The sequence below is a fragment of the Pocillopora verrucosa genome, chromosome 7, assembly GCF_036669915.1.
Source record: "Pocillopora verrucosa isolate sample1 chromosome 7, ASM3666991v2, whole genome shotgun sequence".
Classification (NCBI taxonomy): domain Eukaryota; kingdom Metazoa; phylum Cnidaria; class Anthozoa; order Scleractinia; family Pocilloporidae; genus Pocillopora; species Pocillopora verrucosa.
In genome coordinates this window covers 13,673,111-13,816,419 of record NC_089318.1, presented here as the reverse complement: position 1 = coordinate 13,816,419, position 143,309 = coordinate 13,673,111, and the positions used below count along the sequence as shown (strand labels likewise).

At 37.2% G+C, this 143,309-nt stretch overlaps 12 protein-coding genes, 1 long non-coding RNA gene and 1 pseudogene across 14 annotated transcripts; 5 read left to right on the top strand and 9 right to left on the bottom strand.

Annotated features, from left to right (window-relative positions):
• Positions 1-4,130: 4,130 nt before the first annotated feature.
• LOC136282529 (uncharacterized) lies at positions 4,131-7,449 on the bottom strand. The gene is made up of 3 exons (XM_066170184.1): positions 7,379-7,449; positions 7,039-7,096; positions 4,131-4,649 (listed from the first exon to the last, which is right to left on the bottom strand). The coding sequence occupies exons 1-3, from the start codon at positions 7,447-7,449 to the stop codon at positions 4,131-4,133; spliced, it is 648 nt and encodes a 215-aa protein (XP_066026281.1).
• A 2,884-nt stretch (positions 7,450-10,333) lies between these two features.
• Positions 10,334-12,263, top strand: LOC131800244 (zinc finger FYVE domain-containing protein 1-like). The gene is made up of 4 exons (XM_059117942.2): positions 10,334-10,369; positions 10,821-10,883; positions 11,345-11,478; positions 11,861-12,263. Exons 1-4 carry the CDS (start codon positions 10,334-10,336, stop codon positions 12,261-12,263), a joined length of 636 nt encoding a protein of 211 aa, XP_058973925.2.
• A 1,181-nt stretch (positions 12,264-13,444) lies between these two features.
• On the bottom strand, positions 13,445-18,353 carry LOC131800243 (uncharacterized). The gene is made up of 7 exons (XM_066170182.1): positions 18,281-18,353; positions 17,363-17,640; positions 16,909-17,023; positions 16,144-16,266; positions 15,374-15,406; positions 14,812-14,939; positions 13,445-13,963 (listed from the first exon to the last, which is right to left on the bottom strand). The coding sequence occupies exons 1-7, from the start codon at positions 18,351-18,353 to the stop codon at positions 13,445-13,447; spliced, it is 1,269 nt and encodes a 422-aa protein (XP_066026279.1).
• Positions 18,354-27,255: 8,902 nt separating this feature from the next.
• On the bottom strand, positions 27,256-28,732 carry LOC131800242 (uncharacterized). Its single transcript, XM_059117940.2, has 2 exons — positions 28,566-28,732; positions 27,256-27,979 (listed from the first exon to the last, which is right to left on the bottom strand). Exons 1-2 carry the CDS (start codon positions 28,730-28,732, stop codon positions 27,256-27,258), a joined length of 891 nt encoding a protein of 296 aa, XP_058973923.2.
• A 2,671-nt stretch (positions 28,733-31,403) lies between these two features.
• On the top strand, positions 31,404-32,755 carry LOC131793913 (uncharacterized). The gene is made up of 2 exons (XM_059111416.2): positions 31,404-32,615; positions 32,696-32,755. The coding sequence occupies exons 1-2, from the start codon at positions 31,404-31,406 to the stop codon at positions 32,753-32,755; spliced, it is 1,272 nt and encodes a 423-aa protein (XP_058967399.2).
• Positions 32,756-33,002: 247 nt separating this feature from the next.
• LOC131793912 (uncharacterized) lies at positions 33,003-33,726 on the top strand (annotated as a pseudogene).
• Positions 33,727-34,874: 1,148 nt separating this feature from the next.
• Positions 34,875-37,667, bottom strand: LOC131793556 (uncharacterized skeletal organic matrix protein 5-like). The gene is made up of 4 exons (XM_066170181.1): positions 37,556-37,667; positions 36,483-36,519; positions 35,905-36,031; positions 34,875-35,339 (listed from the first exon to the last, which is right to left on the bottom strand). The coding sequence occupies exons 1-4, from the start codon at positions 37,665-37,667 to the stop codon at positions 34,875-34,877; spliced, it is 741 nt and encodes a 246-aa protein (XP_066026278.1).
• A 9,120-nt stretch (positions 37,668-46,787) lies between these two features.
• Positions 46,788-48,576, bottom strand: LOC131793555 (putative nuclease HARBI1). Its single transcript, XM_059110966.2, is given in 3 exon segments — positions 46,788-47,320; positions 47,940-48,155; positions 48,158-48,576. Coding segments are annotated over 3 exon segments (945 nt in total). The 5' UTR covers positions 48,498-48,576; the 3' UTR covers positions 46,788-46,931.
• Positions 48,577-50,583: 2,007 nt separating this feature from the next.
• Positions 50,584-111,940, bottom strand: LOC131793554 (fibrillin-1-like). Its single transcript, XM_066169950.1, has 9 exons — positions 111,851-111,940; positions 110,926-111,203; positions 110,505-110,619; positions 110,009-110,131; positions 109,558-109,680; positions 107,907-108,029; positions 52,558-52,594; positions 51,994-52,120; positions 50,584-51,102 (listed from the first exon to the last, which is right to left on the bottom strand). Exons 1-9 carry the CDS (start codon positions 111,921-111,923, stop codon positions 50,584-50,586), a joined length of 1,518 nt encoding a protein of 505 aa, XP_066026047.1. The 5' UTR covers positions 111,924-111,940.
• LOC131783098 (uncharacterized) lies at positions 81,224-95,890 on the top strand. Of its 2 annotated transcripts, none has more exons than XR_010718253.1 (7): positions 81,224-81,338; positions 85,866-86,027; positions 86,500-86,679; positions 87,194-87,387; positions 89,257-89,353; positions 90,063-90,509; positions 93,209-95,890. It is a non-coding gene; the product is annotated as an uncharacterized lncRNA (long non-coding RNA). The 2 variants fall into 2 exon arrangements; XR_010718252.1 differs by lacking the exon at positions 81,224-81,338 and adding an exon at positions 82,239-82,335.
• Positions 104,922-106,462, bottom strand: LOC131793551 (uncharacterized skeletal organic matrix protein 5-like). Its single transcript, XM_066169965.1, has 2 exons — positions 106,346-106,462; positions 104,922-105,440 (listed from the first exon to the last, which is right to left on the bottom strand). The coding sequence occupies exons 1-2, from the start codon at positions 106,406-106,408 to the stop codon at positions 104,922-104,924; spliced, it is 582 nt and encodes a 193-aa protein (XP_066026062.1). The 5' UTR covers positions 106,409-106,462.
• Positions 111,941-123,491: 11,551 nt separating the features above from the next.
• Positions 123,492-124,787, bottom strand: LOC131778569 (uncharacterized skeletal organic matrix protein 5-like). Its single transcript, XM_059094994.2, has 2 exons — positions 124,767-124,787; positions 123,492-124,010 (listed from the first exon to the last, which is right to left on the bottom strand). Exons 1-2 carry the CDS (start codon positions 124,785-124,787, stop codon positions 123,492-123,494), a joined length of 540 nt encoding a protein of 179 aa, XP_058950977.2.
• A 2,691-nt stretch (positions 124,788-127,478) lies between these two features.
• Positions 127,479-131,801, top strand: LOC131778570 (zinc finger FYVE domain-containing protein 1-like). The gene is made up of 5 exons (XM_066170180.1): positions 127,479-127,615; positions 129,949-130,066; positions 130,518-130,580; positions 131,042-131,175; positions 131,558-131,801. The coding sequence occupies exons 1-5, from the start codon at positions 127,479-127,481 to the stop codon at positions 131,799-131,801; spliced, it is 696 nt and encodes a 231-aa protein (XP_066026277.1).
• A 1,090-nt stretch (positions 131,802-132,891) lies between these two features.
• On the bottom strand, positions 132,892-138,195 carry LOC136282379 (uncharacterized). The gene is made up of 7 exons (XM_066169958.1): positions 138,118-138,195; positions 137,199-137,476; positions 136,745-136,859; positions 135,954-136,076; positions 135,059-135,091; positions 134,499-134,626; positions 132,892-133,650 (listed from the first exon to the last, which is right to left on the bottom strand). The coding sequence occupies exons 1-7, from the start codon at positions 138,188-138,190 to the stop codon at positions 133,132-133,134; spliced, it is 1,269 nt and encodes a 422-aa protein (XP_066026055.1). The 5' UTR covers positions 138,191-138,195; the 3' UTR covers positions 132,892-133,131.
• Between the last annotated feature and the right edge of the window lie 5,114 nt (positions 138,196-143,309).

Below are 143,309 nucleotides of genomic sequence, written 5' to 3'. Positions count from 1 at the left end.
ATATGCATGGAAAACATTTAACCCAAACTTTTTACAAGGAGAGAAATATTGGGTTTAGTTATTTTGACTTATTATATCTTACACATTTACATACACACATACACGCATACACACATACACTTTATTGAGCATCCCTAAAAGGGGCTTTTCAGCATCAATATTAAAATTAAATAGATAAATGAATAAATTAATTACAGTATTCATTGATAAAAACTATGTAAAAGCTATTTAGAATAACCAAATAAATCAATTAATTACATCACTAATTGATAAAAAACTATGTAAAATCTATCTGCAAGGATAACTAAATGATAACTATATACAATGATTATCATCTAACCTAGATGTTTCCATATCTTGTCTGCCTGTAGTGAATAATAGCTCGACTTGAAAATTTGTCCGACAAGTAGCTAGGTGACAGTCCATGAAGACATTTATGCATTATGACTGCATCATTGACCACAAGTCTTTGTTTGACGTTTAGCCATCGAAGTTATCTCAGGCCTGCAGAGATATGATCATATTTGCGAAGCCCTAAGATAATCCTGGCTGCAAAATTTTGCCGGAACAAGCTGGAGCTTATGGATGTTTATCACCGAAGTGTTGCTCCAAACTGAGGAGTAGTCAAAAAGCCTGCTGGAAACAAAACTATTAAAAATCAACGAAAGCGTTTCCTTATCAAATAAATGCTTAATTCTATTGATCTGGATCAGTTTGTTGATAAAACTTGCAACGGTTACCGTTTTACGTATGAATTCCGGAAAACTATCCTTAAGTATTCTTGCTGGAATTTTGCTAAAGCCTGGTGCTTTGTTAGAAGGCAAAGCAGATTTCCCGTTTAACTTTCTGCCAAAAAATTTATATGCATTCCAGTGCAGCTTATCGTTTGTTTTCATCGCACTCATGTACCAGTTATCACGTGTTTTCATCAGCTGCATGATTTCTGGCGTGACAAACGGGTTTGGTTTCGCTTTCATTTATTCTCTTGATAGGAACGTGTTCGTTGAGGACATCAAGAAACAGGATACTGTACACCTCCACTTGATCACCAATGATAAAAATATCCCGGCCACTTAAAAGAGAGTCGATAAAAACCCGAGTAAGGTTGTCAAGGAAATTCACGAGAGTGCTAGGAGGTCGAAAGACAGTATTCAGTAGAAACGATTTACAAGATCTCGTTTGTATTTTAAGCCATAATTACTGAAAGCCATTGTTGGCCACTGAAGAAAGGCTTTCGACGTGCACCACTTTCAAAGTATCTCTCTAAAGGCCTATTTACACGGTACGACTTTGTCGCATGCGACAAGCTTACGACAGGCCTACGACACGAATTGTATCGTGTAAATCAAACCTACCACTCGCTTACGACTATCGTGCACGTCACGAAAAATGTCTTAGGATTTTAAAACATGTCTTAAAACGCTGCGATAATCGTAGCCGAAATTGATAGAAAATGACGTATTTTGTGACAAATTTCTACTGAGTAGGGGAGGAAGGTGAAATTTCTTGCGTCAAAATGGCGGAGGAAGTCGCCTCCGGAAAGTCGAAGACTGCTTCCAAAGCGAAAAATACATTCTCAGATGAGGAAACAGAGAATATGATATCACTGTGGAGCGAGGAAGAGGTTCTTTTCCTTCTCTTGCAAATTATTGAAACAATGACCGCGGCCGAAACGAGTGGAATTGCACGCGATTTTGGCATGTCGTAGGTGAAAATGTCGTGCGCGTGTATGTCCTAAGTCATGTCGTAGGCCTGTCGTAAGCTTGTCGCATGCGACAAAGTCGTACCGTGTAAATAGGCCTTAATAAACGCAAAGTCCACCACCCGCTTTGTGAGGACCACGACCTTGTCTAAATATTGTATATCCTGGTGTGTAAACAAAGGCGTCGGGAACCGAGGAATCCAGCCACGTTTCTGATATGGTAAAAATATCGAATCTATTCGATTGAATAGTATCTTTAATCAGAATGAAATTTTCTCTGAACTTCAAGGAACGCACATTAAGATGAGCAATTTTGATGTTTAAGTGAGCATCCCTTGGGAGGTAAATTTTGGAAGCCACAGTCCTTGCGGTCGGAGAGCCACGAAGCGCTGTCAAGTTTGGTCCGGGCTGTGGATGTATGTCACCACCAATTAATATTCTAATAACAGAAGGGTTGAAGGAAGTAGTCCCATTACAAAATTAAAGAAGACGTCTTCCCAAGAATCGAACCCAGACGAGTTGATAACATGCACTTGGTGAACCAAGATGGCGGACGAAAGCCAAACAACTGCGATGGCATAAGCTCGATGTACAGCTAAAAACAAACCATGGCTGCACACGAACAAATGCTCTAGCTTGGTAGTATCCATTGTGGTAAAAGTTGTGGTTATCAAGGCCCGCCTGACCAAATAAAAAGGTAAAAATCAGAGCAAAAGCCAGAGCGGTACAAACCGTGATCGGTCGCCATGACGAGCGCCTTCTAATACTACACCTGTAGTATTATTTCTTAAAAGTATAATAACTATGGTACAGTAATATTGGTAGAAAGCCTTTTCCCACATTTAGTCATAGCATTTTCAAAACGTTCTAAGAACCTACTTCTGTAGGTCCCATATACCCCTTTTACTCCCTGGATCGCAGTGTAAGTTCTCCTTACCATCCGCCATACATTTCTTTCAATGTTAGTTCGGAGAAGGTGTTAGTAAATTGAAGTTTGCCTTATCATAAGTTTGATGATTTTCTCAACTCTCATGACCTTTTGGTTTATGGATTTATTATTTCTTTGAAGAAAAATTACTTATTTGATTTCTCTTTAGAGAGCAAAGGCGAAGAGGATAATGAAAGATCTTTTAGCATCCAAATTAAACCAGAATTGCTTCACCTAAGACTGGTCTATAAAACTCTAGACACCCTCTCAATATCAATCAAATGCAGTAGCTTAAAACTAATCAAGACTTGGTGGTGAGCATTTTCCTGCATATCGGCAGTTTTCATGTGTTCAATTTGAGAGTCCATTGCTGCTTTGGATTATTATCCTTTAGTCTGATAGGCCACTGTGATAACCTTGTTTTTGGTTTTTATTTCTTTTAAGTAGAAGGCCCTCGATAAAATCTGGCTTTGTTTCGCAGCCGTTGATGTTTTCGTGGAAGCCTCATTAGGTTGCAGCACTAATAAAAACTTTTGTGAATAAAAACTTGATCATAAAGAGCCACCAAGCTGGAAGTTTCTCATGGCTGGCTTCTCGCTGAATAAAACACACATTGACCCTAAAGCTGTCCCAAACCCCCTTCCCTCCTCCCCTTCCCTCCTGAATCATGGCCCAATCGCTCTGACGAAGGGCTAACGCTCGAAACGTCAGCTTTCTTTTCCTTTACGGTGGCCAATTTACGTTTTCAACTCAGTTGTTAACACTAAATTACCAACTAAGGGTCTGTTATTTAAACGAAGGCCATATGAGTTTCCCCGTACTCTGCAAACAACCCCCATTGGGTGGGATGCCAATCTATTGCAAGGTTAACCTTTCCGCCCTAAAATCAGTATGCATATTCTCCACACTGTATTGTAAATCGTTTCTACTAAATACTGTTCTCTATGTTTCCTAAGGAGCCGAGGAGAAGAATTAGTTTAACAATCCAGAGCTTTGGTCTGTGATCAATTCCTTGATTTGGGTGACCTTAATGTTTGATCCAGGGGTGATATTGTAAGAGAAATTAGATGCTCTGTCACTCCAAGGGGTCAAAAGTTTGATAGGTGTTTGTTTATCCGATTTTTTTAATTGCTTAATTCCTGTAGTGAACAATTGATTCTAAGAATAGTAAAGGAAAGGCTTTGAGCTTTTAAGTTGATGAGAGTGATGTTAAAAACCAAAAGAAAAGAAATTATAACCACCAATTGGAATACAGAAAAGTGAAAAGCTGTAAACAGTAAGCGAGTTGGACACCTCTGTTATCATAATATTTGAATACTATTTAACATGCCGTTTTACATTATAGAATGTAGAACGTGGTATCTCAAATTTACCTATATAGAGTTAATAGAAAGAATCGCTAGAGATTGATCCAGGGTAACACAGAAGTTATACACGGACATAAAACTAACCGACAATTAGACTTATCATTAGGTTTATTTTGCGAAAACTGAGTCATATTTATTGTACCAAGATGTATCCCATGGCTTTTAGGTGTTTGTCTCCATTATCTGGATTGATAACGGCCTCGTTACCACACGTGTTTGAGGCGTCAGGGTACCCTGCTGTGCCAAATCCGATCCTTGAGTCACACGAGCCACAACTATTCTTGTTTTCGCTAACAATACCAATTCTGGCTTTAGAATGTCCGCTCCGACTACAAACGACATTAAACCCTTCTTTTTCGCAGTTGTACTGTAATGATCCTTGCGAACCAATCAACTCTTTCCACTTGTCACGACCCAGTAAGGTGGCGCGGTATTGCCCATTAGCGATCAGTGAAAACAGAGAGTCAGCTTGCTTGTGGATGACAACGAACCTGAGCTGATGTCCGATCTTCATGCTGAGACAGATCTTGGGGAAGGATGTGTTCCAGTAGGTGGTTACCTTTGATTCCTGTCCGTCGAACCTAATCTCTCCTCCAGGAAGGTTGTATCCTTTATAATCACTCCAGTAAGGTTCATAATAGCGAAAAGTGGTCTGAAGAAGATTAAGATAATTCCGTCATTGTTTCTGTGATACTCATCACATAGACAAATTCAGTAATCCCTTAGTTTTTTCGCATTTTAAAATGACGTCTGTTTCTATTGTCAGTTGACATCATCATCATTATTATCGTCATTGTGTTTTTAATCAGTTATGTAAGATTTATGGTAACGAAAGTAAATGAACTGGTATTGTCGTGTCTGTCCTTAGAATTGTCATCTGAACCTGTGTTTATCTAAAAGTTAGCAGCATCATTTTTTTTTCATAAATAGAAAAAAAAAGAACATAAAAATACAGATATTAGTCTGTAATTTTGTCTTCGCTAGACCAATTAATGTTTCGAGCTCAGGACTATCTGTATTCAGTAATAAGTTCTGTATCGGAAACAACATGATTTCGAGTGCAATTTAGTGTAAGCACGAGTAAATTTTTCAAACTAAAATACATGAACCTGAAGGACGAGCGCGATTTGTAGTCTTTGAAAAATTTAAACGTGCTTATTATTACTAAACTGCACATGAAATCATGCTGTTAGTTGTTCATAATTTCCATGAAAAAATGTAGCACCGAAAGTCAAGACGGACGAAATTTTGGAAGCTCGCGCGCTATTTGTAATTTGCACTCGTGTTATGACTTTGCACTCGTGTTACATGAAAAATGCATTCGTTTTCAGCCAATCAGACGCGCGTAATTTTTTTTCAGGTATGTTATTGATAAAGAAACCAGAACGTAATGAAAGGTACCTTTCTGCCGACAATCTTCATAACTGGCGTCTACCCTCAATCTCCACATCCAATATCCCCCATGTGGCAGAGGACGGAGACTGGTTTGGAGTCCAGACCGAGGACAACAAGTCTACTGACATCAGATCTATCAAAAAAAATGATTTGATCGTTTTAATGTAATAAATCAATCCAGTCCCAGTATAGAAATCAACGGGTTTTTGCGCTTTCTAATGTGGAGATATTTCTCTGCCGCTAAAATGCCAGCCTTCTCTTTCTCGCTCCCTTACGATCGAATATGCGTCTAAACTTTTCTTTAGAATGTGTTGAAAGGAGTCAAATCTTGTTTTCAACAACATTGCACCAACTTTTGTTGCATATGTCTTTAAAACTGGGTTTCCACGCTGAGTATTGTCATTCATACACGAGGGGGAGGGGGAGGGGGGCACTCGAATGGTGAAGATGACATCAATTGAATAAAGAAAGAATCATGATGATATGATAAATTTTGAGCTCAAGAAACAGAAACGTTCTTAAAAAGAAACCAACCTGTAGACTTCATACAGTTCCTTGCAAGACTTTACGACTTAGAAGAAAAAAAGAAATCTTGTTGGTTTATTAAATCACTTTCTCATTTACATCTTAATTCTCAGACTCCATTCACACCAAAGCGTTTCAGGCTGTTTTATTAAATACTGTTTAATTTTTTGTTTCTTCATAGAAGGTGCTCAAAATGATGTTTGTCGACTTCAAACGTAGCAAACTGAAAATTGACCACTTGAAACCCATGGAATTTCAGTTTTTCGGTTTTCTGTTTCTGAATCTCATTCAATTAAACTTGGTTTGACCCAACATTTTTTTATGCTATATTCAACTCTATGTAATCCATTTCGCACCGTCACGACATCAACGGGAGGTTAAATCCTAATTCTTAGGTCAATTTTGTTGTATTTTGTGCATGCTGGCAACTGAAATTTACGGACAGACGAGAGAGTTCAACGAATACTGCACTTCGCAAGATTGAACATTTCTTTCGGAGGTCAAAATATTTGAAGAAAATAATAAACGCTGGCGGTTCTCTGAAAAGTAAACCTTTTTAAAGCATCCGTAGCGCTTTAAAACTTTTTCTGCACTGAAAAAAAATCTAGTGCATCGAGGTCTTGAATATTGATCAAAATAGTAAGTATAGACTACACATTTAGATAGTACTGATCGACTGGATCAACACTCGATCGCACTTTGTAATGATCATTGCATCATTGATAAATATGTCAATATTGCAAAGTACCACAGGTGTTATTAAAAAGTGCGACCGCCAGTTTAATTCATCTTCAAGATGCCGAAAGCACAAAATCGCGTCCCAGTAGTTTATTTTCGCACCATTATTCAGCATATTGACAGAAATAGATTACAAAAACAACTTACCCGGAGTATACATATCAATTACCTTTCTCGCAATATTCTCCAGCGAAACTTTGTTCACAGAGACAGTCGTAAGAATTGTATTTGAAACTCGGGATGCAGGTTCCTACGTTTTGACATGGCGAAGAAGAACAAGGAGACTTAACTAAAAAAAAAATGATCTGTAAAACAAGTGAATTCCTGAAAAATAGTTGAATGAAACTACAAGCTGTTTTAGTGTTTGATAAATAAGTGCCTACCTGAATAAACAAATGAAGCGAACTCCTGTTTTCTTGGTAGTTCGCGGAGTCTCTGTTTCTTCAAAAGTCAAACAAAGTCAAAAATTTAACCATCAGCTATAAAAGCCATCACCCTACTGAGACCTACTGGTAAACAAAGTTATACGTTATCGCGAAAATTAGAAAAATCTTATCCGAAAACAATTTGCGATACAGGCGGCCTAAGCTTCAGCTGTAAGATGATCATGTTGTGAAATAACAGTCATGACGAAATTATAAGAGTTTGTATGGGAGTATTAACGACTGCACCAGGGAATACAAAAATAAGTCAAATTCTCAACAAAAATACCAGTCAACTTACTTCCGCAGTGTATCGCTTGATATCTGACCGCTTTCTGCATTGAAGGGAACCCATTTTAGCGAGTTATCCATTTTGAGGTCTTCTACGTACATATGAAAAGTTTCTTAATGGGTTCCCTTCAACGTAGTAAGCGGTCAGATAACAAGCGATGCACTGTGGAAAAAAAGGTGATTTATTTTAATTGAGAATTTGACTTGCTTTTTCATTCCTTAAAGCGGTCGTAAATATTCCCGAACAAAATCATATAACTTGGGCATTACTTTTTCTTCGGAAGATGATCATCTCACAGCTAGAGCTTGGCCACCTGAGGTTCGCGACTAATAATATGGAGATCAAACGGAAATTGGAAGACATGAACGATGATTTATGCAGGAAACTATATTGGTCATCCGTTAGGAGTGATAACTCCAGCATATAGGATTGGGGTCAATTTCCGCGTCTTATTCCTAGAGAATTTGCGCTCTACCGTGCGACGAACTATTTGATATTCTGCTGATCGTGTTTTGGCCGGCTTGTTATAAATGTAAACAATTATCTCTTAAAACAACTTTGAATATATGATTATCATTACTGAGGAGTATCAGCATAGGGAAACTATTCCTCGTGTTGCCGCATGCACCCAAAGTAATGATGAAACCAGGCACTTTTCCTCTATCTTTGATACAATCGATACCAACTTGATTTGTTCAATTACATTGGACATGTATGTTCAACGTCTGTGCTACCGCACAAAAAAAATTGATGTAATTTCAAGGAAAACAGCTTTCGACAAGCGGTAGCTTAAAGTTTGGAAGAACCTACTCACCCCGCTTATTGACCAGCATCTCAATGTTCAGTAACAACGAAATCGAATGCTTTGAAAGACCGTTTAGAACATGGGTTCTAAATAGCTTTTAATCTGAGGCACATTAAGGAAAGCTAAAAAAAAAAGTTAATGATAAATATATTTTAGCGCAACCGAAAAATTAAATGATAGCCGTGAAATGGCCAAAAATTTAAATGTTTGGCGTAAAGAGCCATCACCCCAAGTTAGACTGGTTTAAAAAAATGGTCGGATGCAAAAATTCTCAAATTAATTTTTTTCAAAAAAATGAACAAATTTGAAATAGGGACGAGAATGGTGATGAAAATTAACATTCAGCAGACAATGCAAACAAAGTTTGGTTCAAAACAGAGGCCCCAAGAAAGTGCGTGGAAATGCGATTTACAAATACTTTTTCTTAACACTCACTGCTACAAATATTTCCGGTGAAATATTTGTACAATGTGACTGATGTAAGATTACACAAACTGATTGAAATTTACTTTATGTTGACTTAAATTCGCGAGTGTTGTGAAGCTTTAAAGAGCAAGGAAGTGTTGTAAAATTCTCTCAATTTCTTCCAATTCCAGTTGATGTGTATCCCTGGTATATGCATATGGAAATTAGCGATGGATCTGTGCCCTTTAATAACCTAGGGGAGTATTGCGAGTTTAATGAGTTTCTCCACATTGCTCTTTCAGTCAAGCCAACTGAAATCTGGTCGCATCATTTATCATATCAGCTGTTTAGAAGCAGAATCCTATTGTAATCATTTTCATAACGCACTCTTCCTGTTACAATTTATCTGAGTTTAGCACAGACGGGTTATGTAATTATTTAGGAATTTGGAAACACTAGTAATCACTCTAAGAAAAATAGCGGCATTCTAAATTTTAAAAAAGGTGTCGTCGGGACGTGTAAGGTGCTCAAGACAACTGCGTGAACTTCAGGGACCGCATGGATAAGAGTGCTCTATTTGCTGTGCAACACTAGTTGCTACTATTTAGTTGTGTCTATTATTTGAGACGTTATCCTGACATAGGAAAATATGATTTTATTTAGAATTCGTAACTATTAATAGCTCGAAAACATGCAAGACCTCTTGTAAACGCTGGAATTCATTAGCAAATTTCTCTAGACGCGTTCAGTGTCCTTTAATCTGTTCATATCTCCCCTCTAACTTGCTCTGCTTTAAAAAAAATGGATTCCATGTTACCGTGCACCTTTTCAATAACAAATCATAGCATGCACTACACAAGGTGCATCTGAGTGAATCACTGATGTTTCATTAAATCTACCATTGAACGGACCCACGACGACTTTGAATCTACTTTTTCTACGTAATAAAGAAGCAAAAATGGTCAGTGGTGACGCTATCTATTCGTCTGTCTTCCAGTAGATCACTAGTAAGAAGTAATAAACTACATTTTGTAAACTTCTTCAAGAATAGTGTGACTAGAAAAATTGTCACCATCTGCTTAATATCATGTTTGACTGGCCCACTTGCTAGGAACCAACACTTTCATGCAACGAGACAAACATACTTTCGATGATTCTTTCCTTTTTTTATTTTTGTTTCGCGAGAACACTTCAGCTGAAAATCATTGCAAGAACAAAGACCCTTATCAAAATGATGGTACCCACACAGCTAACTGTTTTCTTTATCCTACTGTTTTTACAAGTTTGAGGTACTCAACAGGTGATCGTTAAACCTTTTTGTCGATTTCTTGAGACCTTCCATTCAGCAACAAAAATAAAACTCTGTATTTATAGGAAGCCAAACTAGTCTGGTTCTTATGGAAACATGTGCCAGCATTCAATTCCTTAAGTCAGCAGATTTACAAGTCTTATACCTTTTGACCCCTAAGACTAACTAGCAGCTAATTCTTCAAGGTCATGCAAAGAAACAAAATGACTCCCAATAAGGGAGCTCTTTTAAAACAAATTCTCCATGCCAGTACTATTTAATTTGCAGAGAACAACATGAATAATATGCATGCTGATGTTAGGGTGTAAAGGGTTCAATTAGTTTTCACTGTAATCTCAGATTCACTAAACCTGTTATCGGAAGATATGTTCTGGAGTGCCCAGGATGTGGTGTAATCTATCGTAGCCGTCAGAACTGGTTTGGAAATAAATACCCAGTTAAGACTATGGTCCGGACTGAGCTTCGCCATGCATGGCCTGGGGTGAGGTTTAATGCTCGACTACTGAAGATAAATCCAGCCACTTTTTTCCCAATAATTCATGAAAATCTGTGACATTGCTTACAGAAACAGACTCTTAATTTGTATTTGAGTAATATAACACACTTCCTATTGGTTTATCAGCGTAATAACCATGCAGTATGTTGGGAGAACACATGAAAAATTAGTAAATCACAAACCGGAGGCAAGTGATTGATAAACTTTTCTAGTGTTCACAACATCCCAAGAGGGTTATTAGGGCAGTAAAGCAATAAAAGGTGTGGGCTATCCCTTTTATAGAATGAAGTTGAAACAAAACAATATATTTCAGTTTTCTATGAGTTTTAACTGGACAAGTATAATAAATGAAAGGTTTTTGACCAACAAGCTCCAGCCATTTCATGAAGAAAATAGTCTTTTGCATCTTTTATTGTAACACACTTTTTGTATTCAGCAAGTTTTTGCGAAGCTGGATGGTGGCCATGCGGCCAGACGGTTTTTGGATCATTTCAGCCATGTAACTGACGCAGTTAGCAATCTCGGTACTCCTTCCAGTCAGGCAGTGACCAACTGGATCACAGACAGAGTGGCTCCAGATTAATGGGTCGCAAATTCTGAAATAACAGTAAGTTTAAAAAAACTTGGCTCAGTTTGTAGTGAACTGCCTCTACATTGTAGTCATACACGATGAAGTTTAGGGCTCAAAATGAAGAAAAAAAAAAAGAAAGACAAAAAAAACAAGATATAAATATGAATAAAAAAAATAAAGAAACCCTTTACAGTGGCCAATTTACATTATTAACTCAGTCGATAAAACCAAAATATCATGTAATACCTCTTCATTGACGCAGTGCCACAGCTTCATTTATGAGAAACTTACCCTCTCCATTCATCAAATTTTGGTTGGAACAAATTTAAAAGTCAAATTAGTCAAAAAATGTCCTAACTTCTTCTTCTGTCTTATTTCTTATCTTTTAGGCTTGTCAGGTATGCCGTCAAATATTCAGCGACGGGAAGACTAAGCACCACTGTCGCGCCTGTGGAGGTGGGGCTGTGATGCATGTTCAACCAATAAGAAACCTGTACCAGAACGAGGCTGGGGTGAGTAACAAGTGAGAGTGTGTGATTGCTGTTTTGGAAAAACGTCAACTGTGGAGGCTCAGCCTCAACCCACATGTGACTTAAAGGAAGGTTGTCATTTGAAATAAATTAACAGTAAAACACTAATCCAGAACTTTAACTCCCAGAAGTGATTAACATTTAACTTCTCTCTATGATATCCATACGTTATCAAGCAAGTAGATAATGAGAGTAATCAAACTTATCAGCCAAATGTTTTTATCTTGACCTGCCACCAAACTCTTGTAATCAATTTAGAGAGAAATTTGTCGCAGCTAGAGGGGAGAATTAACACTTAGATCGTGAGGTGCAGGGCTAAGCTTGATTGTGAGTTCTCCTCAATATTAAATACCTATTTTGTGCTCTTTTGAACAGTGATCTATCGGATGCTCTAGAAGAGGAATCTCCTCAAGAAATTGTGCACCCGGAAGACGTCCAAAGTCTGTATTCTGAAAACCCTTTGGGACCAGTAGCTGCCAGAATTGTAATAGAGGTTGTTCAGTCCGCTGTGGGTGTTTTAAAAAGAGCCATTGTTTACCCTAAGGGGTTCATCACAGATGCAGCAAGGCCAGGATACTGGGTACTAGACTGTCAAATTTTAGCCTGTAATTGTTGCCAAACTGAATTCAAGGTAAGTGATACCAAACATCACTGCCGAGCCTGTGGTATGGGTGTTTGCAGCAACTGTTCAGAACGTAGGAGACCTGTGACTTTAAGAGGCTGGGATCACCCAGTCAGAGTTTGTGACCAGTGTGCTGCTAAAAAAGGACAGCTTTAGGTCAATTTGTTTTCAGTGAGAAGCCAGTCATGAGAAACTTCCAGCTTATTGGCCCTTCATGATCAGGTTTTTACTAATACTCCAACTTCATGAGGTTTACATGAAAATTATTACTTCATGGCCTTGCATGGAGATAGAGAGCATCATCAGTGGCTGTGAGATCAAGTGTGATTTAAGTTCATGGCATCCTTTGCTTGAGGTCTTTTAAACCAAACCAGAGTATTTTGAAAGCTCTTTATTTTAGAGCAATCAAAACTAACAACAAGGTTATCACAGGGCCTGTCAGACCTATGAATAATAACCCAAAGAGGCAATGGACTCTCAAATTGAACACATGCAAACTGTCGACTATGCAAGAAAATGCTCACAAATGAGTAATTTCTCTTAACAGAATCAATAAATCAATAATAAATCCCGTTGGGTGGTATGCCAATCTATTGCAAGGTTAGTCCTTTATGCCCTAAAATCAGTATGCATATTCTCCACACTGTTCTCTATGTGATATCCGAAAGGGTAAATAAAGTTGTAGAGTGGAAAGAGCGTGGAAAAGAGGGCACCTATGCAAAACGGGCGATGTGGTGGAGAGACAAGATTATATTAGTTACGGAAGATTGTTATATCTTAGCAGGAAGTCCAAGGTAGTTATTGATAAGTCCAGAACTGTGCATCTACATCTCACTGAAAGCAACGAAAGACAGTACACGAACAAACTAGTCTACTTTATTAAAGTATCGTTTTAATTTTCATTTAGGCCACAAAGCATAACTGTTCCTTTCCAAATCGATCCTTTTAAGGATATTAATGACACAAATTAGAGTCGAAACGCAGGGGGGAGAGATTTTGACCAGTCCACCTCTTCCTCTTATGTTACACCTTCTGAAATTGTGGGATAATATTAGAAAAAAAGTAATCTGATAATGATATTTTCCACGACACAGTAAGCGAGTTGGACAACTCTGTTATCAGACTATTTCAATGCTATTTGATATGCCGTTTTACATGAAAGAATATTTGAACTCTCAAATTTACCTTTGTAGACTTCATAGAAAGAATGGCCAGAGATTAATCCAGGGTAAAACTAAAGTTACGCGCAGATATAAGTCCCTATCCGAGGGGTTGCGCTTGAAACAGGAAAATCTGTTTAGAAACAATTTAACTTAATATAATATTTTTAGTCATATTTATTGGACCAAGATGTATCCCATGACTTTGATGTGTTTCTCTCCATTATCTGGATTAGCCGCGGCCTCGTTACCACACGTGTTTGAATCGTCAGGGCGACCTCCTGTGCCAAGTCCGATCCTTGAGTCGCACGTGACACAGCCATTCTCGTTGTTGCCAACAATACCAATTCTGGCTTTAGAATGTCCCTCCCTAGTACAAACGGCATTGAACCCTTCTTTGTCGCAGTTGTTTTGTAACGAGCCTTGGGAACCAATCAACCCTTTCCACACGTCACGACCCAGTGAGGTGGCGCGGTATTGGCCATCAGCGATCAGTGAGTACAGAGAGTCAGCCTGCTTGTGGATGACAATGAACCTGAGCTGTTGGTGGGTCTTCATACCGAGACAGATCTTGGAGAAGGATGTGTTCCAGTAGGTGGGTAGCTTTGATTCTTGTCCGTCGAACCCAGTCTCTCCTCCGGGAAGATTGTATCCTTGGTAATTTATCCAGTAATCCGCCTCATAATGGAAGGTGGTCTGAAATAAATGAGCAATTGATTTGTTTTTATTTACTCCGAATTAATGGATATTTTCTGTCGAAGTCCTTTCGTGTATCTGCATTTATTGATCCATTACTCATTTGTTTTACAGATGAATTGACCTTGGTATTTACGACATCGTGTCGTAATTACCAACATCAATTATATCCAATAATACCCGGCGCCGTAGATCATTGCATGACATATGTATCTAGTTATAAGGACCTTTTCTTTGTTTTCATTTGCATGCCAATCAAGACTCATTGAAATGATAATCATTTGTGAAGTGAATGAAGGATGATAGACGTTGCTATTCTTTAACGAAATTCAGATCTCTTTGCATATAGAAAAAAATTTGAGTGTGGTTGTGTCACGATAAAATCATTGGCAAGTAAAATGGCACTAAATGTTCTACAGTCCTCCAAGAATCCTTCTCTACCTATCCCCCACCCTTCCCACTGTTTAGGGGATGAGCAATGACAGCTCTTTAAATCAGTGTAATATCTACACATCAATTAACTGGTGTGGAACTTTAACTCAGATAAGATATGTTATTTGTTCCGAACAGCTTTTAACCGAATCATGATCGTAATGCTGCGTATTTCTTATCTAGCTGTTACATAATAATTGAGACAAATATGATTGCATATATTTAAAAAATTCTTTTTCATCCTTTTTCAACAGTCACTACACACAATAAGTCCTGAACGAAGTCTGTATTTCATGTATTACCTTCTCGATTAAAAACAAATGGCATACATAAGTAACATGCACTTTTTTTAACTTGCAACGTTTTTAAAGAGAGCGGGTTTATACACGAGATAATTAGTTAGCTAAAGTATGCACCTCACTGCCGGCAATCTTCATGACTGGTGTCCATCCTCCGTCTCCACACCCAAAATTTCCCATGTGACAAAAAACGGACAATGGTTGGGAGTCAACAAGAAGGGTAACCACACCACTCACATTGGATCTTTCGAATCAAAATAAAAAAAAAAATACAATTAATAGTGAAAACAATGATGGTAAAATAAAACTTGAGCTTATAAAAATAACTATCATAGCTACAACGGTGGCAATGAAGATGATAATGGGAAAGATACAGAGTGATAATAATAATAATAATGATTCAACAAATAAGCAAAGGAAAAGTTGATCCTTCAGACGTCAATATCTGCGAAATATAAGGACCAGCCTTCATAACAACAATGCTCGGTTATTTGTCCTGGAATCAAACAGGTGTCCGAGGGCAAAGGATATTTTTCACTTCTTCTGTGATGACAGTAATGCACTCCACTGAAATGAATCAAGGTTTAAAGGAGGACTTTCTCCGCCTTGATGGGCTTCAACTATTATTACAAGCGCGATATTTGATGTACTATGAATATAATATCGAAAATCAATTCTACTTGCATGTCATGAATTTCTCTACACGAGGAAGCTCCTGCAAGAAGTTTAAAAATACCTTTGATTAGAAGAAACTGCAAACTTGTTTTAGCTCCATCTTAATCCATCATTGGGAAACTATATTGACTGCACTCTGACTGATTGGCAGAAGAATTTTATCCTGTTTCAAGCTCTGCTTTTTGGCTGGAAAGAGTTCTCAGTTTTCATTCACTTTATTTGGTGGCATGTATGTTTTATATATTTTCTTCAAATTAATCATTGATAAGAAACAGCGTCGGGAGAGGATCGATCGTTGTTATCTTAATAAAAAATGGATACTTTCATCCAGTTTTTAAAGGTTCTGAGAACTGGCAAACGATTAAGAATCATCGATGAATGTGGTTCAGAGGCACTTACCAATTGCAAAAAAAAGGAAAAAAGGAGATGAATAAAAGTTTTAAGCTAATAAGCAATTACTGGGTGAGGTTGAGTATGATATCTGGAATTATCAACACCGAGATCTGAGTTGTCTTCTGAAGCCAAAGGACGAGGGAGATCACGCAGACACAGGCACAACGTTTCATGAATCGTGATTTCATGTGAAAACCGAATTCGATACTTTCTCCTTACAAGGATTTGCAAACGTTTTAAAACACTACACGGAAGAGGGACTTAGAAACTTATAAGGGTTACAAGGCTCAGTACAAGAGTAGTGCTATCGCCGATGTGTCAAAATTCTTACTTAGACTTTTAACCAGCTGATTTCCTCTATATTTCGACCCCAACGTTTACCTTTACATTCTCTTCCATTTCCAGTGAATCCAGGTTTACATATACAGTTGTAAGACCCTTTAGTATTGTTGCAAAACGCATCAGAGCTGCATTTGTACAGCTCACGAACACATTCGTTGATATCTAAAGAAAAATTATCATACCCCTTCCCCCCAAAAAAAATAAAAATAAAAAGCACCAACGACTGTATACACAACAATAATTGGGTAGGCCTCCTTCACATACTGTTCTTAATGTGGTTAACGTATTTTTTTGTTTTCTCGTGATCACTATACGTCATTTTTGCTTGTACAAAGTGAAAAAAAAAACATTCAAAATGAATCGATCAACAGCCTCCTTGTAAGTCACAAGCAGTATTGATGAGTTGCGAAACAGTCATATATTCCCTCTTTTTTAATCCGGAAAGTTCTACAGGTGGCTAATTATCTTTTTGTTTGTTTTTGTGGTTAATTAATTTTATTATTGTTTCTTCCCACTTTCGGTGTAGCTCAGAAGAAGCGATGTGAAGACCTAATAAGGAGAAGGGAGATGACGAAAAGAAATGCCAAAAAACCAAAAATTCGCTATTGAGTTAGGTTGGTGAAGAAACCACAACAAAGGTCTGTTGTTGTTCGATTCTTACAGACTAGTAAGAGAGCTTTAAGCTACATGAGGATAGAAAAAGCTCTTTTATTCTTCGAGACCCGATTAAAAAGCGTGGTAAAGTTTTTCCTTGTTGTTGTTAAACTAAAGGCCTCAAGATATCAACATTGAAGTTGTGTTTACCTATTTCGCAAAATGGACCCTCAAATCCAGCGGTACAAAGACACCGATAACCTTTGTTAGTAAATCCGCTCTGACAAGTGGCATTGTTCTGACAAGGATTTTGAACACAATTGCTCTAAAAGAAAAAACAAACCGTTGTCATTGTCATTATCATTATCATCATTATAATCATTTTCAACAACTAATAGTCAACCGCACCGCTACCATCATCAATATTGTCATCGTTATCCTTGTTATCATAGTTGTTCTTCTATTTCTATATTTCTCCAATAACTTTGAAATGCTTTCTCTTTGAGGAGATTCTGGTGAAGAGCACAGGCTCAGTATTACCGCTAATGTCTTGAAAGAGGGAAAGAAACTCAAGTTCGTAGTTAAAGGTGAACACGAGACTCAGAGTTTTAAAAAGAAATACAAAATAAACCACTCTTACTCTTAAATTGAAAGTTAAGTTTACCTCAGCTGCGTGATAAGAATACATCTCTTGGTCTATCAACTTTTTTTCGTGTCCTTCATGTGTAGCATTGTTCAGTTCACATTTATGATATCCATTTCCATCTCCCCGTGTATAAAGATTAATGCTGACACAGTCGGGCTCCATATAACACAAGTTTTCACAGAACCTGGAAACTGTTATTTCTACGGTGCGAATTGTGTGGTTTATAAGGCGTTTCCCTTCAAATACTTTCTCAGGCCCAAACTCCAAATTACGACACTGGTCTGCGATGCAGACGTCTTTGAAATGGAAATAATAATACATTAAACGTAACGTTATTGCTTATGATGATATATTAAGAATTTCGGAAAACTTGGTAGGTGACAATTCATTATCAATTGTATTAGACTTGAATTTTTTTCTTCGTATATTTTATTTCTACAAGAAAAGGGATATACAAACCCTCGAAAGTGTCTCGGGTGTTATTATGAGAGTATGTCAACACGGCAAAAATTCTCTACTGTTCTTAAATTGAAAATGATCTCATTTCTGTTTTGCTTGTTTTGAGGGCTTGTTTTAAAGGCGGGTATCTTCGGAAAGACGGCAATCTCTGAACAACTATGGTCAGTGGAGGGAGACGACTAAGGGGGTTCAAATTCATCGGCAGAAGTTTAGTCGTCGTGTTTCGCTTTGTAGAATTCTTACTTAATTAATGCACATTCGTACACGAAAATGTCATACTTCTTCAAAGCACTATCTGTGCGTTGATAACTGAATATTTTAACGACGATTCTTCAGTTAATATAGGTGGATAAAGCTAATTTTCTGACTTCATGACGAATTCTTATTATTGAATTAAACGCTTCCTTAAAAAAAAAAAAAACCAATACACGAACCAAAGGTAAACATGAATTGGATGTAAGTCATACTGAAACTAACCTTGTGATCTGACAGCCCTTTGTATCATAAAGCAGAGCTCCAATAAGAGAAGGGAGACAGAAACAGAATACATGATACAGAAAACGATTAGAAAAGTTCTGGTCAAGAAACGAATTCTTTACTTAATATTACATATCATGACAGGGGAAGTTTGAAACAATGGAAATTAGGCTGTCGCCGGTTAAACCAATAGCAGTCAAATTACTTCGCATGTCATCTTTTGTGCCTTAGTTTCTACCAGTAAAAAATGTTTGTTTAGAATGCTGCTCGGTTTAGCAATAATTTGCCTGTCAATTGCCATAATTAAGTTTTGTCACATCATTCTGTGGCCTGACATGCTATCATGAAAAATTCATATATAACAGTTATAATTATGCAGCAGTGTAAAACGTCACCAAATTCACTTCCACGAAACCTTATATGTCCATACTGTCGTCCCATTTTAGAAATGATAAATGAAATTTTTTAAATGATAAGCACAGTGATATTTAAACCGTCTGTGCTGAATTAGGATAAATTGGACCTGAAAGAATTGTTTTAGGTCACGAACCTTCCTACAATTTTGTATTCATAACAAAATCGATAAGACCGGTAAAGCTCGCAAAAGTTCTGTGTCATAATGTAATTGACTAAATTGGTTCGCCGTTAAAAATGCGTGCGTTAAATAAATGGATAGATGTAAACATAGTTTGTGAAAATGAAGAATTCATTTGATGGTTTGCTGGGTTATCGTTTTTACACATGCACAACAGCAGGCATGCTGAAACTTTGCCAAATTATCATGCAACCACTGTTTATTCTGGTGGTGGTAAGAACTTCCTGTGTGTCATGATATTCGTGATGGATAAGTTTTGATTATCATGGAACCTTGTTACAAGCTAAGTTAGCCAATTCACCTCTTCGACACCTTACATATCCATATTTCGGTGAATATTTCCGTCTTCCCCTTTTTTTCGCTGAAAGACTTGTACAACAGCTGGGATTATGAGGCTTTGTTAAATTAACATAACGATGTTTATTTTGGTTCTCTGGTAAGAACTTCCTGTGAATCATGTTCCTTTTCCATGATTTATTGCTCCCGTTTAGCAGTAAAGGCTTCATATTAGAGGCAATAAATCAGTAGAAATTGATTTTCGCAACTTCATATTAGCTTTGTTATCTACACAAGTTTCAAACTTTTCACTTGATGTACACTGACACACGGCATGACTTCTTATCCTCTTTCATTGCAGACATTATCGACAACTGGAATTATGCTGTAGTAAAAGTTGCTGCCTTTTTTTTTGTAATTGTTATTGATATTTTTATCATTATTGTTTGTTATCATTTTTAGTCTCAAGAGGGAGAAGTCCTCCTTCGTAAGCACTTAGCTGTTTTTTTTATCCATTTAATAATCAAAACAAGCACCTCTGTCTAACTCTACAAGGAAAAGTTCACTTATCGATAAGAAGCTCTAACGAACGAATTTGTTGAAGTAAGTCCATTATATTCCGATTTTGTAACGAGTAGGAAAATAAAAAAATATTTTTCTGGGTTATCGTTTTTACACATGCACAACAGCAGGCATGCTGAAACTTTGTCATATTATCATGCAACCACTGTTTATTCTGGTGGTGGTAAGAACTTCCTGTGTGTCATGATATTCGTGATGGATAAGTTTTGATTATCATGGAACCTTGTTAGAAGCTAAGTCAGCCAATTAACCTCCGCGACATCTTTCATATCCATATTTCTGTCAATATTTCCGTCTTCCTCTTTTGTTTGCTGAAAGATATGTACAACAGCTGATATTGTGATGCTTTGTTAAATTACCTTAACGATGTTTATTTTGGTTCTCTGGTAAGAACTTCCTGTGAATCATGTTCCTTCTCCATGATTTACTGCTCCCGTCTGGCAATAAAAGCAATTGGAGGCAATGAATCAGCAGAAATTCATTTTCACAAGTTCAAATTAGCTTTGATTTATACACAAGTTTAAAACTTTTCGCTTGATATACACTGATACACGGTCTGACTTCTTATCTTCATTATCAAAAACTGGAATGATGTTGTACTATAAATTGCTGACTTTTTCTTGTAATGATAATTTTTAGTCTCAGGAGGGAAAAGTCCAACCTCGTAAACCCTAAGCTTTTTTTTATCAATTTAATTATCAAAACAAGAACCTCTTTCGGACTCTACAAGCAAACGTTCACTTATCGATAAGAAGCTCTAGCGAACGAATTTGATGAAGTAAGTCCATTATATTCCGATTTTGTAACGAGTAGGAAGATAAAAAAGAAATAAAAAGGTGGGTTTTCAATGAGGAGAATCAGTTGACTTTTCTTTCTATTAGTGGAAGTCTTTTGGCATACCTTCAATGTATTTACATTACTTCGTGTTTTCCATCTAAAAATATAAATGTTTTCAAAATAATGTGCTCATGTTTCTTAATTTGTTTTGATCACTTTTATAATTAGAGAGGTTATTTATATTGCTTCCGAGTTAAAGGCAAATAGAGCGACAAACCTTGTTAGAAAAACAAACACAGTTTGATTACAGTTCATTGGGCATTTTTGAACATCGATTTCAATGAAACAAAAAGAGAAGGGTAGAAGCTATTATCCATTAAAAAGAATAAATTTTTTTCCAAATAAAGAAACCATTTGAACCCTAACAAACTTTGAATCCAGACTCATTTGACCTCAGTCTCTCGCAACCATCGATTTCCAGTAAAAGGACGAATTTTTTAAGTTCAGGGTAAAATTGATGTAGATAGTCTTTAAAATTCTGGTGCAAGTCCTAGTTGCCATCCTAGTCACTACCCTTTATTAATATCATTACCTGCAATGAACAAAATCAAAAAATGCATCAGCATTTTGAAGAAACGAATATTTTTAGCTATTCGTAGAAATGTTTTTACTAGCAACGAACATTCTGAAATTTTCAAAAACAGTGCATATCATAAATTTGTTTGACCGCCTTATTATTATTATTAATACTATTATTATTATTATCATTACTAATTTTTTCTGTTTATTCATTTATTTATGGAACAATCATTATCGTAAATTAAAAATATATCAAGCAGGAATCAATAGCATAAACCAGGTAAGAGAAGGGGCCTTCACATAGTTTTAAGAGGTACCGTAGGAAGCGGGGAATTGAGGGAATTAAAAAATAACAATAAATAACAACAAAACGGAAGCTGAAGCTACGGTGACGAAGCAGTCCACTATAAGTGTGAAACAGGAGTTTTAAACAATACATTTCACGAAAAAATCGTCTAAAAGATTCCATTTAGGTTCGATAGTCTGTAACTTTCGAACTTTCGTGGGCCATTTCATATCAATGATTTGGCTGAGATTTGGCATGAAGTCTTGTTTTAGGGTCCTAATTACGAAATTGATATAAGAATGTTCCAATTATTTTTTCTTACAAAAAAAACTGGAACATGAAATTGTGAAATGGAGTGGCTCAATTACGAATAGCTTAGCACTCATTTGCAATACAGTACACAAACGGTGTAGCGTTGCGTCAAATGGCACAGGGTAATGTCGAGTAGCACAGCGTACGCACAAACGGTGTAGCGTTGCGTGAAATAGCTCAGTGTAATATAGAATGGTACAGCGTACATACAAACAGTGTAGCGTTGCGTGAAATGGCTCAGCGTAATGTCGAATGCTACAGCGTACACACAAATGGTGTAGCGCTGCGTGAAATGGCTCAGCGTAAAGTCGAATAACTTTGTAGTACATCAGACGCTCTATCTCAACATTAAATTGCTTAGCATTACACGAAATATTTCGATGTTGTGGCGAATCGTCGAGCTTGCTTGTGGCATGACGTCTAGGCTATCTCGCCGAAACCACCAAAAATACAAACCGCAAATGGAACAGTGATCTGCTGGGGGGCATGACGTCAGCGAATGTGAAGAGTGTCGCGAAACCATCACATGGTGTAGTTGCTGTGTTGAAAAGTCTTCACTTGGCCCTGCCATAAAGCAGAGCCAATTCAGTGAGTTTCTCTATTTTTACCCTCGCCGATATTGCATTTATTCGTTATCGTTCATGAAAGCGTTAATTAAAATAGCAACGAGACTGGATTCTACCACGGTTTGCCGGCCTCCTAGTTTACCACAGTTTGCACGCGTTGGTGAGCCTGAATGTTTATAGTATTAAGTAGTGTTAAGACATGCATTAAATGTCGATTGCCGAGTTCTCTTTTCTTTTCTGACTCGCGCTGACTTTTCAATGAGAGTTTAACTGCAAAGGCTCTTTGAACATTGCAGGAATACATGAGAAGTTGGATTTTGTGTGTGCCTTGGACGCCATGGTAAGTAAAACTGATATCCTTGATCTGTTTTGACATTTTTCAATCAAACATGTAGTTTTTGCCAAAGCAACCTCTATTCCGAGTTGGTTTTATCGTCCACACACCAATTAAAAGCATTCCGATATCACTCAGTTTGATTGAAAAATGTCAAAACAGATCAAGGATATCAGTTTTCTTACCATGGCGTCCAGGGCACACACAAAATTCAACTTCTCACGTACTCCTCCATTGTTCAAAGAGCCTTTGAAGTGGAATTCTCGTTGAAAAGTAAGCGGGCAGTTTCGTAGCAGTCTTCACATTCGATGACGTCATGCTCCCAGCAGATCGCTGTTCCATTTGTGGTTTGTATTTTTGGTGGTTTCGGCGCGATAGCCTTGGCGGCCGTCACCACCAAAAATACAAGGATGTCAAATAGATCAGCAAATACAAAGATGGTTTCAGTAAGGATCAGCTGCAGGATAGCATAGCTTATGAAGGAATGGGCATGGCCCTCACGCCACGCCAAAAGCAAGCTCGACGATTCGCCACAACATCGAAATATTTCAAGTAATACTAAGCAATTTAATGTTCAGATAGAGCGTCTGATGTTCTGCAAAGCTATTCGACCTAACACTACACTATCTGTGTGTACGCTGTACTATTCGACATTACGCTGAGCCATTTCACGCAACGCTACACCATATGTGTGTACGCTGTACCATTCTATATTAAGCTGAGCTATTTCACGCAACGCTACACCGTTTGTGCGTACACTGTGTTACTCGACGTTACCCTGAGCCATTTGAAGCAACGCAACACCGTTTGTGTACTGTATTGCAAATGAGTGTTAGGCTATTCGCAATTGAGCCAGTCCATTTCACAATTTCATATTCCAACTCGACATGGGCAACTAGACCGTTTATCATTTGGCTGAACTATCCATGTTTAGGGCGTTCTGTTTCACGAAGGAAAACTAAACCGTCTATAATTCGGCCATGCCATTCCTTTATTAGCTATTTTATCCTGCAGCTGATCTTTAGACCAGCTTTGTATTTGCTAATCTATTTGACATCCTTGTATTTTTGATGGTGACGGCCGCCCATACACTAAGGTCGATCACTTTGCGAACTATTGCTTCCAACGTGCCTTACACGCCAGCAACGGAAGAAGCTCAAGGACCTTAATTAAGAAGCAACAATGGATTGTTTCGCGTCTTTCTTAATTGACTGATGAAATCATACATGCCTATCGCTTCCCTTTGTCCATGGTGGCACTACACAACACTCCTTGAAACGGCCGTGAAAGTGACTACATGGGGTATTTAGGCCAAAAAAAAAAAAAATCCAGAGGAGCCAACGTTCTATTTTGTCACGCACACTTTATTTTGGCTTGCCCAAAATTTCTAATTTTGTCGGCGCCGCAAACTCAAGCTAATTTTAGGTCATTGAGATCATTTTAGGTCGTTTTAGGTCATTCCTTGTTTTAGGAACTACCACATTTATCATGTCTGATAAAACATGTTGGTTTCATTGAGCTGAAGCATTAGAAAAGTTATCGTTTCTAACAAAAAGCTAGACTTTTTATTACAGTGATTATTTTCCCTTTTTATTTCCAATAGAATGATGTTAGTCGGGTGTGGTTTCTCGAGGTTTGCCATATAACATCGCGTCGAGCGAGAACATATCCCTTTCATGGTGTACTGGAGGCATAAGGGCTCAATTGCGAGGCTTTAACATCGTTGATGCGAAATTCAATTACTGTGGGCTAGAGCAGGTACTGAGGCGTCTTTTATGCTTATGCGTCGATCAATAATTCGAAGCTTCAAATTTACTTTCCCATCCAAAGATATCGGCGATGTCAATACCAGTTTTAACGACGACGATAGGGGCCGTGCTGATAACGATGACGATGGGAGGTGCCAAAGATATTGGCGATGTTGATGTCAGTAAAAACGAGAATGATGATGGAAATACTGCTAACGATGATAATAGGAGCAATAACGACAAGAACAGTGATAGCGCTGTGGAACTTGACAAATCATAGCAAACAGGACATGTAAGTAAAAGCTACCCCTTTGTTTGATGTCCTTGTTATGATGATCCTTCAAACAAAAGTAATTACAAATCAGGTTAGGTTTTAATGCCAGTAAAGCACGGTATACTTAAAGAAGAAATAGTCGATCAACATGGTGTTACTTTTAATTTTAAACAAACACAAACATGAAGATAAAAGCGAATAAAGTGTACTGTCGAGATGTTGTCTACACCAGTGGCCTTACAGGGGTTTATTGTCTCAGAGCCATATACACATCTGAATCCAATAAAGGTTTTAACTTGAAGAGCTCAGATGGCGATGGCTTTATTGGCTGCGGTTCTGGGGGAGGTTGATTTGCCAACAATGTAGATGCAATCGTGGTAAAATACTGATTTAGTGAATTCGCTATAGCTGTCTTGTTAGTCACTTGGTTACCATCTGTCAATAGTTTTTCAATCTTGGTGCTCCTATCCTTTGATGGAAGGACTTTATGGAGTGTATTCCAGTAGGCTTTAGGGTTAGCTCGATTTTCTTGAAGTTTATTCTTAAAATAGGCTTTTCTGTTTTTCCTGTTACTGCTAGTTACTTGGTTACGGAGTCGCCTATATTTTTGCCAGTCTTCAGTGAGACCAGTTCTTATTGCCTTTTTATGCGCCTTGTCCCGGGTTCTCATCATTCGTAGCACAGAGTTGTCTAACCATGGGTACGTTTGCTTTCGGAGTCTTTTCCTTTTGATAGGAAAGTGGGAATCAATTAATGATTTAAACAAGCACTCCCAGGCGGAATACATGTCCTCCACGTCGTCCAAAAACTCAAGAAAGGTCCAAGGAGTTTTCGTTAAGTCATTGATGAAATTTTTCCTACTTTCTCGTTCCAAGTCCGCGTTGTCAAGATTCGATGCTTATGTGGACAAATTGCTGGGCCGTTCATTAGTCCAAAAATAGGGTAATGATCACTTATAGTTGTACTAAGAACTCCTGAAGATCTGAACAGACTTGGGGTAGACGTAACGAGTAACAAGTAACACGAGTGGGTTCTTTAATTATTTGTTCTATTTCATTAGCAGCAAGAAATTCCAATAATCTTTTTGTTTTACCAAGGGAGTCATTAAGATAGTCACAGTTCAGGTCACCCAGTATAATGACTTCCAAATTCCAAAACGACTTGTCAGATACAGAGAGACATTGTGTTGAGAGCTTCCGGAAACAGGAGTTAAACGAATTCCTTAGTATTTGCGGAGTAACCCCAGTTACAATGATGGGCATAGGCCTACAGTCAGAAATGGAGAGAACCAAAAGAAGAAACATCACCGAAGTAAGCGACGCTATGGTTTCAATTTTGCAGACTTTGTCTCCAAGGCATCATAGTGAGTTATGGGACGAGTTAGGAAGATCCGAAAAATTGTGTGAAGCATTCAACACCACCAAGACAAACAAGTTTGGGTTATCGCAGAGTTTTATAAAGTATCTTCCTTGCAGAAGCGTACAGCAAGGCCAAGTAAAACCATGAGAAAACAAATTATTTCTATAATGGTGGATGTTTCCACCTATGAAAAAATACGACCTTTCATCCATGGCCTCGCAAATACATGTTTGCCAGTACCAGTATCTCCAATAATATGAGGAGAGAAGGACAGAGTCCCCAAATAGGAGCACACTTCGAAGAATTTTAACAGCGTGTAAAGCATCAACAACAACATCCCTTCAAGGCCTTGATTGAATTCATAGCAGTCTTTTTTATATATTTTTCGTTCTCAAAACGGTAAGCAAAATAAATCCCTCCGAGTGTTAATGGCAGATCGATTGTTTACATTCAATAGGTAACCAAATATTTATCTCATTGCGACGCTTTCTCTCAGAGATATTTCTTTTTACCTAAAATCAACAGATACTTCCATAATGTTAGGAAAACTTCCGGAATTGATTTTATTATAGGCGAAATGAGTACTTGGACCTTTATTTCTGACCGGTCAGCTGAATTAGGAACTGGTCCCAAATATAGCTAAGTCATCATAGACTGATAACTTTTTTCGTTTGACCTTTACATTTCCCCCATTTCTTTACCAATGAGATCAATTCGTCCATGAACAAACACTCTTCCAAGTAAATGGCAATTTCTGGATTGGGGCACTGGGTAACATTGGAAATATCAGGCCAACAAGTTGGGGTAAAACTTTCACTCTTCAAGACGGGGAAAAACGTCATTCGAACGTTGAGATAACTTGTCATCAAAATATGTCATTTCCTACATTTTTCCAATAAATGTAAAGAAAAAGTGTAGATCTCTGCATCATTAAGCATGTTCTTAAAAAACTCTGTGTCGGAAATGAGACTAAAGAATCTGCTATGTTCCGAAACTTCACATTTACTTTATAAAATCAACTTGATCTGTCCTCTCTCGTCTCATGCTCTAGTCTCTCTCATTTTAAAGATATAATATGATCCTGTTGTTCAATTATCTGACACTTATCGCAAAACATCAACCGGAAATCAATTTACGCTGAATAATCTCTCACACACTCCCATGTTTTTTTTTTTTTTTTTTTCACGGAGCAAAAAACACTAGAATGGCACACTCGATAAAAATTGAAATTCAGTGAACGAGATAGAAAGTTAGTCCAGTATATCAGTTCAGTGTTCCTAAATATCTCTAATCAGCATCAATGCGGGAATGCGATGAGGAGCGGCTACTGCTGCATCCCCCCTGGGCCTGAATGTCAGGGCTTAGGGGTTGAGTTGCGGAGGAGTCTGTACATTCTCCCGATCGCAGGACAGCTCCAGTGGGTAAAGGTGTTGTACTGCCCGTTCGAATGTTCCTTTCCCCGCTCGAAGTTTGGCAGACGAATCCAATTGTCCATTTATTGCGATTTCGTTCCTCGTCCTTGATGATGACCACCTCTCCTTTGGCCAAGGGCGTGGTTTGACCCTTGTGTTTCATCCAGTGTCGTTCTCTCAACCTTCGTAAATATTCGGTAGTCCACCTGGTCCACAAACCCTGCTTGCACCTTCGCAGATATTTAGCTCTTCTGTGCTGATCAAATTCTCTTAGATGGTGTGGTTTCAGTTCTTGTGGCTGGTTTAATCGAGGAAATAGCAGTGAGTTAGGGGTAAGCACGGGTAACTGTATGTCGTCTTCTACGTAACATAAAGGGCGATTATTCAAAGCAATCTCCACATCCAGTACCACTTCACACAGCTCTGTCCAGGTCAACATTCCGCATCCGATAGTCTTGTTTAAAGCTGTTTTGACCAGTCCGATTATGCGCTCGTCACGCATAACTTGTTTGAGCCACTTCTCGGCGCGAACAAAGGTTTTGCCATTGTCGGAATATGTCTTCTCCGGACGCCCACGGCGTGCGATGAGCCGTTTTAAACTTTTTTAGGAAGTCACTGGTTGCTAGGTTTGGTAGTGCTTCCAGGAATAATCCTTATGCAAGACTGCATGCGCATAATGCAAGATAGGCCTTTCCTTTTGTTTTGGCTCTGATACGGTAATTGATGGGCACTGCAAAATCAACTTCGATAACCTCGAATGGGGTGCTCCCCTCTGCGCAGTCAGTGGATAGGAGTCCAGGAGGCAATGTTTCCAGTGCCATAGCCTGAAACTGCTTGCAGCCTGAACACGCATTGAGAACTTATTCTACGAGTGCCCTTAGCGGTACCCAGTATACGTCTTGCACTTTGGTCATAGTAAGGGCCACTCCTCCGTGCAGTGTGTCGTGAGTCCCAGAGAGGGTCACGGGTGAAGCCAGACCGAGTGGATCGTAGATTTTTGCGACTTTTCCAAGGATGCTCCTTTTTGTCGGCTCAGCGGTTGAAATCGGGAAGCTGACTTGAATTTCGTCCTTTTCTTTGTCCCAGGGGACATCCAGCAGTTTTTATTTGCCCTTTGTGCTTCCCAGTTGCTGTTTGGAGTAAATCTGAATTTCTTCATCTGAAGTCGCAGTTTCAACTTCTTACTTCTGATTGTTGGACTGCCACTTGTGCTGCTTGAAAGTTGCCCCACCAAAGATTGCTGTGGCTGTCATCTTTATTTCTAACGCTTGGTTTGTTGTCTCCTTGCCATTGCTTAAATCATCTACGTACAACCTGCGCTCTATCTCCTCCATTAGTTCCGCGTTCACCATTTTGTATCGATGTAGATGTTCTTTGATAAACGAAAAGTATATAAACTAATATACTGTCAGTCCTTTGACTATCTCAAAAAAATATTTAAAAACTATAACTACTAAAAGATATCTCATTTGTATTTACCCTACCCTGTAATGAAAGCCTATAAGGCCTAATGGACGGAAAGTGAAGTTACAAATGAATCCATGCTTTATTTCAGTAGTTTCAATACACGATGGCTTAGGAAATTCGACATAAAGGGAAAAAAATGTTGGTTTCTAAGTGAACCGAAATTTGTGAGTATTTATTGATAAAAATATTTAGTCGTATATGTGTCCTACCTATGGCCTCGAGATGAGATACTCGGGATGAAATCGATCGCTTTTTAGGACTGCTAAATAAAGATCCATAAATAAATATCTCCTCCACACAGACATTGGTAAGTGGATACGACTCGATCTATAAAAGATTTAATCAATGCAGGTGGCTGGATTCGTGTATCACAACTTGTTGAGTCGCGAATATGCTCTAGTACAGGCCCTAAAAAAATGTGAACGTTCGTATTCATGACGAAAAATTTTGAAAAGTCTCAAAGCAATAAGAACTTTGAACTTAACTCTACTCTGTGACTGTAGGTGAATTCATTGTAAACTCAACGTAAGCAGAAGCCAGCGAGGAACGCACAGATGCAAAATTCACAATAGTCCATTTCACGGTTGTGTGCTTGGTTGCCAAACCTTTGAACGTGGGTGAGGCTAAGGTTGACCTTGTTATGATACAAACCTTCCTGCTTTTCAAATGTAACTCATGCTAGTTAGATACTGGTCTTGATCACAACAAAGTCACTTTCACCCTCAGTTCAAATCAAAGGCTTAGTAACTGAGTAAACAACTGTAAAAATGGCCTATTCCAATCTAGGCGTTTTCAAATACAATGATATTACACATCTAGACTATACCATCATAAATTGACTGTAATGTAATATTCATCATTTTTTTAGCGTGGGGTTATGTTAAAGGTAAAAAAAAAAAGAGAAAAAAAGAATGGCTAATGACGTGTGTTCAGATGCTGTTGGTAAATTATAAATAATACCACAAAGGTTGGGACGCTTGGACAGTCTCGATGCCCGATGGCGAAAAATAAAACTTGCGGTGACGTACTTGATCTAAAGCGCGAGGCTCCTCGAGTTTTGGAACCAATCAAAGCGAAACAGCCTGACGATACCACAGAGATTAGATACAAACTGCAGCAACAAGAAAGTGGTACTACCAAACCTAGGTGTACTCTTTCACCGATAAAAAAAATATCAATTGGTTAACATTACACATGTTTGTTTCTCTGCATAGTTTGGCACTCAAAGACGTCAGCTGCACCACGCCTCTCTATGCTCTGTAGAGAGATAGTTTGTAGCCACCACCACTGTCCGACGATGGATGAAACTAAGTTTTTTTTAAATTTATTTTTTTTTCATACGCAGCAGTCTTATGTCTTATATACAAGCCTCTTCTTGCAACAAAAGAAGAAGAGAGAAAAATCCACACTATTTACTGAAAAAACAAAACAAAACAAAACAAAACAAAAAAAAACTGGCGAATGACTCATTCCAATGCTTGCCAGGAAATCTAAAGGGCAGCGAGTGAGGGTATGGAGGATTGGCTTATATATATATATATATATATATATATATATATATATATATATCTATATATATTATATAACCTTATAGAATGGCTTCGACAAGGCAACAGAGAAATACAAGGAGAAACCAGAATCAAGACGAAGGAGTTAATACGCGCACGGACGAGCGCACGGACGAGCGCGAGCAAAGCAGCGAGGACGATGTTACACCATCCGCTAGTTTCATCGAAACAGCGAATCCAGCGAGGAACCCTCAAATAACGGAAAAACCAACAGATCTTGGATGGAAAGTGTACTCCCTAAAAGAAAAAAACATGAGGATGAAACTACACTTTGAATTCCTGAAAACATGCATAGAGGAAGATATTATTCCGAAAGGATTAACCATTGATTTGCGATCGACGACAGGCCGACAAGATGAAACCTTCCAAAACAAATGGAAAGAAATACTAAGCAATTGCTCACGGCAGCTCGCGGAATGTCTCGTGGAACACTACGAGAGGCAGCTGGCACAAAATATTGCCGTGATAGCCGACACTTTCGAGTCACTCGAGAAGATTGAGGACTGGACGGACAGGGACAAGCAACAAGTAGAACAAGAAATAGAATCAATTATTGACACGAAAGAAAAACAGCTAAAGGAGAAAAAAGAAAAGAAGCTGGAAACTGCCCGTAAGAACAAACAACCGGTGCAAGAGGCAGAACATCAACCACTTGATCGGGGCACTGAAACATATGCAGAAGTAGTCAAGAAACACATTCGTCAGAAACTGACACCAAATAAGTCAGACCCCACAAGAAGAAAAATACCTCCTGAAGAACGTGGCCAAAGAAGGTACTATGAAAGATCATCAAGGGACAGAGAGTGGGCTACAGACGCTACCAACAACAATCACTAGATTACAACCAGCATGAAGGAGGTAAGCGCCAATCACAACGGCGGTATTTTTTAAGCGGTCGCCCACCCGCCAGGAACAGATACAAAGATTGAGATTGAAACCAAACCGAAAAGATATCAACGGAAATTTGACATTGGAACGGAAATGGACAATGAGTAAAGTCAAACCCAAAGAAATGACACGTGAGAAATCCACACAGATAGAGAATATTTTAAATAGACGAACAGTAAACTTATCTGGCATTCAACTTACGCAGTCGGAAACAAACCTTCTACGTAAGGGACTTAACTTTTGCCCAACACCACCGCCACCAGGAAAATACGAAATCAGTAAGGACATTGATGCCTTTGCCCGTAGACTAACCCTTAAGGAATATCACACTCCTGAGAATATAGAAGACGTAATAGACGGCCCTGGATACCAACCATCGATTCTTCAAAAATTGAACCAGAAGGAGCGCAAGGTGTATACTGGACCTTCAAGGGAACCATACCTTAATACAAATATTGACAAATTAAGGCAAGAAATCAGTGATGAGACTTTGCACAATCTACGATCTCCACGTAATAATCTAACCAAACGTGAGAGAGCAGCTTTGTTTAGACTAAGCAACAACACGGACATAATCATCAAGCCCGCAGATAAAGGCGGAGCTACGGTCATCATGAATGCAAAGGACTATGTAAAGGAGGCTAAACGCCAACTAGACAATGAAGAATATTACAAGAGAGTAGGAAGAGATCTCACTCTTGAACACGAACAGCTCATAAACCAGTGCTTAGATACACTTATGGACGACGGAGAATTAGAAGAAGAAGTAGCTAAACTCTTAAGACCAGCACAATCAAGGACTCCTATATTCTATATGCTCCCCAAAATACACAAAGTTAACAATCCAGGTAGACCAGTAGTATCCTCCGTGAACAGCCACACGGAGAAGCTATCAGCTTATGTGGACGAATTTTTGAGACCTATAGCAGAAAAGCTACCGTCATACATACAAGATACCACACACTTCATTAAGCGAATACGGAGTTTGGGCAAGTTACCCGAAAAGTGTTACTTAGCAACTCTGGACGTATCAAGCCTATATACGAATATAGACACAGACGAAGGACTCACTATTGTGGAGGAAGAGCTAGGCAAAACGAACCAGAACAAGCCATCACCGATGACATTATCGTGTCTCCTCGAGAAGGTTCTTAAGCTTAACAACTTTACCTTTGGCAATGAACACTACATTCAAATCAAAGGAACAGCCATGGGAACCACAGTCGCTCTCAACTTTGCAAACGTATACATGGGTAGACTTGAAGAAAGATTCGTGTACCAAACAGAGTGGATGGACCATATCATACTCTGGGTACGCTTTATAGATGATATATTCCTTATCTGGAAAAGTGATAAAGACTCTTTGATTAATTTCATAAATTACCTTAACAGTGTAGCACCCTCAATCAAGTTTACACACGAAATCTCTGCACATTCAGTGAATTTCCTTGATACTACCGTTCTAAAGGACAACCAAGGCAACATCAGTACAGATGTTTATCAGAAACCAACTGATACTCATCCATACCTCCATTGGACATCAGCACATCCACCTCATCTGAAACGGAGCATCCCATACAGTCAAGCCTTGAGGTTGAGGCGAATATGCTCTTCAACAGACTCATTGAAGAAACGAATCCTGGAATATTCGGATTTCTTTGTAGCGTGTGGTTATGCACAACGCAAAGTTCTCCACGAAATGCAGAAAGTGCTAACATTGACTCAAGAGGAATGTTTACAGACCAAAGAACGTGAACCAATAGATCGAATTCCTCTGGTTACTACATTCAACCCCCATACCACATTTATTGCAGAAATTGCTAAACGAAATTGGAACTTTCTCAAATCAAAAGAAAGATTATCACTCATTTTCAACAAGCCACCTTTAGTAGCCTACCGACGACCGAAAAGTCTACGAGACAGACTTGTTCGTTCAAGATTTGTAAAGTGAAACACCTCAGAATTTGATACCAAAGGGATGTAGAGCATGTGAAAGAACGAAGTGTAGTTGGTGTAAAAAGATCAACCAGACCACAACTTTCACCAGTCCCAATAACAACAAGACCTATACCATATTTCATACAGTGGACTGCCAATCGTCATGGATCATTTACATAATCGAGTGCAACATTTGCAAACTTCAATACATTGGCAAAAGCGAAACTGCATTTAACCTACGGTTAAACAATCACAGAAACCATATTAAAAAGGGAGTGAGTAGCTGCGAACTCACGGAACACTTTTTACATAACAAACGAACTCACGACTTTAACAATAATGTTACCATAACCATTATAGCGCAAATCCGAAAAGATCATTTAGAGACAGACAAAAAGAAAGAAGTCCTTAGAGAAAGAGAGATTTTTTGGCAAAGAACATTAAACTCCTTTCAGCCATATGGACTAAACAAAAGAACTGGATAAAGCTTTTACGCGAAAGCCTTTATAAAGTTTTAGGTACATGGGTTGTTTATAACATACGTTATAAAGGTTTTAAAACTGTTAACCAATTAGAAACACTAATTGTTTACGAGAGATTTTACTCAGCATTTAATTAAGCAACATGCACTGTACTACGTCACACAATTAACCAATTACGACTCTGTAACAATTGCATGTTAAGGCCCCTGAGGAAGGCAAATGCCGAAACGCGTCGGGCCTTGAATAAAGCGTTGAAAACGGAAGCACATTCTCCATTGTGCAAATTATATATTATATATATATATATATATATATATATATATATCAATGTATGTATGTATGTATGTATGTATGTGACGTGATACACCAGAATCTGAACTTTTCGGCGTCTGCTGAGATATTAATTGGGTTTTAAAAAATATTTCTAGCTGGGCTTAATTTCAAACGTATACTACATAATGAACCGATGAAGGCATGCCGAAACATTTCCTAAAAAAAGTATTATCGCGGGTTTGAAATTTAATTTGCTTCGTTTATTGTCACGAAGAAAGGGAGGTGCTTAGAAAATGAGTAACAGATACAAGTAAGAGAATTTAAGTGAATAAAAGTGATGAATGACTAGAAAATTGTAAAATTTGGCACGATTGTAAATAGTGTTATTAAAGAAATAATCATATTTCATTAAAAATGTGATACGGACAAATGTGGTGCAACAAAGGACTTAAACTTTCATCTTAAAATTAGCACGTTGTCTCTTCTCTTGTATAAGTTAGCTCTAAAGGGAACACTACCATCTCACTGCAAGCAAGGAAAAACGGTGACCAGCAACGGGAGATAAGGCTCTGAGAGTCAGTGGGAGATTTGCAACGAAAGGGTAAACAAAGTGGGAGAGGTAAGAGCGTAGAATAGAGGGTATCTATTTAAAACGGGCGATGTAATGGAGAAACAAGATTAGTTAGGGAAGATTGTAACATCTTAGTAGTAAGTCCAAGGTAGTTCTCAGATAAGCGCCCCACCCGAACTTAGCTGAGCTGATAAGTCCAGAACTGTGCAACTACATGTCACTGAAGGCAATGCAAATGTTTTGCAAAACATTACTCATATTTATTGTACCAAGATGTATCCCATGGCTTTGAGGTGACTGTCTCCATTTATTTTTGAAAAAACGGCTTCGTTACCACACGTGTTTGAATTGCACCCCCTGTGCCAAATCCGATCCTTGAGTCGCACGAGTCACACTTATTCTCGTTGTTGCTAACAATACCAATTCTGGCTTTAGAAGTTTGAATGTGACTACAAACGACATTGAACGTTTCTTTGTTGCAGTCGTACTGTAATGAGCCTTGCGAACCTATCAACTCTTTCCACTTGTCACGACCCAGTGAGGTGTTGCGGTATTGCCCATCAGCGATCAGTGAGTACAGAGAGTCAGCTTGCTTGTGGATGACAATGAACTTGAGCTGTTGGTCGATCTTCATACCGAGACAGATCTTTGAAAAGGATGTGTTCCAGTAGGTGGGTAGCTTTGATTCCTGTCCGTCGAATCTAGTTCCTCCTCCGGCAATGTTGAATTCTTTATAATTACTCCAGTAAGGTGCATTATAGTGAAAAGTGGTCTGAAGAAGATTAAGATAATTCCGTCATTGTTGCTGTCATATTCATCACATAGACAAATTCAATAATCCCGAAGTTTTTTCTCACTTTTAAAATGACGTTTTTTTAAAGGAGGAGTATTGTCAGTTGATCTTTGATCAACATAATCATCATCTTTGTTATCATTGTGTTTATTAAGTTTTGTAAGATTTGCGGTAACGAAACGAAATGAACTGGTACTGTCTTTCCCGTCTTTAGAATCATCATCTGACCCTGTGTTTATCTAAGAGTTAGCAGCATCATTTTTTCCCATTAACCGAATTATGATCTTAATGGTGCGTATTTCTTATCTAGCTGTTACATGATACTAGAGACAAATATGCTAGGATATATTTACACATTATTTTTCATCCTTTTTCAACAGTCACTGCACACAACAAGTCTTGAGCGAAGTCTGTTCTTCATGTATTACCTTCTCGGTGGAAGACAACTGAAGGCATTCATGAGCAACACGCACGTTTTTAACTTGCAACGTTTTGAAAGGGAGCGGGTTTATACAGGAAATGAATTATTTAATAAATTATGCACCTCTCTGCCGTGAATTTTTATGACTGGTGTCCATCCACCATCTCCACACCCAAAATTTCCCACGTGACAGAAAACGGACAATGGATGGGAGTCAACAAGAAGGGTACCCACACCACTCACATTGGATCTTTTGAATAAAAAAAAAAAAGAAATACAACTACTAATGAAAACAATGATGGTGAAATAAAACTTGAGCTTATAATAATAATTATTATAGCTACATTGGTGGCATTGAAAATGACAATGGCAGAGATAATGGGTGGTGATGATAATGATTCAACAAATGAGCGAGTGAAAAATTTATCCTTCAGCAAAAGACGACGTCAACAACTGCAGAATATAAACAACAGCCTTCGTAGCAACAATGCTCTGTTATTTATCCTGGAATTGAACAGGTGTGGGGGGCAAAGGTGAATCGAACACCAAAGTGAATCGAATTTAAACGGACTTTCTTCGAGTATGGAATGTGGCCTGAAAATTGGGATATATTCGGTGAAGTGATGAGCTTAAACTAATTGAGGGCAAGCGGAATATTTGATGTACTGCATAAATAATATCCGAATATCAATTCTACTTACGTGTCTTTGTCATGAATTTCTTTACACGAAGTAGGTCCTGGAAGTGATTTAAAAGTGCCTTTGATTAGAATTATAAAATTATATTGTCTCTCTGATGTTGTAGGGGTTTTATCATTATTATTATTATTATTATTATTATTATTATTATATTTCAGCTTCCTGGCTGAACTGAAACATCTTCTTTTCTAAAAGACTTTCTTGGGTAGCATGCATGCATGTTACTTTCAATCCTTTAAAAGAGGAGAGGTCGGTTGAGCGTGTCACTGATCATTGATAACAATTATTTCCATTCAGTCTTAAAAGTTGCTAATTAACTGATGGCTCTCCAAGTAACTAATTCATTTGTGTTTAAAGAATGATTGATCATTCTGCTCTTTTTCATTCCCAGGTTCGTGGTATCAACCCACGAAGTACTCTTCTCTCTTATCATAAGAGTTGTCTGATTTCATGTATTTGTGAATTCATGCGCTGTTTGCTATGTGCTTTGCGTTACGCGTTATGCTTACTGCAGTGCGTTGACATTTTCGTATCAAGTTCTTTCATAGGAACCCCTCTCAGCTTAATGTGTACAAAAGTTAACGCTTGCATGTACCTTAACATTTTCGGCCATTCCCAGTGAATCCGAGCCTGCATGTGCAGTAATAAGACCCTTTGGTATTGTTGCAAAAGGCATGGGGACTACAATTGTGAATCCCTTCGGCACACTCATCGATGTCTGAAGACAACAAAAGAAACAGCAAGAGAAGAAAACAAACAAATTAATTAGTGGGCCACGTGGAATTGCAAGTAGTCATTTGCCATTCTTTTTAATCTCGTTAATACTAAATCAAGTGTATTCGTATGAAAGTTCATTGTAGTTATATTTTAAGTCAATTGCCCACAATTAGAATTATTTTTCAAATCTTAGACGCCAGTTTCAGATTTAAGAAAACAGCATGTCAGTTTATTTTCCTCTGTGTGTCTCTCGCTTTCACTCTCTCTCACATGTTCATTTAGTTAGTGTACGACTTGAATGCTTCTTAATAATTGAATTGAAGATCTCACTAGAACGATATAGAGGACTTTTTGGTTACCTGTTTGGCACCTTGGACCTTTGCATCCAGCAGGACATAGACACTGATAAAGTTTGTCTGTAAAACTGCTTCGACAAGTGGCGTTGTTCGCGCAAGGATTGTCAGCACACATGTTCTTGCGAAAGAAAGAGAGAGATAAAAAAAGAACTTTCACGCTCAATATCTTATTTCGAGGGCAAAGTTCACTCCAAGTCGTCGCGCACCGAGAAAATTCGAACTCGAGGCACATTCAAAAAACGGAACGCATCTATAGAAAACAGACCTCGTCTAACGTCTGTTACTCGGTGGTCCGCAGTGTTCTTTTCTGATAATCGGGTCAATGGAGCATTTTCAGCGAATAGCTAAATACGTCTGTTACAATTTTTTAATAAGGTACCCTTTTTATAGTTTAGCAAATAATTTGTTCCGTTATTTATTCAATCACAACTCTTCCCAAAAACTGCTAGAGTAATGCGTATTAAAGAAGTTGGTAAATACTACATCTTTTTCTTAAATGCGAATTTGATCTCAGGGGCGTACAACAATGTTATTATATCTTTTCAGTCTTTCCTGCAAACGCTTCCCTAAAATTTCACAATTAATATCATTTTACTTTCAAAATTTGGAAAGTTAAACTACTACACTTTTATGTTAATGAGACTTAGTAAACTATAACACCGCGAGTCCAGCTCCAGTCTCAACTATGATAACATGCAGAAAAGAAGTATTTCCTTGCGTTTTTTAGTCGATCGGAGGCAAGCATGAGGCAGCGCAAAGGGCGGATAACACGCAAAGAAAGAGACGAAAAAAAATTAATTAAATAACTGATTAAGTAGATAGAATTTAGTATTTTTTTTCTTACTGAATGCTATATAAGTCACAACCATACATTGAGTGCCGCTGTCGCTAAGAGCAGTCCTCTCGACTTCCCGTCGAAAGTAAAGGTTTTCTTTTTCTTTTTTCTTTTTTTTTTTTTTTTTTTTGCCCATGAAAAGGATTCAGGGCATATTTCTAAAATAGCTGTGTCGCTACAAGCCAAAGTTTATTTTTGGTTAGACCACCCAGTTTTTAAGAAAGAATTCTAAAAATACAGGTGTAAATCGGGCCAAAAAGGCATATCAGTGCACAGTACTTGCACAAATGAGGTCACCGACTGCCTCAAAACCGCAGGTATCTCTCTAACTTTCATCTACTAACATCTTTAAAACAACGCAACTCCGCGTGTTTGCTTAATTGCGCTCGAGATATCACTTTGACCATCTAAACTTTGTTTGTTTATCTTCTGTGTTGAAGATTTTAGGTTTTCATAACAACAGGATGGAAAATGGATCCCAAGTTGTCCTAAAACGTCGCATAAACATGATCCGTGTGGTAACGCTCCTTGACTTACAAAGTAAACAAAGGTGACCAAATGGCGACTCCTCGATAATTATGGTGGAATCAGGCCATGAGCCACGCACAGTGTGGAGAAGATCAAAAATTAAAAATTGACATTCTGGTCCTTACAGAGATTCCACGTAACTTACATGGACACACCAACAAGCAAAACTATGTTTCGGTGTTATTTACAAAACAACACGCATACACTCTGAAAGAATTCTTGAAGTTTCTTCTGATAATTTGCACACGGAACGCAATGAACTGGCCCTCCTTTCTGGAAATTTGTTTCCATCGTTAATTATTTCATGCTGTTATGGACCATGACATTCTCCAGTGACATACTAAACATTTCCGTGGACCATCAAAACCTAATAAAAAATTCCGGATTGATGTATAGCGTGACGTGATTATGCTAATTTGTTTCCCTCTTTTGCTGGTATAAAAAGTGAAACCAAACACCAGCTAATGCAACGAATTAGAATCAAAAGTTATAAAATGAATTGGAGAATTTTACATTTTACTAATAATTTCATCTCTCGAGATATTTAACTGTTCCATGGAAGGCAAATATTATGGTGGCTGCGGGAGATGGTTGCAAATATTGTAATGGATTACAGACTATCGAGATTGTTGCGTTGACTATCCTAAAAGGTGTTTCAAAACAGAAGAATATGGAAATCTTATAGTTTTATAAATTCTGTCGGTCAAGATGTCATGTGATCACGTCGCGTGTAATAAACAAACCTAACTGTAGATTGAAATATGAGAGATGGTAAGATGTCTACAACTAAAACTCTTTCTACCTCTTTCTACAGATACAAGAGGATAAAAGTCGAACCAACAGTTGTGTGAAAGTCTATCCTGGTGTTGTTTACCTAGCTTAAAAGATGGGAGTCCAATTGAAAAAGGTGTCAATTAACCAACACTATAATGATTGGAAGATATTTCATTCCTCTATTGTGTTTTTCTGACAGCTAATTATAATTCTAAATTAACATCTCACTATGTCATTTAATAGGCGAGCTTGAATTTGACAGTTCGGCTTTTTTTCTTTCGTCTAACGGTTGTGTTTTTGAGACAGCTAATAATAATTTTAAATTAACACCTCACTAAGTAAGTGAAAGAGGACGAGCTTGAATTTGACAGTTCGGCTTTCCTCTTTCGCCTAACTGATATAAACTGTAGACTTTCTTAACAGAATCTTTTAAAAGTACAATTTGACCGGCTAAGCCGAGAGCCGGAATTTGCGAGGAAAAAAAACCAGTTGAAAGCGGCAATTTGTGGATAGCTTGCGTCGGCAAAGGAATAGGCATTTGTTTGATGGATGCTGGCATCCTCTCTTAAGAACTTTCTTTCTTTCTCTTTCTCTGTTTACTATTTTTGGAGCACTATTAACCCTTTGCACCCTGACATCAGTATGCATATTCTCCATACTGTTCTCAATACATTTCCTTATGTGCTGACAGGGAGAATTTGTTTAACAATCAAGAGGTTCTTCAGTTTATTATTATTGCCTTTATTCTCATAACCTTAATGTCTGATTCAGGGGTGATATTGAAAGGGGAAATTAGATGCCAGTCACTATGAGGGATTAAAGGGTTAAAGGAAGCAGGTTATTAAAAAAAACTGTAAGAGCAAGTATTTGAATATGCGAGTAACATTTGATGTTTCCACATGTAACATGATGATCAAGCTGAAGATGGCCACAAAAAGGAGTGAACTCGACTGTAACGATTAGGTCTCTACATTTGAAACTTGAGCACTTGGTAAATACACCTTGGCTTGCAGTTCTGATGATTACAGTTTGCTGAGGTAATTAAAATTTCAGTCCACAAGCAGGAACCATCCACGTGACCTGTATAGTCATAAGCTATGAGATAACTTTAGAAAATACATTTGTGTCAGTGGAACCGAATATAAGTACAGTACCACCTAGTGACAAAAATTAATGATTTCCTGTAAGTATAAATGTTTGGGAGAAGGTATAGTGGTAACTGACCCTTTTTTGCTACAATGCATAGGATTTAATGAATGTAATGTATATCTCTCAGCTTTTAAACTTTCAACTTTGTATTAATTGTAACTGTTTACCATATTTATTTCTTTCTACCTCATGCAGGTTAGCCAATTACCTGACTTTCTTTGTTTGGAATTGTGTGATTACATAATTCGCTTTGTAAGTTGCCACATTGTAACATGTATTGTTATTATTTGAACTGCATTGAATACTCTTGCTCACTCATTAATGCATAGTGTTTCTTACCAATACTCATACCCAAACTAAACAGGGATGTAAGGAATTGGTCACAATATTTGCGAGTTTTAAAGGGTGGGAAACTGGAGAAGCAAAGATCCCCCTTTAATTAGGACTGAAATTAAAGTGGATTCTGCTATTTTAATTCATGTTTTTACTTTGACCAGCATGAAAGTTAAATTAATCGGCATCTGCATTCAGAAATGGACCTGTTCATTTCGATCCCGAGAGACTATCTAATTTATTTATCAATCCTTTGAGTTCCGATTTTGAGCGGTTCTTAATTCGTTCGGATGATCTAGACCCTGACATACATTTTAATATTGACGGCGGGTGTTCTTATTATGTAGAAGATAAATTTAACGATACTCTTCAAAAAGAAATCATGATTAGTCGTGAACAATCGAACCATCTTTCACTGTTCCATTTAAATATTCGAAGCCTTCAAAAAAAGGTTGATGAATTATCGACCCTTCTAACCTCTTTAGATATAAAATTCTCCGTTGTTTGGATAACTGAAACCTGGTTAATGGATTCACCAGTTGGAGTCGAAATTGATGGTTATAACTTTGTTTACAAAAATCGCCCTGTTAGATCGGGTGGAGGTGTTGGCTTTTATGTATCAGACAATCTTGATTTTAGAACTCGCACCGATATTTATGCTGATGAAGCTGAGGTGATGGAAGCATTGTTCATTGAGATCATTCGACCCCATGAGAAAAATATCATTGTTGGTATAATTTATCGCCCTCCAAATCAAAATGTAAATGATTTCTTGACCAGAATGAAAGAAATATTAGGGAAAATATCTCGGGACAACAAGATATGCTATATAATGGGAGATTTTGATTTGAATCTGCTAAAATCAAAACCACAACGCCACCTGGGAATTCCTAGATGGCCTGTATTCTCACCTGTGTTTTCCGTTAATCACGTTACCTTCCCGAATTACTTCTCACACTGCAACTCTGATTGACAACTTTTTTTCTAACCATGTCGAGCACAGTTATTTGAAGTCTGGACTATTAATAACGGATAATTTGGACCATCTGCCTATCTTTTCCATTTGCTTCGATCATAAGTGTACCCGCGAACACCAAGAGAACATATTTGTCCGTGACAAAAGCGAGCTAAACATTTCCAACTTCCTGGAGGAATTGGATTGTATTGATTGGCTCAATATAGACGGGTATAATGATCCTAAAATCTGCTACAGCAAATTTCTTGAACGATACACTAAAGCTTACGAAACACATTTTCCTTTGAAGAAACTGAAGCGTCGCCTTCACTTTAGGGTATGACAATATCCCTATGTCTATCATAAAGCGATCTATATGCAGCGTTTCCTCTCCATTAAAACACATTGTAAATCTCTCCATTACTCATGGTATCGTTCCGGATGAATTGAAAATTGCTCGTGTCATACCTATTTTTAAATCAGGTGACAAAGCTCTCTTCAGCAACTACAGACCTATTTCTGTTCTACCGTGCTTTTCAAAGTTTTTGGAACGAATAATTTACAACCGTATTATAAACTATCTCAATGACTCCGATGTCTTATGTGATAATCAATATGGCTTTAGAAAACATCGCTCTCCCAGCCTTGCGCTTATCGATTTGTGTGACAAAATTTCTTCTGCATTTGATAGAAAAGAACACGCCATTAGAGTATTCCTAGATCTTTCGAAAGCATTCGATACGGTAAATCACGACATTCTTTTTGACAAACTCAATCATTATGGGATCCGTGGTCTGGCACTAGAATGGGTCAAAAGTTATTTTTCTGAGAGGACACAATTTGTCGAATTTAATAACGTTAGATCTGCCCCACAGGGGATTCCCTGTGGGGTGCCTCAAGGTTTTATTCTTGGTCCCTTATTTTTTATCCTGTATGTTAATGATTTGAACAATGCTTCCCTGCTTGATGCAATCTTGTTTGCTGATGATACAAACTTATTTATCTCCCATAATGATCCTGTTTACCTAATTAACACATTAAATAGAGAATTAAACAAATTGTCAACCTGGTTTGCAGCAAACCGGCTCTCCTTGAATTTAGCCAAGACTAATTTTATGGTATTCAAGCCTTGGCAAAAGAAGCAATCCTTTGAATTTCAATTTTTCATAAATGAGCAGCCTATTCTTCGTGTTTCTGAGACCATGTTTTTGGGTGTTTTATTAGATGACAATTTGACCTGGAAATCGCATATATCCTTAACAGCAAATAAATTATCCAAATCTATAGGTATTATTCATAAATGTAGGTTTTTTCTCTCTACTCACTCCCTTCGTACTTTATACAATTCTATGATCCTTCCATATTTGTATTATTGCAATTTAGCTTGGGCTGGTACCTATAAGTCAAACCTTCAAAGAATTGTAACCTTACAGAAACGTGCGTTAAGAATAGTAAGCAATTCTACATACATTGCCCATACTGGCCCTACTTTTAAGGAACTTAAACTCTTAAAATTTTATGATATCCATTCGTTTCAATTAGGTACTTTAATGTTTTCATTCGAGAACTCTACACTCCCTTCCAAATTCAATAACTTTTTTTTACTGAATAGTCAAATCCACAATTATAATACTAGGAATGCTCAGTCCTTCCGTTTGCCACTGTGCAGAACGAACACCAGGAAGTTTTCAATTTACTTTCAACGTCCAAACTTTTATAATTCGCTAAATTCTGACATAACTAGTTCTCTCTCCTCCGCTTCTTTTAAAAGAAAGCTTAAGGAATTTCTTCTCTCTAGGTATTAACTTCTGTAAGGCAGTAATTCTTAACTAACTTACTTAATATGTGTGTGCGTGTGTGTGTGTACGTGTGCGCGGTCAAAGTTAATTACCATAAGTCCATATTATAATTCTAATATAAGATTAGTTATTTTAAGTGAGAAAGCCTGACTTGTTATAAGCCTCGTGGTTTCTTTCCGGTTTTCTCGCCATTTATTTTCTGTCATCAATTTTCTTCATTTTTTTTTCCATCTGTAAATGTCGTATATGGCAAAAGAAATATTGTATTGTATTGTATTGCATAATTCACAAAGCAAGAATATAAATGACTTAGCTTGGTAGGTTATAAAAATTAAAATAAGAAAGTTGTGCAGACTATATCTTGCCTTTCATCCTTCTCCAGATATTTACTCAAGTAATATAGTTGCTATCAGTCTCTCTCACTCTCACTTTCCATTGAGCTTGTGGAGAGATGATAACCTCAGTTTTTTTTTAAATGAAGAAAGGAAAGCCTGCCCTCCTACCACAGATAGTTCTTTTGTGCATCATTAGTACATGCCTAGTCTTATTTGTACACAAAGTTGATTGTTCTAGTTAGGCTAACCTAATAAATTAGTTGTGAACATTTCTTTGTTTGACTCAATAGAAACTTGAAGTTTATTTCTTCTCCTTTTGAGGTGTGCATCAAAATTTTGACAGGCTTGAACTACAGGCCCCGGTTGTTCGAAAGCCGATTAAATTATCCCTCGATTAGAGGTTAATCGACGATTAAATTTCTTATCCCAAGGATAGCTAATCTAGGTTTAAAATAACGTTCCTGAAAGCAGATTTATCCCTTGATTAACTATCCCACGATTAAGCTGAGGTTAAACCAGTCAAACCGGTTATTAAGAGCTACGCGGCTACGCGCGAAAAAAAATTGGAGGGAAAAAATGGCGGAAAGGGAGAGTGTACATGGAAGTGGAAACCAAACGAAAGACAGAAAAAGAAAGCAGAATTTTTCAGTTTATGAGATTGAAGTCATCACCGATAATGTCAAAAAAAATCTCGATTTAATCCAATCCAAATTAACGAATGCTGTGACCAAAAAAAAGAAACAAATGCTATGGGAAGAAATAACCCAAGCGGTAAATGCGGTCGGAACAGCCAAGCGAACAGTCACGGAGGTAAAAGACAAGTGGAAAAATCTCCATAGCATCGCCAAGAAAGAATTTGCAGAATTCAAGAGGGAGACCAAGATAACTGGAGGTGGTCGGCCTCCAAAGTCGCCAAGTGTTGCCAGCAAAGAGATTATTGAGGTGCTTGAGGTCACGCCGGCGTTCAGCGGTTTGATTGGCTTTGAGACAGGTTTGTAAACAATTCTCTATTGTTTCTAGGTTACCAAAAATTTTAAAATTGTAGACAGTCAACCGGCCATGTTGTTTCGGCGGGGTTTTCAGCTTATCGATCGCTTTCCCGTCTTTGAGCATACGAAATGTTCGGACACAAGGGAGGAAGTTTGCATGTTTTTTTTTTCCAATATCCGTAACTGTATTAATCAAGTTTTACCTTGTTTACTTTATTATCCCGTCACATTTCACGAGTGTACTTCACTAAGCGAAGGCTGCTACGGAGAACTACAAACCGGTTTGCTGCTTTTGCGGCATTTATAGGGTTGCATTCGATTAAACCCTGTTTAAGCTGAATATAGACGAACGCTCATGACGGACTGTCAGTAATTTAGCAGACATATATATAAATTTCAGCTTCACTTGATTAATTCATATGTCGAAGATTGCATAGCTCCGTCATTTTGGAAAGCGATCTGAGGAGTGAGAAAAAACCTTTGATTTCGAAGAATGTCTTGGATACGGTTTATAATTTGGTTAAAATTCGTTTTGCCAAAGACAAAGTGCTCCTATTGTTTCTTTATTTATCTTGTACTAAGGAGTGTTCTTCAAATATTTACGATCGGCTATTTACATGTATAAATAACTAATTTTTATTATTTCGTTTTGACGCAACTTTGTTTATGTTTGTGATTGACGAAATAATTTGTTGTTGTACCTGTTATCATGTCCTATTTTTTCGATCACTAAACTGTGGTACGGTTCTCGTTGTCGATTCGCTCTGATTCCCCTTTATCTGTCTAAAATAAGCTTAACTTTTGGTACATGATTTACAGATTTTATAAGCATTTTCGTGAATGATTTCTCTGAGTTAAGTCTACCAGTACACAAATTCATTTTATGAAATTGAATAATTTATTTTTTACATGTTTAAGCCTCAGATTCCTTGCGGGAGAGATGCTCCTTCTGTTATTTCATTTATGTGATGCATAAAACTAAATTCACACTTTTTGAGCCTGAGTGAAACCTTAATTGTGCTTGAAATATTTTGTAGGAGAAGATGCTCATTTACCAACAGAGTCTGCGAAAACTGTGTTTGAAGAAGACTGTCTGAGCCTTAATGAAGACATGCATTCTTCACCAGTCAAGGCTGATGAACAGAGGAAGCCTTCAAAAAGGATAAGTAATGGCGATGTTTTAAAAATGCAGTACGAATGCCTGTGTACTCAGAAGGAAATGTTGAATCTTAAAAAACAAAAATTGAAAATGCAAATTCATCTTCTGGGGCAATAGGTCAATGCAAACCAAACCTTCGCAACTGCATTAAATGCAAATTTTGTAGTTCCCAACACCGATTCATTTTAAAGGAGGAATAGTGTAATAAGTCCTCTTAAAGAAATATTTTGGGCAAATGTTGTTCTCATATAATTTATTATAAAACATACACAATGTATTTTGACATAATAAAACAGATTCTTGAGTCAAACTTATTTTAATGTGTTTTTCAACCAGAAACCCCTTAAATGCATATATGAATTTGTTATATTTCATGGGAAGTTAAATTAAGAGCAAAACTGATTGCATAAGGCAGAAATACAAAAATTAAAAATTGTCAGAAAAAGGTGTTGCAGATGTGGTCTCGGATGACCTTGCCATCCTCTGGACCCCGGAAGCAAACAAGATTAGGTTGATCATCAGCCTAAGCATAGCCATCCAAAGGTTCCTTTCTCAGAATTGCAATGTTATGTAAAACTGCACATGCTCCGATAATGATGGACACTTTTTCTGGCTTCATTCTGATCTCAGAATGAAGCAGATGGAACCTTCGCTTCCACCAGCCAAAGGCTTGTTCTATTGCCACTCTTGTTCTTTTGTGGGCACTGTTGAACTCTTGCTGCTTGTCAGTGACTGGATTCAGGTAAGGGGTCATCAGGTACGGCTTGCAAGGGTAACCACTGTCACCCAACAGTAAACCATCTTCCAGGGACTGGTGTTGGATATTAAGTTGTTGGCCAATTCTTGAATCCCTAAATATGAAGCTGTCATGGGTGCTGCCTGGCCATCGTGCTACAATGTTGGTAAACATGCCTAAAATAAAACAGCAAAGAAGTTATGTGACCAGTTCTTACCTATGATGTAGAAAATCTCATCTCAGTTTATAACAATAATGTACTGCAAAGAGAAACAACAATAATTGTGTCTATGATGAACTGGGGTAACTGATACAAATATTTAGTTTACTTGGAAAACCTTTTCATTGTTAAATTTGTTTTTTGAAATTTGGGAGACTGCATCATTTTGAAATCCCTGCTGATTGTTGGACTCTGTTGGTCATTAGCTGAGCAATATATTCACAAATATCCCACATTATTTCTTGCTTTTTTCCCTTGTTTTTTACTTTTTTATACTGTCACTAAAATATTGGTGTGATAATTTTGGTAAATTTTCCGTATGTGTGTTTGCAAACCAAACTCCACCTATACCATTTGACTCAAAAAATATTTAAAAAAAAAAATTTTATCACTACTCCCATCTCCTGAATATGTGAAACTGCAATCTAGTAACTCCCAACAATGCAACCCCATAGCAGCTGGTGTGCTAGAAATCTCAATCTAAAACCTTCTATAAGGGGAATACCCCTCCCTGCCAAAGGTTATTTTGCAATTTTTATAGAACACTAATTGTGACATTTGAGTATTTTACCTACCTTTGTGATTGCAAATTGCTTGCACATTTATGGAATGGAACCCTTTACGATTGACAAAATCGTTTTCGTTTTCATGTGGTGCCTGAATCTTGATGTGAGTGCCGTCAACACAGCCAATCACCCCAGGAAATCCCCCCTTGGTAAAAAAACCGCGTTTATTTTGAAGTATCTCCTCTTCGGTCGATGGCCACTTGATGAAGTTTCTTTGTTTCTGTGCAAGGCAAGCGAAACTTGACCGATTATACGGGACACGGATGACTTTGACAGGCCCAGAGTATCTCCAATAACTTGAAGAAAGCTTCCGGAGGCGAAAAAGCGCAACGCTACAAGGACTTGCACAGTTGTCGACAAAGCATAGTTTCGGGATGTATCTCTTTCAAGATCGTCGCAAAGGAGCTCAGATAAAAATTCTATGGACTCTCGGCCAAAACGATATCGACTACTCAATTCTTCATCAGTAAAATTGGACAGGGAAAAGTCGTCTGGTAGCCTAAATGTCCTTTCTTTCCTTCTTGGGGCCGGCATTAAGCCTAATCCGCCAAGTAATAAGTCGGCCATTTTGTTTTGTTTGGGGAAAGTTTTCCCTCGATTAGTGAGTTAATCCACCTCGCTAGGTGTGTTAAAGTTAACCTTTATTTTAACCCTGGGATAGTGCTAATCACGCTTTCAGGAACAGAAACTGATCGTAGGTCAAATTTTATTCTTGGGTTAGGGCGATTTAATCGTGGGTTAGCGCTAATCGGCTTTCGAACAACCGGGGCCAGGTTTATAAGATGTGTGTGCATGTGTGTGTGTGTTTTCAACATATAAAAATGCTAAAAAGGTTACTAAGCTTTTTTCATTAGTACACATTTCTTTTTTTAAGAATCTTGTTTATTTGGCCTATGCTGAGTTCTAATTTTTCAAACAAATTTTACATTCTTTTGAATATTCTTAGATCTCCTAGTATCAGTTAATATTCATGTAATTACAATAATTAAATCAAATCTTGCAGATGTTTAGTAAATTTTTCCACTGATCCTACTGACATTTCATCATGCGTAGGGATCAGTATTGGCTAAAGAAGTATAGTTAAATTAAATATTTGTGCATAGCATATGCATCAAATATTCGTAATAAAATATTGCATCCTTCTTAAAACTAGTTTATCAGAATAAGAATGAGTTACCAGGCACAGGTATTGCTTTCATGATTATAGTTTCCTGATTTAAAAAGAGTCACTGCCTACTAAAATCCTCAGTTCTTCTACCTTGACAGCTCAACCTTATCAAAACATTGGCAACAGGAGCGATTAGCAAATTAACAATACAGACAAGATAGCCTATTCCCACATACACCCTCCTCAATCCTGATTACTTACTATGGACATGAAATAATAAATAGTCAATGAAAACTTTTTACTTGTCATATTTATTGTAGTGTTCCATGTTAACATGTTGCAATAACTCTACCTTCCGCTAAATTGAACTACTTGCCAACATGAGAAAATACCATCAAAAACTTTTCAACCCATTTAATATAGCCAATAACAACATCAACTCAACTTTAAAACTAAAGAGAAAACTTAATTGATGTTTGGAATTGATTGCTGTGATGTAAAAATGAAGGTATTATCTCAAGTTTTCCACAAACGTCTTTATGATCGAATCCTAAGCCTCTCTTCGCCATCAAAATTTAATCATGACATTTTAGCTCTAGCTTGTCTTCTTTTAAAGCAAACTTTTGTAGTGCAAGAAACATGTTAGACAAATTTCGTACTTCATTAGCTAGATTTGCTAAGATCATGTGCAGTTGGCTTAAAGAAACCTACATTATAAGTAGTTACTGTAGAGGTTACCGAATCAATTAACAGAAAGAATCTCAAATAGACGCCGTATATTCCAGCCAGAGGACAATCATGAAAGAATAATAGCCAAAAGAGGAAAATTTTTAAGAAATAACAGGTTCAAGCACGAGTTGAAAATGACTTTTCTTTTCAATTTTTACGCGAAACAGAGGAGGTTGAAACGTTAGGGAAAAAATGGTGGGGCAAGCAGTCATACCTGGCACCTTTAAGAGATATAAGAGAAGCCCATACGATTTTGGCGTCTTGATTTACTAATTCACTGTTATCACGTGTATACTCTTCAATCGACTGCTGATGTCTAAACTCGAAGTAGTTTACTTCGTTTCTTTCCATCGTTTCTTTCAATATTGGCTCAATAAACCAAAATTATCAGTCACGCTCAAAAGAATATAATTTCAATTGATACTGAGATCTCTATCTTCGAAAATTTGCTCAAAACATCAGGAACAACAACGAAGGCCCTTAGCGTTGTATCGCAAGTTGTGAGAAGGTCGTCCCCAGGTTCCAGACCTCGCCAATTCTTCCCTTCCCTCCCCACCTCCCGAACTGGTCTCTTAATCGCCCCTTGAAGAAACTCTTCTATAGCCAGTGCTGAAGGGTTTTATTACAGTTTTTATCATAATGAGGAGCTATAAAATAAACTAACAAGAACTCCGCTTTTAGGCTTGGCTAAATACATATATTACACGGACATACGGTCCATATCCGAGGGGTTGCAATTGAAACAGGAAAAATCTTTATAATGACTACTAGACTTATTATAAGGGTTTTTTTGTTGTTGCGAAAACTAAGTCATATTTATTGTACCAAGATGTATCCCATGGCTTTGATGTATTTGTCTCCATAATCTGTATGATATTTGGCCTCGTTACCACACGTGTTTGAATTATTAGGGTTCCCTCCTGTGCCAAATCCGATCCTTGAGTTGCATGTGGAACACGCTTTCTCGTTGTTGCTAACAATACCAATTCTGGCTTTAGAATATCCACTCGAACTACAAACGACATTGAACCCTTCTTTGTTGCAGTTGTACTGTAATGAGCCTTGGGAACCAATCAACTCCTTCCACTTCTCACGACCCAGTGAGGTGGCGCGGTATTGGCCATCAGCAATCAGTGAGCGCAGAGAGTCAGCTTGCTTGTGGATGACAATGAACCTGAGCTGTTGGTCGATCTTCATACCGAGACAGATCTTGGAGAAGGATGTGTTCCAGTAGGTGGGTAGCTTTGATTCCTGTCCGTCAAACCCAGTCTCTCCTCCGGGAAGATTGTATCCTTCATCATTTATCCAGTAATGCTCATCATAATGGAAGGTGGTCTGAAATATAGGAGCAATTCAATTTTTTTATTTACTCCGAATTAATGGATATTTGCTGTCGAAGTCCTGTCGTGTATCTGCATTTATTGATCCATTACTCATTTGTTTTACCGTTGAATTGACCTTGGTGTTTACAGCATCGTGTCGTGAAGACTAAATTAATTTTTTTCCAACACGGACCCCGCGCCGTAGATCAGTGCATAACAAACCTATCTAATTATAAGGCGTTCTGATGTGTTTTCAATTGCCCACCAATCAAGATGCATTGATATGATAATAATTTGTGAAGTGAATGAACGATGATAGACGTTGCTATTCCTTAAAAAAAATTCTTATCTCTTTTTAGATATAACAAAAACAAATTGTAGTTGGTTTATGTCACGATAAAAGTAACCTGATCCCCGATAAGACTCTGTGATATTCCTATGATCCATGATTCCTCCTCATTAGCAGCTGGTTGGCCCTAAATGTTCTATCCTCCAAGAATCCTCCTGCATCTATCCCCCTCCCCCTGCTGTGTTGGGGATGAGCCATGACAGCTCTTTAATCAGTGTGATATCTATATATCCATTAACTAGCGTGGAACTTCAACTTAGATAAGATATATTCTTTGTTCCGAACAGCTTTTAACCGAATTATAATCTTAATGGTGTGTATTTCTTAAAAAGCTGTTTCATGATATTCGAGACAAATATGCTAGAATATATTTATAAATTCTTTTTGATTCTTTTATAGTCATTACACACAGTAAGTGTTAAACGAAGTATGTATTACCTTCTTGATGAAAGACAACTGAAGGCATACATATGAAACACGCACGTTTTTAACTTGCAACGTTTTGAAAGAGGGCGGGTTTATACAGGTAATTAATTATTTAATAAAATTATGCACCTCTCTGCCGTCAATCTTCATGACTGGCGTCCATCCCCCATCTCCACACCCAAAATTTCCCATGTGACAGAAAACGGACAATGGTTGGGAGTCAACCAAAAGGGTAACCACACCACTCACATTGGATCTTTTGAATCAAATTGGAAAAAAAAAATTTAACTAGCAATGAAAGCAATGATTGTGAAATAAAACGAGCTTATAAAAATAATTATCATAGCTACAACGGTGGCAATGAAAATGACAATGGCAAAGATACTGAGTGGCTATGATAATGATTCAACAAATAAGCAAGTGAAAAGTTGATCCTTCAGTAAAAGACGACGTCAAAAACTACAGAATATAAACAACAGTCTTTGTAGCAACAAGACTCGGTTTTTTATCCTGGAATCCTTTTATAAGGACGGGGACACACTCCACCAATGTGAATCGAATTTAAACGGACTTTCTTCGCGAATGGAAGGTGGCTTGAAAATTGGGGTATATTCAGTGACGTGATGGCCTTAAACTAATTGCAGGCAAGCGGAATATTTACATAAATAATAACCGAGTATCAATTCTACTTACATATCCTTGTCATGAATTTCTTTACACGAAGTAGCTTCTGGAGGTAGTTTAAAAATACCCTTGATTAGAATTATAAAATTATATTGTCTCTTTAATGTTGTAGTCTTTTTATTATTATTATATTTCAGCTTTCTGGCTAAGCTACAACATTTTCTTTTCTTTTTTGGGTGGCATGCATGCCTTACTTCAAATCCTTGAAAAGAAGAGAGGTCGGTAGAGGGTATCATTATCATTGATAACAATTATTTTCATCCAGTCTTTAAAGTTGGAAGCTAACTGATGGCTCTGCAAGTAACTAATTCATTTGTGTTTAAAGAATGATTAATCATTCTGCTCTTTTTCATGCCCAAATTTCATGGTATGAACCCACGAATTACTCTTCTCTCTTATCATGAGGGTTGTCTGATTTTATATATTTGTGAATTTTTGCGCTGTTTGCTGTGTGCTTTGCGTTACACGTTATGGTTACTGCAGTGCGTTGACATTTTCATCAGAAAGTTCTCTTATAGGAATCCTCTCGGCTAAATGTGTACAAAAGTTAACGCTTGCTTGTACCTTTGCATTCTCGGCCATTCCCAATGAATCCGGGCCTGCATGCGCAGTAATAAGACCCTTTGGTATTGTTGCAAAAGGCATGGGGACTGCAATTGTGAATCCCTTTGGCACACTCATCGATGTCTGAAGACAACAAAAGAAACAGCAAGCGAAGAAAACAAACAGATGGAGTAGTGGGTCCGCTGGAATTGCAAGTAATCATTTGCTTTTCTTTTAAATCTCGTCAATACTTAATCATATGTATTCGTATGTAGGTTCATTGTAGTTATATTTTGATTTACTTATACACAATTAGAATTGCTTTTCAAATCTTAGACGCCAGTTTCAGATTTAAGAAAAAAGGCAATTAAGTTTTCTTTCCTCTGTGTGTCTCTCAACTTCGTTTTTTTTTTGTTTCTTAGAAATGACGATGTAAATGACACATGTTCATGTAGTTAGTGTACGACTTGAATGCTTCTTAATAATTGAATTGAAGATCTCACTTGAACTATGTAAAGGATTTTTTGTTTACCTGTTTGGCACCTCGGACCTTTGTATCCAGCAGGACATAGACACTGATAAAGTTTGTCTGCAAAACTGCTTCGACAAGTGGTGTTGTTCGCGCAAGGATTTTCAGCACATATGTTCTTCTGAAGAAAGAGAGAGATAAAAAAGAACTTTCACGCTAAATATGACACGACTTGGCCTAAACAGCGTACTATGTAAGTGTGTTGAAAAGTCACACATGAGCTGCTTTTGCAATATTCTCTTAAGAGAAACTTATACAATAGCCATTCCATTCAAAGATCGTTTTTCTGTGGAGTTAGGTCGTGGTTGGCACACCTAAGAATATGAAGGGATAAACAAATGAAATGAGTGAAAAGAGAAGTAAGCGAATTAACGAGAGAGCAAGTGAAATGATAATCGGAAAAAGCACATCTCATTCAGTCTTGAAGGAAGACAAACGTTCACTCCGGAAGAAGGAGTGGGTAACTATTTTAATCCCAAGAGAAGTTACTGATCATTCATCTTGGATGACGCTTTCTTAATTATGGCTGCAATTAATATATTATGAAGTGTTTCCCCGCACAGGCTGCTTTAAAATATGAAAAAACACAGAAGAGAGTCCTTACCACGATGTGATAATGATATGAGCTTTCGTTTTGTCTGAATTCCTTGGGGTTGCTGTACTTATCAGATGACAATAACTCGCACCACAGTCCTATCTCGAGGACCAAGTTTACAGAAACACAGGAAGGATGTTGAAGGCATCTCATGGTACACTCCAAGTCGTCGTGCACCGAGAAAATTCCAACTCGAGGCACATTCAAATAACGGAACTCATCTATAGAAAACAGACCCTGTCTAACGTCTGTTACTCGGTGGTCCGCAGCGTTCTTTTCTGATGATCGGGTCAATGGAGCATTTTCAGCGAATAGCTAAATACATCTGTTACAGTTTTTTATAAGGTACTTTTTTTTTATAATTTAGCAATTTTAGTTTGTTCCGTTCTTTATTTAATCAAAACTCTTCCCAAAAACTGCAAGGGTAATGCATATTAAAGAAGTTAGCAAATATCACACTTTTTTCTTAAATGCGAGTTTGATCTTAGGGGCGTAGATATAAATGTAATCCTATCTTTTCAGTCTTTAATACAGACGCTCCCATGAGCCACGTATAGTGTGGAGAAGATCAAAAATTAAAAATTGACACTCTGGCCTTTACATACATTCCGCGTAGCTTACAGAACGCAATGAATTGGCCCTCCTTTATGGAAATTTGTTGCCATCATTAATCATTTTATGCCGTTATGGACAACGACATTCTCCAGTGACATACTAAACATTTCCGTGGACCATCAAAACATAGTAAAACAATATCCGGCTTGATGTATATCGTGACGTGATTATGCTAATTTGTTTCCATCTTTTGCTGGTATAAAAAGTGAAACCAAACACCAGCTAATGCAACGAATTAGAATCTAAAGTTATGAAATGAATTGGAGAATTTTACATTTTACTAATAATTTCATCTCTCGAGATGTTTACCCGTTTCATGGAAGGCAAATATTACAGTTGCCGCGGGAGATGGTTGCAAATATTGTAATGGATTGCAAGCAATTACAGACTATCGAGATTGTTGCGTAGACTATCCTAAAAGGTGTTTAGTGAACGGCATGAGTCTCTTAGCCGAGACGAAACACTAAGTTTATATTCAAAACAGAAGAATATGGAAAGCTTATAGTTTTAGAAATTCTGTTGGTCAGCATGTCATGTGATCACGTCGCGTGTAATAAACAAACCCAACTGTAGATAGAAATATGAGAGATGGTAAGATTTTTCTCTCTCTAAACCAAACTGTCTTCAACAAAACTCTTTTTACTGGATAACAGTCGAACTAACGCTTGTGTGAAAGTCTATCCTGGTGTTGTTTACCTAGCTTAAAAGATAGGAGTCCGATTAAAGAAGGTGTCAATTAACTAACACTATAATGATTGGAAGATATTTCATTCCTCATGTTGTGTTTTTCTGACAGCTAATTATAATTCTAAATTAACATCTCACTATGTTATTTAAATAGGCGAGCTTGAATTTGACAGTTCGGCTTTCCTCTTTCGCCTAACTGATATAAACTGTAGACCTTCTTAAGAGAATCTTTTAAAAGTACAATTTTAACGGCTAAGCTGAGAATCGGAATCTCCGAGGAAAACAAAACAGTTGAAAGTGGCAATTTGTGGACAGCTTGCGTCTGCAAAGGAATATGCATATGATGCAATGGCGGCCGAACGAATTTTGGGAAGCTCTCTAAAACTTTTAGCTTTTCTGTTCACAGTTGTATTTATAATTCAGGATAATATCATTACATTCAAGAAACAACACCCTAGTGTCCCATAGACGGTTTCAACATCACCCGAGGTGCTGGGGCTTGTCTCCCAGTCAACTCTTCGAAGTCAACTCTTTTAAACAAGAAATTGAACGCTTTTAAAGACCGTTTAGGTATTTGCATATTGAGAGGCGGTTTTTTTTCAGCTTCCGCGGACTATACAGTACAATCAATAAACATGGTATTCTAAATATTATGGCTTATCTAAAGAGATTACGAGAATAAGAAAGGATTGAACAAATTGAAACAACGACCAGAATGGTGAAGAAAAGTAACATTCAGCAGACAGTGCAAACAAAGTTTGATACAAAACAGGTGCCCCATGAAAGTGCGTGGAAATGCGACTTACAAATATGTTCTTCCCAAACCGCGATGCTACGGAGATTTTTCGGTGAAATTTTCATACAATATGACTTATATGAGATTACAGAAACTGATTGAAATTTACTTTACATTCAAACGGTATAGGTGATTGTGTGAAGATAAAAAATGGGTTTTATGTACAAGATATCTAGTCACTTGGAGATGTAATCGTTTTGGAATAAATTTAGATATAGCATGGATATCATAAATCTTCGTAATAACGTTTGGGGGAAAACAGCAAATGGAAAAACGTTGTGCGCGTTATTAGTTTTCATTTCTATTCACAACATTTTATTTCATACGACAATGTTAGAACTAATTTTTTTAACCAGTCCGATGCTTACATCGTATTTTTTTTGCTGTTTTTTCATAATAATTTTGAAGCATATCTTGAGAAATACAAATTTGACCATTGTGTAATTTCTGTGGGTACTCAAGATCAACTTCTTCTCTGTATTCAGCTAAATTGACTTTATCGATAGCTTTTTCACTCAACCCTTTAAAACCACCAGTTGAAAGATATTGACTCATAGCTCAATTATATAGCTTATTAGAATTGAGATACATAATATATAGGTTTAGCCAAGCCTTAAAAGCGGAGCTCTTGCTAGTTTATTTTCCGGCCCTTTACTATGATAAAAACTGTAATAAAACTCTTCAGCACAGACTGTAGAAGAGTTAATTCAAGGGAATTTAGGGACCAGTCCGGGGTTCGAAGGGGAAGAACCGAAATCACCAAAAAAGAGTATGTCAACACGGCAAAAATTCTCTATTGTTCTTAAATTGGAAATTATTTCATTTCTGTTTGCTTGTTTTTAGGGCTTGTTTTAAAGGCGGGTATCTTCGGAAAGACGGCAATCTCTGAACAGCTAGTGGAGGAAGACGACGAAGGAGGTTCAAATTCATCGGCAGAAGTTTTGTCATCGTGTTTCGCTTTGTTGAATTCTTACTTAATTTATGCACATTCGTACACGAAAATGTCATATATCTTCAAAATACTATCTGTGCGTTGATAACTGAATATTTTAACGACAATTCTCCAGTTAATATAGGTGAATAAATCCAATTTTCTGACTTAGTGACGACTTCTTATTATTAAATAAAACGTTTCCCAAAAAAAGAAACCAATACTCGAACCAAAAGGTAAACATAAATTGGATGTAAGTCTTACTGAAACTAACCTTGTGATCTGACAGCCCTTTGTATCATAAAGCAGAGCTCCAATAAGAGAAGGGAGACAGAAACAGAATACATGATACAGAAAACGATTAAAAAAGTTCTGGTCAAGAAACGAATTCTTTACTTAATATTACTTATCATGACACGGGAAGTTTGAAACAATGGAAATTAGGCTGTCGCCGGTTAAACCAATAGCAGTCAAATTATTTCGCATGTCAGCTGTTGTGCCTTAGTTTCTACCGGTAAAAATGTTTGTGTAGAATGCTGCTCGGTTCAGCAATAATTTACCTGTTAATTGCCATAATTAAGTTTCGTCACATCATTTTGTGGCCTGGCATGCTATCATGACAAAATTCATACATAGCAGTTATAATTATGCAGCAGTGTTACACGTCTGCAAATTCACCTCCACGAAATCTTTCATATCCATACTGTCGTCCAATTTTAGGAATGATAAATTAAATTTGTTAAATGATAAGCACACTGATATTTAAACCGTTTGTGCTGAATAAGGATAAATTTGACCTGAAAGAATTGTTTTAGGTCACTAACCTTCCTACAATTTTATATTCATAACAAAATCAATAAGCCGTTTAGACCGGTAGGGCTCGCAAAAGTTCTATGTTATAACGTAGTTGATTAAATTGGTTTTTCGTTGAAAATGCGTGCGTTAACTAAATGGATAGATGTAAACCTAGTTTGTGAAAATGAAGAATTCATTTGATGGTTTCCTAGGTTATCGTTTTTACATATGCACAACAGCTGGCATTGTGAAACTTTGCCAAATTATCATGCAACCACTGTTTATTTTGGTGGTGGTAAGAACTTCCTGTGTGTCATGATATTCGTGATGGATAAGTTTTTATCATCATGCGGCCTTGTTACAAGCTAAGTCAACCAATTTACCTCCGCGACACCTTTCATATCCATATTTCTGTGAATATTTCCGTCTTCCTTTTTTGTTTGCTGATAGACATGTACAACAGCTGAGATTGTGATACTTTGTTGAATTACGTTAACAATGTTCATTTTGGTTCTCTGGTAAGAACTTCCTGTGAATCATGTTCCTTCTCCATGATTTACTGCTCCCGTCTGGCAATAAAAGCAATTGGAGGCAATGAATCAGCAGAAATTCATTTTCACAAGCTCAAATTAGCTTTGATTTATACACAAGTTTAAAACTTTTCGCTTGATATACACTGATACACGGTCTGACTTCCTATCTTCATTATCAAAAACTGGAATGATGTTGTACTATAAATTGCTGACTTTTTCTTGTAATGATAATTTTTAGTCTCAGGAGGGAGAAGTCCAACTTCGTAAGCCCTAAGCTTTTTTTTTTATCAATTTAATTGTCAAAACAAGAACCTCTTTCGGACTCTACAAGCAAACGTTCACTTATCGATAAGAAGCTCTAGAGAACGAATTTGATGAAGTAAGTTCATTATATTCCGATTCTGTAACGAGTAGGAAGATAAAAAAAGAAATAAAAAGGTGGGTTTTCAATGAGGAGAATCAGTTGACTTTTCTTTCTATTAGTGGAAGTCTTTTGGCATACCTTCAATGTATTTACATTACTTCGTGTTTACCCTCTAAAAATATAAATGTTTCAAAATAATGTGCTCATGTATCTTAATTTGTTTTGACCACGAGTTAAAGGCAAATAGAGCGACAAACCTGTCTCCTTGAACCTGTATTGTTGCTATGTTGTTAGAAAAACAAACACATTTTGATTACAGTTCATTGGGCATTTTTGAACATCGATTTCAATGAAACAAAAAGAGAAGTGTAGAAGCTATTATCCATCAAAAAGAATAAATTTTTCCAAATTAAGAAACCATTTGAACCCTAACAAACTTTGAATCCAGACTCATCTGACCTCAGTCTCTCGCAACCATCGATTTCCAGTAAAAGGACGATTTTTTTAAGTTCAGGGTGAAATTGATGTAGATAGTCTTTAAAATTCTGGTGCAAATCCTAGTTGCCATCCTAGTCACTACCTTTTATTAATATCATTACCTGCAATGAACAAAATCAAAAAATGCATCAACATTTTGAAGAAACGAATATTTTTAGCTATTCGTAGAAATGTTTTTACCAGCAACGAACATTCTGAAATTTTCAAAAATAGTGCATATCATAAATTTGTTTGACCGCTTTATTATTATTATTATTATTATTATTATTATCATTATTACTTCTTTCTATTTATTCATTTATTTATGGAACAATCATTATCGTAAAATGAAAAGATATCAAGCAGGAATCTATAGCATAAACCAGGTAAGAGAAGGGGCCTTCACATAGTTTTAAGAGGTACCGTAGGAAGCGGGAAATTGAAGGAATTAAAAAATAACAATAAGTAACAACAAAACGGAAGCTGAAGCTACGCTGACGAAGCAGTCCACTATAAAAGTGAAACAGGAATTTTAAATAATACAGTTCACGAAAAAATCGTCTACAAGATTCCATTTAGGTTCGATAGTCTGTAACTTTCGACCTTTCGTGGGCCATTTCATTTCACCGATTTGGCTGAGATTTGGCATGAAGTCTTGTTTTAGGGTCCTAATTACGAAATTGATATAAGAATGTTCCAATTATTTTTGCTTACTTAAAAAAACTGGAAATCGCACTTGGTCTGCCCATACTTGCCCGCCAATATAGCGGATCGAGGGTGATCTTTGACTTCAACTCTAGTTCTATCGTAAAAATTCCTCAACATTTCGTGATATTCATAAATATATCTTCCCCTCCTTTTAAAAATCGCCTCTCAATATGCAAATACCTAAACGGTCTTCAAAAGCAGTTAATTTCTTATTTAGCTTCAAACATAGAGATGCTTGTCAACAAGCAGAGCGAGTAGGTTCATGCGAAAATTAAAGCTACCGCTTGTTCAGAGCTTGTTTTCCTCAAAATTGCATCAATATTTTTTGTGCAGTAGGATAGACGTTGAACGTTCAATGTAGTTGAACAAATCAAGTTGGTGTCGATTACAGCAAAAGATAGAGAAGAAGCTAGTTAAAGTTGTGCCTGGTTCCATCTTTACTTCAGGTGCATGTGGCAACACGAGGAATAGTTTCCCTTTACTAATACTCGACAACAATGATTTTCATATATTCAATTAAAGTCGTTCAAGATATTACTGTTTACATTTATAACAAGCAGGCCAAAACACGTTCAGTAGAATAACATAGTCCGTCGCACTGGTGGGTGCAAATGCTGGGAGAATAAGTACTGAAAATTGACAACAATCTTATATACCTGGAGTTCTCACTCTTAGCGGATGACCACCATAGTTTCTCGCGTAAATCATCGATCATGTCTTTCAATTTCCGTTTGATCTCCATATTATAACGTGCGAAGAACTGTTTTTTCGGTAATGTTTGTTTTTTTTTTTTTTAAATTTCTGCGTTAACGTATATGTTCGTTTACTAGTAAGTCTCAGTGGGGTGATAGCTTTCATAACTAACGGTTAAAATTTTGCCTTTGTTAAGGCTACCATTAAATTTCTTTCCGCCAATTCTAAAACATTGAATTTTTTACATTTAACTATGTTTACGACTGACGGTTAATATCTGTCAGTTCTACGCCCAACGCTTGCATTATTTTGTGGCTAACGATTAAGCCCATCGAAATCCTTTCACTATATTTACACTTTTTGAGTCGTCGAGAAAGGAAGAACAATTGTCTTCGAAGAGTTTAATGCCTAGGCAATGCGATTAAGGATTCGTCGTGTTCTTATTATTAAAGTCATTTTATAACATTTCCTAATTTGTATCTTCCGGAAAGATGTCCTTTCTCTTTAGAAAACCAAGTGTCTGAGGAAAAAAAAACCAATTTCAAGAACTGACAAGGTTTTCATTAAAAAAACCCAACCCCTCTGAATTTGAATAAGTAAAAAAGATAGATGTAAACGGCCAAAGTATATATAAATGACGACTAAAAGTATGCCTTAAAATGTTGGCTTACAGAACGTGGAGAAAAATTCGCAAATATTTTTATAGATCTCACACAGAACGTCAAATACTCATGCGTTAATCAGTCTAACAAACGTAATGGTCTTTCACACAATCATATGATATGGGCGAAGTCACAAGCGTAAATGTTACTTTTTGCAAATTTCAAATTAGTTTCCAATATAGAAACCATTCCCTCCATTTCAGGAAATTTATAAAATTCTTCAAACAGGCCTTCTCTAGAGATAGATGGAAGTCTAGATGAAAGTGGTCTTGCTTAAAAAACCGTGTCTGTAAAAAACGAGTTGAAACGAGAACTGGTTTAAATGTAGGTTTGTGTATACCATGACATGGCCAGAGCGCAACACCGGGAGCTACGTTCCCGACTCTTTGCGAGAAGTGCGTTGGTTCTTTAACGTCCCTGTTAATCATTTCAGAGAAGAGAAAGGAGACGGGGCCTACGCACAGGACGAAATCACATGTTTCCGTATTTCTGAAACGTGGCGGAAACATGCAACTCCATGTTTCCGTTATGTTTACGTAAAAGTGGTCCGGTTCCGTTGTATACGCAGCAACGGAAACGCGAGAAAACGTCACGTAACCGGTAACGGAAACACAGGTTATCCGTCGTGTTTCCGGAACGGTTTAACATGTTTCTACCACGTTTCCGTTTACGGATTCTTGCGATTTCGTCCTGTGACGGCTTATCGTTCTTACCCGAAAAGAACCGTTGTCAAAGCAAAAGTAGGAACATTCTCCTCAATATTTTACGACCCTGAGTGTTGGCCCGGTCTTGAGCTTGAACCCTCGACCTCCTCCACGCCAGTCGAGCGCTCTAAAACGTGAGCTAACCAAGCGCGACTCGTTAAAGTTTCGAAAGAGGATTCCATTTCCTTCATCATGATCACTTTCCTTTTTGTTTTCCTGCAAGAAATATTTTGGGAATTATATTTCCATACGTAATTAGGACGATGTGCAACTGACTTTAAGAGAATGTGTTTTTTTTTAATGATTTTTCGCCTCCTGTGTAGAACTTGAAGTTTCACAAGATGTTGCTGGAAATTAGGAAGAATATATTTGTGTCCTACAAGAAGTTACTAGCACCAAACTAACCAGTGTTAGTACGGTAATTCGACTGGTGTTTTACGCAATGTCACACAGAAATGGAATTTACCTGATAATAATATACATCCAAAAATAAATTTTAACTCAAATTGCCTGAGAAAATGCAGGTTTAAGGAAATACGATGCAAAGAAATAGGAAATCTAGTTCAGAAGAAGGGTATTTCACTGATTGATTGTGTGTCCTCAACCGTCCCAAATAATGAAGTCATCGCAGCTCAGCTTAAATCATGTGTCTCACACATTTCAGCCGACACTATTCAAACTGCTCTTTAAATTGTTTGACGCAAAGCTCTTTGTGTGCTTTTTTCAAGTGAACTGAATCTAGAGGGCCATAAATGTCACAAACAAAAATGTCGGATTCAAATGTTGGGCTAGCCTTGGTTTTTAAAAATTGAACCTCGACGCCATGTTTCATGATATAGACAAAACTGTATATGGCAGGACTATTTAAGGTTGCACCTCTGAGAACAATTTTTCCACTTACAGCAAATGTGTGTGTGTGTGCGTGCACCTTTGCACACCTATGGGGACATTCATAAGATTACACACCAGCAAAGTGGGGTCTGTTCAAATTGTGGGGACATTTTCAAGTCCCCACAAAAAAGTCCTCATAAATACGTTGTAATAAGAGAAAAGACCATCATAGTGAGGACTTTTGAATGGTCCTCATAAGTCGGTTCGTATAACACACATCTTGAGTCCTCACAAGAAGGTAAAAACACAGAACCTGGAAAAAAGTTTTTTTGTGTCCTGAGGCATATGAAGAAGTGCCCAAGAAAACCATTAAGATACTTAGATTAACGAAAAAATAATATTTTAATGGTTTACACACTCAAATTCTTCATAACGTACACACACTGTGTGTATTCAGATACACACAGTGCCTGAGTGATACTAAGAATTGCAGAGTGTACTTTGTTAAAAACTGTATTCTTTACATTAATTCTTAATGTAAGTATCTTTATGACTTTTTTAGAGCACCTACTAAGGTGCTTTATGGCTAAAATAATTTTTCCAGTCTTTTGTTTTCTCCCTTTTTGAGAGGAATTAAGGTGTGTGTTCTCCGAACCAAAGTAAAGGGACTCTTCGGGAGTCCTCATTATGAAGGTCTTATTTCAAAGAATTACCCTCTAAAGAACACAAGCACCACCCATTTTCTTTGATCAGGTTTTTATACTGAGGTGACACAGACTCAGACCCAAAAAGAACATCATCAAAGTCTCATTATTATTATCATTATTATTACTACTAGTTCCCTTTTGGCAGAAGAGTTATCTTCCCAAGGGATTTTGATTGTGCATAGAATCCTCTAAACAGCTCTATCTAGTGCCTTTTTGATAGAACTTAACAATATATGTAACTTTATGGCTTTTTTGAGCACCTCTAAATGTGCTTATTGTTTCTAATAAGTTCCCTTATGTATCATTCTTTCAGTACATCCAGTAGTGCCGTGTCCAATCCGAAGATGTCTGTTTATTAACAGAACTTTGAGTAATGTGTGGGCTGTTCTACACAGAGACATCATATTATGTCAGTCACCAGATTATGCAGTAACTTAGAAAAACTGACAAAGTAGATGTTATGGGACCAAAGCTGTGTGGCACAGAATGCTGTACCGATCACTGATTAGTTTTGTCATTACCAACTAATTCAATTTTCATCAAGGAAAATGATCTCTCCCTTGACTCCAAAGTTTTACCCTAAACTACAGTGAACACCTTTCACAGTCCTTAGGAAACAGATTGAACTAGATGCACTAACATATATAAAACAATGGCTCACTCATTTACATTTAGGTCATATATATTAGTACTGATCTTGCAAACTTTAACTCATCTATGGCCCCCAAAAATGCATGAAATTGACCACACTGTGTTTTCATTTTTTTACCTCAACATGTATTTATAGCAATAAGGCCCTACATTATCTTACATTAAAGTGTATTAAAATAAGAATTTCAGAAAAATTAGCATAAATTTGTTATCATATTTGAGGAAAAAAAGATTTTTCATCAAAATGTCAGTAATTATTATGAATAATTATTATGAAGTAATACAAAATTGATCCTCCAGATGTCAGCCACATTCCTGAAAATTTGAAAGGAGAAAAGTAAATTCTAAATCTTTTCACAAAATTTTCATGTTTTCCAATGTCAGTCAAACCCTTACTGGGAAGAAATATTTTTGGAAAAAATGGGGGTGTGTCAGCATGGGGGCAGGTTTGAAGTGTTACTAAGTAAATAAATATGCCCTCCACTATCCTTGCTAATCAATAGGAGGTCTCTTTGGCAAAACTAGCATCAAAACACAACTATCATAACTCATGACTGACAAAGTTAAAATGAATGCTGCAAAGTGGCTTTTATAACATTCTTCACTTCTTTTTTTTTTTTCTTTTTTTGCATCTTCTATTATTTTGTTTTTTTGTCTCTTTTTTGGTATTTCCTTTGAGTAACAAAACATCTAAAACCATTGACAGTGATTAAAATCAAGCAATGGGAAATATGGTTTGCAAAACAATAAGCTACGACACTCTTCGGTATGACACAATGCAAAGCAATTTCAATCATTTCTAGCATGCACTTCCAGACACTATGGCAAAACCAAACTTTTAAATATCCCCTTTTCATTTTATGATACACCACAAAGCATATGTTGTTCCCAGAGAAAGCTGAAATACTCCTAAACTCACTTCGGGTTTGGTTAGGAAATATGAGGAGCAGTGGGCTTATTATTCACAGATGATAAATCATTCTCAGGGAATTCACAAAACTGTCTCACAATGTCCCTGGGGAAATGAACCGAAGTATAATTTCAGGCCTGAATATAGCACTCTCATCAGAAAAATAAACCTGATGCTCTTTGAAAATACGAGACTACTAACTGCTGGCAAAACAGAACTGGGGGCAGCAGAAGCAGAAGAAATTTGGGGGTCAACACCAACACATTGAAACAAAAATGTATTTCAAATGAAGTCAATATATCAAGTTCAACACATATACACTGATTTACTGTAAAGCCCTTTAGAAATGGTACAGATAGACAATGATAGTAACTAACTATGGTGCATATTTGAACTCAAACTATATTCAATTAGTTTTTCAGTCTGTGGTTTGCCAAAAATAGGCTCAAACTGAAATGGAAAATCATAAGAGGGGTAAAATAGTTGTCAAAATTTTGTAGGTTGTCTCAAAGTTCATTTTCAACATCTCCTTAACACTTTAACTCCCATGAGTGACCAAGAGAGAATTTCTCCTTACAATATCAATGCAATATCAACCAGATAAGTGATGAGAATAGCGAAAAATATAAATTAGGGGATAATTTGTTGATCCAATACTAAATTATCTGAACTAACATTATAAGAATTGTATGGTTGACAGTGAGGAGAATGACAAATTTGATCTGGGAGTTAAAGGGTTAAAGGCTTCTGTCTTCTGCTTGCAACTTCTTGACTTCATATCTACTCCTTCCTGCTTCATTTGTGGTGATCAAGCAACTCTTTAGAAGAGTCGTTCTACATTAATGTTCTCTAAAACTGTGGCGATAAGCACTCTTCTTGGCTGATATTTTGCTTACAATTTCACACACTAAGATACTAGGTATCAGTCGGCAGTAAAATCCCATTGTATGATTTCAACAGCTAAAATCAATTAGTATATAACACACATTCAGTGAATGGTTTTTTTTTTCATGTGCTGATTGGCTAGTTCAGAATTGAATGGCAAGTACCATTCACCTCCGAACAGATGATGAGAAAAAATTGAACAACAAGAATTGAATTCCCACCATTTTTCGGTATATTGAAAGAAATAAACTAAGTTTATGGTACTTGTGTGATATACTATATATACTGAAACAAATTAATCACCTCAATGTCGATGAAAATGATGGATATTTACCCCCATGAATACAGAGGGTAAGTTTCTAAAAATACTGTGGTGCTGCGTCGGTGGGAGAGTATAGCAGGTAATTTAGAGATAACAACTGAGTTGAAAACGTAATTGGCCACCGTAAAGAGTAAAAAAAGCTGACGTTTCGAGCGTTAGTCCTTCGTCAATCGCTCTGACGATGGGATAACGCTCGAAACGTCAGCTTTTTAACTCTTTGCGGTGGCCAATTCACGTTTTCAACTCAGTTGTTGACACTAAATTACCTGATATTTACCTCCACTTCGGTGAACAATTGTTAATTATCATGAGATGTTTGAACGCAAACATGACGGCAAATGATTATTTCAACTATCATGAACTATCGTGACCGTTTGAACAGGGCTTAAAAATTCTGAGTTATTTTTGAGGATAAGCATTAAAAGATTGTACTTGTTATTTTGAATTTATACCCGATGAAAACGTTTCACTCACCTCCTCAATTATAGCATCTTCTCCTTCGCTAAGAATACCAATGTGACAATGGTTTGTTCCGCTCCTAAATTGAAGTTGACTAAAACAAAACACACGTACAAACTAACTAGTAATCGCTTACAATCAAAATATGCATTTCTCTATGGCAACAAAACAACCAATCGTATTACGCGTCACATGGTTTGAATCGCATAGTTGAATCACATCCATTGGCGTAAATTATGGGGCTCTTTGGTCTCAGATACTTGTTACAAATTTTTGATCAAAACTCAGGAACTGCACGCGAATGCGAAATAGGCTACTGGCGGTGAACGAGTATGCTTTTCAAAACTATATGTTCGATGGCTCTCGATTTCTCGATCTCAATTTCCACCCCCCGATCAAGTCTGCGTCCTTCATCACTGTCTATTCCATCTACGGAGTTTCCGATGATAAATTTAACCTCTAAATCATCATCAACGGGGATAAAATAAGATCGACTCACATCGACGCCGATTGAACTTGAAATATTAGTTGTGTAGTGCATATTTAACTACCAAATTGGCTTTAATTTTCAACATCTTATACTCCAAATTTGGAAAGAATCGGAAGTAACGCAATTTTTCATAAGCGTCATTGACCAAGCGTGAGGTCAAGATGGCTAGATATTGGGTCAGTTCTTTTTTGTGTTTTATTTCCATAAAAACGGAAAAAAGAGAACGACACTAATATCCAGCCACCTCGACCGAAAAAGCTTGGTCAATATCGGATTTATTATAGAGCAAAAACATCGCCGCTTTATTACGAATCAAGACTTGTTTATTTCGAGAGACGGGAAAGGAGGCCAGCTGTTTTTGCGCGGAATCACAGCGGGCAGTCCCGAGCCCATCTTGCCTGCTCAGGTGCCAATCAGAACAGAAGATATTTCAAATTTGGGTTATTTTCCCTTGGGCAATTACCAAAATAAAGGGAAAATTCCCTCTATCTGAACCAATCAACCTTTAGTAATTTGCTCTCTATGTTAAAAAATAACAGAATCAACGCGCGCAACATTATTTGAGAATGGTAGGCTGTTTTCAGCCGAGGTAACCATTAGGGTGGTGCTTTGTTTTAGGGTACCGTTCGCACTTGCCTTATTGGGTACATTTTCTCTTTAATTTTCCTATCATGTTTGGAATCTTTAACGATATGTCCGTTTTGCTCCAAAAAAGTGTTTGAGAAAAAAGGAAGAAAAAAGGAAAAAAAAGAGAACTGATGCAGGTCACAGGGCTCTTTAACGTCCCTGTTACAAAAGGCTATTAGTAAAGCGGCACCAATTGTTAAACACAACAAATATACCCCAAAAATTTCATCCGCGTTCGACAATAATCGACCTTAAAAATGCTCAGCGATGGCAGGGTCAGGGCTCTTATAGCACATTCAGAGCCTTTCCGTTACCCTCCGAGTCTCAAGTAATCTGTAATCAGACTTTTGAAACTCTAGGACGCATACCTGGGCTCTGAATCGTAAGGACCTCAACATGTAGACCTGGTGTGGATAGTAAAAGTGTGCATGCAGAGTCAATGGAGTATGCGCTTATCTCAACATTGTTTAGCAATTTATTACCTATACGTCCGAATAATTGCTTAAAACTATCATTTTATTTTGTGGCTTCATCACAAGCAGCTCGCTAAATCTCATCGATGCTTTTTTGTGCCTTTGAGGTGCAAGAGCAAATATACATAACACAAGGCTAGCTTAAACATCAAGGACAAATTGAATATCCATGTTGGCTCACCATGCCTAGGGGTAATCATAATGATTAAATCTCCATTTGTTTGCAGCAGTTTTCTTTTTTCCTGTATTCCGTCATAAAAAAGCGCTTTCTTTTCCCTTCTTTCTCTTTTAAAAGAGCGATTTCATTCACGTCTAATTCTGAGTTATTAACCCATTAACTCTAAAGGGTGACTGGCTTCTAATTTCTCATTTCAGTATCAACCTTGAATTGAATGTAAAGGTAATGAGAAAAATGAAAATAATAACCAATTTGAAAAGCTCATGATTGTTAAACAACTTCTCCTTGTCCTTACCACAGGAAATGTAGAGAGATCAGTGTGGAGAATATGAGTACCAACCTAAGGGTGTAAATGGTTAATGATCGAGCTAAGTGCAAATTAATGCTATGTTTCATCTATTTGAGCGAACTGAAAAATTCCAACATCTGTGGCATCATGCAGTAGTTCAGTGATTAGATTCTGTCATATTGGTTCTATCATTCGTCTGTCTGCAATTGCTTGATTGGTGAGATTATCACGCCATGCACCTTGCTGTGACATACCTGTTAGATAAAATACCCTTTCCAGGAGTTCTCAGTATTGCTTTCAATAAACCTCACAGAATATTCATTTAGATACCTAACAGCAAGAGCTCTTACATTCAAATAAAATGTAGGACCGCTAAATAACTAGTTAGAGAAAGCTCGAAAAAAAATGTTTATCATCACTGGCTCGCGGGGAGGAAGGAAAGGATGTGAAGGATGGGAAGAATGGGAATCCTTGTTACAAGGATCTAGTTCTCATCTATAAGTCACGGTGAACAAGATTAAATAAGAGAACTCTCAAATTGAAATCATGTCATATATTGAACACAACTTTATTAATATCTCAAAATAGGCCAAGATACATAATTCCCAAAATCTATCAAGAAATTCTTCAAAAAAATGTCTATAAATCTCTTTTAACTCTAAAAAATATAAAAAATCTTTTTCTTCAAAAATCCCGACCATCTCAGCAATGTTTTTCAAAATAATCACAAAATTTTGCATAAAATGTGAGATATTGTGGTGCAATTTCTCAGAAACACCTTTAAAACATTCGCACAAGGTGTGAAAAATTCGCATCTCCTATATATAGGAGGCGAAGCCACCTAAGTTATCGCAGTTCTTACTGTGACACTACAGAAGATTAAAACACCAAAAAGGAATCATCCGTTAAGCCACAGAGATATAGTTGAGATGATTATAAAATTAATATTCCTCCATGTGAACTGGAATCTTTTATTCGGGAAAATGAATGAACTTAAGTCATCAGTGACCTCATGGATAAGCTTCCTGATCTCCATTTCCTTGAAACAAGTCTTAAAGAGGAGTGGATTTTTCTATACTGCATCACTGCAACAGCTAGGCTCGGTCTCTTAGGAAAATCAGGATTGGTTTGATGACAACGTGTGGATATAAACGAACTCTTAGAGCAGAAACGTAAGCACTTTCTTGCCTATCAAGTCAGCGCAACATCAGTATCGAAATGAAAGTCTTTATTGCCTGCAATAGTAAACTCAAGAGCATCTCAGAAAAATGCAAGACACCTGCTTCCAGGCGCAGACGCCATTCCTGCGTAAATATGAAAGGCAGGTAATAAAATAGTCGCCCAAAATCTGTATGAAATGTTCTCATCCTATTGGAGCAAAGATGTTCTACCTCAAGACTTCAATAAGGCTATCATTGTCCAATTGTAAGAGCGAGGAAACAGGCAGTTCTGCGACAACCACAATGGAACACCGTTACCGCCGTCAGTTTTAGGCAAATTCCTTGCTAGAGTCATGCCTAATCGACTCTCGGCGAAAACAGTTAAACTGACAAATTGCACAATCCAGCTTAACTGGTTGAAATAGTTAAAATGCTCAAACCAGCTTAAATGCTTAAACTGAAAAAAATGCATAAGCATCTTATAAGGTTCAACCTCACAAACTCCACAAACATTTGCAACAAGGTCTCCTGCGCGAGAGTCCGTGCAGCTTTCGAACGAGCAGCAGCGGAACAGTACATGTGATATTTACAGCTCGTCACTTTATGAGAAAATCCAGGAGTAACACTAGGACCTCTGTACCACCTTTGTTGACCTGACCAAGGCGTTAGACACGGTCAGTCGTGATGATCTATAGAAAGTCATCTCAAAGCTAGATGCACCTCTATTATCATCACCATGATTGGAAAGTTTCTTAATGAAATGATGGAACTTGTAAAATAGTGAGGTGTGAAAATATTTCCCGGTCAATAATGGCTTGAAACACGTATGTGTTCTCGCCCAACCTTCTTCTCAATGGTGCTCTCTACAATGCTCCCAGGTGCATTCTCACAAGGTGATGCAGGCGTAGAAACTCGTTATAGAACTGATCACATGCTTCACAATCGTAGACGACTTAAGGAAACACTTGAGGTCAGTCTTACCACCATCCGTGATCTAAATTTTGCAAATGATTGTGCACTGGATAGTAACTGTGAAGAACAGATGCATCATGGCATGATCTCTTTGGGCACAACCTGTGAGAACTTTTGATTGACCGTACGTACCCACCAGCTCTAAGAAGCAAGACAACTAACCTTACAGTCATTTAATTGGCACAAAACTCCACGCAATTGACAAGTTCACCTATCTTTAAATGACTGTATAGGGACGCAGGTAAATCTCAACAGGTAGAAAACTCAAAGTCTATAAAGCTGGACAGTTTACAGCAGGTAAGCAGCCAAATTTAATCACATCCACGCAACAAGCCTCCGAAATGGTTCATTGGTTCAACTAAATAGTCGAACTAGCGAAACAGTTGAACTGTACAAATTGCACAACCTATCTTACTTAGTTAAAGTGGTTCAAGTGATCAAACTAGCTTCAATTGTTCAACTGCACAATCTAGCTGAATTGGTTCAGGTAGTTAAAACAGTTAAACTAGCTCAATTGGTTTACCTGGTTAAATAGTCAAACTAGCGAAAACAGTTAAACTGACAAATTGCACAATCTAGCTTAACTGGTTGAAATAGTTAAAATGCTCAAACCAGCTTAAATGCTTAAACTGAAAAAAATGCATAAGCATCTTATAAGATTCAACCTCACAAACTCCACAATCTACCATAATTGGTTAAAGTAGTTAAAATAACCAAACTAACTTAACTGGTTGAATAACTAATTGGTTGAAGTAGTACAAATGATCAAACTAGCTTAAATTGTTCAACTGCATAACCTGCACAAACTGCACGATCCAGCAGAATTGGTTCTGCCTAGAAAGTAGTTATGTCATTTCTGCGACCTGATTCGAATGCGGACAGTCAAGTAGATATTTCAGTGTACCGCTGGTTATTTTGCAGTCACGGTAAGATATCAAGTTTTCGAGAGCACATGGTCTGTTTTGAGTTTAAGTTTTAGTTTCTGCTAAGATTGTCGAACAAGATTTCATTTGTTATTAGCGGGACAAGACACAAATAACTTGTACTATTCGATCGTTTTTGTTTAGCTTTCTTATCCTTTGTGACTCGGTTATTTTGCTTTATTCAGCGGATTTATGCATTTGATTTCAGTGAATCGTTGTTCATGTAATAAAAATATTTTAAAGTTCAGCGCAATTGGCTCAACTGGTTAAATAATCAAACTAGCGAAGACCGTTAAACTGAAAACAATTGAAAAATATATCGTAGTTGTTTAAAGTAGTTCAAATGGTCAAACTAGCTAAATGTTTTAACTTGAAAAAATGTAAAATTAGCTTAAATGGTTCAACTGCACAAGCTGCACAATCTAGATTCAAATACCTAAAATAGTCAAACTAACGAAAACAGTTAAATTGCACAAATTTCACATTCTATCTTAATTGGCTAAAGTAGTTCAAACGGGGGATTTAGGATTTTCGGTTTTGCAGTTTTGGCTACGTTTTAGATCGGTTTTTCGGTTTTTATGCCAAAAAACTTCGTTTTTCGGTTTGGTGGTCATTGCGGTTTGCGGATTTTCCGTTTTTTTAGCATTTGGTTTTCGCAAAAAATACTAACTGGTTTTCGGCTTTGATATCCAATGCAGTTTTCGGTTTTTCCAATTAGACCTATTTGGGTTCCGGTTTCTCTTCGATCTGAGCGGCAACTACGCGCCTCCACTAATCTCGAATAGCCGCTAAACGCAAATTTTATCGAGAGGAATGAGTGACAAACCAATTGAAATATCGCAGGGATCCCTAGGTAGCCTACGTGTAGCCGTACCCTCCCCCTCCCCTGAGGTGGGGGGGGGGGGGGAAGAAGGGAGGGTACGGCTACGCGCCTGCACGTAGGGCACGGCTAAGCACGGATCATTTCCAAAGTTTCTTTATCAACGCCACCTCGAAGTTTGTGACCAAGTTACAGGCCATACGCGACTGATGGATTCAACATTGCAATGGAATCTCCAAACTTTCAGGTCTTAGTTCGCGAATGGAATTGTTAGATCAGGGATTTTTGATGAAACTTTCCAGAGTTATAGCTTTTTGCGACTGCAAAATTGCAATCCTATGGAGGGCTTTTGTGCGAATTTCCTTACTTTAATTAGGCTCCATTACCAGCTGCTGAGTCCGCAGAGACCACGCTCGAGGTCCTCGAGAGCGCAGCTGTTAATTTAAGCAGATACTAGAAGATACGAATGCCAAGTGCATGGTATTCATGGATCCTGTCATAAAATTAGTGTAGTTTACTCTGTACGCTACACTTGTCATCACTGTATCGAAACGATCAGGGTTTTAATAACTGGGATGTGAAAGTGTATCGATTTTGACAGTTTTGCATGCCGTTTTCGGTTTTGATCGAGTTTTTTTTTCGGTTTTGGATGATTTTTTCTACGGTTTTAAGGTTTCTAATGGGCCCCAATGCCCTCCTCAGTTCAAATGGTCAAACTAGCTCAAATGGTTCAACCGGAGGAAATGCATAACTAGCTTAAATGGTTCAGCTGCACCAACTGCACGATCTTGCTTATTCGGTATAACTAGTTAAAATAGTCAAACCAGCGGAAAGAGGTAAACGGTATCGGAACAATTCGCCCCTCAAACAATTCGCCCCAATTTTTAGACAATTCACCCCCAATGTGTGAAAACACCGAGTCAGTCAACCGAATCATTCGTGCCCATCGTACATGAAACAAAGCTATCTACGGTCGAATTTATAAGTATAATAAGGGCGAACGCGTTCTCGCGCGTCTAAAACCGAAGAACTGAACACGTATCACCATCTTACGCTCACGCGATTGACGATCAGTAAATTATTTTGGTTTCGGTTGACTCGAGTTGTCGAGTTTTCTTTTTCTTTCAAGAAATGATTGCCTTGTGACAAAAGCTATATTTTCTACAATAATTTGGGTGTTTTCACATTGGGGGTGAATTGTATTGAAATTGGGGGCTAATTGTCCGGGGCGAATTGTCTGACATTCGAGGTTAACTGCACAAATTGCACAATGTATCTTAATTGGCTGAAGTGGTTCAAAATGGTCAAACTAGCGAAAATGACAAAATGCGTAACTAGCTGAAATGGTTTAACCAGCCAGAATTCATAACTAGCTGAATCAGTTCAACTGCGGAAACTGCTTAAGTCACCTCAAATGATTCAACTGGTTACATAGTCAAACTGGCGAGGATAGTTTAACTTCAAAAATTGCACAATCTATCTAAAATGGTCTGATTACCTTAAGTGCTTCAACTGGACAAAATGCATAAGTGGCTTAATAGAATCTACTGCACAAACTGCACAATCTAGCCTATTTGTTCCAACTGGACATAGTTTGATGCTACTCTGGTTTGCAGATTTAATGAATGTAACCGAAAAAGTTACAATTCATAGACCCAACGTTTCGACACTCCTGTCTAGTGCCTTCATCAGGGGTGATCTAAACGCTGCAACAAGAGGTCCTATTATATGATCACTAATTAGCGGCCTTTTTTTTCGGACGAGGTGTAAATAGGCGTCAGGTAGCAAACCGTCACCATCACGATTTTAAGGAGCGTGAGCGGAGTTAATTGCCAAGCCTCCAAACAAAGGCGCTGGTGGTAACGCCGATAAGTGGTGATAATTTTAGAATTATCCCACCCAATTGTATGGTTAGTTAGGCATGTATGCTCCGATAAAGCTGAATTTTCCTTGTTCAATTGCACAATCTAGCTTAATAGGCTCGACTGAGTGAATAGTCAAACTAGCGTAGGCAGTTAAACTGCACAAATTGCACAACCTATCTTTTTTGGTTGAAGTAGTCCAAATGGTCTAACTAGCTTAAGTGCTTCAACTGCACAAACTGCACAATCTAGCTTAATTGGTCCAACTGGTTAAATATTCAAACGTACAAAAACATTTAAACTGCACAAATTGCACAATCTATCTTATTTGTTTGAAGTAGTTTAAATGGTCAAACTAGCTCAAATGGTTCAACCGGAAAAAATGCATAATACATTTGGTTCAACTTAAATTGAATGCAGATGGTTCAATTGCACAAACTGCACAAGTCCCATTCTCCGAAAATAGCTCCTCTGTTGTAGGCTGACACTGGAAAGAGATCCGTGGGTGGACAGAGAAAGCCTTTTACAAACAACTGAAAGTATTTATCAAAAACCTGGGCGAAGATCCTGAGAACTGGGTAGGATAGGCTCACCTTTGGCCGTTCATGTGATTCACATGCGACAGACACTCTCGTGCACCGATTGGTCTCCACGGCCACCCTCAGACACAAATGCGTACTCAACGGCATCAAGGGAAAAACAAAAAACTACATGGCTGAATTTTATTATGTGCAAAAATATCTCGAAAGGCAAGGCTTTAGTTGCCTCAAACCATTGACTTGTCTTGGTGCCAAGACTTGGAGGAGGCGGCATTAAAGAAACAACAGCTGCAAATGGAGAAGGAGGTAAGAGAGGCAGAGGGCAAGTTGAATCTAGGAAAAAAACATGACGAAAGATTCGAGGAACAACCGAATACCGCAAGAATGCAGCAACAGCAGCTACGACAACTAGAACGTATGAACATGGTTTTGCTGCAGCGGCAAAGCCAGGCGGTTATGTTCTTGTTACAAAAACTTGCCGACAAATAAAATTGTTCCGCAAATTTATTTGAAACTTGGACTTTCTGGTTCAGATGCCTTGCGTATTTCTGTATATGTGATAGACAACAGGAAGAGAATATCAACAGTTTGTATAATTTGTATGAGTTATGCGATCATTTGATATAATCTTTTAATTTTAAAAGTTGTTTATAATTTTAAAGTTTAGTACTTTTAAAATGCTTTTACATGGTAATGATCGTTTAAAGGAGATTAATTTATTTGAAAGTAAACTGAAGACTGATTGAAAATTATTCGGAAAATTGATTTATTATGGACCATGCTTGAAATTTTTGAAAGTACTCATGGACAGTCGTGGGAAAGAACTGGAAAAACTTAGATGTAATTGCACCACATAAACATGCCCGAGAATTATGAAGAAGTGCACATAAAATATACACTTTTCCCACAGCGCTTGAGCATAACTTTGAATTCCTCTTGAAGTCCAAGAATTTAAAACACTTTACGACATCACCGAAGATCCATTCAATTAAAAATCTCACTTCACTCATTGACTTGTTCCAAGCTTTTGGAAGGTCTGTTAGTAACGCCGTGAAATGGACTCTGAAAGTGAAGTTGGAGAAGATACGCTGGATGGCCATGAATGCATAAGGTGCCTCCTCCTGAAGCTGGTTCAACACTTTGGATCGAGCCAACATTACGCTGTTGTGCCTTTTACCCTCCACCGGGCCATAGAGGGTAGCAATAAGGCCGTTGGGTGTAGCAATGGACTTAAATTTCATTGAATGTACTTTCGTAGGGCCGTTGTACATCATCCGCTCCTTTCTCGCTGATAATTTCTGTGAATGTCTACAAAGGTGGGCGACTTATCCACGGCTGATCCAATCCAACAGCAAATGTATCCAGTCAGTGCAAATGGAACCATCACAGTATGCGAAATCATTCAAAGTTGAGGCTCAGGTATCGCGAATCGTGGTATCAATTCCACTTACCTGCTCGGGCAGGCAAACCGCCTGAGAAATATATAGAATGCCTCAGTTGTGTCCATGTTGACGTCGTTATAGCAAACAATCAGGCCTGGAGGGTTCAATACTTCAGTAAGTTCTTGCATTCTTTATCTGTCATCATGTCCAGATTGAAGCGTTCGTGGCTCCAATATAGAATAAAAGGATTTTTGGGAGAACTTAACGTTATATAGAAACAAGTACTCTGTATCATCGATCAAATTACGGGCATAAGCCATGAGAATAGTGTCTCTTACTTTTGGCATGGCAGATATTAGCAAGGACGAAATCGGCAAGACACTCAGTAAACTTTCAAAGGTTCACAATTGCTGGAATAAGAAACTCACGGTTTCCAAGATCTTTTCGTAATGTAAACTTTTGGCAGGAACGCCGACGGCAACTGACGGCCTCGACGTTGAGTCCCTTTACGTCGCCGTCGCCATAAGGTCTCGGGTGACTGTTTCGAGGTACACGGAAGTTAAGCGTTAAGTGGACTATGTCAGAGGATCGCCTGATTTCCCAAGGTATTACTTTACGGAAGAAGGGCTAAGACTTTCAAAATAAATTATTTGTTTCTTATATCACTACCATGCCTTGCCAACCGGAGCTATACAGCAGGCGCTTGACCCATTTTGTGTCCCAAAAAGCAACTGGGACTACCCGGTAAGTTAGCTCGTTGGACGTTGGAGGGGGAGAAAAATATCTGTTTAAATTCTATGCATGCTCAGCACTCTTGTAGTTTAAGCAATTTATACGACAGGATCCAACGAGCTTTAGATATAGTGGCCTTTCAAGGGTACTTGTTTGTTTTTGGTCTTCAGAGAAAGGTGATAAAGTGGACGTGGCCTCAATTGGCATGTCAGTAGTTTGACACCATAAGAAGCATTGATGAGCTGGAGTCCAGAATTTTTTCGTTCAAAAGGAAGCAGTAAATAGTTGTTCACTGGATTACTGACATCAAGGCGAGCAACCATGCAAGGTTCAGGCAAGATGCTAACTGAAGGAAAGAACAGGTCCACGACAGATCAGACGAACAACAAGCAATGTGAAAATGATACAAAAAAGTTTAATTCACTATTAAATCATTCTTTGGGGAGACAAGTACATAAGTATATAGGAGTTTACCAAACTATGGTTTTGAAAAAGGTAACGCTTTCATATCAAATGGGTGTTGTTCTGTGTAATGGAAAAAAACTTCGCACCTGAACCAATCCTTGGAATGGCTTGAGAAAACTCTGGGAGAATCTCTAAAGTTGGTCGTTGGACATAATAACAAGCCGGTATTATTAACGCGGTCGCAATGATAAAAAAACTGAATTTTTATTGGTGCCTGAGAGAATGCGGTCATGTTTTTGGGGAGCTCACCATATGGCACCAGGTAGAACCGGAGTCTAGCACGCCGGTGAAAAAGGTGGGGGGGGGGGGGGGAAATAGGGGACACAACATCCGATTTATGTTCTGTATCTTAAGCTGCTGTACTAATTTATCTTTTCGAACCGCCGTAAGTAGCAGACGACTTTTGCGCTCCGTCATCGTTCATATTATTACTTCGATTAAGGCCAGATAGGCTTGATTTCCGCCGCTCTATAGCTGGCCCAGTCTGTGATCCTCCCCGATGAGATACCGCACTTTGCTTGACGCGTTCACCTAGTTTCCAAAGTAACAAATCACATTTATTTTGTCTTGTTTTCCTTAGTAGTTTGTCCTGTCGGTAAATGTGCTCACGTTGTGGCTGGGTCATCCAATAATGTTCTGCCATTAAAATATATTCAATGAAGAAGAAACTAATTGAAACGGTAAGTTAACTGCCAAAGATAAGAAAGACCACAGGGTATAGACTTATTTCTTTTTATAGACCCCATTGCTCCGGTCTTGGAGCATTGACAAATTAAGCAGACCAAAGGTGATAGCAATGAACGACCAAAGGACTACTTCTTGTCTGCGACATGGCGATGAATTCGTCATTTAACCTACTTAGAACTTCATTCAGGTCCAATTTCAGCTTGTGAATCGTAACATTTGTCTGAATATTTCTTGTGAATGGGTGATCAAAATGTAGGGATCAATTTGTTTTGTCACTCGGTATGAGTACGCAAGGAATTGTGTTTTTCACTAAACCACTCTTTGTAGGAAGTAACAAAATTGCGGTGGTCAAAGGCTGCTTATACTGTCATTAACTAGGTCAGTGGAATGAGTCAACGATGTCTGGCGGGTAGCAGAAGGGTTGTGAGTGTATCAGAAAAACAAAACCTAATTAAGGGGACCAACGGAATGGCGAGAGTACCTGTTAAAGATAAGAAACATTAAACGGCATAAACTTATTTTTTGTATGGTTCTCATTTCTCCGGTCCTGGGGCAATGGGCAATTAAGGGGACCAAAGTGATCGAAATTTTTCAACGGAAACGAAAGATAAAAAGACTATTTTTTTTGCCCAAAGAACCGACTGAAAAATGTTTTTTTTCTTGACGTACGTTATCTACACTTTTAAGTGTTGTGAGAAATCCAGATGATTTGCATTTTTTTGACTGATCTTTTAATGACGTATCAGCCCAACTTCTGGTAGGATAAGCATAGCAAAGTTCTTTGAGACCTCCGTTAAATCAGGAGGTTCTAGGGTGGCTTCTTTGCTCTGCATTGCCCTGCCGTGTAATCTTTGGTGAACATCGGACTGAATTTTAAAGATAAGGAAGATTAAAGGGTATATTATTCTTATTCTTTTGTATAGTTCCCACTGCTCCGGTCCTATGGCAATGAACAGTTAAGTGGACCTAAGGTGATTGAAATTTATCAATGCATAAGAATAATGAAAAATGTTTTTGGTGACGCGCGTTATCTCCACCTCTAAGTGTTTTGGGAGATTCCGATTTTTTCTGCATTTTACTATTGATTTTTCCAAGACCCATTAGCTCAATACTAGTGTGATAAACATCGCAAGTTCCTCGAGAATTAAGTTAAATCAGGCGCTTCTAGGGTATAAGCGTAGTCGAAATGTAATTACTTTAAAGGTAAGCTATAGGTCAGTAAGCTTCTTTGTTGCCCTGCCGCATAGTCTTTGGTGAAAATTGGAATAAATTTAAAGATATGTAAGATTATAGGGTATAAACTTATTTATTTGTATAGTCCTCTTTACTCCGGTCCTGGTGCAATGAACAACTAAGGGACTCAGGGTAATCGAAACTTTCAAAGGATAAAAAAGATTGACAATGTTTTTTCGTGACGCACGCTATCTCTACTTTTAAGTGTTTTGGCAAATCCTGATTGTTTTGCATTTTCCTACTGATCTGTTGATGGCGCATCAGCCAAATTATCATGATCAATTTATGTGATGAAATGAAAGCCCCAAAGGATTTTTTGAAAAGAAAAATTGAACTTAGTCTAAGGAAATTAATCTCGTTGCTCGTTTTGAACAAATAACTAAGAAATTCAGGTAAAATTTCAAAGGGAAAGCGGCTTTCTTTTTTGCTAGCGACGGTCCCCATAATTTTTACTGCAAGATAACGATATGTCTGCACATATGGCATGAGCATTTTTGTGATAGAAAAGACGAGAAACTTAATGAAAACAACTTATTTTCCTTTGGTAAGATATCTCTTGAAAGGGCTATATCGGGTGAAATAATCATCAAAATGCACGGATGTGTTTTCTCGTCATTTTTAGGGTCCCCACATGGTGGTTTATGACTTAGGTAAAATTTCTAGCGCAAATGTAATTGTCATTTTCAAAATTTTGACCAAATAATGGGCTTGTTAGGTGGAGCTTTGCTAAGGAGAGCGATATCGTTTCGATGGAATCCTGACGCACAAAGAAAGCAACGGATTCAACTGGAAATAAAAATTGGCGGTAAATTATTAAATACACACGCAAAAAAATAAAAACAGTACAGACTGGCCCCAAAAAACAAATGCTCAAGACGGCGTAAGTTAACATGCTACGTTGATGGAATATATGTATGAATTTAGGAGATAAGATCTTGCTAGAAGCGGGTGCTCGTCAAATACACGGGGTAAAGTTCTTGTGAAAATATAGCGCCATAGTTAATAAGTCCACACGTGCTCTGCAAACGAAATTTCCCGCACAATTCTGTAACAGAAGTACGATGGTTAAAGGCTGCTTTTTCTCCTATAAACTAAGTCGGTGCAATAAGTCAACGCTTACTGGCGGTAAGCAGGAGGGATGGAAGCTGTTAACTTTTTGACGTTAGTGTTATGTATCGAAACAACAAAACCTAATTAAGGGGAACCTGTTAAAGATAAGAAACATTAAACGGCATAAATTTATTTTTTGTGTAGTCCCCATTTCTCTGGTCCTGGGGCAATGAGCAATTAAGGGGAACAAAGGTGATCGAAATGCGTCCACGGGTAAGAAAGATAAAAAGACTATTTTTTTTTGTCTAAAGAACCGAGTGAAAAATGTTTTTTCGTGACGTGCGTTATCTCTACTTTTAAGTATTGTGACAAATCCAAATTTTTTGCATTTTTTACTGATCTTTTAACTTGTTTATTTGTATAGTCCCCATTTCTCCGGTCCTGGGGCAATGAACAATTAAGAGGACCTAAGGTGATCGAAATTTGTCAATGGATAAGAAACTATTTTAAGGTAAGCTATAAGTTGCTATGTTCTTTAACTTTTATTTTTCTGTTCTATATTGTCCCTACCGGATAATCTTTGGTGAACAACGGAGCAAATTTTAACTTGGTCCCCACATTGTCTGAAGACAATATTTTAGTTGTGCAGTGTAACTGATTGCTGTGATTATCATGATCAATTTATGTGATGAAATGAAAGCACCAAGCCTTTTCCACGGGAAGAATTGAACCTAGTTTGAGGGAATTTATTTAGCTGGTCGTTTCGAATTGAACGGTTGACTAAGAAATTAGGGTAAAATTGCGAAGAGAAAGCGGCTTTCTTTTTTTCTTGCGACGGTCCCCATAATTTTTCACTACATGATAACAAAATGTCTGCACATGAGGCATTAGCAGTTTGGTGATAGGACAGAAACTTAATGAGAACAACTTAATGTTTCTTTGGGTCAGATATTTATTGGAAGAGGCTATATCGGGTGAAATAATAAACAAAATGCTCGGTGTGCAAAGGCTGCTTATGCTGTCTACTAAGTCAGTGCAAAGAATAAACGTTTACTGGCGGGTAGCAGAGGGATACAACTTGTTAACGTTTTGACTTCAGTGTAATGTATCGAAAAACAAAAACCCTAATTAAGGGGACCCACGGAGTGGTGAGTGAATCTGTTCAAGGTAGGAAACATTATACGGCATAAATTTATTTTCTTTGTAGTTCCCATTGCTCCGGTCTTGGGGCAACAAACAATTTAGGGGACCAAAGGTGATCGAAATTTGTCAAAGGATAAGAAAGATGAAAAGACTATTTTTTGTCTAAAGAACCGAGTGAAAATGTTTTTTCGTGACGTGCGTTATCTCTACTTCTAAGTGTTGTGATAAATCCAAATGTTTTGCATTTTTTACTGATCTGTTAATGAAACATAAGCCCAACTGCCAGTATGATAAGCATAGCAAGTTCCATGAGACTTCAGTTGCATCTGGAGTATAAGCGGAGCCAAAATGTAACTATTTTAAAGGTAAGCTATAAGTCATCGTTATGTTCTTCACCTTTCACTTTTCTATTCTGTTGTGTTGGGTGACATCGGACCAAATTTTAACATGGTCCTCACATTGTCCAAAGACAAAATTCTCAGTCGTGCAGTGTTACTGATTGCTGCGATTATCATGATTAATTTATGTGTTGAAGTGAAAGTACCGTGCCTTTTCAACGGAAAAATTGAACTTAGTCTAAAGGATTTAATCTAGTCGCTCGTTTCGATCAGTCGATTTAGAAATTCAGATAAAATTGCGAAGAGAGGGCACCTTTTTTCTTTGCGAAGGTCCCCATAAAATCTGGTGCATGATGGTGACGAGTCTGTACATAAGGCGTGAGCAGTTTAACGATAGAAAAGGGCAGCAGCTTAATAAGAACAATTTATTGTTTCTTTTGGTAAGATGTCTATTGGAAGAGGCTATGTCGACTCATAAAATCGGGTGAATTGATAATTAAAATGCACGGATGTGTTTTCTCGTCATTTAGAGGTCCCCACATGGTGGGTTATATCCATAAATATTTAATTAATTGCGAAAATAGTATGACCAAATAGACTTGACGATGTTTCCAAACCATGGACTTGAGAGGTAAAACTTCGCTGAGGGGAGCGAAGAAAGTTCCATGAAATTGTGTGGCAGAAAGACAGCAACAGATTCGACATTAAAAATTGGCGGGTAATAATTAATAACACACGCAAAAAAATAAAACAGTGCAAAGTGGCTCAAGAACACAAAATTGCTCAAGACGGCGTAAGTTAAATTGCTTCGTTAATAGGATTTACGTATGAATTTAGGCGATAAAATCTTGCTGGAAACTGGTGCTAATCAAATACAAGGGGTAATTTTTTTCGTAGAGATACAGCGCCATAGTAAGAGTCCCCATGTGCTCTGCAAACAAAATTTCCCGCGCAATCCTGTAATCTATAACTGTGCTGATTACTTTATGTGATGAAGTACAACTGCATATCGAGCCTTTTAATGGAGAAACCTGGACGTTATTTATCAGAACTTACTTTAAAAATAATTTACCGTGTTGGTTTTTAGCTGAAAATCTACTTCAAATTCGGGGGATTTGTTAAAAAAAAAAAAAACGGAATTTTTTTTCTTGTGCGGGAATGGCCATATTATTTAGTATGAGTTCATAACATGTTTGCGCGGTCTTCAGTTGCTCATATTCTCTGTGCTGCAATGACCCTCAAGATAATTTTTTGCGATGATAGCGACCTAAGGTGCCCACACGGTCTGTACACAAAATCGTTTGTCATGCTGTTACTGGTTGTTCGTTGTTGTTATTGTCATGATGAAATTATAGGATAAATTTGAAGCTATCTAATTCTTTTTTTTTTAAATAATGAACTTAATTTAACAGAATTTGCCGTACAGAAAGTTACTTAGTTGGTCGAGTAAGAAATTTGGGTAAAATTGTGACGAAAAGACGGATTTATCTATTTGAGAAGGTCCCCGTTCTTAATCACCGATCACTCGGAAAAAAGTGTAAATACGATGATCACAATGTTTACCAAATATAAATTTAAGGGTTCAAACTTTGTTAAGGAGAGCGAGAGCATTTCGATGGAATCGTGTGGTGGAAAGTGACCAAGAAATTTGACAGGGAATAAATTGGCGGGAAATTAATGAGGGGCCAAAAATTGATTTGTACAAATCGGCCCAAGGACGCAAAATTTCTCAAGACGGCGTAAGTAAAACGTTCCTTTGATGTGATTTATTTGTGAATTAAGTTAATGAAGCCTTGCTGGAAAACGGGCGCCAATCGGGGTAATCTTTTTGTGGATATAGCGCCATAGTAATTCACAGAGTCCCCTCATAATCTAAAAATAAAATTACCCGCGTTATCTTATCACCTTTTACTATGATTATGAATTTATGCGATGAAGTGCAGCTTTGTAGAACACTGAAGTTTATTTAAAAAATTTGTCTGTTGTGTTCGAGAGAAAAAAGGGCTCAAACAACTTGCCATCTTTTAGGAAAAGCAAAGGAACGGTAGATTCATTGGACAAATGTTTGCTACTTTTTTTTTTTTTTAATTGGAAAAATTTACAAAATGTACGTGAATAGGGCGTTTGTTGTCTTTTGCCCGGCCCGCGAGAAAGAAACGTATGCTGCTATTTGCTAAGGGAAGGTCAGAATCATGCCAATCACAGTAGAGATTTTGTCACTACCAGGAAAGATTCACGAGAATGTCGCAACAATTCCATATATGATTTTAAAGTTGGCGTAAGCCCGTTTTTGGAGATTTTTGGAGGAAAAGGGCGGCCTTTTCAGATTTAAGAAATCAAAAGAATGTGTCCTTCGGAATACTCCACAGCTTAAAAAATGGTGTAAATTTATTGATCTTAAAAATTTTGTGGTTATGTATTTTTTATCAGTTTGTTTATTTATTTGGTAGCAGTCCTTTACAACAAAGAATGACCGAGGGAGGTACATCGGTTAGCCTCATACTGGCTATAGCTACAACCCTGTTTTGTCAGACTCTCAGATCCCCAACTGAAGGCAATTCAATGTACTTTACAGCTACCCCGCATATAGGTGACATGGAATTGCAACAAAACTCCTTCTTCCTCTTAGTCCAAGATCATTAGACTACAATCCCTTTCAGACTCTATTTTATGCTAAACTTCCTCGTACATCTTATTGTGTCCAGGGAAAAACTGTTCGACTAAAATCGTAGCCAAAAGTAATATGTGTGACACAGATAGAGAAAACAAAAGAGAACAATACCAAAAAAACAATATTATTAGAATGGTTCAGACGAAGAGGGTCAGCTTTAGAAAATTGAAACGCTTTGGAAATTACTAATAGACCATGGAAAGGCAATTACATTACTTTTCTTGCTAGCTTAAAAAATAGGCAGCCTAACCTTGCATGTGGCAAGTGATATAGTATGACTTTTATAGCATTGAAGATAACTAGGGGTTGTATCATGATGCTAGAAGGTAGTGTTGCAGAAAATTTCCATTCACATGTAAAACAGTAAACTGCCGTAACCCACGTATCTATGAGTACCCTGTTTGTGGAGAGAAAGATGATTCGCGAATATGGTGATTGACTGACATTCAGGCAATAACTGAATGGTAACAAATAATCATAATAAAGATAATAATAATGGTAAATTTATAGGGGCTAGCTCGAGAACCTAACTGTTCTATCTCTAACCCTTTAACTCCCAGAAGTGATCAACATGAGATTTCTCCCGATAATGTCCTTATATTATCTTGCAAACAGCTAATGAGAATATTCAAACTTATCAGGTAGAAGTTGTTGTCCTGATCTAGCACCAAATTCTCACAACTAATTTGCAAGGATATGTGTAGCAGCTAGAAGGGAGAATTACCAATCAGATCTTGGGAGTTAAGGGGTTAAGGCTAAGAGTGATTAACTCATTTACAGCTACTCACTCATTTCGATAATATATGTGGCTTTGCCTCCTACAAGAGGAAGTAGCCACAAAAAGGGAAGCAAGATGATCAACTATTTGGTATAATTTTGTTTTAAGGGTGAGGTGTGTTCCAACAGAGAAGTTTTCAAAGGGTGATCTCCCTCTTCAATATAAAGGGAAACTTGTCTCAGAGGATGAAAGTTATCAAAGAGAAGATTTGCATGTGGAAGAACTAAGAAGCTTTCTCTTCTTTTTTAAGGATGGATTCAAGTGTTTAAGGTAAGTTATTTTAATTATAATACAGTAAAACATCACTAACCGTAAGCGCCAAGTTAAACAAAAAAGATTTTAAGGTAGTGGGGGAGGCTGTCCTAAGACTACTGTACACAAATCGACCTGAATTAATTCAAAATAGGCTTCATGAGATTGTTAATCACTGATACTGAAATACATACTATTTTGTGTGTAATGCGCTTCATGATTTGTCATCATTTGCATATTACTCCAAATGAAATAAAATTACCATCAAAATATATGGTACTTTTTTTGCACTTTCTTGGCTTTATCATGGGTTACATTTAAGTTTCATTGTAAATAAAGTAGTTGTGTAATTTTAGATGGGCTTGGTCTGCGCCACACAACCGAAGGAAGAACTGAAACTAAGTCATCAAACCTTACACTACACTTTTACAAGGAACAAACTGAGATTGCTTTTTTCCAATTATGACTTTGATTTTTGTGGATTTTCTAGCCTTGATGCAACATTCTCTGCTGGACTTGGAAGACTAAAGAACGATAATCCATTAAATAAAGCAAATGAGAAAGATTAAAGGTGAAGACAAAATGTGCCTTGCCCTTTGTGGACTTCGGAACGGTGAAGGTCTACACTGTGACCATGAAGTTAGAGATCTTCCCAGGCGACAGCTAAAAGGTATTGCAACCTAACCATTAATAACCTGTTTTGGGAGACTTGTGTCATACTTAACAGAACTGCAGCAACTCTTTTCTTTGCTTGTGTTTCAGTGTAATGGACCCCATAAGCTATCAGGGTGTTTTCCCCATCTCTTCTAAAGATCATTTCGTTTTTTTTTTTCTTGTTTTGTTTTGTTTTGCTTTTTTAGGGGAACATTCATAGCCCTTAGGATAAAAAATTATAACATTTAATTCTCCATTCCAGAATTAGATTTACTCAAATGCAAACCGTTTCAGTCCTGTTATGATTACGTATATTAATCTCTCTTAACATGAATATTGCAAATACCATACAATCTGTCTAGATATCATGACAACTCATACCGTCCCTGGTCAAAACAATCTAAAAATTTATTTTTTTAATAATACTTCAAATGATGACGACAATGATTATGATGATGGCTCCAATTATTCATTCCTGGTTTCACACAAATTAGCAAAACTCTACACATTTCTTTTTCTTAACCACTTAGGTAATGAGAGCAAGGCAGATGGACTAAAGAATGGGACAGTAAGGTGCAACACAAAAAAGAAGAAAATATGAACCAGGGCAACAGCAGTCCTGACAATGATGAAAGTTTCCACATGGATGTAACAACAAATTCTGAAGAGATTTACTCCCTGAATCAGATCAATGACTGTCTATTTTCTGACTCCTTGGAAACTGGTATGTACATAAACACACCCTCTATTATATAAACTTCAGATGTCCCTTACACTCTAAGTCAATCAGTTCTTAGGGCTCTTTGGAAAATGAAAGATTTTTTTGCTGTTACAGAAGTAGTTTTCCAATATTAAATCCCCACTGAGTTTTTTGCAAGTGGCTTTTGCCATTTCAAATGTCTTCATAAATATCATTATACATTCTCTTCCAACGATAAGTTGCAACCAAACAAAAGCCTTAAAAATCATAAAAACAATGAACTATTACTACCACGGCTAAAACTAAAACAATGGTGTAAGAAAAGTGCAAGAAAAGGGGAGGAGTAAAAGCGAAAGGTGTAAGACTGCTTTTTGTGCATAATCAAACTGCGGAAGCTTATGATTTGCATCTGAAAGAACAGTATCTATAAATGGTGTTTTGGACAGTTTTCGCTCTTTAGACCCTCAAAGTGACTAAAAGAAACGGTTTGAATAGCTTCGAAAGACATTCTCAGACAAAACTCCCAGGAACTAATGCGTCAAAAGATGTTGGTTTTGCCATAGAAGAGTTAAAGTTATTAAATGAAGTTTGGCTCTACTAAGAAATAATGATTATCATATATTCAAACTAAGTATCACAAAACAAGAAAAAGACTGTTACATTCCTTTTTCTTAACCACGTAGTTAATGAAGGTAAGATGCCAGTAAAAGATGGCAAAGTTGAGAGTAAGGTGCAACGCAACAAAGAACAAAATATGAACGAGAGCAACAACATGGCTGATGTTGATGAACAATTCCAGATAAATATCAAAACAACTAAGGATGTTTACTCCATGAATCAGAATAACTAAATATCTGCAGACTCCTTGCAGCAATGTCACGAGTGGAAACTTGGGTTGTGTGATATGGAATGCTGGGTAAACGATGAAGCGAATTACAAAGCAATCGAATAATTAGAATCTCTGCCTTTCAATTTGGCTTAATTTAAAGGTAGTCACTAAATTTATATTGATAGCCACATATAAAGCAATTTCCTGACATATTTTGAAGGAAAAGGAACTTGTTATGCTGAGTAAGCGACCACTTGCCACATAGGTCTATGAGAGAGTAATCATTTTACGAAATGGCATTGTAAGGGAGATACAAACTGGAAAGAAACATCAAACTAGTACAATAACACAATTAGTGATCAATCTTAAACTACTCAGATTTATTTTATTGACTGGTTGGATTGTTTTAATTTGGAGTGATTTTTGTCTGGCCCGTATCTTGAACAATATGATCATCTCTTAATCTGGCCATTCAGTTCCACAGTAGTTGTCCTTGCTCAACCAACGTTGCCCATTTTGTATAACTGCTTCAGTCAAATTTCCACAGACAGGTCATGTTCTACTCTCACTTACTTACACTTTTGTATACTGAACTGATCATGCTCCCTTATTGCAAAGAATTTCTGTAAGGGGGGGTTTCCAAATCCTTTTTCGGGCTTAGTTGTTCAGAGCTAGGTTTAGATAATCCAGGCTTAGTGTGAAATCTGGTTCCAGATCTGAAAGCTTTAAATGAAAATTCAATACAATTCTTTTTGTCTCCAATTTAAAAATTGGATTCTATGAAAAGAAAAGAGAAGATTATCTAAAAAAGGCTTTTGAAAGAAGGAATAAAGAAGCTTGGATAAAAATTTGACCCTGGGTTAATGCTTATTGGCCTTTGAACAACTGGGCCCAGGAATCTCTCATCGACTTCTTTTTTTTTCCACTGGGACATATATACTTATAATGCTTTCCCAGCTTAGAAGTTTCAAATTATAGTAATTAAGTTTTTTTTTTATTTGTTCCAGTCTTGCCATAAACAAGACTTTCAGCATAACTCACTACTTTTCCTCTTGAATTCAAAGGGGAAAGAAATCTACATCTCCAGTTCCTTCTTCTTACAACGGTGGAATAATGCATCACAGAGCAATGCACCTGAAAAAGTCCTTCATTCTGTGTCAGGTAATAATGATTATTATGATAATAATACTTTTAAACATGCTTATAACATAGCATGCTTGCCCTATCTTAGTCCAAATCTTATTTAAGTCGTATTTTTATCTCTAACTTCAACAAAGTCTCCAGTTATCAAGGAAAATGTCAAGAAAATTCTGGAATTGAGCTTCTTTAAGACACTCAAACTGACTGACCAAAAACATATCCTGACAACAACAATGAAACCAGGAAGGGTAGATCTAACTGGTGGCTAAATCTGTGGAATGATAATATTATGATTGCAAAAATGTACTATAATATTAAAGAGTCTCATGCTGTTACATCGATACTTTTTCGGTTTTTCCTTTTTTTTTTTGGTTCTTTATTTAGCTTTCTAATTTCTAAATTAAATCCGAAAAGTCATTCTTTTTAGCCTTGCCCCCTACTCCTTGGTATTTTTATCAACCCTGACTGGGTAACACATTGCACATCTTGATGTCATGATATCACAATTAAAGCAAAGACAGTGAGAACATTTTATGAAGTCTTCAAAATGTTCAGCATAATGATGTGTTTTTCTGATGCTAATAATGTCTTTTTGGGCCATTAAAAAGAATATATTTCTATTTCATTTTTTATATTTTAATTCCTTGGGGAGAATTTCTATAATTTGAGTTTGTAAAATATTGTTTGAGTAAACGTAATTTATGTTTCAATTATCATATTTTTAAAACAGATCAGACATAGTTGAGATTCGTAGTAAGTGGGGCAGGACGGTAACAGTAATTTTGACACCTGAGGTGAAAAACAGCATCGACCTCCTCAACAAGACAAGGAAAGCCTTGGGTATTCCAGATGAAAATCCATTTAATAGTTGTTAGGTCAAACAGACAGTCAAATTTGCTATGGAAGGCGACCCACCTCTGTCAAACCTTACAGAGATAGCCAGTACCAAACTCAGAAAGTATATAGCAACCATTTCCCAAGTGGTCTCTCTCAAAGGAACAGAGGTAGACCGACTAAGCAAGACACCTTGGTCATGAAATCCAAGTGCATGGAGACTTCTACTGTCTTCACGAATCTGCAGTTGAAATTTCCAAAGTGAGCAAGCTTCTTCTTACAGTCGGTCAAGGTGAAACAAGAAAGTTCACAAGGAAAACACTGGCGGAAAATGACTGAAATGGTGAGTACAAGATTGTAGGTGGTTTCAATTTCATAACTAATTTCTCTCGTTCTTCTGTCTATATTGTTCTTGAGAGCCATAAACTACACATTTTTTTGTTCTTCACAAACACGTTTAAGGTGCTAACTATGTTAAAAAAGAGAGAGGAAAGATCGGTCACTTACCAAGTTGAACTACACTAGGAAGCGATCCTAGACCGTTTCATGCTTAGCTGCCAACCTCGTCCCAGGGTACATCGGTCACTTTTTCAAAATGGCGGCCACGCGTTCGTAGATTCCCGTGCATAAGGGGATATGCATGCTAAAACAATTACTTATGGGGACTACCAGCCATACTTATGGGGACATCCTAAAACAACTAGTTATGGGAATTACTTGCCATTCTTAAAGAGCTTATGACACGAATTTTTTTGCGTAAATATTTAGCTTATCATATGTACAAACCAATTCCGATTGAAGAATAGTCCTAGACTTAAAACTCGGTTTTTTTCGGGCTCTAAAGTGCTTTTGTCTTAAAAGTGTCCCGTGGACTGGTAACGAATTAGCGGCTGATGACGTAGAAAACTGTGAAAACTCTCAGTCGACACCAAAATACCTTTCACATCTCTTGCAATTTTGTATAAGTCAGCGCTGAAATAATTTTGAAATAACGACCGATAGCGATGTCTACCTACCTTAAGTAAGCTCTACTGAGAGTTGTAATACATCGTACTCAGGTTATATAGAAGAAATGAAAGTTGCGAGTACGGTTCAGTCCTAAGAAGGAGAACCGCGCTGCATCAAACGAAGATTTCTACGAAGACTGACAAAGGCAGTTTCCCGCTTGCGTTGTTTAGGTCAAGATTAGAACAAAAATTCCCGTTACTGAATGTCTAGTTTGCTGCGCTTGTGTTTTGTGGATAGCTCTGTTCGTTTCTGTTGCAATAACATTTTATTCCTTCGCACTACGTGCGACGTAGGTTCCTCTCGGTCAGTGCTCTAGTGTTTCGTTGCTGTAGAGAAATTCCCTTGGCAAACCAAAAGCTAACTTTTGAAGAAAGAATCAGTTGTATCACGAGGCACGATGATTTTCCACCGAGGAGTAATCGGGCAGTTCTACTGCAAGTTGCTCCTTCTCCCATAGATTGCAAAGGCAGGGGCTATGGTCACGGTCGTCCAGCCGGTCAAACCGAAAGGAAAACGAGTAAGTTTATAGTCATCTGATTCAAGTTAATCTCATATAGGCATTTCAATAGAAAAAAACCTTATTTAGTTTAAGTGCAGCATTGCCATATGACCCACTCCGCACAAAGGAAATAACTGACATCAGTATTATTAATTAATATTTTGTACGCATCGACTTTCATACGGCACTTGAATTCGTTACCATCTAATTCAATAAAATTTGTGTTTCCTTATTTATATCGTTGCAGTGCTGTTATCCCAATGAAATTGCTGATATTGCTACTTTTGGTTTCTTGAGGGTAGGGGGGAATTGATAGCTCGTGAGATGGATTTTCGGAAACCTAGGTTAGGAGAATACACGGCCCCTTTAAGCTTGTTTTTATGCCAGTATCCGTCAGAGGTTGCGCACTGTTCACGCAACAGGATATCGGTCAGCTCAGGAAAGGGCTTGAACTTCATTACAATTGATGTAAATCTTTTATCAAAATACGATGGAAACTACAATTGGTATGATATTCATACGATAAGAAAAGCGCATTCGTAGTCATGTGGAAAGACAAAAATTGTGAGTACATCTCGAGCGCGTGAAATAAACATCAAGAAGGAGCTCACCATTTTTCATTTGCGAAATGTCAGCCGGAAAGAATGTTGAACAATCGTGTATAGTGTGGAAACAAGGCCCTTAATCAGCATTCGTTTTAGCTGAATTCATCGGTTATCTTACCCTTATTTGTGGTATGTGTTCGCAACAGGCGTCTTCGAAGCCGGTACGGAGAATAAGGCCGACGACATTAAAGAGTAGAATCTCCTCGATGTCGACGATCGAAAGCGTCCATTTTGGCCATACAGCTACGTCATTTGGAAAGTAGTGTGTATAAATGCCCGGTTTATGTGTATTATTCTTGGTGCGAACATCATTTGGCGCTCCAGCCACGCACTATGTTCTTCCTCTCTATTATATTTCTCCTTTCTCCACCATAATTGCTTACGCGTCTTCACAGTTTTCTACGTCACAGCTATATAACATGATTTTGGCCGCTCGCTTAGTGGCGACACTTTTTGGCCGCCAAATCGTACTTTCAATGCACAAAAAAATTGATCAAGGAGAACTCGCTAAGCGCTATGGTTAATGATCTCTAATTTTAAATACAGCTATCAACCAGAAAATGCAAAATAAAAAATTTCAAAATTTCGTGTCATAGGCACTTTAAAGGGAAAAGCTCTACATAGCTACTAATGGGGACTACTTGCCGTACTTATGGTGACATGCTAACCCGCAACTACTTATGGGGACTACTTTCCATTCTTGTGGCGACATGCTAATACACAGTTACTTACGGGGACTACTTGCAAAGAGATCAACCCCCCCCCCCCCCCCCCCCCCCCCCGAAAAAACGCAGCAGTCACATGAACATGGAAAATGTGGACCGGGGAATGTCAAAGTCAAAGAGTAAGTAGAGAAAATGTTATAATTATAAGAGGAGTCAGTTTTAGCTGAAAGCTTACTTGTTATGCTTATTTTGATTTTCTTTACAGAGTAAGATGCCCATGTTCTATGTACAGAAGAAGAGAAGGAGGCAGTTTTTAAGCACCCTAGTTCATTTGTCAGAGAAAGACGCTTTCCGGGAAAATTGGACTGTAAGAACTGTATTTTAAAAGTAAATGGTGCATTAGATGGTAGGGACTGGCATGCTGTTAAATATTTTGTTAAGAATCAGATTGACATTGGAGAAAGAGGGTTCTTGCCGCTTAAAATGGCTAAGTGAACTGATCTTTCCCCACCCTTGATGACAACCCTTAATACCTTGCTAAAATTCAACCTCAATAGCTGCAAGGACAACAAAAAACAGTAATTCATGATAATTAAGGGATATTTTGCTGTTTCCAAACATCTCCAATATTTGTTAAAAAAACTTACCGTCACAGTTTGCGTGGGTACCCTGTGATTAAATTCTACCATAAATTTTTGGATATAGGGCAATCCCAAAATACCCCCCCCCCCCCACAGTGTAAGCCACCAATCCTCCATTAAATTGGCTTTGTCAAGTGTAAAATGCTATACACTGTAGTATTGACATCAAAACTTTTAAAAGTCTTAGAATCAATATGTTATCCACTTGTAATTCCAACTCAAAATTTCATAATTGGACAAAATTTAAAAATAAGCTTCCTTAAAAATAGGATTTTAGGGTTGTGTCCAGAATTTTTACAATATTTCAACTTTCTCAAATTCAGTCATTGATAATTATGGAGGTAGATTTCAGTATTACACAAACTAAGAGTGCTCTATTTAGCTCTTAATTGAAGTATTAAGATATAACCAATTGAAAGGGTTTGGCATCACATATTTAACTTTGTCAAACAATGACGTTATTGAGAAAACTAAACTTTTAGAATTGTATTTTAAAAGCAAATGGTGCATTTAGTGCAACACTTGCTTTTAAAATACAAACAACTTAAGGACCGGCATGCTGTTTACTACTTTTTGAAAAATCAGATTGACAAGAGAGAGCAGGTTCTTGCCCCTAAGTATAACTAATAGAATCGTTCTGTTTTTGTTATCTCAAAGTATAACTAATCCTGTGCAAGGTAACCTACTGTTTTGCCAAACTCTTCCAATCTCAGGGCTGTCACAAAGATCTCAAGTTTCTGGGTAACTACAGAAAGAAGGCAGGAAATTAAGCAGCTAGGGATTTCCTTTTTGGTTCTATTTTTGTTCTATACTCTATGAAAGTGGCCAGTGGTCAACTTCATAATCGCTAAGGAAACTCCCTGGTCCCCTGCCCTTAATGACTACCCTGTTACCTTGCTAAAATTTCACCCCAAGAGCTGCAAGGACAATAAAATACAACTGAGATAATTAGTATATTCGTTATGATGTTGGACATAATTGCTAATATTATGATAGTTAAGGGGTTTTTTTTTCTTTGCATTTCCCAATATTTAAAAATATTACTAATAGTCAAAGTTTGTGTGGGTCTCCTGATTCAAAGGCAAATAGAATGTTCCATTTGCCTCAATTTTCTTCAAAAGTAATAGAGCTTCCCTTTATTTTATCAATCATTTTAAAAAGTTTCTGTAGATTCTCATCACGTAATCACTGTTACCGAAGGTGAGCCCTACCAAGACTTCTTATAAATACTCCTGCGCTTACAGTTTTAGCGAATTGTATAAACCGCCAGGATCTAAGGCTCCTGAAAATGTTTGGGTTATACTGTTATAAAAAATACACCCTGAACATTTGGATATAAGCCTATATTAAAGTACCCAACCTCAATATAAGCTACCAAATTCTCAAATTTATACATCCTGATAGTAAGCTCTGTAGACCTTATATACCCGCCAATATTCTTAATATGACTAAAACAGAATTTTTTTTTTATCCATATCATTACTGTTTGGTTAAAGGTTGTAGTTTCAGCCAGTATTGCATTGTAGCTTGTAACCACTGATCCGGCCTTGTTAAGTTATAAATATATACAATGCAGTATTGTTATATCTATTTTGCAAAATATTAGAAGCAATTTGCCATCCATTTGTAGGCCTAACTAGTTTTTAATTGGTCAAAATCTTCTTTCCAACAAAAAGCTCCTATGAAATTATGAGCTCAGGGTTATATCCAGAATTTTTACCGTTTTTAAGTCTCTTACACTTGATCATCGATAATTCTAGAGGTGGATTTTAGTATACACTAACTAAGAGTGCTTCATTTCTGGAGTGTAAGCAAAACCAATGAGAGAGTTTTGCATAATGATTTTAACAAAAAAATTTATAACTAAAGTGGTTGAATTGAGCTGTTATTGATCAAGCATTGTGAAACCAACATCAGAGAGTTGCGCAAACAAACTAAGTTAAATTTTAGTAGCCCATTAGCATACAATTTTATGGCCAATCTCACTAAAAAGATGTCTGCAACATGGGATGCAGAATATCTGCTCTACTCACTAGTGAGTGGCTTTGGTTGATAACTCTCCTGTGACAGTTAAATAGACATCGCTGCTTAAAATTATATTAAAGTGTTACAGTTACATTAACTTCAAACTTCTCTTGCTTTCTTTTTTTGTGAAAAACCACCTGAAGTTCCAAGATTATGAGGAGGGCTTACCAGTCTGGCCTATATATATGCTACGTGTAGGATGGAAGCCAATGTTAATTAAGTTCCAAGTACTAGATCCTTTTTTTTCTTTCATAAGAACCTTTTTTAATAGGAACGTTTAGGCTGAGATTAGCCCAAATTTTTAAAACATTCTTAGAACATACCCAGGCTGAGAGTCAGTTGAGAACTTTTTCATTTTGCTCATCTTTTTTATCTTTTTTTTAAAGAGAAGAATAAATAAAGGCAAAAGAAATGTTAAACTGTGGTCAAACAGGACAATAAACTCAAATACTTAAGAATGCGGTTTTTACTGTTGTACGATAAACTGAAGAACAACTCAGATTGTGGTCGAATTTAGTCCGTAAAAATAAAACTTTCAGAACATCTTCAGAAAGTTTTCAGACTCAAATTGCATAAAAAAGAACGTTCAACCTCAGCCCCCAAATTAGACGTTAAAAAAAAGGGTGTGTTACCAAAACGGAACCCATTGTAGTGCTCAACTTGTATTTGTCAAGTATTGCCTTTCCTCCAGTTGGCCAATATCATGGGTTTTTTATACACCAAACTGAAAAGCCATCTCTTAATCAAAGAAGCCGAATTCAGAAAGCTTTTACAATAAATATTTTTGTGCCCTTTTCCTAAAATTATTACTGTCGAGTTAGTGTTATTTAAAGCGTGACCGTTGGACTTTTGTTGGAAACATTACAGGATTCGAGTTATATCAACTGTCTCTTGCCTTCTTCACAGAAAGATACCCGCAGGTTTGAGTTTCGAATTTGAAAGATAAAGATTAGGTCTTTCCTGCAAAGAGTATTTTATCCCAAATTGAAGGGTCACTTTTGAGATTTTTTCAGTTGGGCTTCCTTAAGTCGCAGTCATCCTTCATTGTAGGCATGCTATGCATGCAAAAGTTATTTCTTTGGATGGATAAGCTCAGGTGGGACACTAAGTGACTGATGTTTTCATTTTTGTAAAAAGAGAAAAAGTATTAACTTCAAAAGATTCCGACAAAAATTTCTTTCAATGGAGAGCAAAAAAGACCCATCAAATTTATCTGAAATGAATTAAGACACAGGTGTTTTTCTGGTCTATTGTCACTGGTGTCTGAATAGTTTTAAGCAACACTAAACTGCATTGGTGTCAACCTTGCGGTAGTCCCCGTCGCAGCCGTTGTTTAGTCTCGCCACGCAGTGCAGTCTCTCTCCCATTGCAAGACCAAACAACGACTGCAAAGGCGATTACGCTAACGGGCCTTCATTATTAGTATTTAATCACGAGGGTTTTCTTCCGCTGCAGGAAAGTACCAGGCCTTAATTCAGTAAAACTTCTTCGCCTTCTCCAGCAAAAGGAGAGGTGGTCCTCATAAGAGGGGTGTGGAAACAGAGACCCCACAAGTTAGGTAAGTATGTCCTCACAAGTCTTATATTAAAAGTAGTACCCACAAGTAGGCAAAGTTGAGTAATGGACAGGTCCCCATAAGGAAGTCCCCACAAGAAAAATTGAAATTTCCTCAATTCTAATCAAGTGCATAAAGAGTATGGCAAACCAGCTATCAAACATCGTAGTTTTTATTTTGATACTGCCAGCAGAAGGGGGGGTCCCCGCAAGCAGTGTGTGTAAACACAGTCCTCACAAGTTGCCAAAGGTGCGTATGTGTGTGTGTGTGTGTGTGTTTTTTTTTTTAATCGATGTGAGAGATTTCCGGATATTGATCATCACATACGTATGAGCCAAAGAAGGGAAAGGTCAATTTGTTTAAAATTACAAGGTCTAGTGTTCTTCAACTCTTCCAAGTGATATTTGGATTAGGATAAATTAGAGCGGATTCGAAAAAAATGTTTTAGGAATATAGCGGTAATATTTCGAAAGATTAGTTCTAGAGGTAAAACTTTTAAAAGGATAGGCTCCATTTCCAGCCGCTTATTTTCGTTTTGGCATGAGAACAAATGTAGCAGTATGAACATAACTAGGCATTCATGGCGTAAGACATTTAGAAATTGTAACAGATTTATTTAGCTTTTTGCTGAAAGTTCTCCACTGACTCAATCATCAGAAACGAATACTGCAGACTACCGAGTAACAGACTTAATACAAGGTCTGTTTTCTGCAGATGAGTTCCTTTATTTGAATGTGCCTCGAGTTGGAATAATCTCGGTGCGCCACGACTTGGAGTGTACCATGAGATGCCTTCAACATCCTTCTTGTATTTCTGTGAACTTGACCGTCGAAATAAGACTGTGGTGCGAGTTATTGTCATCTGATAAGTACAGCAACTCCAAGGAAGTCAGACAAAACGAAAGCTCACATCACTATCACATCGTGGTAAGGACTCTCTTCTGTATTTTTTGATATTTCAAAGCAGCCTGTGCGGCGAAACACTTTATAATATATTTATCACAGCCATAATTAAGGCAGCGTCATCCAAGATGAATGATCAGTAACTTCTCTTGAGATTAAAATAATTACTCGGGCCTTCTTCCGGAGTGAACGTTTGTCTTCATTCAAGACTGAATGAGTTGTGCTTTTCCGATTACCATTTCACTCGTTCTCTCGTTAATTCGCTACCTCTCTATTCACTCATTTCATTTGTTCATCCCTTCATATTCTTAGGTGTACCAATCACGACCTAACTCTACAGAAAAACGATCTTTGAATCGAATGGCCATTGTAATAAGTTTCTCTTAAGTGAATATTGCAAAAGCAGTTCATGTGTGACTTTTCAACAGACTTGCATAGTACGCTGTTTGGGCTAAGTCGTGTCGTATTGAGCGTGAAAGATTTTTTTAATTCTCTATCTCTCTCTTTCTTTCGCTAGAACATGTGTGCTGACAATCCTTGCGCGAACAACGCCACTTGTCGAGGCAGTTTTACAGACAAACTTTATTAGTGTCTATGTCCTGCTGGATACAAAGGTCCGAAGTGCCAGACAGGAAAACAAAAAAATCTTCTATATCGTTCAGGCGAGATTTTCAATTCAATTATTAAGAAGCAGTCAAGTCGTACACTAACTACATGTACATGTGTAGTTTCCATCGTCATTTCTAAGCAGCAAAAAAAAAAAAAAAAACCAAAGAGAGAGTGAAAGAGAGAGAGACACACAGAGGAAAGTAAACTGACATGCTGTTTTCTTAATCTGAAACTGACGTCTAATATTTGAAAAGTAATTCTAATTGTGAATAAGTGAATTAAAATATAACTACAATGAACCTAATTTAGTATAAACGAGATTGAAAAGAAAAGCAAATGATCACTTGCAATTCCACCTGACCCACTTATTCATATGCTTGTTTTCTTCGCTTGCTGTTTCTTTTCTTGTCTTCAGACATCGATGAGTGTGCCAAAGGGATTCACAATTGCAGTTCCCATGGCTTTTGCAGCAACACCAAAAGATCTTATTACTGCGCATGCAAGCTAGAACTCACTGGGAATGACCGAGAATGCAAAGGTACATTACATTTTGTACACATTAATTAACTTCTGCTATCAATTAATCTTAAGTAACCTATACCTGTGAGGAAAAGTGACTTTGACCTCAAGTTTTACACTATATCTTAGTTATTTTGTGTTTTAAATTTAACTTTTTAGGAAAGTCCTGGCTTTCAATGATGAATTTTTTTTTTCCTGAGAAGCCCATTTTATACACTTTAAAATGACATATTGTAGGTGTTATTCCTGTAAATGTTTGTTGAGATATGAATTAAAAACTGAATGTGGACAAATTTTTGCTAATTTTTTTGGAATGACATGGGTGCACATAAAAATTCATAAAAAATTCATTATTTATTGTTTTTCTTTCAGATTTTCAGGAAATGTTGCTGACATGTATCATATATTAACATTTGTTGAGATATGAATTAAAAACAATGTGGACAAATTTTTGCGTTTTTTTTAACTGATGTTGTTAGGTTAATCGCAACGGAACAAAATTAACTGATAGCCCTAAAATAACAAAAATTATACCGTTTACCGTAAAGAGCCATCACCCCAGATTAGACTGGCTTAAAAAATGGATGGATTCAAAGATCCTCAAATGAATTATTTCCCAGTTCCTTTTCTGTTTGTTTTATAGCAGCCTTCTCTTTGTTGTTTTGAGCTCGCATATTAATAAGGTTTTGTACTAATCGAGGTCATAATTTTTTTGTCCTAAACGAGAAAGATCGAATGATCATGAAGACAACGAGAATTATGGTAAAATATTATAGCTTATTTTAAGAAATTACGTGAAATAAGAAAGGATTGAATAAATTGAAACAAGGACGAGAATGAAAAATATTATTCAGCGGACAGTAAAACATAGTACGCGGAAATGCGACTTATAAAATATATTTTCTCAGCACAACTGTCATAAAGATTTTCCAGTGAAATTTTTGTACAATGTGACTGATGTGAGATTTCAGAAACTGATTGAAATTTATTTTACATTCAAACGGTATAAGTGATTGTATGAAGATAAAAAATGGGTTTCATGTATAAGATATCTAATTGCTTGGAGATGTAATTGTTTTGACGTTTTCGGAAAAACGGCATATGGAAAAACGTATTTCGCGTCATTAGTTTTCATTTCTACTATAGTAGAATTATAAAGGCCCACCTCATCTAGGGTGGGAGGGATCTGGGAGTAATAATGAAATAAGGAAAAAACATAAGAAAGATGTGAACGGAACAAAGGATATGATAAAACATTTACCTGGAGAACAGTTAGGTGCTGTGAAAAAAGAAGGCAAGAGAAAGAAAATGAGATGGCACTTGAAATCAGCAGACATGATGGATGGCTGAAGCACGTACTGAAGTTTAGTTTTGCTTGCGCTTTAAGTTTCACATTTAAGTCGCTCTCAAGTTGTATGTGCTGCATCAACTCAAATCTGTTTTTACTTTACAACGATACGTTGCGCAACTGGGTGATACAATAGACTTCCAGCCTCCGTCTGTCTGACACAACTTGGGTTCATTGGTTCTTTATTAGGTTCTAGCCAATTGTAGCGGCCTGTTAAGGAGATGGGTTTGTTCTTTTCTGTAGCTTAATCATAAAGGGACTGGAAAGGAAACTAGGACAGAACCTTAGAGATATGGGTTTCTAATTAAATTGCAGAGGCCTCCTCCCTCGAAAAATTTAAAAATTCAAATGCGTTCTGATGCCTTTCCGTGAGGTTTGGAGCACTTCTCAAAGTATATATTTTGTCACAGAAAAAAAACCAAAAAGTCCTCTTAAAAAGGCACTTATTTTAAAATAGACCGTCATAATGAAGACCATTAAATCAGGATCTCAATGGGTGGGGAGGGGAGGAGCTTTGACGGCTGAAGTTTAATTTTTTCCGATTTTGACGGTTGACAATTCAATTTTCGGGATCTTTGACGGTTGATGGTCACATTTTAGGGCTGGCGGTAACGTATTTCTTCGTTAAGTATAGGATCATAGTAGGTTTTTTATCATTTGCCATAGAGTATTAACTATTTCGAGGACTAATCAGTTTTCCTTTGACGGAATGGAGTTAGGCGTACTTACAATACTTCCGACAATAATTTATGATTAATTTTGAACGACAGTTTATTTCTGTAAACTTTTGTTCAAAGCTATTTTTGTTTGGTGGATTGTCTGCAAGCTGTGACATTTGGCGATTAATACTATCATATTCGAGAGCGCCTTCACATCAGGGCAGCTCGTTGACACTTTACGCAACATAGGTGCCTTGTCTCAGCCGTTGTCACTCATCCTGATTACACGGTCAAAACTGCGAATCCGACTCCATTTACTTCTCTTTTCTACTTAATTCCTCACTAGCTAGTTCAAGAACTACTTCACTACTGACCTGGTGATTCCATCTGATATTCATTATGAAGGGTGGGTGAAATTGTACTATGGTGCGTGATGTCCTAACTAAGTGATCGTACAAATCCGCGTGTTACTGCAGTCGACAAAAGTACTCTCAAACGCTTTTTGAATGCTTTGGCAAGGAGCGGTGACGTAAATTGAAAGATAACATTTTGCTGAGGCTCAAATTTTCCGTTTAGATATTTACAGAGAATGTTTAATTATAAGAAATCCCTAAACTCGTCATCTTAATTTTTTTATGAATTTACTTTTCAATTCACTTTCGTACTCATTAACCAGTATTGATTCAAGTCCAAAGTTGGTATGGAGTTGCAGTATACACTATTTCCTCGAAGAAGCGCCCGAGCGCTTATTTATTTATTATTTTATTTATTAATATATTGGCAATATCAAAAGTGTTTTTTTTTTATCCCTACTAATTTGTTTGAAAAAGTGGGGACAGCTTTAGGGTCAACCTGTGTTTTAATCAGCGAGAAGCCATGAGAAACTTCCAACCTATTGGCCCTTTATGATGAAACATTTATTAATACTGAAACCTCACGAGTTTACATGAAAATTACTACTTCATGGCCTTGCATGGAGAAGGAGAGCATCATCAATGGCTGTGAAATCAAGTCTGATCTAAGTCCGTCAGTTGTATCCTTTGCTTGGGGTGTTTAAAACCAAAACCAGAGTCTTTTGACGGCTTTCTATTAAAAGAAAATAAAAACCAACAATAAGGTTATCAAAGGGGCCTGTCACAACCAAAGAATGATGACCCAAAGAAGCAATGGACCCTAAATTGAACACATGCAAACTGTCTGATATACAGGATGATACTCACCACCAAATCTTGATTGGTTTTAAGCTACTGTATTTGATTGATCGAGAGGACGTCCAGAGTTTTATAGACCATTCATAGGTGAAGTACGAAGTAAAACCGGTGCAATTCGGGTTTAATTTGGATGCTTAAAAATCCTACATTATCCTCTTCACCTTTGCTCTCTAAGGAGAGATCAAATGGGTAATTTCTCTGAACAGAAACAATAAATCCATCAATCAAAAGGTAACGAGAGTTAAAAAAAATTATCAACCTTATGAACTTTAATTTAATACCACCTTCTTAACACTAACATTGAAAGAAATGTATAGCAGATGGTAAGGAGAACTTACGCTGCGATCCAAGGAATAAAGGGTATATGGAACATTCAGAATGTGGGAAAATGATTTCTGCCAATTTTACTGTACCCTAGTTCTTAACCTTTTTTAAGAAACAATACTACACGTGTGTAAGATATACGTCAAAAAAACCAAATCCAAGATTTCTCTCCTTGTGAAAAGTTTGGGTTAGATTTTTTCCTTGGGTATTTCCATGCTTGTATTTCTTGTAAACATTTTACTTGATAACTTTATTTCTAATTTTTGTGAGCTATAATTGATGATAAACATTTTTCAGGCTGTTCTGTACTAAACCTTCTTTGGGATCTTTCCCTACTTTCCAGGCTACTTCAATTTATACATATTGAGCAACTGACAAAAACAGTATTAAGGTGCATTGTGACTGTTCTCACAAAATAAACCAGTTGGAAAATAGAAATCATGTGAAAGGTAACATCTGCTCATAAGTCAAAGGGCTGTTCCTGCAAGAGCTTATCCAGCTTTTATTGTTGTAGAGCAACTAAGGGCCTGTTATTTCCCGTACTCTGCCACCAACCTCCATTGGGTGGGATGCCAATCTATTGCAAGGTTAACCGTTTCCGCCCTAAAACCAGGATGCATATTCTCCCCACTGTTCTCCATGTTTTCTAAAGAGTCAAGGAGGAGATTTAGTTTAAAAATCCAGAGCTTTAGTCGGTGATCAGTTCCTTGATTTGGGTGACCTTAATGTTTGACCCAGGGGTGATATTGTAAGAGAAATTAGATGCTTGTCACTCTTAGAGGTCAAAGGTTTAATAAGTGTTTGTTTATAAATTTTTTATTCGTTTAATTCTTGTAGAGGACAATGGATTCCGAGAATAGGAAAAGAAAGGCTTTGAGCTTTTCAGTGGATGGGAGGGATGTCAAAAACCAAAACAAAAGAAATTACAACAGCCTATTGGAATATAAGAAAACATCACATGGGACCAATTGAGATTTTAAAGCTACCACAAGCAAACTGCCAGGGGGCTGAAGTAGATGAGACATGTAATTGGGTCAGAGACGAGTGCTGGTTTTTCAGCGAGAGAAAAAATCAGGGCAGAAGAAGATTCACCCGTCTGTGTCAAAATTGGAATATGTGTGCTGACCTCGTTCTGATGCTAGGCGTTAAAAAAGAGTTATCAGCAAAACAAAGTATTAAGAGAATTTGCAGCTATTTTTTCTTTCATGTTAGTGATCCCGTGATTTATTAGTCAGACAGGTGCCGTATCATAAATTTAGTTTGAAATTTTTATGTCTCCGTAATAAAACTAAAGTGAAAAGCGATAAAAAGAGAATTGTATGTGGCTTTCATTTCGAAGAATATCATTTTAAAAGAGAGTTTGACCTTGAGGGAAGGGAAAACGGTGACCAGCAACGGGAGATATGGTTCTGAGTGGGAGATTTGCAACGAAAGGGTGAATAAAGTGGAAGAGAGGAAAGAGCGTAAAAAAGAGGGCAACTACGTAAAATGGGCGATGTAGTGAAGAGACAAGATTAGTTACGGAAGATTGTTACATCTAAGCAGCAAGTCCACGGTAGTTCTCAGATAAGTGCCCCGTCCGAACTTAGCTGAGCTGATATGTTCAGAACTGTGCAACTACATCTCACTGAAGACAAAGAAACATAAAACTGCAACAAACTAGTCTATTTTATTGAAGTATCGTTTCAATTTCATTAAGGCCAGAAAGCATAGCTGTTCCTTTCCAATTCGATCCTTTAAAGATGATAGTCATACATATAACAATCGAAACGCAGTGGGAGAGATTTTGACCCGTCCACCTTTTCCTCAAAGGATACTCCTTCCGAAATCTGAGGATAATATTGGAAAAAATTATTGGCCAATAATAATTTCTACGACAAAGTAAGCGAGTTGGACACCTCTGTTATCAGAATATTTGAATGCTGTTTGATATGCCGTCTTATATGAAAAAAGTGTTTAACTTGGTATCTGAGATTTACCTATAAAGAGTTCAGGGAAAGAATGGCTAGAGATTGATCCAGGGTAAAACCAAAGTTATATACGGGCATAAGTCCCTATCCGAGGGGTTGCACTTGAAACAGGAAAAACTATATTTTGACAATTGGACTTATTATTATTTCAGGTTTTTTCTTTTTTTCTTTTTTTCTTTTTTTTTTTCTTTTTTTTTGCGAAAACTGAGTCATATTTATTGTACCAAGATGTATCCCATGGCTTTGATGTATTTGTCTCCATTATCTGTATAATATTTGGCCTCGTTACCACACGTGTTTGAATTGTTAAGGTTCCCTCCTGTGCCAAATCCGATCCTTGAGTTGCACGAGTCGCACTCATCCTCGTTGTTGTTAACAATACCAATTCTGGCTTTAGAATATCCACTCCGACTACAAACGACATTGAACCCTTCTTTGTTGCAGTTGCGCTGTAATGAGCCTTGGGAACCAATCAACTCTTTCCACTTCTCACCACCCAGTGAGGTGGCGCGGTATTGGCCATCAGCAATCAGTGAGCGTAGAGAGTCAGCCTGCTTGTGGATGACAATAAACTTGAGGTGTTGGTCGATCTTCATACCGAGACAGATCTTGGAGAAGGATGTGTTCCAGTAGGTGGGTAGCTTTGATTCCTGTCCGTCAAACCCAGTCTCTCCTCCGGGAAGATTGTATCCTTCATCATTTATCCAGTAATGCTCATCATAATGGAATGTGGTCTGAAATATAGGAGTAATTCAATTTTTTTTTTACTCCGAATTAATGGATATTTGCTGTCGAAGTCCTGTCGTGTATCTGCATTTATTGATCCATGACTCATTTGTTTTACCGTTGAATTGACCTTGGTGTTTACGGCATCTTGTCGTAAAGACTAAGGTCATTTTTGTCCAACACGGACCCCGCGCCGTAGATCAGTGCATAACAAACCTATCTAGTTATAAGGCGTTCTGATGTGTTTTCAATTGCCCGCCAATCAAGAGGCATTGATATGATAATAATTTATTAAGTGAATGAAGGATGATAGACGTTGCTATTCCTTAAAGAAATTCCTATCTCTTTTTAGATATAACAAAAACAAATTGGAGTTTGTTTGTGTCACGATAAAAGTAACCTGATCTCCCGATAAGACTCTGTGATATTCCTATGATCCATGATTCCTCCTCATTGGCAAGTTGATCGGCCCTAAATGTTCTATAGTCCTCCAAGAAACCTCCTCTACCTATCCTCCTCCCCCCCGCTGTGTAGGGGATGAGCAATGACAGCTCTTTAAATCTGTTTGATATCTACATATCCATTAACTAGCTTGGAACTTCAACTCAGATAACATATATTCTTTGTTCTGGACAGCTTTTAACCGAATTATGATCTTAATGATGTCTACTTCTTATCTAGCTGTTACATGATATTAAAGACAAATATGTGGGCATATATTTATGCATTCTTTTTCATTCTTTTTGAATAGTCACTACACACAATAAGTTTTGAACGAGGTCTGTTCTTCATGTATTACCTTCTCGATGAAACACAAAAGGCATACATAAGTTACATGCACATTTTTAACTTGCAACGTTTTGAAAGAGAGCGGGTTTATACAGGAAATTAATTATTGGATGAAAGTATGCACCTCTCTGCCGTCAATCTTCATGACTGGCGTCCATCCTCCATCTCCACATCCAAAATTTCCCATGTGACAGAAAACGGACAATGGTTGGGAGTCAACAAGAAGGGTAACCACACCACTCATATTTGATCTTTTGAATCAAAATGAAAAAAAAAACAATACAACTAGTAATGAAAACAATGATGGTGAAAAAAAACTTGAGCTTATAAAAATAATTATCATTGCTACAACGGTGGCAATGAAAATGATAATGGGAAAGATACAGAGTGATAATAATAATAATGATTCAACAAATAAGCAAATGAAAATTTGATCCTTCAGACGTCAAAATCTGCGGAATATAAACACCAGCCTTTATAATAACAATACTCGTTTATGTGCCCTTGAATCAAACATGTGTGCAAAGATAAAGGATATTTTCCACTTCTTCTGTGAGGACAATGCACTCCACTGAAATGGATCAAGGTTCAAAGGATGACTTTCTCCGCATATGGAATATGGTTTGAAAATTGGGGTATATTCGGTGCCGTGATGGGTTTAAACTATGTGTGGGCAACTGCGATATTTGATATACTATGAAAATAATATCGAAAATCATTTCTACTTGCATGTCATGAATTCTTTTACACGAGGAAGCTCCTGCAAGAAGTTAAAAATATCTTTGATTAGAAGGGATTGAAATTGTTTTAACTACATCTTAATCCATCATTGGGAAACTATATTGACTGCAATCTGATAGATTGACAGAAGAATTTTTTCACGTTCCAAGCTCTGTTTTTTGGCTGGAAAAGTTTCTCAGTTTTCATTCACTTTACTTGGCAGCATGCATGTTTTCTTCAAAGTCTAAGAAAAGTTTTAAGCTAATAAGCAATTTACTTCATGAGGTTGAGTATGATATCTAGAAATATTAAAACCGAGATCTGAGTTGTCTTCTGAAGCCAAAGAATGAGGGAGATCGCGCAGACACAGACACAAGGTTTCAGGAATCGCGATTTTATGCGAAAACCGAGTTCAGCCATTTTCTCATTGCAAGGATTTTTAAAAAATCTGAGTTTGCAAACGTTTTAAAGCAGTCCACGGAAGAGGGACTTAGAAACTTATAAGAGTTGCAAGGCTCAGAAGAAGAGCATTGCTATCGCCAGTGTATCAAAATTCTTACTTAGACTTTTCACCAGCTGATTTTCTTCTACATTTCGACCCAACGTTTACCTTTACATTCTCGTCCATTTCCAGTGAATCCAGGTTTACATGTACAGTTGTAAGACCCTTTGGTATTGTTGCAAAATGCATCAGAGCTGCATTTGTATAGCCCACGAGCACATTCGTTGATGTCTGAACAAAAAAATACACAAATAATTAAAAACAAATTATCGTTAAAAAAAAAAATATATATATATATATATATATATATATAGAAGCACCAACAACTGTAAAAACAACAATAAATTTTTAGGTCTCCTTTACGTACTGTTCTTGATATGGTAAATGTAGTTTTTGTTTTATCAGAAAGTATCAAATTAGAAAATCTACCTGCTTTGCTCAACATTCTCAAAGTAATGCTCACCCTCGCATTCTCTTCCACTGCCAGTGAATCCAGGTTTACATGTACAGCTGTACGACCCTTTGGTATTGTTGCAATAGGCATCAGGGCTGCAAGAGTGTGACCCTCCGACACACTCATCGATGTCTATAGACATAGAGCCGACAAACAATTGACGGAAATATATAAAAAACTTAAAAGGTCAGCAGCACTACTTGATATTCGTATCTGATTTGGACAGCATTAATATTAGTTGTTGAGGACATCAAATAGGTTTCTGTAGCCATACAACAGTCTGTTCAAAAACACATTCGTTGACGTCTGAGCAAATACATTATAAAAAAATAAATAAAAAGCAAAATCATCGTACCAAAATATATATATATATATATATATATATTTAGAAGCACCAACAACTGTAAAACCAACAATAATTGGGTAGATCTCCTTTAAAATGTATCCTGTAATCTACATTTTCTTGCTGAAAGGATCGAGATTTAAGTTACCACCCCTTTGTGGATGAATCGCAAACGTAGGCTTTATTTTTTATCACATAATCGCTAAGAGATCTAACGCCTACCTTTACATTCCCTTCCATTTCCCGTGAATCCATGTTTGCATAAGCAATTGTATGAACCTTTAGTGTTGTTGCAAAATGCATCAGGGCTGCATTCGTACAGCCCACGAGCACATTCGTTGATGTCTGAACGAAAAAATACACAAATAACTGAAAACAAATAATTGTTAAAATATATATATATATATATAGAAGCACCAACAACTGTAAAAACAACAATGAATTAGAAAATCCGCCTCCTCGCATTCTCTTCCACTGCCAGTGAATCCAGGTTTACATGTACAGCTGTAAGACCCTTTGGTATTGTGGCAATAGGCATCAGGGCTGCAAGAGTGTAACCCTCCGACACACTCATCGATGTCTATAGACATAAAGCCGACAAACAATAAACGAAAATATATAAAAGATTTAAAAGGTCAGCAGCATTACTTGATATTCGTATTTGATTTGGACAGCATTAATGTTAGTTGTTGAAAACTTCAATTGGTTTCTGTAGCCATTCGACAGTCTGTCCAACAAAGGGTGAGTGAAACTAAACAGTGAGGAGTACATTGATACCAGTTGATGCAAAAACACTTAGGTGATCAAGAATAACATTTTTCAATGCGGTTTCGTCCATATATATCTCTGCCCGCGTTCAGTTTCACTATACATTTTCTTGCTGAGAGGATCGAGATCTAAGTTACCACCCCTTTGTGGATGATTTGCAAATGTAGGCTTTATTTTTTATCACATAATTGCGAAGAGATCAACCGCCTACCGTTACATTTACGTCCATTTCCCGTGAATCCATGTTTGCACGAGCAATTGTATGAACCTTTAGTATTGTTGCAAAACGCATCAGAGCTGCATTTGTGTAGTTCAGAAACACATTCGTTGACGTCTGAGCGAATACATTATAAAAAAAAAATAAAAACAAAATTATCGTACCAAAAAAAGTATATATATATGTATAGAAGCACCAACAACCAACAAAAATTGGGTAGGCCTCCTTTACTTACTGTTCTCAATATGGTAAAAGTAGTTTTTGTTTTATCAGAAAGTTCCATATTAAAAAATCCACCTCATTTGCTCAATATTCTCAACAGTAACGCTCACCCGCGCAGTCTCTTCCACTCCCAGTGAATCCAGGTTTACATGTACAGTTGTAAGACCCTTTGGTATTGTTGCAATAGGCATTAGGGCCGCAAGAGTGTGACCCTCCGACACACTCATCGATGTCTATAGATATAAAGCCGACCAATAATTGACGAAAATATATAAAAGATTTAAAAGGTCAGCAGCATTACTTGATATTCGTATTTGATTTGGACAGCATTAATATTTATTCTTGAGAACATATTACATAGGTTTCTATAGCCATAAGACAGTCTGTCAAACAAAGGGTGAGTGAAACTAAACAGTGAGGATTACATTGATACAAATTGATGCAAAAACACTTTGGTAATCAAGAATATCATTTTTCAATGTGGTCTCGTCCATATATATCTCTACCGGCATAATCACCACCAACTATTATTGCATAATTGTTAAGAGATCCAACACCTACCTTTACATTCCCGTCCATTTCCCGTGAATCCATGATTGCATATGCAATTGTATGAACCTTTGGTATCGTTGCAAAACGCATCAGAGCTGCATTTGTGTAGCCCATGAACGCATTCGTTAATGTCTGAACAAATAAACAAATAAATAAAAACAAAATTATCGTGCTGGAAAAAAATATCTAGAGGCACCAACAACTGTGAACACAACAATAATTAGGTAGGCCTCCTTCTTCATATATGGATAGGAGTAAGGAGAAGGGAGATGATGAGAAGCAATAACAAAAAAAAAAGAGAAAAATTCGCCATCGAATTGTGTTTGTAAGGAAACCGCAACAAAAGCATGTTGTCATTCGATTCTTACGGACTAGTAAGAGATCTTTAAGCCAACAGACAAAGCTCCTTTATTCTTCGAGATCCAATTAACAAGCACCGTGGTAAAGTTTATCCTTTTTTTGTTAAACTGTAGACCTCAAGATATCAACATTGAAGTTGTGTTACCTCTTTCGCAAAGTGGACCCTCAAATCCAGCGGTACACAGGCACCGATAACCTTTCTTAGTAAATCCGCTTTGACAAGTAGCATTGTTCTTACAAGAATTTTGAACACAATTATTCTGACAGAAAAAAACAAACCGTTGTCATTGTCAGTATAATCTTTATAATCATTTTCATCGTCTAATAATCAAACGCACCGCTACCATCATCAATATCGTCATCGTTATCCTTGTATAATCATAGTTGTTCTCCTATTTCTATATTCTCCGAGATTCTGGTGAAGAGCACAGACATAACATTACCGCTAATGTCTTGAAAGAGGGAAGACAACTTAAGTTCGTAATTAAAGGTGAATACGAGACTTAGAGTTTTAAAAAGAAAAACAAAATAAACCAATCTTAATCTTGAATTGAAAGCTACATTACCTCAGCTGCGAGATAAGAATACGTCTCTTGGTCTATCAACTTTTTTTCGTTTCCTTCATGAGTAGCATTGTTCAGTTCACATTTATAGTTTCCATTTCCATTTGCTCGTAAACAAAGATTAATGCTGACACAGTCGGGCTCCATATAACACAAGTTTTCACAGAACCTGGAAACTGTTATTTCTACGGTGCGGATTGTGTGGTTTATGAGGCGTTTCCCTTCAAATGCTTTCTCAGGCCCAAACTCCAAATTACGACACTGGTCTGCGATGCAGACATCTTTGAAATAGAAATAATAATACATGAAACGTAACATTATTGCTTATGGTGATATGTTAAGAATTACGGAAAACTTGATAGTTGACGTTTCATCATCAGTTGTATTAGACTTTAATTTTTCTCTTCGTCTATTTTATTTCTACAAGGAAAGGGATATACAAACCCTCAACAGTGTCTCGGGTGTTGTTATGAGAGTATATAAACACGGCAACAATTCCCTGTTGTTCTTAAATTGGAAACTATTTCATTTCTGTTTGGCTTGTTTTAAGGGTTTGATTTAAAGGCGGGTTTCTCGGAGAGACGGCAATCTCTGGACTGCTTGGGTCAGTGGAGGAAGACGACTAAGGGGGTTCAAATTACTCGGCAGAAGTTCTGACATCGATTTTTTAATCGTCTGTGCTTCGCTTTGTAGAATTGTAACTTAATCAATGCACATACGGACACGAAAATGTAAAATTTCTTCAAAGTACTTTCTGTGGGTCGATAACTGAATATTTTAACAATTCTTCAGTTAATATAGGTGGAAAAAGCTAATTTTATGACTTAATTACGAATTCTTACAATTGAATTAGTTTCCCAGAAAAGGAAAAACGAATATTCAAACCAAAGGTAAACATGAATTGGATATAAGTCATACTAAAACTAACCTTGTGATCTGACAGCCCTTTGTATCATAAAGCAGAGCTCCAATAAGAGAAGGGAGACAAAAACAGAATACATGATACAGAGCACGATTAGAAAAGTTCTGGTCCATTAAACATATGCTTAAGAAAATAATTATTTACTTGATATTACTTATCATGACAGGGGAATTTTGAAGCAATGGAAATTAGGCTGTCGCCGGTTAAACCAATGACAGTCAAATTATTTCGTATGTCAGCTGTTCTGCTTTAGTTTCTACCAGTAGAAATGTTTGTTTAGAATGCTGCTCGGTTCAACAATAATTTGCCTGTCAATTGCCATGATTAAGTTTTGTCGCATCATTCTGTAGCCTGACATGCTATCATGAAAAATTTATAGATAACAGTTGAAATTATACAGCCGTGTCAGACGTCGGCAAATTCACCTCAACGACACCTTTCATATCCATACCGTCGTCCCATTTTAGGAATGATAACTGAAATTTGTTAAATGATAAGCACACTGATATTTAAACCTTTTGTGCTGAATTAGAACAAATTGGACCTGAAAGAATTGTTTTAGGTCACGCAACGCTCCTACAACTTTATATTCATAACATAGTCGAGCAGACGTTTAGACTGGTGAAGCTCCCAAAATTTCTATGTCATAATGTAATTGACTAAATTGGTTCGTCGTTGAAAATGCGCGCGTTAAAGAAATGGATAGATGTAAACCTAGTTTGTGAAAATGAAGAATTCATTTGATGGTTTCCTGGGTTATCGTTTTTACACATGTACAACAGCTGGCATTGTGAAACTTTGCCAAATTATTATGCAACCACTGTTTATTTTGGTGGTGGTAAGAACTTCCTGTGTGTCATAATATTCGTGATGGATAAGTTTTGATTATCATGGAACCTTGTTACAAGCTAAGTTAGCCAATTCACCTCTTCGACACCTTACATATCCATATTTCTGTGAATATTTCCGTCTTCCCCTTTTTTTCGCTGAAAGACTTGTACAACAGCTGGGATTATGAGGCTTTGTTAAATTAACATAACGATGTTTATTTTGGTTCTCTGGTAAGAATTTCCTGTGAATCATGTTCCTTCTCCATGATTTATTGCTCCCGTTTAGCAGTAAAGGCTTCATATTAGAGGCAATAAATCAGTAGAAATTGATTTTCACAACTTCAAATAAGCTTTGTTATCTACACAAGTTTCAAACTTTTCACTTGATGTACACTGACACACGGCATGTCTTCCTATCCTCTTTCATTGCAGACATTATCGACAACTGGAATGATGCTGCAGTAAAAGTTGCTGCCTTTTTTTTTAATTGTTATTGATATTTTTATCATTATTGTTTGTTATCATTTTTAGTCTCAAGAGGGAGAAGTCCTCCTTCGTAAGCACTTAGCTGGTTTTTTTATCCATTTAATAATCAAAACAAGCACCTCTGTCTGACTCTACAAGCAAAAGTTCACTTATCGATAAGAAGCTCTAACGAACGAATTTGATGAAGTAAGTCCATTATATTTCGATTTTGTAACGAGTAGGAAAATAAAAAAAGAAATGAAAAGGTGGGTTTTCAATAATCATAGAGTTCCATAGGAAATCAAAATGTGTTATTGTTTATGGGAAGTTATTTCAGCATCGTGGTGGCGTACACGTTAAAAATGACCGTACAAAAATATTGAACGATTATTTCTCCGCAAATGAAATCTTTGAGGAGAATCACTTGAATTTTGTTTTACTAGTGGAAGTCTTTTAGCATACTTTCGATGTATTTACATTACTTCGTGCTTTCCCTCGAAAATATTGATGTTGTCAAAACAATGTGCTGTGTTTCTTGATTTGTTTTGATCACTTTTATTATTAATGAGGTTTTTTATATTGATAGAACAACAAATCTGTCTCCTTGAAGCTGTATTGTTGCCATGGTAGCCTTAATTGTTAAAAAAAACAAACCCAGTTTGATTACAGTTCTTTGGGCAGTTTTGAACATCGATTTCAAGGAGTCAAACAGAAAAGTGTAGAAGCTATAATCCATCAAAAAGAATAGGTTTTTCCAAATAACGAAACCATTTGAACCTTAACAAACTTTTGTTCCAGACTCATTTGACCCAAGCTTCTCGCGACCATCGATCCACAGTAAAAGGACGATTTTTTAAAGTTCAGGGGAAAATTGATGTAGATAGTCTTTGAAATTCTGGTGCAAATCCTAGTTGCCACCCTAGTCCCCAACTTTATTAATATTATTACCTGCTAGGAAGAAAATCAAGAGGTGTATCAACATCGCACTCAAAGACGTCAGCTGCACTAAGCCTCTCCATGCTCTGTGAGTGAGATACTTTGTAGCTGCCACCGCTGTCCGACGATGGATAAAATTTTTATACGTAGCAGTCTTATATACCAGCCTCTTGTTGCGACAAAAGAAGAATATAAAATCAAAATCCACACCGTCAACTTAAAAAAAAAGGGGCTAATGACTGATTCCAGTGCTGGCCAGAAACACTAAAGGGCAGCGAGCGATGGTGTGGAGGATTGGCTTTTCTATATATATGACGTGATACACTAAACTCTGAACTTTTCAGCGGCTGTTGAGATATTCATTGGATTACGTATTCAGCGGCTTTGATGTTAGCAGTTCTCTCAGCTGAGAATGAAAATCGACAACTGGAAGATTTTTCACTGGCCAATATTGGCCGTTTACCTGAAAGACTTCCCCTGTCGGTAAGGACAAAGTCAATAAATGAGAATTTTGTAAATTGAAAATGACGACCATTGTCGTGATTCAACGCATTTTTCCATCTTAAGATAATTGTTATTCGAAAGTTGTCGATTCATTTATTTTCATTGTTTCATGAATTCGGCTTTTCTTCTCAGTAAAGGGCTATTGTGTTTATATGATAAACAAAATAATACATGGTTGCTTTTAGATATGGAATTTCTCTTCTTGTGTTCAACTCGACATCTCACTCGTGAGCTATCGAGTTAAATACTCTATTTATCGCTTATTATCACGAAGTTACGGAGGTACCCTTCTTTATTCTTAACTGTCTTTAATCCTAAGCACGCTTCCTCCAACTTTCCTCTTAATTGCCTCGTACATAATGATTGTAAGTAGGAATCTTTGATGAGGGTGAGCGCACATTTGATAAGTTTATGTTGTGCGTCGTCCAATTTTTATTTTACCAAACAGCTTTCATGTAGTAGGTGTCTTCACAATGACATCTCTATGTTTTAAAAAAATGCAGATAGTTTCCGATGAAAGCAAGAAAATAAACATTGAGATCTACAGAATATTCTGAAATTGTTATCTAGCAGACATCATGGGAAACGCTTTTGAATAATTCCTACGAAGAGCCTTCGAGTCACGCCACAGATGTTAGTTTGGCGGAGTTCTGCATGGAAATGTTCGATGACGGTAAGTGACAACGACAACACTATTTTAATTTTATTTTCGGAATAGTAGTACAGTTTTCAGTTTGATAGAGCTATTGATATTTCCTCTCATGCGAGAGCGCAGAATTTCTCGTCTGTAAAAGCCGAAGTTGTCGCACACTGGAGCTTGTAATAATGTCAACCAACACTCAGCGTGCGAAATTCAAATCTAATACAATGAGCAAATATAATGATAGACAATCAAACGATAGACTACTAAATGTTTTGTGCCGTACAAAAGCCCTATTTGCTGATTTTAGCAAATCTCCAAAGTAATAAACGACAGAAGAAAGAATCGCTGTGATTTTCGAATCAACATTTTGCCTACATGAATATCTCTAAACGTGAAATTTTCCATTCCTACAAAAAAGTCTCCAAAGTTTTTCTTATTTCTTCGATTTCTTGATCAATCATCTTGTATAACGAGCTATAAAATGCGGGTTTCTTTGGTCAAGTGACCGCCTAGAGCCAGAATTGCGTTACAGGTGCAGTTGAGAGAAGCTTGTCACAGTAGCAGATTTTAAAAGGCATAAAAGACAAAAATGCGATGGTATCCAAAGATTTTTTTTGATGGTATTCAGAGACGAAACGAAGGATTATAAAGAAGAATTCAAAATTGGTGTTGTAGCTTTCTGGCAAGGGGAGATATTTGACCTCAAAGTTGTCACGTTGGATGAATCGCAAAGTCTTAAAACACCGTCATTTATTTTCCTCTGTTGATTGACAAGCCGTCGATCAAATTGGCTGATACTTGCTTTGGACATTAACTAAAGATGTAATAATATGTATGCAATATGTAAATGGTGAAATATGTATGGTGAACACCAAGAAAAACCGGGGGAGGGGTGGTCTATCTCCTCCCGGAGATAGATAGTGTCGTAACGAGACACTAACTAACCAACGGGACACGAGACGTAGTAGCACTTCTTGAGTGTTCTAGCCGCTTCCTAAGTGCTTTACAACAGAACAGAGCACAGTCAATGCTTCTCTATTTGTTTTATAGTAAAGAATCCGTTAAATTCCCAATGCATTACAATCAATTTTCGAAACGAAGTTTATTTCAAAAGCGAACAGCATTGTCGTCAGCATGCTCTCCACTCCCATAAGGCACGCTACAATAAGCCAATCAGAATCATTTTTAGAATGGTTCAAACAATCTGACAACTAAAGCTGTCAAAAGTATCAAACTATCAAAGTTTACAAACCATCAAAATTCACAATCTGCAATAGTTCACAAACTGAAATAGTTCAGCAGGCCGAATTTAACACATTTTCCCGAAGTGTTTCAGTCTTAATAGAGAATCTGCTAGTGAAGTGTTCAGTGAAATCCGGCCGAATTTTGGCTCATAAAAACATGCTAGTTTTTTCACATGACAAACAAAATGCTCGAGGCATGTGTGATGTGAATGAACAACAGTCGAATCCACAGGAACATGACGATTGGTCGGTAGGACAGCGCCGTAAAACTCGTCCGCTGTGACTGATGTGGCCTTCCACTTAACGAATCGGAAAGGATATCAGAGGAAGCTCTTAGCTGTTCACTAAGAGGGCGGCCGACGAACCGGGTGTGGGTGTGTGTGAAAGAAAAATAGAATAGAAAAGAAAAAAAATTAGAAAGTTAGAAAATTCACTTTGCAAGACCTGTTAGATTGCACATTTTAATGTTTAAAAAATGCTATGTGCCTTTTAATTAACATGGCCGCCTTCAAAGGAGCAGATGGAAAGCTATGGTGTGAATTGTTGTCTTCTGATAAGTACAGAGACTCTGCGAACCACAAAGGAAACACAAGGTCGCTTCATTTGTTTATTCAGGTAGGCACTTATTTATGAAGCACTAAAACAGCTTGTAGTTTCATGCAACTAATTTAAAAAATTCACTTGTTTTACCGATCAATTCTTTTTCATTTAACCCTCCTTGTTCTTCTTCGCCATGTCAAAACGGAGGAACCTGTATCCCGAGTTTCAAATACAATTCTTGCGACTGTCTCTGTGAACAAAGTTTCGCAGGAGAATATTGCAAGAAAGGTAATTCATATGTCAGAATCTTTCTTGCATATTCAAGGTGAAAGTACGGGCAACGTTGTTTGAAACAAGATTTAACTCCTTTGGACACACTCTAAAGGAAATATCTAGACTCATATTCGATCGGTAGGGAGCGAGAAGAGGAAGGCTGGCATTTTAGCAGCAGAGAAATATCTCTACACTAGGAAGCACGAAAACTCGTCTATTTTTATACTGGGATTGAAGCGACTTATTACATTAAATTAATCAAATCAGTCTTTTTGATAGATCTGATGTCAGCGAACTGATTACCCTCCGTTTGGACTCCAAACCAGTCTCCGTCCTCTGCCACATGGGAGATTTTGGATGTGGAGATGGAGGGTGGACGCCGGTTATGAAGATTGATGGCACTAAGGTACCTTTTATCACGTTCTGGTTTCTTTAATTTTTTTTTTCGTGTCTGATTGGCTAAAAAAAAAGCCAAGCATTTTTCGTGTAGCACAAGTGCAAAGTTGAAACACGAATGCAAATTACGAATAGCGCGCGAGAGCTGCCAAAATTTCACCCGTCTTAAATTTCTGTGCTACACTTCGAATCTAAATTATTAACAAGTAACAACGTGATTTTGAGTGCAATTTGGTATAAATAAGCACCTAAAAATTTCGCGGACCACAAATCGCACTCCTCCTACGGCCTCGTGCAATTACGCTATCTTTGCTTTTTAACACTTTAACTGCAGTCTCAATCATGTTGTTACCTCTATATGCTTTATACAGAACTTGTTACTGAATACAGATAGCCCAGAGCTCGAAACGTTAATGAGTCTAGCGAAGACAAAATTAGAGAATAATATCTGTGTTTTTCAGTCGGGTTTTTTTTATTCTGTTAGTTTAGAAAAATATGAAAGACTTGATTAGTTCGCAAGGCTCAAAGCAACGCAGTGGACGCTATGGAACGCTGTATCAGCGCCATCAGATGTTGGATGATTGAGGAAAAGCTTAAAGTAAATGATAGTAAGACAGAATTTATACTAATCGGAACGAGACAACAGCTCGCTAAAGTTGACATCAAGGGGTGGTCGGTGGTGACGCTACTATCAGTCCTGTGACTGTCGTTAAAACCTCGGATCGTGGTTTGATGAAAACATGAACATGGGCTGTTATATAAAAAAGATGTGTAAGACCTTGCTATTTCACCTGTATAACACCAGACGCATCAGAAAGTATTTATCTAAAGACTCCAAACAAACACTCGTTCATGCATTCATCACCGTACGTATTGATTATTGCAATGGTTTGCCGTATGGTCTACCAGCCGCACATCTCAACAAGTTGCAACGTATTCAGAACAGTGCTGCCCGACTTGTTTGTTCCCTTTCCCGTTTTTGTCATATAACTCCTACTTTGTTTTCCTTACATTGGTTACCTGTCTGTTTCAGAATTGAATTTAAATTACTTATTTTAGCGTTCAAGGCTATCCACGGGCTGGCACCTCAGTACATTACGGATGTAATTAACGTTAAGCAAGAATTCGGACGTATGATGTTACGATCTCAGTCTGAACTACAATTATTGCCACCTAGGACCATAACTAAGAAAACTTTAGGTGATAGATCATTTATGGCATCTGCTCCTAAACTTTGGAACAGATTGCAATCAAATGTAAGAGCAGTAAATGATCTTAATTGTTTTAAAACACTTCTTAAAACACATTTCTTTAGACAGGCATTTTCATGTTTGCTTTTAAAGTTCGTTTTTAGTTAGTCAAATTGTATATTCTTAGCCTTTTATAGTTCGTTTTCATATTTTATTTTGCTTAGTCTTATTGTATAGCACATTAGATCATATCCACATGTATTTTGCGCTTTATAAGTAACAAATTATTATCATTATTATTATTATTATTATTATTATTATTATTATTATTGCAGTTTAATCTTTCGTTGCCTTCAGTGAGATGTAGACGCATAGCTCTGGACTTATTAGCTCATCTAAGGTCGGGCGGGGTACTTATCTGATAGCTACCTTGGACTTGCGGCTTAGACGTAACAATCTTCCGTGACTTAACTTGTCTCTCCACCACATCGCTCGTTTTACATAGGTGCCCTCCTTTCTACGCTCTTTTCTCTCTATCACTTTATTTACCCTTTCGTTGTAAATCTCCCGCTGATTCTCAGAGTCTCACGGTCAGACTCTCTTTTAAAATGATGTTCTTTGAAATGAAAGCCACATACAATTCTCTTTTTATCGTTTTTCACTTTTTTCACTTTAGTTCCCTCTCGGAAACATTTTGCTGATAACTTTTTTTTACGCCTAGCCTCTGTACGAGGTCAGTACACATATTGCACTTTAACAAATAGAAGGGTAACTTTTCTCCTGCGCTGAGTGTTATTCTGGCTAAAAAACCTGCACTGCTCTCTGAACTTATTACATGTCTCATCTATTTCAGTCCTCAGGCATTTTGCTTGTGGTAGCTTTGAAATCTCATTGGCTCCCCGCCACGTTTTCCTGTATTCTAGTTGGCTGTTGTAATTTATTTATTTATTTTTTTTTGGTTTTTTGACATTACTCCCATCAACTGAAAAGCATTTCATTTCCTATTCTCAGAATCCATTGTCCTTTACAGGAATTAAACAATTAAAAAAATGGCTAATCAAACATTTATTAAACTTTTGACCCTAAGAGTGACAAACATCTAATTTCTCTGAAAATTTCACCCCTCGATCAAACATTTAGGTCACCCAAATCAAGTAATTGACCATTGACTAAAGCTCTGGATTGTTAAACCAATTCTCCTCCTCGGCTCTTTAGAAAACATGGAGAACAGTGTGGAGAATATACATAGTAATTTATAGGGAGGAAAGGGTTTACTTGCAATAGACTGGCATCCCACCCAATGGGAGTTGGAGGCAGAGTACGGGAAGAATTACAAAGACATTTTAGCACAGAACAGCCTGAAAAATGTTTATCATCAATTTTAGCTGACAAAAATTAGAAATAAACTTATTAAGTAAAATGCTCACAGGAAATACAAGCATGGAAATATGCATGGAAAACATTTAACCCAAGCTTTTTACAAGGAGAGAAATATTGGGTTTAGTTATTTTGACTTATTATATCTTACACATTTACATACATACATACACGCATTCACACATACACACATACACTTTATTGAGCATCCCTAAAAGGGGCTTTTCAGCATCAATATTAAAATAAAATTAAATAGATAAATGAATAAATTAATTACAGCATTAATTGATAAAAACTATGTAAAAGCTATTTACAAGAATATCTAAATAAATCAATTAATTACATCACTAATTGATAAAAAACTATGTAAAAACTACCTACAAGGATATCTAAATGATAACTATATACAATGATTATCATCTAACCTAGATGTTTCCATATCTTGTCTGCCTGTAGTGAATAGTAGCTCGAGTTGAAAATTTGTCCGACAAGTATCTCGGTGACAGTCCTTGAAGACATTTATGCATCATAACTGCATCATTGACCACAAGTCTTTGTTTGACGTTTAGCCATCGAAGTTATCTCAGGCCTGCAGAGATATGATCATATTTGCGAAGCCCTAAGATAATCCTGGCTACAAAATTTTGCCGGAACAAGCTGGAGCTTATAGATGTTTATCGCCGAAGTGTTGCTCCAAACTGAGGAGCAGTAAAAAAGCCTGCTGGAAACAAAACTATTAAAAATCAACGAAAGCGTTTCCTTATCAAATAAATGCTTAATTTTATTGATCTGGATCAGTTTGTTGATACAACTAGCAACGGTTACCGTTTTACGTATGTGTTCCGGTAAACTATCCTTAAATATTCTTGTTGGAATTTTGCTAAAGCCGGGTGCTTTGTTAGAAGGCAAATTTAGGATAACGTTCGCCACATCTTTCTCTGTTACAGGCTGGAATTCAAACTGCTCACTCTGCACAGGAGCGTTAGAGGTTGCATAGACGTTTGGATCCAAAGTCCAAGTTTGGTCTTTTGGCCAACTGGTTGGCTTTAAGACCTATAAACATCCAACCGATGTAAAAATCCTTATTACAGCCGTTGGCCACATTCTCATGTCTATCATTAAACTGGTACGCTGCAAGATTTTTTCGGCAAACATCTATTAATTACCTTCCCTATGGAGCTTATGTTACCTTTGCTTTCCATAATCTGCGTTTTCACATAGCTCCTTTCAGCCAAGCAGATTTCCCGTTTAACTTTCCGCCAAAAAAATTTATATGCTTTCCAGTGCAGCTTATCGTTTGTTTCATCGCACTCATGTACCAGTTATCGCGTGTTTTCATCAGCTGCATGATTTCTGGCGTGACAAACGGGTTTGGTTTCGCTTTCATTTATTCTCTTGATAGGAGCGTGTTCGCTGAGGACATCAAGAAACAGGATACTGTACACCTCCACTTGATCACCAATGATAAAAATATCCCGGCCACTAAAAAGAGAGTCGATAAAAACCCGAGTAAGGTTGTCAAGGAAATTCACGAGAGTGCTAGCACCACTTTCAAAGTATCTCTCTAATAAACGCAAAGTCCACCACCCGCTTTGTGAGGACCACGACCTTTTCTTAATATTGTATATCCTGGTGTGTAAACAAAGGCGTTGGGAACCGAGGAATCCAGCCACGTTTCTGATATGGTAAAAATATCGAATCCATTCGATTGAATAGTATCTTTAATCAGAATGAAATTTTCTCTGAACTTCAAGGAACGCACATTAAGATGAGCAATTTTGATGTTTCAGTGAGCATCCCTTGGGAGGTAAATTTTGGAAGCCACAGTCCTTGCGGTCGGAGAGCCACGAAGCGCTGTCAAGTTTGGTCCGGGCTGTGGATGTATGTCACCACCAATTAATATTCTAATAACAGAAGGGTTGAAGGAAGTAGTCCCATTACAAAAGTAAAGAAGACGTCTTCCCAAGAATCGAACCCAGACCAGTTGATAACATGCACTTGGTGAACCAAGATGGCGGACGAAAGCCCAACAACTGCGATGGCATAACCTCTATGTACAGCTAAAAACAAACCATGGCTGCACACGAACAAATGCTTTAGCTTGGTAGTATCCATTGTGGTAAAACTTGTGGTTATCAAGGCCCGCCTGACCTAATAAAAAGGTAAAAATCAGAGAAAAGCCAGAGCGGTACAAACCGTGATCGGTAGCCATGACGAGCGCCTTCTAATACTACACCTGTAGTATTATTTCTTAAAAGTATAATAACTATACAGTAATATTGGCAGAAAGCCTTTCCCACATTTAGGCATAGCATTTTCAAAACGTTCTAAGAACCTACTTCTGTAGGTCCCATATACCCCTTTTACTCCCTGGATCGCAGTGTAAGTTCTCCTTACCATCCGCCATACATTTCTTTCAATGTTAGTTCGGAGAAGGTGTTATTAAATTGAAGTTTGCCTTATCATAAGTTTGATAATTTTCTCAACTCTCATGACCTTTTGGTTTATGGATTTATTATTTCTTTGAAGAAAAATTACTCATTTGATTTTTCTTTAGAGAGCAAAGGTGAAGAGGATAATGAAAGATCTTTTAGCATCCAAATTAAACAAGAATTGCTTCACCTAAGACTGTTCTATAAAACTCTAGACACCCTCTCAATATCAATCAAATGCAGTAGCTTAAAACTAATCAAGACTTGGTGGTGAGCATTTTCCTGCATATCGGCAGTTTTAATGTGTTCAATTTGAGAGTCCATTGCTGCTTTGGATTATTATCCTTTAGTCTGATAGGCCCCCGTGATAACCTTGTCGTTGGTTTTTATTTCTTTTAATTAGAAAGCCCTCGATGAAATCTGGCTTTGTTTCGCAGCCGTTGATGTTTTCGTGTAAACCTCATTAGGTTGCAGCACTAATAAAAACTTTTATGAATAAAAACTTGATCATAAAGAGCCACTAGGCTGGAAGTTTCTCATGGCTGGCTTCTCGCTGAATATAACACACATTGACCCTAAAGCTGTCCCAAACCCCCTTCCCTCCTCCCCTCCCCTCCCTTCCTGTTAACATGCCGTTTTACATTATTGAATGTTCAACGTGATATCTCAAATTTACCTATATAGAGTTAATAGAAAGAATCGCTAGAGATTGGTCCAGGGTAACACAGAGGTTATACACGGACATAAAACTAATCGACAAAAACTAATCGACAATTAGACTTATCATTAGGTTTATTTTGCGAAAACTGAGTCATATTTATTTTACCAAGATGTATCCCATGGCTTTTAGGTGTTTGTCTCCATTATCTGAATTGATAACGGCCTCGTTACCACACGTGTTTGAGGCGTCAGGGTACCCTTCTGTGCCAAATCCGATCCTTGAGTCGCACGAGCCACAACTATTCTTGTTTTCGCTAACAATACCAATTCTGGCTTTAGAATGCCCACTCCGACTACAAACGACATTAAACCCTTCTTTTTCGCAGTTGTACTGTAATGATCCTTGCGAACCAATCAACTCTTTCCACTTGTCACGACCCAGTAAGGTGGCGCGGTATTGCCCATCAGCGATCAGTGAAAACAGAGAGTCAGTTTGCTTGTGGATGACAATGAACCTGAGCTGTTGTCCGATCTTCATGCCGAGACAGATCTTGGGGAAGGCTGTGTTCCAGTAGGTGAGTACCTTTGATTCCTGTCCGTCGAACCCAGTCTCTCCTCCAGGAAGGTTGTATCCTTTATAATCACTCCAGTAAGGTGCATAATAGCGAAAAGTGGTCTGAAGAAGATTAAGATAATTCCGTCATTGTTTCTGTGATACTCATCACATAGACAGATTCAGTAATCCCTTAGATTTTTTCGCATTTTAAAATGACGTCTGTTTCTATTGTCAGTTGACATCATCATTATTATTATTATCATGATTGTGTTTTTAATTAGTTATGTAAGATTTATGGTAACGAAAAGAAATGAACTGGTATTGTCGTGTCTGTCTTTAGAATCGTCATCTGAACCTGTGTTTATCTAAAAGTTAGCAGCATCTTTTTTTTTTTTTTTCATAAATAGAAAAAAAATAAATAAAAATACAGATATTAGTCTGTAATTTTGTCTTCGCTAGACCCATTAATGTTTCGAGCTCAGAGCTATCTGTATTCAGTAATAAGTTCTGTATCGGAAACAACATGATTTCGAGTGCAATTTAGTGTAAGCACGAGTAAATTTTTAAAACTAAAATGCATGAACCTGAAGGGCGAGCGCGGTTTGTAGTCTTTGAAAAATTTAAACGTACTTATTATTACTAAACTGCACATGAAATCATGCTGTTAGTTGTTCATAATTTCCATGAAAAAATGTAGCACCGAAAGTCAAGACGGACGAAATTTTGGAAGCTCGCGCGCTATTCGTAATTTGCACTTGTGTTATAACTTTGTACTCGTGTTACATGAAAAATGCATTCGTTTTCAGCCAATCAGAGGCGCGTAATTTTTTTTCAGGTATGTTATTAATAAAGAAACCAGAACGTGATAAAAGGTACCTTTCTGCTGTCAATCTTCATAACTGGTGTCTACCCTCAAGCTCCACATCCAATATCCCCCATGTGGCAGAGGACGGAGACTGGTTTGGAGTCCAGACCGAGGGTAACAAGTCTACTGACATCAGATCTATCAAAAAAAAAAGGATTGATCGTTTTAATGTAATAAATCAATCCAGTCCCAGTATAGAAATCAACGGATTTTTGCGCTTTCTAATGTGGACATATTTCTCTGCCGCTAAAATGCCAGCCTTCTCTTTCTCGCTCCCTTACCATCTAATATGCGTCTAAACTTTTATTTAGAATGTGTTGAAAGGAGTCAAATCTTGTTTTCAACAACATTGCACCAACTTTTGTTGCATATGTCTTTAAAACTGGGTTTCCACGCTGAGTATTGTCATTCATACACGAGGGGGAGGGGGAGGGAGGCACTCGAATGGTGAAGATGACATCAATTGGATAAAGAAAGAATCACGATGATATGATAAATTTTGAGCTGAAGAAACAGAAACGTTCTTAAAAAGAAAACAACCTGTAGACTTCATACAGTTCCTTGCAAGATTTTACGACTTAGAAGAAAAAAAGAAATCTTGTTGGTTTATTAAATCACTTTCTCATTTGCATCTAAATTCTCAGACTCCATTCACACCAAAGCGTTTCAGGTTGTTTTATTAAATACTGTTTAATTTTTTGTTTCTTCATAGAAGGTGCTCAAAATGATGTTTGTCGACTTCAAAAGTAGCACACTGAAAATTCCAGTTAGTGACCACTTGAAACCCATGGAAATTTCAGTTTTTCAGTTTTCTGTTTCTGATTCTCATTCAATTAAACTTGGTTTGACTCAACATGTTTTTATGTTATATTCAACTCTATGTAATCCATTTCGCACCGTCACGACATCTACGGACTTTTAAATCCTAATTCCTAGGTCAATTTTGTTTTATTTTGTGCATACTAGCAACTGACATTTACGGACAGACGAGAGAGTTCAACGAATACTGCACTTCGCAAGATTGAACATTTCTTTCAGAAATCAAAATATTCGAAGAAAATAACAAACGCTGGCGGTTCTCTGAAAAGTAAGCCTTTTGAAAGCATCCGTAGCGCTTTTAAAACTTTTTCTGCACTGAAAAAAATCTAGTGCATTGAGGTCTTGAATATTGATCAAAATATATAGTAAGTATAGGCCACACATTTAGATAGTACTGATCGACTGGATGTCAATATTGCAAAGTACCGCAGGTGTTATTAAAAAGTGCGACCGCCAGTTTAATTCATCTTCGAGGAGCCGAAAGCACAAAATCACGTCCCAGTAGTTTTATTTCGCACCTTTATTCAACATATTGACAGAAATAGATTACAAAAACAACTTACTCGGAGTATACATATCAATTACCTCTCTCGCAATATTCTCCAGCGAAACTTTGTTCACAGAGACAGTCGTAAGAATTGTATTTGAAACTCGGGATTGTTTACATTTATATAACTATAGTGGTCATCCGTTTGGAGTGAGAACTCCAGCATATAAGATTGGGGTCAATTTCCACATCTTATTCCTACAGCATTTGCGCTCACCCGTGCGACGAACTATTTGATATTCTGTTGATCGTGTTTTGGCCGGCTTGTTATGAATGTAAACAATTCTCTTAAAACAACTTTGAACATTTCGTGGAAAAGGTTGTGGTTATTCATTGTGGTGAATAACAATAAAAAGGCTAAGTTTTTCGTTTGTCTCACGATGTAGTCACGTGTGATGTAGATCGCGACGTTTCGACTGCATACTGCTAGTCTTCTTCAGGCGATGAGGTCGACTGGTCATGCGTGATCTTATAAAGCATGATGCTCTGCTGTGATTGGTTGTTTTTCATTTTTTTTTATTTTTAAACTTTGAATATATGATTAACATTACAGAGGAGTATCAGCATAGGAAAACTGTTCCTCGTGTTGCGCATGCACCCAAAGTAATGATGAAACCAGGCACAAATTAAGTCGCTTTTTCTCTATCTTTGATACAATCGACACCGACTTGATTTGTTCAACTACATTGGACATGTATGTTCAACGTCTGTGCTAAAGCACAAAAAAAATTGATGCAATTTCAAGGAAAACGGCTTTCAACAAGCCGTAGCTTAAATTTTTGCATGAACCTACCCACCCCGCTTATTGACCAGCATCTCTATGTTCGGTAAAAACGAAATCGAAATGCTTTGAAAGACCGTTTAGAACATGGGTTCTAAATAGCTTTTAATCTGAGGTACATTAGGGAAAGCTGAGAGAATTCCTTCTAAGAGGGTCTCAATTAAGCTAACCTTTAAATGAAAACGGCAAAACAAATTAGCAGTTAAACGAAAGTACCGACAAATTTTAATCGTTAGTGGTGAAAAAAAAAGTTAATCGTAAATATATTTTAGCGCAACCGAAAAAATTAAATGATAACCGTGAAATGGACAAAAATTTAAATGTTTAGCGTAGAGAGCCATCACCCCAAGTTACACTGGTTAAAAAAAAATGGCTGGATGCAAAAAATTCTCAAATGAGTTTTTTTCAAATTCCTTTTCTAGCTTTCTCTTTGCTTTATTAATCTTGCTGATTAATAAGGTCTTATATTGATCCAGGTCAAATATTGAATGAAGACAATGATGGAAAAATGTATAGCTTATTTTCAGAAAATACGAGAATAAGAAAAGATTGAACGAATTTGAAACAGGGACGAGAATGGTGATGAAAAGTAACACTCAGCAGACAATGCAAACAAACTTGGTTCAAAACAGAGGCCCCAAGAAAGAGCATGGAAATGCGATTTACAAATACTTTTTCTCAACACTCACTGCTATAAAGATTTCCGGTGAAATGTTTGTACAATGTGACTGATGTAAGATTACACAAACTGATTGAAATTTACTTTACATTCAAACGGTGTAGTTGATTGTATGAAGATGAAAAATAGGTCTTGTATACAAGATATCTAATCGCTTGAAGATGTAATCGTTTTGGAATAAATTGAGACATAGCAGATCTACACTCGAGTCTACACATTTCAAGTGTTTCCATTGTCTTATCGAAAGTTTCTAGAAAGTTGGAAAAAAATATCAGACTTTGTGCCTCGTCAGCTGGTTGTCAGTAACTTTACTTAAGATCATATGACACAATGAGTACAAGAACTCAGTAATTTTACAAAGGATCATACGATATGGCCAGAATGATAGGTGGCCGCTAGTATTTCACTAATGCTCACATCATCTACAATGAGATCGTTCACCCTCAGTACTTTCACTGGATTATTACAATTACTTATTTCCATTCTTTAAAAACACTTTTGCATTATTAATCCGTTGGATATTGTTTGTCGCCCTTCGAACAACCGAGACCTGATTTTTTGATCGCATAACCATTACTATTTAAAAACACTGGGCAAAATGCCAAATTTTAGTGCCAATTAAGTAAAATTAAACGAGTATTGAACCAAAAGACAAATTTAAGCCATGCTTTGAAGCTGTTATTTTGATTAACATTCAATTCACAAAGTGTACTTGCATTTGATATTTACATTTGAGATTCAAACTTTTCATACAACATTCAAATTCGAGATTTACAGTCAGGATTGTATCTGCAGGATTTTCTTTGGAGACTTGCATTGAGAATTTATTATGTTGACTTAAATTCCCGAGTGTTGTGAAGCTTTAAAGAGCAAGGAAGTCTTGTAAAATTCTCTTAGTTTCTTCGAATTCCAGTTGATGTATATCCCTGGTATATGTATATGAAATTAGCGATGGGTCTCTGCCCTTTAATAACCTAGGGGAGTATTGCGAGTTTAATGAGTTTCTCCACATTGCTCTTTCAGTCAAGCCAACTGAAATCTGGTCGCATCATTTATCATATCAGTTGTTTAGAAGCAGAATCCTATTGTAATTTTACAATTTATCTGAGTTTAGCACAGACGGGTTATGTAATTATTTAGGAATTTGGAAACACTAGTAATCACTCTTAGAAAAATAGCGGCATTCTAAGTTTTAAAAAAGGTTTCGTCAGGACGTGTAAGGTGCTCAAGACAACTGCGTGAACTTCAGGGACCGCATGGATAAGAGTGCTCTATTTGCTGTGCAACACTAGTTGCTACAATTTAGTTGTGTCTATTATTTGAGACATTATACTGACATGGGAAAATATGATTTTATTTAGAATTCGTAACTATTAATAGATCGAAAACATGCAAGACCTCTTGTAAACGCTGGAATTCATTAGCAAATTTCTCTAGACGCGTTCAGTATCCTTTATTCTGTTCATATCTCCTCTCTAACTTGCTCTGCTTTAAAAAAAATGGATTCCATGTTACCGTGCACCTTTTCAATAACAAATCATAGCATGCACTACACAAGGTGCAGCTGAGTGAATCACTGATGTTTCGTTAAATCTACCATTGAACGGACCCACGACGACTTTGAATCTACTTTTTCTATGTAATAAAGAAGCAAAAATGGTCAGTGGTGACGCTATCTATTCGTCTGTCTTCCAGTAGATTACTAGTAAGAAGTAATAAACTACATTTTGTAAACTTCTTCAAGAATAGTGTGACTAGAAAAATTGTCACCATCTGCTTAATATCATGTTTGACTGGCCCACTTGCTAGGAACCAACACTTTCATGCAACGAGACAAACATACTTTCGATGATTCTTTCATTTTTTATTGTTGTTTCGCGAGAACACTTCAGCTGAAAATCATTGCAAGAACAAAGACCCTTATCAAAATGATGGCACCCACACAGCTAACTGTTTTCTTTATCCTACTGTTTTTGCGGGTTTGAGGTACTCAACAGGTGATCGTTAAACCTTTTTGTCGATTTCTTGAGACCTTCCATTCAGCAACAAAAATAAAACTCTGTATTTATAGGAAGCCAAACTAGTCTGGTTTTTATGGAAACATGCGCCAGCATTCAATTCCTTAAGTCAGCAGATTTACAAGTCATACCTTTTGACCCCTAAGACTAACTAGCAGCTAATTCTTCAAGGTCATGCAAAGAAACAAAATGACTCCCAATAAGGGAGCTCTCTTAAAACAAATTCTCCATGCCAGTACTATTTAATTTGCAGAGAACAAAATGAATAATATGCATGCTGATGTTAGGGTGTAAAGGGTTCAATTAGTTTTCACTGTAATCTCAGATTCACTAAACCTGTTATCGGCAGATATGTTCTGGAGTGCCCAGGATGTGGTGTAATCTATCGTAGCCGTCAGAACTGGTTTGGAAATAAATACCCAGTTAAGACTGTGGTCCGGACTGAGCTTCGCCATGCATGGCCTGGGGTGAGGTTTAATGCTCGACTACTGAAGATAAATCCAGCCACTTTTTTCCCAATAATTCATGAAAATCTATGACATTGCTTACAGAAACAGACTCTTAATTTGTATTTGAGTAATATAACACACTTCCTATTGGTTTATCAGCGTAATAACCATCCAGTATGTTGGGAGAACACATGAAAAATTAGTAAATCACAAACCGGAGGCAAGTGATTGATAAACTTTTCTAGTGTTCACAACATCCCAAGAGGGTTATTAGGGCAGTAAAGCAATAGAAGGTGTGGGCTATCCCTTTTATAGAATGAAGTTGAAACAAAACAATATATTTCAGTTTTCTATGAGTTTTAACTGGACAAGTATAATAAATGAAAGGTTTTTGACCAACAAGCTCCAGCCATTTCAAGAAGAAAATAGTCTTTTGCATCTTTTATTGTAACACACTTTTTGTATTCAGCAAGTTTTTGCGAAGCTGGATGGAGGCCATGCGGCCAGACGGTTTTTGGATCATTTCAGCCATGTAACTGACGCAGTTAGCAATCTCGGTACTCCTTCCAGTCAGGCAGTGACCAACTGGATCACAGACAGAGTGGCTCCAGATTAATTGATCGCAAATTCTGAAATAACAGTAAGTTTAAAAAAACTTGGCTCAGTTTGTAGTGAACTGCCTCTACATTGTAGTCATACACGATGAAGTTTAGGGCTCAAAATGAAGAAAAAAAAAAGAAAGACAAAAAAACAAAATACAAATATGAATAAAATAAAAATAAGGAAACCCTTTACAGTGGCCGATTTGCATTATTAACTCAGTCGATAAAACCAAATTATCATGTAATACCTCTTCATTGACGCAGTGCCACAGCTTCATTTATGAGAAACTTACCCTCTCTATTCATCAAATTTTGGTTGAAACAAATTTAAAAGTCAAATTAGTCAAAAAATGTCCTAACTTCTTCTTCTGTCTTATTTCTTATCTTTTAGGCTTGTCAGGTATGCCGTCAAATATTCAGCGACGGGAAGACTAAGCACCACTGTCACGCCTGTGGAGGTGGGGCTGTGATGCATGTTCAACCAATAAGAAACCTGTACCAGAACGAGGCTGGGGTGAGTAACAAGTGAGAGTGTGTGAGAGCTGTTTTGGAAAAACGTCAACTGTGGAGGCTCAGCCTCAACCCACATGTGACTTAAAGTAAGGTTGTCATTTGAAATAAATTAACAGTAAAACACTAATCCAGAACTTTAACTCCCAGAAGTGATTAACATTTAACTTCGCTCTATGATATCCATACATTATCAAGCAAGTAGATAATGAGAGTACTCAAACTTATCAGCCAGATGTTTTTATCTTGACCTGCCACCAAACTCTTGTAATCAATTTAGAGAGAAATTTGTCGCAGCTAAAGGGGAGAATTAACACTTAGATCGTGAGGTGAAGGGCTAAGCTTGATTGTGAGTTCTCCTCAATATTAAATACCTATTTTGTGCTCTTTTGAACAGTGATTTATCGGATGCTCTAGAAGAGGAAACTCCTCAAGAAATTGTGCACCCTGAAGACGTCCAAAGTCTGTATTCTGAAAACCCTTTTGGACCAGTAGCTGCCAGAATTGTAATAGAGGTTGTTCAGTCCGCTGTGGGTGTTTTAAAAACAGCCATTGTTTACCCTAAGGGGTTCATCACTGATATAGCAAGGCCAGGATACTGGGTACCAAACAGTCAAATTTTAGCCTGTAATTGTTGCTAAACTGAATTCAAGGGAAGTGATACCAAACGTCACTGCCGAGCCTGTGGTATGGGTGTTTGCAGTAACTGCTCAGAAAGTAGGAGACCTGTGACTTATAGAGGCTGGGATCACCCAGTCAGAGTTTGTGACCAGTGTGCTGCTAAAAAAAGGACAGCTTTAGGGTCAATTTGTTTTCAGTGAGAAGCCAGTCATGAGAAACTTCCAGCTTATTGGCCCTTTATGATCAGGTTTTTACTAATACTGCAACTTCATGAGGTTTACATGAAAATTACTACTTTATGGCCTTGCATGGAGATAGAGAGCATCATCAGTGGCTGTGAGATCAAGTGTGATTTAAGTCCACGGTATCCTTTGCTTGAGGTCTTTTAAACCAAACCAGAGTATTTTGAAAGCTCTTTATTTTAGAGCAATAAAAACCAACAACAAGGTTATCACAGGGGCCTGTCAGACCTAAGAATAATAACCCAAAGAGGCAAAGGACTCTCAAATTGAACACATGCAAACTGTCGGCTATGCAAGAAAATGCTCACAAATGAGTAATTTCTCTTAAAAGAATCAATAAATCAGTAATAAATCCCGTTGGGTGGTATGCCAATCTATTGCAAGGTTAGTCCTTTACGTCCTAAAATCAGTATGTATATTCTCCACACTGTTTTCTATGTGAATCCGAAAGGGTAAATAAAGTTGTAGAGTGGAAAGAGCGTATAAAAGAGGGAACCTATGTAAAACGGGCGATGTGGTGGAGAGATAAGATTATATTAGTTACGGAAGATTGTTATATCTTAGCAGGAAGTCCAAGGTAGTTATTGATAAGTCCAGAACTGTGCATCTACATCTCACTGAAAGCAACGAAAGACAATACACGAACAAACTAGTCTACTTTATTAAAGTATCGTTTTAATTTTCATTTAGGCCACAAAGCATAACTGTTCTTTTTCAAATTGACCCTTTTAAGGATATTTACGACACAAATTAGAGTCAAAACGCAGGGGGGAGAGATTTTGACCCTTCCACCTCTTCACCTTCTGAAATTGTGGGATAATATTAGAAAAAAAGTTATCTGCTAATGATATTTTCTACGACACAGTAAGCGAGTTGGACAACTCTGTTATCAGACTATTTAAATGCTATTTGATATGCCGTTTTACATGAAAGAATGTTTAAACTCTCAAATTTACCTTTTTAGACTTAATAGAAAGAATGGCCAGAGATTGATCCAGGGTAAAACTAAAGTTACGCGCAGATATAAGTCCCTATCCGAGGGGTTGCGCTTGAAACAGGCAAATCTGTATAGAAACAATTTAACTTAATATTATTTTTTTAGTCATATTTACTGGACCAAGATGTATCCCATGACTTTGATGTGTTTGTCTCCATTATCTGGATTAGCCGCGGCCTCGTTACCACACGTGTTTGAATCGTCATGGTGACCTCCTGTGCCAAGTCCGATCCTTGAGTCGCACGAGTCACACTCATTCTCGTTGTTGCCAACAATACCAATTCTGCATTTAGAAGCTTGAATGTGACTACAAACGACATTGAACCCTTCTTTGTTGCATTTGTACTGTAATGAGCCTTGCGAACCAATCAACCCTTTCCACACGTCACGACCCAGTGAGGTGGCGCGGTATTGGCCATCAGCGATCAGTGAGTACAGAGAGTCAGCCTGCTTGTGGATGACAATGAACCTGAGCTGTTGGTGGGTCTTCATACCGAGACAGATCCTGGAGAAGGATGTGTTCCAGTAGGTGGGTAGCTTTGATTCTTGTCCGTCGAACCCAGTCTCTCCTCCGGGAAGATTGTATCCTTGGTAATTTATCCAGTAATCCGCCTTATAATGGAAGGTGGTCTGATATAAATGAGCAATTAATTTTTTTTTATTAACTCCGAATTAATGGATATTTTCTGTCGAAGTCCTGTCGTGTATCTGCATTTATTGATCCATTACTCATTTGTTTTACCGATGAATTGACCTTGGTATTTACGACATTGTGTCGTAATTACCAACATCAATTATATCCAATAATACCCGGCGCCGTAGATCATTGCATGACATATGTATCTAGTTATAAGGAGCTTTTCTTTGTTTTCATTTGCACGCCAATCAAGACTCATTGAAATGATAATCATTTGTGAAGTGAATGAAGGATGATAGACGTTGCTATTCTTTAACGAAATTCAGATCTCTTTGCATATAGAAAAAAATTTGAGTGTGGTTGTGTCACGATAAAATCGTTGGCAAGTAAAATGGCACTAAATGTTCTACAGTCCTCCAAGAATCCTTCTCTACCTATCCCCCACCCTTCCCGCTGTTTAGGGGATGAGTAATGACAGCTCTTTAAATCAGTGTAATATCTACACATCAATTAACTTGTGTGGAACTTTAACTCAGATAAGATATGTTCTTTGTTCCGAACAGCTTTTAACCGAATCATGATCGTAATGCTGTGTATTTCTTATCTAGCTGTTAATAATATAATTGAGACAAATATGATAGCATATATTTATAAATTATTTTTCATCCTTTTTCAACAGTCACTACACACAATAAGTCCTAAACGAAGTCTGTACTTCATGTATTACCTTCTCGATGAAAAAAAAATGGCATACATAAGTAACATGCACTTTTTTTAACTTGCAACGTTTTGAAAGAGGGCGGGTTTATACACGAGATAATTAGTTAGCTAAAGTATGCACCTCATTGCCGGCAATCTTCATGACTGGCGTCCATCCTCCGTCTCCACACCCAAAATTTCCCATGTGACAGAAAACGGACAATGGTTGGGAGTCAACAAGAAGGGTAACCACACCACTCACGTTGGATCTTTCGAATCAAAATAAAAAAAAATACAATTAATAGTGAGAACAATGATGGAGAAATAAAACTTGAGCTTATAAAAATAACTATCATAGCTACAACGGTGGCAATGAAGATGATAATGGGAAAGATACAGAGCGATAATAATAATAATGATTCAACAAATAAGCAAAGGAAAAGTTGATCCTTCAGACGTCAATATCTGCGAAATATAAGCACCAGCCTTCATAACAACAATGCTCGGTTATTTGTCCTGGAATCAAACAGGTGTCCGAGGGCAAAGGATATTTTTCACTTCTTCTGTGATGACAGTTATGCACTCTACTGAAATGAATCAAGGTGTAAAGGAGGACTTTCTCCGCCGTGATGGGCTTCAACTATTATGCGGGCAAGCGCGATATTTGATGTACTATGAATATAATATCGAAAATCAAATCTACTTGCATGTCATGAATTTCTCTACACGAGGAAGCTCCTGCAAGAAGTTTAAAAATACCTTTGATTAGAAGAAACTGCAAACTTGTTTTAGCTCCATCTTAATCCATCATTGGGAAACTATATTGACTACACTCTGATTGATTGGCAGAAGAATTTTATCCTGTTTCAAGCTCTGCTTTTTGGCTGGAAAGAATTCTTAGTTTTCATTCACTTTATTTGGTGGCATGTATGTTTTATATATTTTCTTAATTGATAAGAAACAGCGTCGGGAGAGGATCGATCGTTGTTATCTTAATAAAAAATGGATACTTTCATCCAGTTTTTAATCCAAGTTTATTACTAGTTGTGTTTGCAAAACAATTAATTATTTTTTTTGGGCATTTAGTTTCAAATCTGGCTGATAATAGTAACAGTATAAGCTGCAACAGATGCCACCTTGTATCTCGTATTTTATGATTTTACTCGAAGAGAACTCTCAAACGATTAAGAATCATCGATGAATGTGGTTCAGAGGCACTTACCAATTGCAAAAAAAAGAAAAAAAGGAGATGAATAAAAGTTTTAAGCTAATAAGCAATTACTAGGTGAGGTTGAGTATGATATCTTGAATTATCAGCACCGAGATCTGAGTTGTCTTCTGAAGCCAAAGGACGAGGGAGATCACGCAGACACAGACACAACGTTTCATAAATCGTGATTTCATGCGAAAACCGAATTCGATACTTTCTCCTTACCAGGATTTGCAAACGTTTTAAAACACTAGACGGAAGAGGGACTTAGACACTTATAAGGGTTACAAGGCTCAGTACAAGAGTAGTGCTATCGCCGATGTGTCAAAATTCTTACTTAGACTTTTAACCAGCTGATTTCCTCTATATTTCGACCCCAACGTTTACCTTTACATTCTCTTCCATTTCCAGTGAATCCAGGTTTACATGTACAGTTGTAAGACCCTTTGGTATTGTTGCAAAACGCATCAGAACTGCATTTGTACAGCTCACGAACACATTCGTTGATGTCTAAAGAAAAAAAAATAAACAAATAAATGAAAACAAAATTATCATACCCCTTCCCCCCCAAAAAAATAAAAATAAAAAGCACCAACGACTGTATAAACAACAACAATTGGGTAGGCCTCCTTCACATGCTGTTCTTAATGTGGTTAACGTATTTTTTGCTTTCTCGTGATCACTATACGTCATTTTTGCTTTGTACAAAGTGAAAAAAAAACATTCAAAATGAATCGATCAACAGCGTCCTTGTAAGTCACAAGCAGTACTGATGAGTTGCGAAACAGTCATATATTCCCTCTTTTTTAACCCGAAAAGTTCTACAGGTGGCTAATTATCTTTTTGTTTGTTTTTGTGGTTAATTAATTTTACTATTGTTTCTTCCCACTTTCGGTGTAGCTCAGAAGAAGCGATGTGAAGACCTAATAAGGAGAAGGGAGATGACGAAAAGAAATGCCAAAAAACCAAAAATTCGCTATTGAGTTAGGTTGGTGAAGAAACCACAACAAAGGTCTGTTGTTGTTCGATTCTTACAGACTAGTAAGAGAGCTTTAAGCTACATGAGGATAAAAAAAGCTCTTTTATTCTTCGAGACCCGATTAAAAAGCGTGGTAAAGTTTTTCCTTGTTGTTGTTAAACTAAAGACCTCAAGATATCAACATTGAAGTTGTGTTTACCTCTTTCGCAAAATGGACCCTCAAATCCAGCGGTACAAAGACACCGATAACCTTTGTTAGTAAATCCGCTCTGACAAGTGGCATTGTTCTGACAAGGATTTTGAACACAATTGCTCTAAAAGAAAAAACAAACCGTTGTCATTGTCATTATCATTATCATCATTATAATCATTTTCAACAACTAATAGTCAACCGCACCGCTACCATCATCAATATTGTCATCGTTATCCTTGTTATCATAGTTGTTCTTCTATTTCTATATTTCTCCAATAACTTTGAAATGCTTTCTCTTTGAGGAGATTCTGGTGAAGAGCACAGGCTCAGTATTACCGCTAATGTCTTGAAAGAGGGAAAGAAACTCAAGTTCGTAGTTAAAGGTGAACACGAGACTCAGAGTTTTAAAAAGAAATACAAAATAAACCACTCTTACTCTTAAATTGAAAGTTAAGTTTACCTCAGCTGCGTGATAAGAATACATCTCTTGGTCTATCAACTTTTTTTCGTGTCCTTCATGTGTAGCATTGTTCAGTTCACATTTATGATATCCATTTCCTTCTCCCCGTGTATAAAGATTAATGCTGACACAGTCGGGCTCCATATAACACAAGTTTTCACAGAACCTGGAAACTGTTATTTCTACGGTGCGAATTGTGTGGTTTATAAGGCGTTTCCCTTCAAATACTTTCTCAGGCTCAAACTCCAAATTACGACACTGGTCTGCGATGCAGACGTCTTTGAAATGGAAATAATAATACATTAAACGTAACGTTATTGCTTATGATGATATATTAAGAATTTCGGAAAACTTGGTAGGTGACAATTCATTATCAATTGTATTAGACTTGAATTTTTTTCTTCGTATATTTTATTTCTACAAGAAAAGGGATATACAAACCCTCGAAAGTGTCTCGGGTGTTATTATGAGAGTATGTCAACACGGCAAAAATTCTCTACTGTTCTTAAATTGAAAATGATCTCATTTCTGTTTTGCTTGTTTTGAGGGCTTGTTTTAAAGGCGGGTATCTTCGGAAAGACGGCAATCTCTGAACAACTATGGTCAGTGGAGGGAGACGACTAAGGGGGTTCAAATTCATCGGCAGAAGTTTAGTCGTCGTGTTTCGCTTTGTAGAATTCTTACTTAATTAATGCACATTCGTACACGAAAATGTCATACTTCTTCAAAGCACTATCTGTGCGTTGATAACTGAATATTTTAACGACGATTCTTCAGTTAATATAGGTGGATAAAGCTAATTTTCTGACTTCATGACGAATTCTTATTATTGAATTAAACGCTTCCTTAAAAAAAAAAAAAAACCAATACACGAACCAAAGGTAAACATGAATTGGATGTAAGTCATACTGAAACTAACCTTGTGATCTGACAGCCCTTTGTATCATAAAGCAGAGCTCCAATAAGAGAAGGGAGACAGAAACAGAATACATGATACAGAAAACGATTAGAAAAGTTCTGGTCAAGAAACGAATTCTTTACTTAATATTACATATCATGACAGGGGAAGTTTGAAACAATGGAAATTAGGCTGTCGCCGGTTAAACCAATAGCAGTCAAATTATTTCGCATGTCATCTTTTGTGCCTTAGTTTCTACCAGTAAAAAATGTTTGTTTAGAATGCTGCTCGGTTTAGCAATAATTTGCCTGTCAATTGCCATAATTAAGTTTTGTCACATCATTCTGTGGCCTGACATGCTATCATGAAAAATTCATATATAACAGTTATAATTATGCAGCAGTGTAAAACGTCACCAAATTCACTTCCACGAAACCTTATATGTCCATACTGTCGTCCCATTTTAGAAAGGATATCAGAAATTTTTAAATTGATAAGCACACTGATATTTAAACCGTCTGTGCTGAATTAGGATAAATTGGACCTGAAAGAATTGTTTTAGGTCACGAACCTTCCTACAATTTTGTATTCATAACAAAATCGATAAGACCGGTAAAGCTCGCAAAAGTTCTGTGTCATAATGTAATTGACTAAATTGGTTCGCCGTTAAAAATGCGTGCGTTAAATAAATGGATAGATGTAAACATAGTTTGTGAAAATGAAGAATTCATTTGATGGTTTGCTGGGTTATCGTTTTTACACATGCACAACAGCAGGCATGCTGAAACTTTGCCAAATTATCATGCAACCACTGTTTATTCTGGTGGTGGTAAGAACTTCCTGTGTGTCATGATATTCGTGATGGATAAGTTTTGATTATCATGGAACCTTGTTACAAGCTAAGTTAGTCAATTCACCTCTTCGACACCTTACATATCCATATTTCGGTGAATATTTCCGTCTTCCCCTTTTTTTCGCTGAAAGACTTGTACAACAGCTGGGATTATGAGGCTTTGTTAAATTAACATAACGATGTTTATTTTGGTTCTCTGGTAAGAACTTCCTGTGAATCATGTTCCTTTTCCATGATTTATTGCTCCCGTTTAGCAGTAAAGGCTTCATATTAGAGGCAATAAATCAGTAGAAATTGATTTTCACAACTTCATATTAGCTTTGTTATCTAAACAAGTTTCAAACTTTTCACTTGATGTACACTGACACACGGCATGACTTCTTATCCTCTTTCATTGCAGACATTATCGACAACTGGAATTATGCTGTAGTAAAAGTTGCTGCCTTTTTTTTTGTAATTGTTATTGATATTTTTATCATTATTGTTTGTTATCATTTTTAGTCTCAAGAGGGAGAAGTCCTCCTTCGTAAGCACTTAGCTGTTTTTTTTATCCATTTAATAATCAAAACAAGCACCTCTGTCTAACTCTACAAGCAAAAGTTCACTTATCGATAAGAAGCTCTAACGAACGAATTTGTTGAAGTAAGTCCATTATATTCCGATTTTGTAACGAGTAGGAAAATAAAAAAACATTTTTCTGGGTTATCGTTTTTACACATGCACAACAGCAGGCATGCTGAAACTTTGTCAAATTATCATGCAACCACTGTTTATTCTGGTGGTGGTAAGAACTTCCTGTGTGTCATGATATTCGTGATGGATAAGTTTTGATTATCATGGAACCTTGTTACAAGCTAAGTCAGCCAATTAACCTCCGCGACATCTTTCATATCCATATTTCTGTCAATATTTCCGTCTTCCTCTTTTGTTTGCTGAAAGATATGTACAACAGCTGATATTGTGATGCTTTGTTAAATTACCTTAACGATGTTTATTTTGGTTCTCTGGTAAGAACTTCCTGTGAATCATGTTCCTTCTCCATGATTTACTGCTCCCGTCTGGCAATAAAAGCAATTGGAGGCAATGAATCAGCAGAAATTCATTTTCACAAGTTCAAATTAGCTTTGATTTATACACAAGTTTAAAACTTTTCGCTTGATATACACTGATACACGGTCTGACTTCTTATCTTTATTATCAAAAACTGGAATGATGTTGTACTATAAATTGCTGACTTTTTCTTGTAATGATAATTTTTAGTCTCAGGAGGGAAAAGTCCAACCTCGTAAACCCTAAGCTTTTTTTTATCAATTTAATTATCAAAACAAGAACCTCTTTCGGACTCTACAAGCAAACGTTCACTTATCGATAAGAAGCTCTAGCGAACGAATTTGATGAAGTAAGTCCATTATATTCCGATTTTGTAACGAGTAGGAAGATAAAAAAAGAAATAAAAAGGTGGGTTTTCAATGAGGAGAATCAGTTGACTTTTCTTTCTATTAGTGGAAGTCTTTTGGCATACCTTCAATGTATTTACATTACTTCGTGTTTTCCATCTAAAAATATAAATGTTTTCAAAATAATGTGCTCATGTTTCTTAATTTGTTTTGATCACTTTTATAATTAGAGAGGTTATTTATATTGCTTCCGAGTTAAAGGCAAATAGAGCGACAAACCTTGTTAGAAAAACAAACACAGTTTGATTACAGTTCATTGGGCATTTTTGAACATCGATTTCAATGAAACAAAAAGAGAAGGGTAGAAGCTATTATCCATTAAAAAGAATAAATTTTTTTCCAAATAAAGAAACCATTTGAACCCTAACAAACTTTGAATCCAGACTCATTTGACCTCAGTCTCTCGCAACCATCGATTTCCAGTAAAAGGACGAATTTTTTAAGTTCAGGGTAAAATTGATGTAGATAGTCTTTAAAATTCTGGTGCAAGTCCTAGTTGCCATCCTAGTCACTACCCTTTATTAATATCATTACCTGCAATGAACAAAATCAAAAAATGCATCAGCATTTTGAAGAAACGAATATTTTTAGCTATTCGTAGAAATGTTTTTACTAGCAACGAACATTCTGAAATTTTCAAAAACAGTGCATATCATAAATTTGTTTGACCGCCTTATTATTATTATTAATATTATTATTATTAATATTATTATTATTATTATCATTACTAATTTTTTCTGTTTATTCATTTATTTATGGAACAATCATTATCGTAAATTAAAAACATATCAAGCAGGAATCAATAGCATAAACCAGGTAAGAGAAGGGGCCTTCACATAGTTTTAAGAGGTACCGTAGGAAGCGGGGAATTGAGGGAATTAAAAAATAACAATAAATAACAACAAAAGGGAAGCTGAAGCTACGGTGACGAAGCAGTCCACTATAAGTGTGAAACAGGAGTTTTAAACAATACAGTTCACGAAAAAATCGTCTAAAAGATTCCATTTAGGTTCGATAGTCTGTAACTTTCGAACTTTCGTGGGCCATTTCATATCACTGATTTGGCTGAGATTTGGCATGAAGTCTTGTTTTAGGGTCCTAATTACGAAATTGATATAAGAATGTTCCAATTATTTTTTCTTACAAAAAAAACTGGAAATTGCACTTGGTCTGCCCATACTTGCCCGCCAATATGGCGGATCGAAGGTGATCTTTGACTTCAACTTGAGTTCTATCGTAAAGATTTCTCAACATTTCGTGATATTCATAAATATATCTTCCCCTCCTTTTAATACTTATTACAAAAAATATGGCAAATATCTGGTGTTAACAAAATTTTATCCCAACGTTGTAAGGTCGTTTCAGGCCGCTTTGAACCATGAGAAAATTTACCCCAACTTAATAACCTAATATCTCCAATGTTGCCTCGACTCAGACGTTACCATTAGTTATGACCAATGTTTGTTCATAGGTGAACAGATTTCATGAATAAAAAATGGAGAAAACGTCTCTGTCGAGGAAAAAAATGTATCAGCCCGTAATGACCTAGCTATGTTTAGGACCTGGTCCTAAGAGTTCCTAGATCAATTCCCCGATCAGAAGGAAACGGTTTAAATATACCTTTCGTTCAGATCGTTTCCTAGTAATTTGGAACCATCTTTCTTCTTAATACAAACGTAACGATGTTGAGGCGAAATTGTTGCAACGGGATGAATTTTATTCACTAATTGAGTTTAAACAGGCGCTCCTGCTTTAACCAAGACACGCGCGAAAATTCCGCCTAGTAGAGTTTATTTTGCCTACCGTTTTGAGAACGAAGGATTTTGTTGAAGAAACATTCTCATCAACTCTGATATACTTTTGCCGACAGCAGCTAGTCATACAGTAAATTCAAATCTGTGACCTAAGGAATGACCTAAAATGACACAAAACGACCTAAATGACCTAAAATGACCTTGAGTGATTTCTAAAATGACCTTATGGGTCAGTATGACCTTGTGGGATGTGAACGATGCAGTGTCGACAAAATCTGGATCGGACCGGTCGATTTGAGCGGCAATTAAGCACCTCCAATGATCTCGAACAGCCGCAAAACGCAAATGTTATTGAGAGGAATAGGTGACAAACCAAATGTCGCTAAAATAACCTCTCGTTCGTTGAATATCGTAGGAATCCATAGGAGGTCATGCGTCTCGAATAGCATCCGAGACACTGATCTTGCTATGCTGAGCACTAATATGTGCGGCCGTCACCACTAAAATACAAGGATGTCAAATAGATCAGCAAATACAAAGCTGGTTTAAGGATCAGCTGCAGGATGGAATAGCTAATAAAGGAATGGCATGGCCAAATTATAGACGGTTTAGTTTTACTTCATGGAACAGAACACCCTAAACATGAATAGTTTAGCCAAATGATAAACGGTCCAGATTCGATAGTGAATATAACTAGTATAATTAATATAATTACTGTTGTAAATAAAAAATAGTCCTCAGTTACAAATAAACTTATAAACTTACTGTCTGAATTTCTCGGGTTAGCCGAATAAAATTACCTACGTAATAATCAATAAAGATTTTCATCAGCGCGCGGGGGAACTGGGTAATATATATAATCCTATCGCTATCGGTCGAAGCGCAGCAACTTTACGTTTGAAAAGGACGCAACACTACAATATTCGCGAAAATTTCTTGAGTTTAAATGAGGTAGCGAAAGTGTAGCGAATCGACTTTTGGGCTTATGGAGTTTGAAGCGAAACGACCTAAGATGTTTAGCGAATCGACTTTGTGTGTGTAGCGAATCGACTCGTGTTGCAGCGAAACGACTTTGTAGCGAAACGACCTTGAACCCAGTTGCCCATGTCGAGTTGGAACATGAAATTGTGAAATGGACTGGCTCAATTA

Excerpts from the sequence above, each read along its gene's own strand:
- LOC136282529 (XM_066170184.1), bottom strand. The coding sequence starts at position 7,449 with ATGGATAACTCGCTAAAATGGGTTCCCTTCAATGCAGAAAGCGGTCAG. Across the intron at positions 7,097-7,378 it reads TCAAGCGATACACTGCGGAA|AAACAGAGACTCCGCGAACT; the intron begins GTAAGTTGACTG and ends TGACTTTTGAAG. Across the intron at positions 4,650-7,038 it reads CGCTTCATTTGTTTATTCAG|ACCACTTTTCGCTATTATGA; the intron begins GTAGGCACTTAT and ends AATCTTCTTCAG.
- LOC131800244 (XM_059117942.2), top strand. The coding sequence starts at position 10,334 with ATGGTCCGGACTGAGCTTCGCCATGCATGGCCTGGG. Across the intron at positions 10,370-10,820 it reads TTCGCCATGCATGGCCTGGG|CAAGTTTTTGCGAAGCTGGA; the intron begins GTGAGGTTTAAT and ends TTTTGTATTCAG. Across the intron at positions 10,884-11,344 it reads TTTTGGATCATTTCAGCCAT|GCTTGTCAGGTATGCCGTCA; the intron begins GTAACTGACGCA and ends CTTATCTTTTAG.
- LOC131800243 (XM_066170182.1), bottom strand. The coding sequence starts at position 18,353 with ATGTATTCTGTTTCTGTCTCCCTTCTCTTATTGGAGCTCTGCTTTATG. Across the intron at positions 17,024-17,362 it reads ATTCTTATCACGCAGCTGAG|AGCAATTGTGTTCAAAATCC; the intron begins GTAAACTTAACT and ends TTTTTCTTTTAG. Across the intron at positions 14,940-15,373 it reads AGAAATTCATGACATGCAAG|GATCCAATGTGAGTGGTGTG; the intron begins TAGAATTGATTT and ends TTTGATTCGAAA.
- LOC131800242 (XM_059117940.2), bottom strand. The coding sequence starts at position 28,732 with ATGGTGAACGCGGAACTAATGGAGGAGATAGAGCGCAGGTTGTACGTA. Across the intron at positions 27,980-28,565 it reads TGGCAGTCCAACAATCAGAA|TTTAAAACGGCTCATCGCAC; the intron begins GTAAGAAGTTGA and ends TTCCTAAAAAAG.
- LOC131793913 (XM_059111416.2), top strand. The coding sequence starts at position 31,404 with ATGAGTAAAGTCAAACCCAAAGAAATGACACGTGAGAAATCCACACAG. Across the intron at positions 32,616-32,695 it reads TGGACCATATCATACTCTGG|TGTAGCACCCTCAATCAAGT; the intron begins GTACGCTTTATA and ends TTACCTTAACAG.
- LOC131793556 (XM_066170181.1), bottom strand. The coding sequence starts at position 37,667 with ATGTGTGCTGACAATCCTTGCGCGAACAACGCCACTTGTCGAAGCAGT. Across the intron at positions 36,520-37,555 it reads AGGTCCAAGGTGCCAAACAG|GACCTACTTCGTGTAAAGAA; the intron begins GTAACCAAAAAG and ends AATCACTTCCAG. Across the intron at positions 36,032-36,482 it reads GAAATTCATGACAAAGACAC|ATCCAATGTGAGTGGTGTGG; the intron begins GTAAGTAGAATT and ends TTTATTCAAAAG.
- LOC131793551 (XM_066169965.1), bottom strand. The coding sequence starts at position 106,408 with ATGGGAAATTTTGGATGTGGAGATGGAGGATGGACGCCAGTCATGAAG. Across the intron at positions 105,441-106,345 it reads TGAAGATTGACGGCAGAGAG|ACCACATTCCATTATGATGA; the intron begins GTGCATACTTTC and ends CCTATATTTCAG.
- LOC131793554 (XM_066169950.1), bottom strand. The coding sequence starts at position 111,923 with ATGTATTCTGTTTTTGTCTCCCTTCTCTTATTGGAGCTCTGCTTTATG. Across the intron at positions 110,620-110,925 it reads ATTCTTATCTCGCAGCTGAG|AATAATTGTGTTCAAAATTC; the intron begins GTAATGTAGCTT and ends TTTTTCTGTCAG. Across the intron at positions 51,103-51,993 it reads TGAAGATTGACGGCAGAGAG|ACCACCTTCCATTATGATGA; the intron begins GTGCATAATTTT and ends CCTATATTTCAG.
- LOC131778569 (XM_059094994.2), bottom strand. The coding sequence starts at position 124,787 with ATGAAGATTGACAGCAGAAAG. Across the intron at positions 124,011-124,766 it reads TGAAGATTGACAGCAGAAAG|ACCACTTTTCGCTATTATGC; the intron begins GTACCTTTTATC and ends AATCTTCTTCAG.
- LOC131778570 (XM_066170180.1), top strand. The coding sequence starts at position 127,479 with ATGGTGATGAAAAGTAACACTCAGCAGACAATGCAAACAAACTTGGTT. Across the intron at positions 127,616-129,948 it reads ATAAAGATTTCCGGTGAAAT|ATATGTTCTGGAGTGCCCAG; the intron begins GTTTGTACAATG and ends TGTTATCGGCAG. Across the intron at positions 130,581-131,041 it reads TTTTGGATCATTTCAGCCAT|GCTTGTCAGGTATGCCGTCA; the intron begins GTAACTGACGCA and ends CTTATCTTTTAG.
- LOC136282379 (XM_066169958.1), bottom strand. The coding sequence starts at position 138,190 with ATGTATTCTGTTTCTGTCTCCCTTCTCTTATTGGAGCTCTGCTTTATG. Across the intron at positions 137,477-138,117 it reads AAGGGCTGTCAGATCACAAG|ACGTCTGCATCGCAGACCAG; the intron begins GTTAGTTTCAGT and ends TCCATTTCAAAG. Across the intron at positions 136,077-136,744 it reads GGGTCCATTTTGCGAAAGAG|ACATCAACGAATGTGTTCGT; the intron begins GTAAACACAACT and ends TTTTTTCTTTAG.